Source organism: Clarias gariepinus, chromosome 13 (genome assembly GCF_024256425.1).
Source record: "Clarias gariepinus isolate MV-2021 ecotype Netherlands chromosome 13, CGAR_prim_01v2, whole genome shotgun sequence".
NCBI classification, from domain to species: Eukaryota; Metazoa; Chordata; class Actinopteri; order Siluriformes; family Clariidae; genus Clarias; species Clarias gariepinus.
In genome coordinates this window covers 16,152,549-16,271,885 of record NC_071112.1, presented here as the reverse complement: position 1 = coordinate 16,271,885, position 119,337 = coordinate 16,152,549, and the positions used below count along the sequence as shown (strand labels likewise).

Below are 119,337 nucleotides of genomic sequence, written 5' to 3'. Positions count from 1 at the left end.
AAAAGCATATACATAGCATTAGCAAGTTTTAAAATATTTAAATATTGGAGGGAAAAGGGATAGTACGGACCTCCTCTGGTGACAATTGGCAAAAGAAAATACCTGGACCGTGACTTACTAAGGCATGGGAACAAGATACCATGTTGTGGCCACCACTTATTAACATGTGGCCATGGAATACTATGTTGTGGCCACATCTTAATGGCCCATGGGAACGAAATATTACATATAAGTTGTGGCTACTGGATACTGTTGTGGCTGCATAGCATTTAGCATTTTGCAATCTATGGACAAATGTGAACTGATTTTATTTTATTTTATTTTAATTTCAGAATGAATTAAAGTACATACTTACAGTAAGTCACTGTTGGTTAGACATGGACATTCTGAGTGAGAGACATTTAATTTGGTTATTAAAAGTGCATGGGCTTTACACTTGAGGAAGTGATATATTTCATTGTGGACAATTTTACTAAATGCCTATAGATAGAGGTACAACAAATGGTTGAAAAAGGGTATTTGTCCAAAAGAAAGATGATGTTTGCCTATGTTGTACTATTTCGTTCCCACATTATATCTATATCTATCTATCTATCTATCTATATATATATATATATATATATATATATATATATATAATTTTTTTTCTGAATGTCACCTGAGTGGCTCTCTAGGTTAAAGACCAGCCCGAAGTGTGTTTAGGGTGTCCAAGGGTGTGCAAAGAAATATCTCTATATAGTAGGCTACCGTCTTCGAAAAGAGAAACAAGCCTCCTGGGCACCCCCAAAAAATGTCTGATCATATTCCCCTCACTTTTTTGCAAAATACATATGCATATTCACATTAAGGATGGCGTAGACGCTAGGCCTAAGGTCACAGGTGTGCGACTGGCTAGTTCTGCTAGCATTACTTCTGCCAATTTAAATGTTCACCTTAACATTTAAACCATTTCATTCAGCAATCTTCCAGCAGCTTGTGAATTGATTGTATTTACAGAGTTTTTATTTATTTGTTTAATACTGGGTTGCCTCTGGGAATCTAATTATTTGTGACCCAGGAGTTGAGAATTGCTCTGTTATTAGACCAGTTTGTAATTGAATAGCTGCGTTTTACGTTATAACCGGCGTCCACCTGCGGCGGCGCTGTGGTGCGCAGAAACACACGGCGGTGTGTGTGTGATATAGGGGCAGAAGAAGACGCTTTGCAGCTGTTCGTTATTACTAACAGAGTAAGTGTGTGCATGTGTTTGAGCCGGACGCTCGCAGCTCGAGGTGAGTAAAACAATTCTGTCTGATTTTATAACATTTATAGATTTTTTTAGAAACTATTCACTGTTAACGACGTTTTGGCAGTAAATCAGAGCTAACGAGCTAGCCGAGTGTCCCACTAGCGGCTAGCGATGTTGAACAGCTGCGCTGGAGGTTCAGAGGCGGCTACACGCTAATAAACACACTGCGGAATGTTACACGGCTTCAGTTCCTGTGTCTAAGCCCTGAGACTTTAGTTCTCCTTACACAGAGGTTAGCTTCTCTCCTTCACTCACTCTTTCATTGTTCATACACTGCCAGTCAAACTTTGGACACACCTTCTAATTCCTTTCCTGATTTTTATTACTTTCCACGCTGTAAAACAATGCTGAAGCTGTCCAAATTATGCAGTAATCTCATTGGAACAGTTGATATAGAGATATGTCTGCTACTTCTGCTCTGTAAAGCCTGAGGTGAGTTATGGTCTTTGAGAGCCAGTTTGCTTGATGCACGTGACAGGAATGTTCTTACAAGGACTATTCCAGAACAACTGACCTTAAAATAACAACTGACTCTTGGTGGTGTTGTTATTTAATTACTAATGCCATATGTGTTATTTCATAGTTTGGGGAGGGGGGCAGTATTGTTCTAGAATGTAAATGAATCCAAACTTTGGACTAGTCCTATATGTCTCATCTTTCCCTCTTGTTGTTGTTGTTAGTCTATCCACTGCTTTCTTCAAGGGGTCGCCACAGTGAACCATCTGATCTGAACACAACTTTGCACATGTTTTACACCGGATGCCCTTCCCGACACACCTCTCCTATTTCATCCCGGCTTACAACTGGCACTGCGGTTTGAGCCTTGGGTGGGAATTGCACCCTGCTTATTGTTATATTTTCATAACAGACATGATGGCTCAAACTGTTAAGGCTCTGGGTTACTGATCAGAAGGTCAAGGGTTCAAGCCCCAGCACCACTAAAGATGCCACTGTTAAGCTCTTGAGCAAGGTCTGCTCCAGGGGCACTGTATCTTGTATCTGTAAGGTACATATAAATTTGATTAAGATTTAACTATTTCCCTCTCTCATGCACATTCATATACAGATTTGTTGTAGCCAAAAGGCTGGTCTGAGTTTTTCAGAAACTTCTGATTTTTACAAAAAGTGTTTGGAGTTTAAAACAAAACATTGTATAAGCAGCCGTTTTTATAGTTTCTGGGGTTGATGGTAAGAACAGAGCTGCTGTATTTGCTTAATCTGATTATTAGTTGATTAACTTAAAGTTTAAGATTCTTGGTTACTGATCAAAAGGTCAGGGGTTCCACTTTTGGGCTCTTAAACAAAGCCCTTAAGCCTCACTGCTCATGATGCAGGTACAGTGTATCATGGATGATCCAGCACTCTGAAGAACTCTATAGAAGCTTGGATATAGAGAAAAGGAATTTCACTGTCCTGTAAAGTATTCATGACCAAGCCGCCTTCTTCTGCATTGATCTGCGTCTACTAAGTATAGTCTGTCCCAGAAAATAAATGAAGAAAAAAATGAAACACCTAAATGATACGAAAGGTTATCTGGGACATTCTAAACTCTCTGCTGATATTTTTTCTTATGCTCTAACTCATATAAGCCCTCTCACAAAGCCCTCTTGTTCTTCCTCAACTTCGAGCAGGGAGCTGATGTACATTACGAGATGTCCAGACAGAGTACTTTGACCGCAGCAGTGGCAACCTTGTTAGGAGCCACGCTTGGAGGACTGTTCCTGTGGCGTAGTATATACGCACAGAAGAGAAAAGCTATCAAAGTCCAAAAGGACTGTCGTTCGTTGCCTGTGGAACAACACAGAGCACTCGAACTGGGCAGCACTGCTGATCAGCATCCACAACAAGAGCCCTCAGCACCATCGCTAGCAGCAACTCCCAAATGTCTATTACTTCCATCTATTGAGAAGACACTGGAGGTGCCCGCGGTGGTGGTGAGCTCTTCAGAAGAGTTCGAAGAACACTGGCCCTTGTTCCAGAAGGACCTGTCTGTCTTCCCTGTCCTGGGTTTGGACTGTGAATGGGTAAAGCGCATGCGTGTAAGAGGGACATCTTAAACAATTCAAATCACTCGTTTTTGGAGACTGTCCTCCTTCACAAGGTGTTGTCTCGCCTTTAGGTCTCCATCAAAGGCAAAGCCTGTGCGGTGTCTTTGCTCCAAATGGCTACGTACTCGGGACGCTGTATGCTGGTCAGACTGCTGCCGTTCCGTGATGCCCAGCTGCCTCTTCCCAACGGCCTGCTGCAGGTGCTGAGAGATTCCCGTGTGCTGAAGGTAGGCGTTGGCTGTTATGAAGACAGCAAGCGTCTGGCTAGTGACCACGGTCTTGCCCTTGTGTGCACTGTGGACTTGCGCTACTTGGCACTCAGACAAAGGTAATTAAGTCTGATTCACACAAAATGCATGTTAACAAAGTTTTAAATGTTAACATGGCCTTTTGTGGATTAAGTTTCAGTAACTATTAGTGACTTACTATTGATCCGATATCTGCGCTCCAAAGTTACTGGACAAGTTTGCTTACATTAGATAGACATATATGACTTGCATTTAATCTAAGATCTTTTTTGTAATCAGTTGTATTTTCTGAATATTGAAGGCATGCAGTGCTGAATAATGGGCTGAGTTTAAAGTCCCTGGCTGCTGATCTACTTAATGTCACCCTGGATAAATCACTAGAGCTGCGCTGTAGTAACTGGGAAGCAGAAAACTTGAGTGAGGAGCAGGTGAAGTACCAATTTTAAACTCTGATTTCCTGTATATAATCATATAACCATTAGTTTCATGCCATGTACATAACTTTAAGTATTTTAATCATGATGCCTCCTCACAGACATTACTTTTCCTTGTATATGCTGTAGATGTTGTATGCAGCACGAGATGCCCAGGTCTCAATCTCTCTCTTTCTCTATCTGCTGGGACTCTATTCTGAGCCATGTCTGCTAAGTGAGGATGAGACTGCCTTCTCGAAGCTGGCCGGCCACTGCCAGGGCCTGGTGGATGTGCCCTTTAGGTGGCGGAGCGAAGGGGATGAAGGGGAACGCAGGCGCCGGTGCCGCCGGTCTACCGTCGACAGTCCTGAGTCTGGTGATCAGCAAGTACCAGACCCGCGCAGGATTAAGCGGAAACCTCTTGGAGTTGGATATTCAGCCAGGTAGAGCATTGGAGCTATAATAGATATTTATACACTCACAGAGCACTTTATTAGGAACCTCTACTTATTCATCCTGTGGCAGCAGTGCATAACGTCATGCAAACCCCAGGCCAGCTACAGTTTCAAAACGAGGCAATAAAGGAAAAAAAAAACATCCAGTGAGGGGTAGTTTTGTGGAAAGAAATAGCTTGTTGATTATTAACGGAAAAATAAAATCCACAGTGGTCTGAACTGACAGAAAGGCTAAAGGAACTCTGGCAGTTGCAGGGAGCTACAAACAGAAGACCACATCAGTTTCCACATCTCTCGGTCAAGAACAGAAAGCCGAGGTTGCAGTGGAAACAGCCTGGACAGTTGAAGCTTTCAAAAACATAGTCTGGTCTGATAACCTTGATTTCCAACAGTAGGGGTCAGAAGTCAACAGCATAAATTCATGGCCACAACCTACCTTGTGTCAAAAAAAAACAAAGAAAAAAAGTCAGTTCTATTTGTACACCTCTGCGATGCTGTGGGACAGGAGATGCAGACTTTTCAGATGCACCTTAATGCTCTGAATCAGTTGCCTGACAGCAGCATCTCAGGACTGTTTACAACGTCTCATGTAATCCATGCCATGAAGAATTGAGGCAAAGTAACTAACCTGTACTAGTTCAGTGTTTCTTAATAAAGTGCTTGGTGAGTATAGGATTTCATAAGTATAACATTTCTTGTTCTGTTAGATTTATGTATGAATCTATTTTGATTCAGGTTGAAAAATGGTGTACTTATTCGCTCTCTTTCAGGAAATCCCCCTTGTATGACAACTGCTTCCTCCATGCACCTGATGGCCAGCCGCTCTGCACGTGTGACAAGAAAAAGGCAAAGTGGTACCTAGACAAAGGTATAGGAGGTACGTGACAAACATCTTGACTTTAAATTGACTTAACAGCTGAACTGGCAACTTTTCATCCTTTTGTCAAGAGGATTAAATGCATTTTTCTTCATGGTTAGTGTCGCTTGTTATCCACTTTAGTGATTTAATGTTTAGTTCCTAATACAGTATATAAATATTTCTGTTGTTGGGTACTCGTATGTGTGTGTGTGTGTGTGTGTGTGTGTGTATGTTGAGTGAGTGAGCTTGGTTCAGGGCTGCATAGCAAATCTGTTATTAGATGGATGACGGATAGATTAGATAGATAATCTATTACATAGATAGATCTCACAGTGACCCAGTTGTTTGAATCTGCGCATCGCCGCTTAGTATGTTACTAATGAGTAATTAAAATTTGGAAAGTTTTCACTGCTAGCCTTCTAACCTGGTTATTTGTTAAATGTTAATGCGATATTGATCACCAAAACATTGCGTTCACAAATGAGCTCTCAAACAAATTGCACTATTCTCTAAAGGTCCTGATAAATTTGAATAGATTTTTTTAATATAACATAGTCATGTGTGTATATAATAAAGCTTGTAAGTCTGTTGTATGCAGTGTTGTTCAGTGATTTTTCTGCCCCGTTTTAGAGCTGGTCAGTGAGGACCCCTTCATCGTACGACTGCTGTTTGAGCCCTCAGGTCGCCCTGACTCCCAGAAGGACTATTACCTCACAGCCAAAGAAAATCTTTGTGTGGTGTGTGGAAAAGCAGAGTCCTACATCCGGTTTGTACTGAGGCATTGTGTGCTTTCATGCATGCTTACTTCCGGCAGAATATGAATCCGCCTTCGTACCTTTAGTGTTTACGTACAAGGGAAACCAATAGGATTTCTGTTATTTCCTCCGTTAGAAAGAACATCGTTCCACATGAGTACAGACGCCACTTCCCTGCTGAGATGAAGGATCACAACTCCCATGACATCCTGCTGCTGTGCACGTCCTGTCACGCGGCATCTAACGTGTATGACGGCTTTCTAAAGCAGCAGCTGGCAGACGAGTTCTCCGCCCCGCAGGGCTGCGAGGAGGGAGTAAGGATGCTGGAAGACTCGGATCGGCGGCGGGTACGATCGGCCGCTCGTGCCCTTCTTAGTGCCAATGACAGCATGCCCGCCTCTAGACGAGAAGAGCTCCTGACAGTGGTTCATGCATACTTCTGCAAGGAAGGAGAGGAGCAGGCGGTCACAGAGGAAATGCTGCAAACAGCTGCCAACCTGGAGACTAGGTGAGGGAGCCGTCCCACTTTAGAAACGTATTCGTGGATTTTTGCAACAACAAAAAATAAAAAAAAAACAGCCTGGTCTAAGTTGAGTTTTAATTTGATAGTACGTATTATTGATATAGATCAGGCCTCACTAAATGACCGTCCAGATCGGACCAGGTGACTGAATTTTCTGAAACTGTAGTGCTAATAAAAAGCAGTAATGTGAATCACCACTATGAGCCAAAACCCAAGTCGCTTGAGCAGTCTGAGATGAGGGCGTGCTAAATACCCCACCTGAGAGCAGCGTGCAAATGAAGAATCACTAATAATTGAATGAAGATTGTTGTTTGTATTCCATACAAATACAAGCAACAAATTCTTCACATGTTTAACATAGTTACTGAGTATTGTGGAATTGCTATGGAAATTATGAATAGCTTATTTTTTAAGACTAAGACTGACTGCATATATAGAGATCTGAATCCAAACACCAGACCTCAGCTCGAAGAAAATTTTATTGACCTTTTTTTAAATTTTACTTCAGGACCCGTGATTTTTTTTTTATATATATATGGTTATGGGGTATGTGTCTGCACTTATTTAGTTTTTGGTCAAACAGACAACTAAAATAACAGAATTTTTCTTAATGCTCAGATTTTCTTGGACCCGAGAGTTTAAATTTGTCTTCATGTTCCAGTGCCTTAAGAACTATTTGCAGTTGTTTGTATTTGATTGGTGGCAGTAACACACACACAAGCTTGGTGCCTTTGTGTTGCTCAAATCTCCTGTAAGATTTTATGTATAGTTAACTTCACTAGTATTTAGGCACACCCTGTCCAGAGTGTACCCCGCCTCGTGCCCCAAGTCCCCTGGGATAGGCTCCAGGCCCCCCGACCCTGATTACAGGATAAAGCAGATAGAGATGAGTGAGTGAGTTCTTAGGCACATTTAAGAACAACTATAGACTCCCATGCAAGGGCAAGGAATAGGTCTTTGTCAAGCTTGGCGAGAAATAGAACCAACCCAGTTAGTGGTTTCACAAGTTTATTTATTTATTTATTTAAATTTTTTTTGCTTGCACGCTGGGGACATTTATTAGAATACAAATGACCTGAAGGATTTAACTCATTCATGTGCCTCTGTTTAAATGTACATGGGTAGCTATAAGTATATACAGTTAGGTCAATAAGTATTTGATCACCCTGTGATTTTGCAAGTTCTCTTACTTAGAAATCATAGAGGGGTCTACAAGTTTCAGCATACGTGTATTTTCACTATGAGAGAGATTTTTTTTTTAGCACAAAAGCCTTTAACAGTTACAGAGGTGAAACGGTTCCTGTAGTTCTTCACCAGGTTTGCACACACTGCAGGAGGGATTTTGGCCCACTCCTCGATACAGATCTTCTCTAGATCTGTCGGGTGTCATCCAGATGTTCCCTGGCAAACTTCAGACGGGCCTGGACATGGGATGACTTAAGCAGGGAAACCTTCTGTGCGATGCAAGATTTTAAACCATGACGTCTTAGTGTACTACTGATAGTAGCCTTGAAAACGATGGTCCCAGCTCTCTTCACGGCATTGACCAGCTCCTCCCGTGTAGTTCTGGGCTGATTCTTCACCATTCTTAGCATCATTGTTACCCCACGAGGAAAGATCTTCCATGGGGCCCCAGTCCGAGGGACATTGACGGTCATCATTAGCCTCTTCCATTTTCTGACAATTGTTTTTCACCAAGCTGCTTGGCAATTGCCCTGTAGCACTTTCCAGCTTTGTGAAGGTCTACAATTTTGTCTCTTGTCTTTTGATAGCTCTTTGGTTTTGCCCATGTTGCTACTTAGACTTTGGCTGATTGTGGGGTGCACAGGTGTCTTTATGACAGCTAACAACCTCAAACCGGTGCTATTAATTAAGAATCATGAGCAGAGTGTAGCTGAACTATTTAAAAGCAAAATAACAGGTATTTGAGGGTCAGAAATCTGGCTGATAAGCAAGTGATAATACTTATTTGACACAGTAATTCACAAATAGTTAAAAAAAACAGTCATAAATGTGATTTCCGGATTTATTTATTTTTTTTAGATTCTGTCTCTTACAGTGGAAATGCACCTATGCTGAAAATTGTAGACCCCTTCATAATTTCTAAGTAAGAGAACTTGCAAAATCACAGGGTGATCAAATACTTTTTGACCTCACTGTATATATATTTATACCCATTTTTTTTTCTTAAGACTTCAGGGAAATTGGATAGCATTTATGTTTTGTGCATTTTTATCTTTTTAAATGACGTGTGTGTGTTTTAGGATCTTTAATGAGAGTTACGTGCCGCACGGGCTGAAGGTCGTACAGGCGTATGCTGAGCATGGACTGCGCGGTCTGATTGACCTGGAGCGGCGCTGGCGTCAGCACTTCCTGTCCAGCATGCAGCCCAACTTCCTACCTCCACTGTGGTCTGTCGACCATAACCACGAGAAGTACCTGCGCAAGTATGGAGAGAACTTGCTCATTTATCTGACCTGACCCCATAGAGGTAGGCAGAGGCAGTTTGGGCAAGACCTAGACGGCCTCATCCCAAACCACTGGTGTGTCAGTGTGTTACTACAAAATGAACTTGTCCTAATCTGATAATGACTCCTATGTGAAGTGAGCCTAGAATGAGTTCGAAGACTGTAGATGAACCAAGTGACCAACAACAGACTTTTGATTGTGGACTCATTCACTGTGATGAGAGAACACTGGTGACTAAAAGGAAGATGAGGGGGAAAAAAAGGAACAATAAACCATGTCGAATATATTACACACAACAGTGGAGAACAGTTCTCAGCTTTCCATAAAATGAAACTTGTATATTTTTAACAACCCAAACCTGCTCTTGATTTCTTAAAATGAAGAGAAAAAAAAAGATATATATATATAAAAAAGAGAGAGAGGTTAAAATTTGTTGCAGGTTTGTGGTCCTATTAAATATTTTGTATAATTGTGTGAAAATCTAGGGTTTTGCAATATGGGGCTGTTGACTATTTATTTTTTACATGTTTTCACACCACATGTTTCTATAATAGCAGTTATGCTGTCTAGAGTGTGTTGGTCTTTTATGATGGACTTAACATGATTCTAAACTTTACACCTTAAAACGATAAACACATTTCTGTTAGAACGTTTTAACATCTCTGATTCACAAACATTTATTTATTTGGCACATGCTTAGGGAGAATGTGGCCATACCGTCCTTCTGTACATTTTCCCAAATCTCTACCCATCAGCTAGGACACCTCACAAGTGCGCATTTGGTGCATCCTTACCCCCATGACTGTCTCGATTTGGTGTGTAGCTCATAACAGTGTCCTTGATTTGCAATTGCCCTTTAAAAACCAGAGACAATTCCACTAGCAATAACGAGTAATTTCTTTTCTCCCATAATTATCTTTGCAAATGAGATTTCCACATGTGAGCATGCTTAATTTCATTTAAGAAACTACAGCTTTATTATTTTATTTACATTTGTCCAGATGTAACCTTATAAAAGCTGTGATGTTTCCTTAAGTTGATATTAAAATGTATATTTAATGTTAAGTCTCTGAGGTGCCTGTGTAAATGTTCTATGGAGCAAGCCCTGCCCACATCACACCGTGTTAAAGTATACTCCTTACACAAGCATTCCATTCACAATTTTACTTTTTATTATTTACAAAATCACAGTTAAATAAATAGTTTGTAAAAATGTATACAAAAGATTTTCTCTTTATATGTTTCAAATGAATGACTAACATGACAGTGGGTCAAAAGAGTCATTAGTTGGGATTTAACACTTTTTGTACAATCTGGTACTGCAGAATTAAGGCCTCTTTGATTTTGGCATCAGAACAATCTGTCAGTAAAATGTGTCGTAGTCTGAAGCGGTGTCCAACACATGCTACGATATTCACAGTATTTAAGAAACTGAAAGAAGAGAATGACTGGAGAAGAATGACATCATCCATCGAAAAGTGGCACCTTGTCACATTTAGGGCTCATCACAGTTCATAGGGTTAAGTGCATTATACGGTCACCTTGGTTTTTGTGACTTGAGTACTGAACCGTTTACCAGTGCATAGCATGTCGGGGGTGGGGGGGGATGTGTGTGTTTAAATTACAGTTGAAAAGTGAGACCATGTCAAACATCGTTATCAATGTCTGTGGGGATGTGATAAAAAAAAATCCATCATTTATACATCTATCTGACTCCATCCCTCGTAGTTACTGTTAAATCCCTTAGCACCCATAATTCCACATCCATATATTTCATATATCCTGAATCTTTAAAAGGACCTACCGCCTCATTGTAAAACCATTTTTACTTTGTGTGACATACAGCACTAACAAAATTTTAAGATTGTCAAGAAAAATTCAAACACGACCAACATTAAAAATCTGGATGTGGCATTAACTTTAAAATGATTGATGGATAAGAGCTAATTTTTAAAACATGGAATATATATATATATATTTTTTTTTTAAATATCCTGATAAATTTAATTAGCATTGACTACCCAATGATCCACTGATATTGCTGATATTTTGAACAGAATATTTTTCTAATGCCAGAATACAGGCAATGAAACGGCTGGGAATCACGATACAGAAAGCAAAAGCGACTAGAAGTTGGACTGAGGCACAACCACGTATTCAAGACCAACTGCTCATTATTGCTTGTTTTTTTTTTGTTTTGTTTTTTAAACAATATCTCTTAGAGCTTTTTTTTGTCTCCTTGATAACCGATAAGATGCATCACAGTTTACTGCAGACAAAAGTAACACCTGCTAATTTTTAACTGAAGAACATCTTACTTTCGATAACTTATGCAAATATGAAGTGGAGACCATTTGTTTTAAAGAAAAGAATCTCTTAAATGCAGTAATAGGTTTTGCTGGTGATTTTCAGAATGAAGTGTGTGTGTGTTCTTTGGGGATAAACAAGCTGAAATGGATGTCAGGATCCATATACTATAAACTTGTAATGTACAAACTTTCTTAAACTGTATTATATCTATAGAACCAAGCAAACTCTTCCCCTTCACACATAAATTATCGCAATTATCACACAGACATACATTCAAAAAGGACGACAATACACACAGGCACTCGGCAAATGCGACTGACAACGTTGTCAATGTTGGCACAAATCAAGCACATTGGAAGCTTCCTTACTTAACACTAAACCCAACATTATAAAAATTACCGTGGAGCATCTTAGGGGGAAAAGAAAAGAAAAAAAAAATAGGTGCTCCACTTGATTTATTTGTACCAGGTCTCTCATTCTACTCCTTTATAAAATTGATCATCTTCACACCAGGTCCTTTCTTTTACTAATACAGAGCCCCAGGTAAAGTGGGAATGAACAAATTAAGAATTTAGTGTCTGTTATGGATGTCAGACAGACAGTGTTGGTTATACTCAGCTGGAGGATGGAAGCGGCACTTGTTTTTCCTCGTCTTGTTCGGTGTGTTACATTTCTCCCTCCAGCACACAGCTGATGTTCTGCTCCAACGCACAGGGCTGCAGTTTGGGTTTGAGACGAGCTGCAGGTCCCTGAAGCCGCTGGAGCTCCAGGATGCTGTCTATAGCACTCTGCAGGTGCTCGCTTAGACCACCCTCGTCCCCCAAACCGTCTGCAACATCCAGCTTGCTCTTTTTGAACTCTGGGGGGTGAACGTCTGGAAATGATCCCTCCGTTCTTTCAGATTTGTGCTCTGATATTGTGATGGAATTGCAGGCTGTCCTGTTCATGTCCACACCATCCGCTGCTTGTTTCCGCCCCGAGTTTGTCTCTGCAGGGCTGAGTGATTTCTCCTGCCGCTCCTGTTCGTTCCCATCTCTGTTGGTTAGCTGCCTGTCTAAGGTGCGTTTATGTCCGGTGGGGGCGTGTGGCCCGTCACAGGCGGAGTTATGAATGACTTTGCGCGACCCTGACTCGTGCTTGATGGTAAGGCGCAGAGCTCCCCTGCTCCTGGAGCAGTACGTTTTAAGACCTGGGGGTCTGTCTGAGTGTAAAGACCACGCAGGGGGTGACGGGGGACTTGCCGAGGCATCAGAATGGCGCGGAGGCGGCATGCCTCGGTGCCATGATGCTTTACGCAAGGACATCAGGAAGGACTCTGTTAAATGAGTCACATGCACATGTGGTTAAGTTTCATCAAACTCTAGTCAGTAACCTCCATGATAACAGAAACTTTAGTTGACATTCAGCATTAAATCTTTATTGTAAACCATCAAATGGGGTTGAGATGAGAAACATCTGATTAAATTTTCTCCATCATCTGTGTTAGATGTACAGTGTTTAAATTAGCCAATTGCTATGATTTAATTAAATACATTATTTTTTAGTAAGTGCTTACAAGGACATATGATGTAGCCGGAATTGCCATCTAGGCTGTTGGTGTGTGATATTAGTTTTTTTTTAATAAATTTATTTTATTTTTGGCTTCTGTGATTTCCGGTTTCTTAATAAGATAAAAATCTTTGTGTGTGTGTGGTTTTTTTTTTTTTTCATTTCGAAGAAGAAAAAAGTAAGGCTGTTTTTGCCTCTTAAAAATAGTTGTTTTGGGAAGTTTTATTAAATGTAGCCATAAGGTTTAATAAATGAAAAATGCAATTATTTGCAAATTCCTCAAGAAACAATAAACATGCAACAAAAAAACTGTGCTGATATGCAAACAATTACACATGGTAATACATCACACCACCCTGTAGTTGGTTAAATCCCTATAAAATGCAGAAAATGACTTGTGTAGACTACTGTATTAGTAACTAATACAGTAGTCTACACCAATCAGCCATAACATTATGACCACCTGCCTAATATTAAGTTGGTCTCTTTGCCACTCAAACAGTGAATCTCTGTGTGTTCTGGCACTTTTCTTTTTGAACCTGCATTAACCTTTTCCTCAATTTGAGCTACAGTAGCTCTTCTATGTGCACCAGTGAACCTTGTCCACCCATGACCCTGTTGCCACTTGACCTGTTTTTCTTCCTGCGATCACTTTTTGGTATGTCCTGACCACTGCGGCCTGGAAGGATCTAACAAGAGTTGCAGTTTTGGAGTTGCTTTGACCCAGTTGTCTAGCCGTCACAATTTTGCTCTTTTTAATGTCAGGGAGGGGGTCATAATGTTATGGCTGATCGATGTACACTATTAAAACAATTTTTTTAATGTATTAAGAATACATTATGAATGGTACAGTGGTACCTTGGATTGCGTGCATAATTCGTTCCAGAAGCGTGCTTGTATTTCGGAACATTTATATGTTACTTATATAAGTGAATTTTCCCGTAAGAAATATTGGAAACGCTAATTATTTGTTCCACAACCCTAAAAAATATTCATATAAAAATAATAAATACAAAATATAAATTGAACTAAAAACAAATGAACTTCCACTTTACCTTTGAACATAATCCGGACAGAGCAGTACTTCTGTTAGAGTGTGTGTTTGTGCATTTGTGTGCATGTTTATGCACGCATGCGCATGTGTGTGCAAGGCTGAAGTAAGGCAAGAGGAGGGAGGAGGCTACAAACTAACGGAAACACTGCTCTGTCAGTAAACCTCTTTAACAAGAAACCTCTCTAATAACAGTCGCGCAAAAAACACTGACTAACATCACTCCTGTCTGACAGAGAGAGACTCTGGTAACTGGTATCTTTAATGGCATTTGCTTTAGCTTCACGTGTGCACACACGTGGTCACAGTGATATAGTAAACAGTACACGCGTGTACGAATGTTGACTATATGAATGACCTACGCACAAAGACTGAGCATGGGAGACGAATACCCACAATCCCATAGTGCACGTGAGAGAGACGAATCATTGGCTCAGTTGTGATCAGACTAGGCTCAATGCATACTACTAAGTTAAAATTTATTTGAAAATGTTGCTCGTCTTGCAAAACGCTCGCAGACAATTACTTGCAATCCAAGGCTGCACTGTATATCTAAGTATTTGGTGTTTATTCTTTATGAGCCACCTGATTATGAGTTTTTAAATTTATGTCTAGAAACCAAACCGGTCACAAAATCTTAGCAAGAATGTGTTTTTTTGCATTACAACGGAGTAAAAGAGCCTACCTGGATCGCCTCTTGCTCTACGTCTCTCCTCCCCAAGTAAGAGGCGCTCAGACTGCAGGAACAAGCGTTCTAGCATCACCATCTCGGCAGAAGGACTTTCTTGCTACACAGATTAATGACAAGAGCTGTTATAAGGATTTACAACAAAATGCTACAGTATAATTACATAGTTCTGATGCCAATCATTTCCACAATTAAGTACAGCCCTCCACTTCCAGTTTACAGTCAGGGCTGCCATGAGTGGTAAATGCAGCTTTTACGAGTTTTTGCTTGTATTACTTGTTTTATATTCAGTCATTAAAAAGCATGCACAGTTGAATTTTGGTGTGATCATGTGACTTATCAATTGCACAACAATTCCGCTTCTTTTCCATAAATAAAAATTCTATAAGTGCTACGCTGTTTGTAAATAAATACCTGTAATTACCCCTTAATTTAATTTCATCTCCAATATACAAAAGAAACCTATAGTAATAGATTTGTCAATAATCAGCTATTTATGGACCTGACTGTATATACAGTGTATGGCCCAAAAAAATGGACACCAGATCATCACACTCATTCCAACATCTACTCTGCTCCTATAACACCTGCCGTCTTCTGGAAAGGCTTTGCACTGGCTTCAAAACATGTCTATGGTCATATAATGAAGGCAGGCAATGATGTCAAGTGAGGAGGTCAGCACTGAGCCCATATTCCGATTGATCCCGGAGGCTTCGGGTAGTGATGGAAGGTGATGAGGTCCTCGCAAACCATGTCTTTATGGAGCTTGTTTTGTGTACACTAGGATTTGGGAAATCTTAAAGCGACAGCACCCACAGACAGATGTGTCTTTTTGTGGCGACCATTTCAGGGAAGGTTGATAGTTCTAAGAACTCCTGGTTGAAGCTGTGAGTTATATCCTTAAATATTTAAACGTATGGAAAAAGTGTTAACAAAACAAAAGAGCACCATCTATAACAGTCTGAGACAGGTTCACTGCTCTAAGGAGTGTTATGGAAGGTTGTTTATATCTGCAGCTATTAGGCTCTTTAATGAGTCTCTGTACAGCGGGGGTATTGTTGACCTGCTTGTTGCTGATGAGGAGTGAATTGCCACTATATATGTTTATTCTCACAGCTGCTGGACAATTTTACTCACAGTATGTGCAATATTTGCATAAATGGCTCTTCAAGACGTACTACTACACTGTCCCGGGGTGTGTGCGTTATATATACACATGTAGGAACGTCTGTAGACCAACTAGGGACCATGGAGGCCATTGGTGATCATAGTGTTTATTCCTATACTTATTCCCATTTTGTACCACCGTGGTAGAACTTACGATCAACATTCACACACTACGAACAATTTGGAAATACCAATTTGGATAATCTGCAGGTTGTTTAAGGACTGTTTGAGGAAACCATAGTACCAGAAGGAAACCCACCAACCATTCAAGCATGGGGAGAACATGCAAACTCCATGGAATCAAACCTAGGACCTGGTGGTGCAAGGCGACATTGCTTACCACTAAGCCACATATATATCTCATACCTGGGGTCAATCAGCTATGATACACTACCTCTGGAACGGCCTTTGTGTTAACAGCCTTTTTCAAGGTTGCAAGGTTGAGGCTTGGACCAACACCTTTCTGATCAATAACTGAGTGTCTTAACCCTCAGAGCTACAACTCCCCCGAGTATCCCTAGGTTATGTTGTGTATTGTGTTTTTTTATTGTAACTTTTTTCCCCAAAAATACTTTTTTAGCTTTCCGTGACTGTTATTCTGTAGATCTGCAGAACTCCAATTTCTCTCTGGATTAATCAAGATTTCTCTTATATTATCTTATCCCATTTATTCATAAATTCCTGACATGAGAGGTAGGTACATTTCATGAGGAATTGTTAAATGTGGGATTCTCTGACTCACCTGAGACTCTGCCAGAAGGAGCTGCCTGTATTTGTTAAGCATGTCTGTTGTACATTTTAGCAGCAGCCCTGATACATTCTCAAACTGCTTATCCACTACACACAAACGAATAAGAAAGCATGGCATGTGATATTTATTTTAAAACCACTTCGCTTGCTATTAGATAAAAAAATATATATATTTAAAAGCAAGAAACTGGATTGTTAAGTAATAGACCAAGTAAAAGTAGTAAATTATTTACTATAAACTACTGGATACTAACCTGTAAGAAGATCAGCTTGGCTGGGTAAGGCTCTGGAACAGGTATGGTAGGGCAACAGGTGTCTCACAGCATCCTCTAGCGACGTGAACCGAGTTCGAGTATTTGGATTATGAACAGTGTCATAGTCTGAACAAAACTGCTGCTTCATCCTGTGAATTGCACACACATGCCTATAACATTCTGATGAAAAAAGCAAGAAATGTTCATTCATTTATATTGTCAATACTAATGATACTAAGAACTTCTGTTGACCTCTGCTGACGCATTGCTGGAGTGAGTCTTTCTCTTGCCTTGACACTGACACAGGGCACCTGAGGTAGCAAGATGTGTATGAATCACTTGAACTGCTTCATGAGTCACTATTTACACTATTTGTGAATGCAGTAAATTATGTACAATAATTCTACTGACATTTTACATTTGACATTTAATTAGCAAGAAATGTGAGCAACATGCGTTTTCACCTGAAGAGCAGTGTGGCTCTGTGTGTCCATGGATGACAAGCCTTCGAAACTCTCCTGCAGGTCCATCGAGGCTATGTCTTCATCATCCACTACACCAGGAACTCTGAGTTCTAATGTGAACCGAAAGAAAATTGATGTATTGTGCTAGCTGCAGTTGCACATAAGAGTTCCGCTGTACGTGTTAGATACACTTACTGCTTTGTTGCATGTGCTCCCGCGCTTCATTAAGGCCAGGCTCCAGGACTCCATTGAGGCTAGCAGATACAGGGATGGTTAAATTCTGTTGCTCAGAAACACACATCTTTTCCGGAGTTGAAGAAGGACTCATGCACAGCATGGATTCCTCCTGCCCCTGCATTTTGGCACTGAGAACCACAAATGCAGAGGAGGGTTGTCTGTCTGAAAGTGGGGGTGTCGGAAACATGGTCGAAGGAGTACTTCCCGAACACTGGGTTATGGGTGGTGAGATTAACATGTCACCATGCTCTGACCCAGAATGCACTGGAGTGGGGATTCCTCCACACTCGGATAGCACAGAGAGAACCTCAGATGGGGCACACACAGCAAGGACCATGGATGAGGACTCTGTCTCACTAGTGGCAGGAGAGATGTGACTGTCCAGGGACTCAGCAGAGGCTGAAGGATTAAGTGCTTCCTGCAAGGGTATGCATTGAAAATATTTATACCAATCCTTGCCAATACTTAAAATGTGACTAAACAGAACCATAACAAACTTTAAATAACTCAACTCCTTGATTTACCTGTAGGCTATGGTGCGCGAATGTTTGGTTTGGTGATCTGTGGGCTCTTTCAACAGCTTGCTGCTTCTCTGGGTGCGTAATTATGTGTTTGGACAATAATGTGACAGGCTCAGGGGAATTGTTGCTCTCTGGTGGTGCCTGCGAAAGTGTAATGACTGGGGAAGGCTGCGTGTGCATTTTGGCAACGTCAGCTTGCACTGAAACTGGAGGAGACAGGGTGTCTTGCTAGAACAGGTAAACAAAGAACAGGTAAATTCGTACCATCATACTCAGGCTTGGTATATCATATGCTACTTAATAAACCACAATATTTTTCTAAAAGGAAAAATATTTAAAAAATCAGCATCTTACTTGTAAGGTATTCTGTATTTGTTCATTAGTTGCATTTTTATCTCCTGCAGTTCTCTCAGGCAGTAGAAGCATTGGGGTCTGTGGAAGACTTAGCTGCTCCTCTGGGGGCCCTGCCAGAGATCTCTGTGTCTGTGACACAAAGGGCAAGCTTTGCACTACGGATGGTCCGTTCACTATTGATATGGCGGTCATATCAGGAGCAAGCACACCAGGAGTGTTGATCAAAGTGATCTGCTTTCCTAAGGCAGGAGTGTGGACAACACCACTATGTTGCCCCTGTGCATGAGCAGAGTAGGTCCCCGCTAGCTGCGCCGGCATCTGGAAGACGGTAGGAGGTGCTGACTGAAGCTGCAGGGGTCCGGACAGGAGAGCTCCCTGCCTGAGTGTGAGCTGTCCAGTCGGAGTGGTAAACACAGGGCTAAAATTTAGTTGCCTGGGGCGTACTGTTACAATCTGTGAGCCATCAACAAGTTGTCCTGCCAAAGGGGCTGCGCTTGGCATTTGATTGTTTGGCGTGCTGAGTAGCGGCCTAGAGACACTTGCAGACTGGTTTACAGAACCTTGACTAGGTAATATAAAGTGGCTCTGGCCCTGAAAAAGACTCTGTGGCTGAAAAACAATTGAGCCTCCCTGGTTGACTAGCTGCAAACTCACAGGTTTGTTCAGTGTGGTAGACTGTGATGGCAGAGGCTGCCTGGGGCCTACCGGAGAGGACAACAAGATATTTTGTGATCCAGCAGAAGGAATGAAACTAAGTCCTGGAGATGATTTCTGCTCTGATGGTTTTGGGCTTATCTGTACCAGTCTAGGCTGGATGTTGACTGGCAGCTTGGGTTGTATGGGCAGACGGGTCCTTTGCAATATAATCTCTGGCGGTGCTGCTGTCCTAACAGCAGGGCTCAGTGTAAGGCCTGGTAGGGTTTTGTGAATGATCATGTTTGAACCCTGTGCACGACTCAGGCAGAAGGCTGTGTCAGATGTGGGAGGTGCAGGAAAGACATTCCCAGGTAGTAGTCCCATTAACTGGGGTGGTACGGGCTTGAGTGAGGGGCAACCTGGGCCCACAGCCAACAGGGATGGTTGAGGAGGCTCCACTGCAACTTGTGTGTCCCTGGGTAATGTTGTGATCCCAGACATGTTCAGTGGCTTAGACATATATGGAGGCGAAGGTGGGGGTATACCAGATGGGTAGAGAGAGAGTGCGTCACTAGACTGGGCAAGACCTGCCTCTAAAGCCAGTGTGTGTTCAGTGATGTCAGCCTCCTGGAGACTCTGCTGTAGGATGTCACATGTCTCCTCCTCCTCTTCCTGTTGTTGTGGCACTTCTGCCTCAACTTGTGGAGGTTCGCATACCTCATCAGAATCTTCTCCTCCTGATGGTGAGGCCAGTAAGGCCTCATCCAGGAAGGAGAGATCCACACAGCCTGATATAGGCGTGTCATGAGAGCCAGCATCGTCTGCCAACAAAGAGACAGGGCTCTGGGTAGGGAAAAAGAGGAAGGAACATTTAGTGAGTTGAAAAATGTACATAAATAATATGTCATCGGAAAGTAGAAATTGAAGCCAACTCTTGAAACAGTCCACAGTTGTTATGAGAAGTAGTGTTGCATTTAGAAGAAATAAGGATACATGCATGTTATGGGGATCTAAAGGAGAATGAAAATCTTCCTCATCTGCTCAATGGGGACAGAGGCCCAGACTTACCGGCGTGTCTGTGAACAGGGACGGCTCCCCAGAGGAAGGATTAATGAGCAGGTCTCCACTTAGCAGCTGCTTGAACAGATAGGAGAGAAGATGACTAATTGTAGTGAGGACTTTCATGAGTCTCCAAAATGTCTCTCCCATATACAAACACAGACAGTTTACAACCATTTAATAATCTAGTTAATTATGTTCATCCTTTTAACATGATTAATGACTTTTATTCTACGTGTTATAAGAAGTAAATTGACATTACTCATTTAATGTGTATTTAAGTTACTGTTTGTTTTGTGTAAGGATATTGAAAAACATATAGTAACCTCTTTTGTCCCATGAAGAAAGTCATTCAGGGCTTGCGGGTCACTAGTAACATGGAAACAAATACAGGGATCATCCAAAAGATAGAGCAAATCACTTATCGTTCTTTATTATGAGTATAAAGCATTGTGATCAAATCTAACACAGTGGCCTGAGATTTACAATCTATAATCTTACAGAGAGTCTGGTAGAACTTACCACAACACATCAAGTAAACATGTGCCATCTTCATCCTCCATTTCAACTGAGGCATGTGAAAGAGACAAATGGGTAGAATGTTAAACTGTTAGAAACATCATAATGTGACAAGTTCCAAGACTTAGATAACATTTGGAGTAAGATCCAATTTTAACTCTGGTTAAAGGAAATCAATGAATCAATAACTCTGGTTAAAGGAAATCTGGTTAAAGGAAGTCCCAGCATATGCAATAATCCATACACATTTATAACATCTATAACCAACCAAATACAACTCTGTCTTTAAGGTTTACATACACATAAGACATCCAAACTATTTTTTTTTTTACAACTACACAACACATTTCATGTTACCGTACATATACTGTATGTTGAGTTGCTCTTCTAGAAAAACATCTCCACAACATGATGCTGCCACGCTTATGCTTCACAGTTAGGAAGGTGATCTTCAGATTAAAAGCCTCACCCTTTTCCTCCAAGCATAGTACTTATCATTAGGGCCAAACATTTTTTTGAATGTAGCTCACCATATGTCTTATATGTCTTACTTCATTTAAATTAACTGGGAGTTAATTAACTGGGAGTTCTTTTTTCCTAAATGATGCCAGCTCAGTATGGTCCTACAATTTTTAGATTTCTGTAAAATTCTATGTTGCCCTTTGATGCATTCAGGTGTTTAAAGATTGTTCCAAGCATAAACCAAGCTCATGAAAGGACGAGGAAAAAGGCACAGAATAAACTGTAGGCACTTTTACAGCCCCAGATGCATTGTAATTATGTAGGTATATATGTTCGTATGTATGCAATTATGTGTGTAATTTAAATCAGAAGCTTCTAAAATTCAATACAGCAGTTTTTAGAATCATCCAGACTGTTTAAAGAGGCGGTCAACTTGATTTATGTAAAATTGTGACCAACTGTAATTATAATATAGTGGAAATATATTTGGCTCTAATCGATATTTTAAAACAAAGTGGATGCCCTAATTACCTTAATAAAGAGAATGCATGGTACCATGAAATGTGTAGCATCATAAAAACAGAGACTAAAAATCTTTAGCCAAGGTGTATATAAACCCTTGGCCTTTAAATTTACTAGCCAGCTTGGACAATAGTTGGTGTTTCAAGCTAACACCATACATTTCGATGTAAATCTGAGCTTTTTTTTTTTCCCTTTTCATTTTAGCAGGCCTCGAAAGCACATCATCAGTATCCAGTCCATTATATACCAAAATCCATAAAAACTTAAAAATCATAATAATTTCTTTTTACAGCTCATCTAGGGTTAGGGTTAGGGTTAGGAGATTAGGCAGCAGCACACTCTTACCTCAGAAAATGGGGGCTCCATTAAGAGCGGGAGGATCGAGGGATGGTGGACATCTCAAAGGCCACACATCAGGGAGTGAAACAGGGCCTGGGAGGCCAGACACCCTGCGCTGAACTCCCATAACAGGTACATCACTCTCTTCTGCACTTAAAGACAGGTATCACTCGTGTTAATTAAGAGAAGGAGGGGGGGGAAAAACAGGCTCATAAGGATAACATCTACACATTACTACGCAAAAAGGCACATTGTGCACATTTTAAAGCCCACTTTACACATTATATCCACACCTTTTTTTTTTCTTCTTTTTTTTAATATCACCCACCATTAAGATGAGCTTGGCCTTATATGTCTGGCTGAGGAAACAAACCCAGTTCTAGCTCTAATGATGTAATCTAGGTACCATGTTATAATATGTGAGAGGACCTTGGGAATGCATTGCACATTCTCAGTAGGTTAATAATGACATCGTGGCTTCAGGGTGGGTATGTAAACACTCTGGGCATCAGCTCTGGCGGAACAGGGACACGCCAGCAGCAGCAGCAGTACAGGACGATCGCCTTCAATTAAAACGCGTTGCCGCTGCTACACATCGTCTCTTCATTATTTTGCAGGGGTGGTCCTTTTAAACAGCCAGACCTCCTCCAAACAGCACTACATCGCATTTTTTTTTTATTATTTACGCATCGCAATCCGCATTTAAGCCTCGTTACGGCGTGGCGCAGCGCACAATGAGACCGCGCACGAGACGCTTAACACCAGCACATCTCCAAGCTATTAAAAGTGACCTGCTCTCTCTCTCTCTCTCTCTTTTCTTTGGTGCAAAAATAAAATAACATCTTCCTAAAGTGATGCGTCTTAATGCATCGCGTATATAAGAGAGCGAGAGAGAGAGAGAGAGAGAGCAGAATGAGGGGATGTGATGTTGCCTGAGGAAGGGTATCAGGGAGGCTGACTGCTGCCTCGTAGCAACAAAAAAAGAGGCAGCTGGAATAACAACACGCGCTGGGTTTTTTAACGCCTGCACGCCGAGCGCATCTCGCCTCGCTGCCTGTCATTTCTGTGATATAACTTGAAAGGCGAAGGAGAGGAAAAAAAAACTCACCGCTTCTTTGTGGGTTTTTATTGTCCTGTCAGGCGGGCCTCTGCGCCATCGATTCTCACTCAGTAGCCTTTTGAGATGCTGAGGGAGGAGTGTGAGGGGGGAGATGGGGGAGACTGGGCTGGGTGAGAAACACGAGCGTGTGAGGCGATCTCAACACAAAGGTAGAAAAAAAAAACACACTCACACTGAGAGAGAGAGAGAGAGAGAGAGCGATTGGTGTATCCTCATCGGCTCAGAACAGCGGGGGAAAGAGAAAGAGATAAAGAGAGGGGGAAAAGGGGAAAAAAGGGGAAACTCTTTAAAAATACCGCCTGTGTCAGACAGAGTGACTGTGCAGTGACACGAGGCGAGAGAGGCACGAGAGCACTTACTGTACAACGGCTCCGTGCGCGCGCGTCTCAGGAGCGTCGTTATTACCTCACAGCCTGCTTCACCATTCCACCTCAGTATACCCCACACATAAACACATCATTAAACCTGCTTATAGTGTACTGAAACATAACATACACTGATTAGCCTTAGGGTTTATGACCACCTGCCTAATCCATACCATTCTGACAACACCATCATTAACCTTTTCTATTGAATCAGGCTACACAGGCCAGGCTTTGCTCCCCAAGTACATCAGTGAGCCTTGGCCAAACATTACCCGGGTGCCAGTTCACCGGTTTTCCTTTCTCGGGTCCTGACCACTGTTAACCAGGAACATCCCACAAGACCTGCAGTGTTGGAGGTGCTCTGACCCAGCCGTCTAGCCGCCACAATTTGGCCCTTGTCAAAGTCACTCAAATCATTTTGCTTGCCCATTCTTTTCTGCTTCTAACACATCAACTTCAGAAAAAAAGGTAACTAAATTGATTTTGTGGCTACTGTGAGAAGGGCCAAATTGCAATGGCTAGACAACTGGGTCAGAGCAACCCTAGAACAAGCTCTTGTGGGATCTTCCCAGGCTGCAGTGGTAAGGACATACCAAAAGTGACCCCAGGAAGGAAAACCAGTGAACTGCTGAGAGTGTCATGAGTGGACAAGGCTCACTGATGGGGAGTGAAGGCTGGCCCGTGCAGTCTGATCCAATAGAAGGAAATTGAGGAAAAGGTTAATGCTTTTGCAAATAGAAATGTGTCAGAACACTCTAACTTAACTTAGAGTGTTCTTAACTGTTTTGGTGGCAGCCTATTTAATATTAGGTTGGTGGTCATAATGATATGGCTGATCAGTGTAGACAGCAATACATTCGCAAATTATCTTTTAAATATTCAATAGCTTAGTAGAATTAACTCAGTAGAACATACAAATAGATGTTTATTCACCTTCCACTTCCATAGGAACACCTGCACATGTCCTAATTAATGCAGTTATCCACTCAGGGAATCAAGTACAACAGCACAATGTAAAAACAACTGCTCAAGCGCTTTATTTAACCTTCACATCAAACAAAAGGGTAAATAAAAAGTGTGATCTTTGTGACTTTAAAACTGTGTCATGGTTGTTGGTGCCAGATGGGCTGCTTTGAGCATTTCAGTAACTGTTGATCTCCAGGGATTTTTTACACACAACAGTCTCTAGAGTTTAAACAGAATTGCGCAAAGAAAAAAAAGCATCCTGTGTGGGGAGTCTGTAGGCTGAAACACCTTGTTGATAAAAGATATTGGAGGAGAATGATTAGACTACACAGTCTGGAGTAACTCTCGCTTTGCAACAGTGGTGGGCAGAAAAGCATCTTAGCATATATACCATATTACCCAAACTACACAGTTGAAGACAGGAAAAGACACAGTGATTTTCTTTTTCTAATACAATATTCAGATTTGCAGTTTGGGTGAGCCTGTGTGTGACAGGAGTGAAACCCATTGTGGTCTTTCATTGTTGTGGCCCATCCATCTTAAGGTTCAAGGTTTTCTGCATCATAAAATGCTTTTCAGCTTACCACAGTTGTAAAGAATGATTATATGAATTACCACTATATATCCTTTTTGCCATTTCAAACCAATCTGGCCATTTTCCTCTGACCTCACTTATTAGCGGGGTGTTTCCCCACACAGAATTGTTACCAGTAATATTTTTTTTGTTCCTAACAACATTCTGTGTAAACAGTGTCCAGTGTGTGAAGCTCGACATTTAATGAAATAGTCAAACGAGCCTACAAGGTACCAACAAACACACTACATTGTGACAGGGATGTTTTTCTTCATTTTGATGTTTGATTTGAAAATTAACTGGGATTCGTCTTGCTTAGTTAGTTTAGTCTGCTATATTGAGAGTACTACACATACTGCCGTTTCTTTAAAAAAATTATCATAAAATAGTTCACTGCTACAGAATACAGAAGGGTTAAAATGAATAATACACATTGAGTTAGCAATTCAAATGAGAACTGTTGAAAATGTAAAAAGAAAATATTTAGGATCGGTTTAATAGATGACACCTTTTCTTTTCTGATAACACTAAAGATACTTAAGTTTTGCATCTGATGTTTTTTTTTTTTTTGTTTTTTTTTAAACCTAACAAGCTTTAATATATATTTTTTCACCTGCTGGAAATATAAAAAAAACAGACTAGACATACCTACAAACATCAACAAAACCGAGGCTTTATTATTCAATTAAGCTCCTGTATTTACAAGTAAAATATAAAGTATAAAGTATAAATTTAATGAAAAATAAAAAAAATTTCCAGTTAAAATTTCTTTCTTAAAAAAATTAATAAATAAAAGTCCCATCTTTTCCATTTCTTATAGGATTACCTTGAATTCCCTTTCTAATATCTAACCCATTATTTTGTTGCTGGTGTCAGCCCAAAACTGAGCCCAGAAATTAGATCAGTGCCAAGTGTAGTCAATTTACATAAGGATTAACATGATTATACTGTAACAATTAGCTGGTTATAACAACACACAAAGTAGTCAAACACAGATTAAACGAAATTATTTAATTATGGAGGAGTAAAATCTGTAAAGAGATATTTCCTTGTCCACTTAATGCAAGCAGGAAAAATAATTTTAATTAAAACAGTACACATAAAAACAAAAGTAGTTCCAAATCACATTTTCATGTAGACATTCTAGTTCATTCTAGTCATATGCATCACAGAACTGTACAGTTCAGGCTTTACATTTACTGGCCTGTAGAGCTAAGTCCGAGCCCTTTACTTTACCTGGTTCAGCTAGAAACAATCTGTAGAGTCATCTAAATATTAAGCTTAGTGTGTTAGTTTGGGGTAGGAACTAAACTCCAGTAGTAATTTTTTTCCAATGGTCTTAATGAACTTAAAGTGGTTATGTAAGACTCAAATTGAGAATTAGTTATCTAATTATCTGGCCATGATCATTTATATGCTTAGAAACAGTTTCTCTTTAAAGTGTCCAACTTCCCTGCCAAATTCCTCAAAAGTAAAAGCTCTCTGAACAGCATATTTGGGGCATTTTATTTCCCAGCCTGCTGAGCTTGGCGGCGCAGCAATATATAAATTTTCTCTTTGATCCAGTCTTTGTTGTTGGGTTGATATGTCTGTGTGTCAGCTCGGTACCTGAGGGATGAAAGCCAGAAACAAAGTGATTGTGAGCAATCTATTTTGCAGTGACATTTCTGCACGATAAATTTATTTTGCATGCAGGGTATGCAGTAATGTTTCTCCCCAAAAGAGTGGTTTTCCTAAAAAATTATGGTGTTTGCATAGTTTGCAAATCAAAGCTGGCATGAAGAGCTGAATAACTCTTCATGCCTGGCTGAAAATTGGGAATAAAATAAATTCTGATTTCCAGTTCAGCAAATACATAGCGAGAATCGGATCCAGAGGATTTACGCAAATCAATCACAAAGCCAAGGGAATGGAAGGACAGACATGATGATATATTACTCTTCTAAAACAATGTTGTCCAGGCAGCAGACCAAAAAAAAAAAAAAAAAAAAAACCCACAAAACAGAAAACCTAAACTCCTGCCCCTTATGTCACGATTCCATCCACTTTTACCATAAAATACAGTAAATTACAAAAGGTTTTTTTTTTTTTTTTTTTTTTTTTTTAAAAGGCAATTCATATTATCCAATTTATACTCTGAACTCAATTTAAAATCTTTTAATTTATTATTTTTATTGGATATCCTGTGTAGGGTCATGAGGGCCTGGAACCAGGGCAGAAGGCAGGATACACTATGGATGGAGTGCCAACCCATCACACATACACTTACACACTCAATCATAAACCCTAGGAAATTTGGAAACATTAAGCAGCCTACAATGTATGTCTTTGGACTGTGTGAGAAAACGGGAGAGCCCTGTGGATTAAAACACCAACCTTAGAGGTGTAAGGCAAAAGTGCAAACCACTAAGGCACCATAAACAACAAATTCATAGGTTTGATTCAATTACCAGTGCCAGTGCCACACAGAAAAGTTAATTAGATATAAAGTTGTGTGTGTTCAAATATTTGCTAAATTGTAATTAGTAATTTTGCTGGGTTATTCATTTATTCTTTTATACAAAAATCCTATTATTATGTCACTACTATAATTTGTGTTGCTAATTTGCGATGCTTTCTGAGGTGTGAGCCACCCACAGCTTTGGTCTGATATTGTCTGCTTTGTCACAATGTCCAACAAACATTTACAGCTGCTTAAATAAGTAATACTGTTTTTATCTGTGTGGCACAGGGGCATCATTTTTAGCACTGTACCCTTGCACCTCTAGGGTCAAGGGTTCGAGTCCTGCCTTGGGTACACTTGTTTGGAATTTGCAGGTTCTCCCCATGGTTGGTTGATTTCCTTTTAGTGGTGAGTGATTGAAAGAAAAAGGGCTTTTATCTGTGTACTTTGCAGAACTGTACAGAAAGCCTACTTACACCAAGCAGCTGAGATCTGCCAGGTCGTCAATGAAGTCAAACAGCTGACTAATGTCATATGTGATTGATGGACTGTTAGGATTCATTCTCTTTAGGTGCTCTTCGTACATTTTACACACTCCTGCCCAAAGAAAACATCTCAGATAAATAAAGAAACAGTGTTTACAGTGGTTGTTTTTTTCCTTATGGGTTTGGTCTAGTGTACACAGCAGGTACATCGGAAATAATAAAAATAATTGTAAATTTATACCAGGGATGTAAAGATTATCTTACCTTCCATGCACTCATTAACAGATTCATAATCAGCATATGTCCTCCCTTCTGGTCTCTTGGTAGGCTGAACAAGTAGAATAGTATGGGACTGCAATATAAGCCATTTAGACTGATATTAGTAATATCCACACACTACCACAAAAAAAAAATAATGCATAATATTAATATCTAAAGAAAACATCATTAACGACTTGAATCTTTTCTTTATAATTAACATGTTAATATGGCAGACACCAAGGGACTGCGTTAGCTGCCCCGGCACTTTTGCATTTATTTATGTCCAGTCAATACGACTGCGTAAAGAAACCGTCCGCTGCCTTCTTCGTTTTGGATAACAGACATGCTGCTGCCACTGCCTAAGACTGGCTACTATGCCACAGATTTTGGATTTCCGTCACCGCTACTGGATCGCGATAGACACATTGGCTCTGTTGCTGCAAGGGCCTTCTGACTTTTAATGCGAACATGTTTCTAAGGAGTCTGGGAGAGCTGCTTCCATTTTGCACCGATTTTGTTAATCTGCCACTGCCATTGCTCTATGCCACCATGCTTCTAAATAAATTCCCTGCCCTAATTCCCCAATCTTTTCTATAAATCTTCCCGTTATAATTTAATAAAAACCCTTTTTCCATGTAAGATATCACCTTGTGTCTGTCTCAGTGTTCCTCTTACAGGCCAATGACATACAGATAAGGTTAACTGGTGTTCCCAAATTGCCCGGTGTGTGTGTTCTGCAATGCCCCAAGCCTCCTGGGTAGGCTGCAGTCCCCTGCGACCCTGCATAGCTGCACTGCATAGAAGATAAATGAACGAAATGAAGGATTAGCTCTTGCATTATCTCGGCCTAAAGAGAGCAATGCATTAGTGCTTTAGTCCTGTAGTCAGTCCACCTCCACTTTTAACCACTCTGAAACGGATAAAATTATAACATCAAGCCGTCATTTTACAGCCGAGCTGAGTCTCTGTCAAAACTCACATTGTATAGCTCCATGCATTACGTCAAGTGGAGTTTGAGTGCAGTGTTGACTGTCTTCACTGCTTCTGCTCTGCATTCCTCTGTAACATGACTCTGAACTTCACAGCTCTTGTACAGAAACTAGCAAAAAACCATAGGTGTTATTACTGATGTTTGACACTGCTTCTTCTTCTGCTTCCTTGTTGTTTAACATGGGTTACATTACTGCCAACTGGTGGTTATATTATCGCCAACTGTAGGTGTCATTTCCCCTTCATCTTCCCGGCCTCGTAAAACCGAATTTTCCAGACCAGCCTTACTTGTCTAATGTGTCTAATGCTTCCCTGATCTTGTCTTGACTTATTCTTTGTGTTGAACACTTTGTCTGCTTTATCTGGCACCTCCACAAACCCTTTCTTCTTGTCACATTTCCTCTCAGGACACACCGCGTCTTTAGTTACAGAAGTTCTGTAAGTTTCATCACCGCCCCTATAGATCTCGCTCTCCTCAGCTTTCCAATCATTTAAAGACAACTTTTCAGTCCAGTCTTTCCTCAAAAAAAATAAAGTTAAAATTAAATGCTTCCTTTACTGATCAGTGACTCCCCATTCTAAATTACTCTGAACATTGCTTTTTACTCTCCCTAGTTACTTGAAGCGATGCCTCTCCTCCTCTTCTCATTTACTGTAGTCTCTCCTGGATATATTTCCTGCATGAGAGCAGTACCTGCTCGCCAGTCTCACTGTCATGTCATTGCTCACGGAGACCCGTTGGGTGTTTACTTACTCTGATTAAAGTGCTATTAAGGTTGCTGTATGCAATTAATACTTCCACCATTCGATTCCTCCTCTCCTTATGTCATCTATTCTGTCCTGTATTTCTGAATGTCTCGCTTTTGGTTTATGATCCCATTTCTGTTACAACAGTTGTTTGCTTTTCTCCACTGACTCTGGGTTGCTTCTTTTGTCTGCTCTTTTCTTTCCCCTGAATACCTGAATGGGCTGGGCTGTGTGTTAATTAAACACCATTGTGACCGAGGCAGTGATGTTCTCCCAGTGACGTCATCGCGGGACACCTTCTCTATCTTTTCTCAGGAGCAACAGAAACACAAACTGACCTGAGCATTCATTTATCAGTCTGAATATATTTACCGTGTTTAAGGCTGAATTACACTTCTCTTTATAATTTACAGAAAAATTATATTCATTATTCATATAGAGATATAACCAGGCTTGTCCGACCTGGAAAAGCTAAATTAAAAGCTACTGAAAGTAAACTTTGATTTGCCCTCTGGTAATTTTTTAAAAAATCTTTAGTTCAATAAAAACTGCGACTCATGTAGAGATATTATTATTATTATTATTATTATTATACTATGATAGCTGGCTTGCTGTGTTAGCTCCATCATCTGCCATTCATTCATTTCTATTTGGATGTATTTCCACTGTTAATCCAACAGAGGAGACCTGTAGAATATTAAACGACTTTTTCTTTTAAAACAAGAGTTTAATAACTTACCATATTTCAAAGAGTTGCTCCAAAATCCACAAACGCTAACCGTCTGGCTTTAGAATACACTGCCAAACATTAGGACTGAACTTCCTGTTACCTACATGTCAAAATTAAAGTCTCTCTACCGCTACTGCTTCAATTACATAATTAAAATGTATAATTAAATTATAAAATTTAATTATAATTAAATTAATTATAATAAAAAAAATCAGCCTTAACATTATGACCACCTGCTTAAGTACTAAATACTACTACTTAAAATGTATATTGAATCAGAGTGAAGGACCAGCCTTGGTCGGTTCTCATCACTGCAGAACGGGAACATCCCACAAGACCTACAGTGTTGGAGTTGCTCTGACTCAGTCGTCTAGCCATCACAATTTGGCCCTTGTCAAAGTCACTTAAATCCTTACGTCTGCTTTGAACACATCAACTTCAGGGACAAAACGTTAACTTGCTGCCCAATATATATTATTTATACCCACTTCCAGGCGTCACTGTGAAGGGGATATTTTATATGTATGTAGCTACTGTGAGAAGGGCCAAATTGTAATTGTTGATAGACAACTAGGACAGAAGAACTCCAAAACTGCAGGTCTTGTGGGATGTCCTACGCTGCAGTGGTCAGGACATACATAAAGTGATCAGAGGAAAGAAAACCAGCTTTCAGCTCTAACTGCTGAAAAGGGTTAATGCTGGTTTCCTTATAAACGTATGAGAATACACAGGTCATTACTGTTTTGGTGGCAAGGGGGGTACCTACTTAATATTAAACAGGTGGTTATAATGTTATGGCTTATCTGTTGGCTTATGGCTTATCTGTGTGTTTTTTATATACTGTGTGTGTATATATATATATATATATATATATATATATATATATATAGTTGTCTTTGAGGATCATTTATACAGTAATTTTGGACTACAGTAGGTCTTACATTAATTATTTTTCATTTAGTTTCACAGAGTTGTGCAATATGTTTTTGACCAAACTGTTCTATGTTGCAAATGCTCTCTTAATTAATTCGTTATTTTTTTATTTTGTTTATTATCGTGGTCTCCACAAAAATCCAGTACAATACAAAGCTTCAGTTAGGCAATACCTCAATCCTTCACTTCTCTTTGAAATGTTAGTGACATTTATTTTGAAAGTTGCCATGCCTTTCTGGAACGTTTCTTTACATCCACCCTACTGTGAGTAGACGCTCTCTAGTGGACATTAGGAGGAGAACACCCATACTGGAAGTATGAACCCAAATGCGGTAGGTTGACTTGGTCAAACGTAGATCAAACCAGATGGAATGTGTAGTAAGGTGTAAAATGTACTATATAAAAGATGTTATTCCTAACATTTGCACTAAAATAATTATTATATTCTTTTTTTAAAAGATAAACTGGTTTGGATTAAACCCATGCATATAAAGATATTACACATATACATATATACTGTGTCATACATTAAACTACATCATATTCCTACATCATATTCCTTCAAGTGCATTCACAGTCAGAGACAATTCAAAGACCAGCTCTTTTCCTTATGTTTTAGAGTCATCTACTTTTAATGCCAAATACAGTACCACCGCAAAGTGCTGAGCTATAATATAAATACAGTTGTAACCAGATGTTAGCATACACTCATCATAAACATAAATGTCATGCTAATATCTGGCTTGGAACTCATTTTCTGAACTGTTTTTTTTTTTTTTATAGAAATGATTGTACAAAATCCACCTGAAATAGAAGAAATTTATTGCACACGTTTTTAGTCATTTAAAGTTTTCTGAAATCAGAACAAGATCTACATCTACAGCACACCCACAGTAATATTTGCTTCCATGTCCCTTATTAAAATTCCATCAACAAGCTTCTGACAGACTTCTAGATGGCTATTTGATTACTCTTTTTGGCAGCATTATTAATGTTCAGTTAAATGTGTTATTTTTCTGCCAAAGACCTGACTTTTAACCACAGTCCGCAAATATCTGATAAGGTTACGCCTCCAAAAGCCTGTTTCCTTTAACCGTCTTTTAACCATCTAGCTAAAGATTTAGGGTTATGCTGAAGAGTTATTATAATAAATGCTGTTAAACAAACCCTTTTTTATGTGAGCACAGAGACTCCAACTGTAGTAAACCATTAGGACTGATAGGAATTTGAAGACTTTTGAGTCTAATGGACTAATCTGCATATCTTTGACTGTGGAGAAAACCCACCAAGCACAGGAAAAACATACATGCACACAGAGACGTGAATTGAACCTGGCCGGGAATCGAACCCTGACCCTGGAGGTGCAAGGCGATAGTGCTAATCATCACAGCACCGTGCTGCTGGAGGTCCTGTTGACTGCAGTTAGATTTTACAGTAACATCACTATAAATATGGCCTTATGTATTCTTTTAACGATAACGATAATCTGTAAAAATTTCCATCAATGCACTTTAATTTACAATCTATTAGGTTTTCCAGCCGATTGCACTGACATGATCATGTACTTTAATTCCCTTTTATTTGTATAACCTATTTTAAGTTGCTGGTGCACCTTATGTAGGGTTACTTAATCTTCCACGTGTATACACAATCATGTATATAGAATATTAAAAAAGTATATTCTTAATTTTTTGCAACATTAATCCTCATTAATGCACCTTCATTAAAAGGTAAAATTCAATCATATGCAGCTGTCAAATTTATACCTGACTGCAATCACATATGTCTATTTTTTATTTGTTTGTTTAAAAACCCCTCAGAGGCAGCACGGTGGTATAGAAGATGGCACTGTGACGTAGCACCTCCAGGGTCGTGTGTCTGGAGTTAGCATTTTCTCCAAATCATAACCGTGTGTGTGTGTGTGCGCACACACACTCCTGACCTTAGCAGTACATCCTCAGTAAGGCGCGATCCGGCTGCGGCTGCCCGGTTGCCTGGTTGCGGCGCTGCGGCGCAGAGACTCAACATGGCGGAAGGTGAAAAACCAGGCAACGCGCTCCAGTTATGCACGGTAATAATTCATTCTGCTTACCATTCATATACCTTTCATTATTTATAACGTGTGTGTTTCCATTCACCACCGTGTTGTTTTGGTTTGCGTGATCAGGCTGATTTAGGCGATATAAACTTCTCTTTGCAGGCTTGTTGTGGTGTTTTGCTTTTGCTTTCATGCTAGCGTTGGATGTCCAGGCAGCTAATGTCAACCTGCTGTGGGAACTTCCAGCACAGTGCAGCTAGTCTTCTAGCCCGTGTATTTTGCTCGTCTTATTCCCAAATATCTTAGAAATAGAAATATTTCATGTCCTTTAAACTGCCGAATGTTTATTATCCTGTAACTGGCTCATACAGCATCTGTGACGTTAGCAGGCTAGCATAGCTAGCTAAGCGTAATCAGTTGCACGCGCTGAAACAAACATATGTGTAAGGCTGATTCCTGATCTAAAGGCTTCAGTCTGAGAGACGCTACTGTAAGTCCTGGAGCGGGTTTATTACTCGGAATAAGGGAAATATGTGTTGAGTATCTGTCAAGAGACGTTGTTTCTCCTGTGTATATTGACATGTCCGAGTATGTGAACCTGAAAATATGTTTAATAATTGTATGGGAATCATAACCATAAGAGCAGTGATTTACATTACAGCTGATTATTGTTATTATAGTGATAATTTTTATTTATTATTGAGTGCTTATGATTTAAAACCCCTGAGAACCTCTAATGTAAACAGACCTATAAATACACTATATTGCCTAGTATTCGCTCGTCAGCCTTCACTGCATATGGACTTGATTAGCATCCAATTCTTAATCCATAGGGGTTTAAAATGATGTTGGCTCACACTTTGCAAGAATAACAGCTTCAACTCTTCTGGAAAGACTTTCCCAGAGGAAAAGCCTTTTCTTTTAGTTTAACATTTATTTTAATATAAAATTTGGCACAAAAGCTAATTTGTCTCTGTCATCCATCATACTTATTATTTCAAAACAATAATTGACTCCTAAGTATGTATAAAATGTGTAAGTAGTCCAGAGTGTTTGGGATAATAAAGTAAGGCGATGCTTTGCTGCCACGAATGAGTCCAAAGATTCAACACCCAACTTGACAGTGAGCGCGAGCTTGACTAATTTGCACTAGCAGGGTTTTGCAAGTGTATGTAATGAGTGTGTATAATATTAATTTGCTCACAGACTTTGGAGAAAGAAGTCTTTTTGATTTTTGATAATGCAACACCATAAAAATGGTACCAAGTATTGTTTTATACCTGAGGCCGATCAGCTGATCACCGGCCATGGCCAATCGGACTGAAAACTAGCCAATTCTGGTCGCTGGTCGATATACGGGTTTATCTCTGTTTTAAATATAAAGTTAGTTCTTAAAAAATATATTTTGAAATCAGTGAATCACCTCACAAAAGATTTATGATTCATAACTAAATCAAGTTTTTCTCCTATCTATAATTTCCTGTATCAGGAAAAAAATTTTTTTTTCTATAACATTTTTTTTAGATTAAATCAGAGCCTTTTCCTGAATGACTAACTTTTTAAAAATTATTTAAAAAAAGTGTGTTTTTGGGTGTGTACTTTCACTATGTTAAATGTAAATGTTGCAATTGTAAATGTTGGCAGCAGCAGTGACTGGTCTGTAGTAAGGAAGACTGATATTATAATGATGGGCTTTCTGACATGGACGTGAAATGCTGACATGTAATTTGCATCATGTAAACTAAGATTAAAACATGCATCTGTCTGTAGTTTTTACAGTCTGGTTTAATTTTTAGAAATGTACGAAATATATGATGAGCAAGGTGTTTTTTTCTTTTTCAACAAGCACAAAAATTTACATTTACAGGCTTTTCAAGAAAACCTTCGGAATTCTGTGTAAGAGATCTGGGTATACATAAGAACCGTATTTTTCAAATTATGTGGTGTTTGGTATATAGATTACTGAAAATGCCATGTTATTGATCTGTTAGATATGAAAGAGATCATTTACAGGCTGTTGATATTGTGACTAGCATGGGAATAACTTGTTATTGCAAGTGTAATAGTGTCAAACATGTAGCAACTGAAGAGAGTTGCACAATCTTTCCCAAGAAATGAAGCAGCAGAATATGAGGCTGATTATGGCTAGTATCATAATAAAAATAAAAAATCTGTTATATATGTACTGGATGTATTCCCTTGAACGCATGGAATTTAATTGCACACTCATAGGTAAGTACAATGTACAATGTACAATTTACAATGCCTTCTGTTGGATTTTGGAATTTAAAAAGTTTTTCACGTGTTACTGTGAAGTGCGCTGAATGAAGGTGTGAGTGAGATTGTGTTTATTAAGTCGATTTAAATTGCACACTTATAAGCGCGTATAAAAAAAATTACAGCGCCATCTGTGGAATTTTGAGATGAACAAATATTTTTTTTCAAGGTCGATTTAAATTTTTTTTTGTTTATTTATTTATTTATTTATTTCAAAGTAGCTTCTCTTCCTGTTGTTCAATTGCAAAAAATCAAAGCCTATATGTTACCCCAAGCTTAGCCAAATACACATGTAAAAAACCTCATCAAAATTTGTTCAGTAGTTTTTACGTGATGCGTGCACAAACAAACAGACAGGTCAAGATGAGTCTTCTATTACTATTATATATTTACATATATATTTATATAAATACAATAACTGTGACCAATATTAAACAGCTGTAACATATAAGATGATTCATTTATACAAATATCTCTCTTCAGAGATGGTGGGAGGCTTCAGACCGGCGATCTGCAATACTCCGGTATGTAGCGGAGAATGTACCTCGTATTTATTGCCTGCAGGCTGAACCTCAACTGGTGGAAGAGGAGGAACGAGTACAGGAACACATCCTGAAGCCTCTGGAGTACTTCCTATTTGGGGAGGACCCTAGTCATGGCCGAGAGAAACTTCAACAAAGAAATGTTGGCTCCTCCTCCCAGCTGTGTGGACGGGTTTTTAAAGAAGGCGAGACGGTCTACTCCTGCAGGTTGGAGCTGGGTGGAATTACATTTGCATAGAATTTACCTTCTGCATTTATTGTTGGGAATAGTTTGGGAAGCAGTGCAAGCGGGGATATTTGTCTGGGTCAGGAACTTCAAAGTAACTCTGTGTTAATATTTCTTTGTGCATCAATGTTATTAAAACCCTCAGATTTAAAGTGGGTAGGTTATGTCCAATCTGGTACACTCCATTACTGCAAAATATGTTCTATAGAACAATATAATTTTTTCTGTGTTTTCAGGGACTGTGCTATAGACCCCACCTGTGTGCTGTGTATGAACTGCTTCCAGAGCAGTGTACACAAAAGCCACCGCTACAAGGTCAGTTACTAAGACCCTTAAGTGTATTTATTTACATGCTTACATGCCTTATACTAACTATCTGTTTTCCTCTTAGATGCATGCATCATCAGGAGGAGGCTTCTGTGACTGTGGAGATTTGGAGGCCTGGAAGACCGGCCCCTGTTGCTCCCAACACGACTTCAGTACAGCCATAGCCATGGAAACAGTAAGGCCTCGTTTTTTTTGTTAAGTTTTTTTAACTCATTTGAGGCCTTTCTTAGGACAATGATTCCCCTCTGTTGCTTAGTATGAGCTAACTTCCTCCCCTGAGATCAGTGGATGATTGCAGAACACTCTGTCGTTTGCTGGCCTGGGAAAACTGCAGGCTGCGTGACGCATATGGGAAGCCCTTTGGCATAATCCAGCTTTATATTGAGAATGAGAGTGGAACAGGTCATGCGTGCAGAGATTAATGTTTTATCACTGTTATTCAAGCTTTTCTTTCTGGTAGGCAATGGATTTGTTGTCTCTTATTAGTGTAGGAGAGAAAGGAAACCTTTTATTTTACAATGTGTAAAGAAAACATGCACCGTTTGCCAGCTCTGTCTTGGTGATAGACATATAGTTCCAAGTGTTTCCATAAGGACCTTGTCTTGGGAGTTTTTATTCTGTGTGCCTATCACTCACCTGACTCTCAGTGATAAGACTCTCAGTGATAAGATTATGGCCAGGAGGCTGTCGCATCTGTTTGGAAAAGGGCAGGTGTCTGCTGTGCTCTTTGTTCTGGCTTTTGTCACCATCCTAAGACCAGAACAGGCATAATAATAATAATAAAACCATACAGAAGTCTCTTGTCATTTATTTTTTCTTAAAAAGGACAGAATATCTTCTGTCTGCTTTTATGTGAAGATCTTGGTTGTCCGATTTAAAAAAGGCTGTTAAAACCATCTGGTATGAAAATTTCCATTTGCAAATGTGAACTTGTATTAACATTGACATGGACACAGTAACCTTGACAGAAAACGGACTTAAAATGATAATAAAAAAATACATGCACAGAAAATACAACAATAATTATTAGATAACAATTAACGACGATATATTATAAATGTTTAGCAGCACACTTCATACTCGTTTTCTCACTTTTTTAAAGGTAGTCTAATAACACTCTGCTTATTTTAGACATGGATAACCATAGCATTTTTAGCTGTTTATATAAATATGCAATTTAGTCTGTAATCCATTGTTAATGATGTCATCTACAGTATAAGAGTATTGCTGGAAAGATGTGTGGGAGGATTTGTTAGGACCACAGAAATCTCCGAACTTGCTCTACTGTACTTCCTGTAGAGTTGGGAAAAGTTACATTTTGTTCATTTACATGTTCAGTTCAGTTACATATTGCAATACGTTTTTGTGGCAATTCATGTAACACCACACTGACTCCAAAATCATTTGAGCTGGATTTGTATCTCACACAAAGTACTTGTAGACAGTTCAGTTTTCCAAGATTAACTGTCTAATTGGTCTAACTGATTAATTGGAAGAGTGTTCTGCAAAGGGTCCTGACCTCAGCCCTACTAAACACCTTTGGGATGAATTGGAATGCGGACTCTGACTCAGACCCTCTTACTTAACATCAGTTCTTTCCCTTATAATACTAATACTCCAATACTAATACGTTCGTGGTTAAATGAGCCAAAACACTTCAAAATCCAGTGAAAAAATCTCTCCTGAAGAATAGAGGCTAATATATAATAACAACAAAAAACATCCGGAGTAGGATGTTCAGCAAGTACATATAAGTGTAATGGTCTGGTGTCCACTATCATTTGTCCATGTGGTAAATCATTGATAGGTCATCTTATCAGAGTTTTTATAGTTGTTGCGCGCTCTGATTTGCACATTTCGACACTTGGCAGGTTTTATGATGAATGCCCTTCCTGGTGACCCTGCAGCTGTTGTTGCGAACTGACTAGGAAGTGAACCCAGACGAGAGGCCTGCCAATGCCCCCAAAGTTCCTATAATTCAGTTCAATTAAATTTTATTATATATCGATTTTAACAATGGTTCTTGTCTTAAAGCAGCTTCACAGAATCAAAAGAAAATTATGGAAATGTGTATGAGATGTGAGAAAATGTGTATAAATCATAATGCTCAGATTGTCCCTGATGAGCAGGCAGAGGGCAACGGTGGCTGGGAAAAACTCCCTGAGATGGCAATAGGAAGAAACCTTGAGAGGAACCAGACTCAACAGGGAACCCATCCTCACTCATTTGGGTGATACTGGATAACAGAAATAGTTTTGCAGACATACTGTGTGTTAGGCAGCTGGAAGTTCAATATAACAGAAGTTAACATGGAGTCAAGTTCGGCACCAGGATGAGTCAGACAGTCTCAGAAGCAGCATGTGTAGCTCCAAACCATCACGAAGCAGAATCTAGCTGAAGCTCGAGATCCTCACAAGGTTGGCCTCAGTCCACTGAAGCTGGCACAGTATCCAGATTCCTCAGGATGGGTGGGAAACAAAAAAAAACAAATTGAAAAGTATTAGTGTAGCTGAAGTTCATAATAGTAGCAGCACTCGATGATAATGTCCATTTAGATGTACTGGAGTGCAGGGTTATGGGATGTGTTACATGTATGCCAGCCTAAAGAGATATGTCTTTAGTATACTTTTAAACTAGGAGACTGTGTCTGAGCCCCGAACACTGTTAGGGAGGCTATTTCAAAGCTTAAGATCTAAATACGAAAAAGCTCTACCCCCCTTTTTGTGGACTTTGAGATTTTGGGAACTCCCAGAAATCCTATAGTACTCCTCTAGTATAATATGTTTTTTGTTTCAGGATGAGTGTGTGTTGGAGGCAGCGCTGCAAGAACGTGCTCAGGTGCTGTTTCAGGTTCTGCTGCAGTACGTCACTGACCTGATGGTGTGGGAGGAAGGGGATGTGCTCCCAGAAGAGTTGGAACCCAGGTCAGCCCGTTTGGATTCTTATACAACAACTCATGATTTTTTTTTCCTTTGTTCGAGATACACTGCCTGTTCACTGCGGTTACAGAAATTTAGTTTCTAAATGTGAAGTAAACTTTGTCCATAACCATTTGTCCATTGTTGTTAGGTCTAACGATAGCACATACTACTGTGTGCTTTACAATGATGAACATCACTCGTATGATCATGTGATCTACACACTACAGAGGGCCATCAAGTGTAACCCTGCAGAAGCTCAAGCACACACTGCTCTTATTGACAAGGAGGTACTATATACTGCACATGTGCACCTACATGTGAAATGTTAAGCATGCCAAAAAAAATATCTCACAGATGAACACTTGTGTGTTTTTTATCCCTGATTCAGGGGCGTAGAGCTGTCAAAAGAGGAGCGCTAAGAGCTTGTGAACAAGCCAAAGAGCTTATAAAGGTAACCAGTTTTAACATCTGGACTCAAAAAAAAAAAGAGTAAAGAATTTATGTTCTCAGGTTTTAGGACTAACAGAGAGTTCATGCTAACTAGTCTCTTTATATCGCATGTGCAGACCAGCTCACAGCATATTACCCAGCAGCCCTTGCGAGTGGAGCTTCTACATTCAGCTGTCATGGCTCATCAAACCTTTGCCCTTCGGCTGGGTACCTGGTTCCAGCAGATCATTGGCTACTCAGGTACACCATAATGTTCGTATTAGCAGAACTTTAATCAGATTTGTGAACAGCTGGAAGAACTTGTTTGAGCTAATTGCTACCAGTAGTATACTTTTCTGTACATTATCCGCCAGATGTTAAAATTATTTTGAATGTTTTTCTCTATACCATATTTTGGTGGCGTAATTATTTTTCAAGGTTGTCAGTAAAATTATTTCCCTTCGTGAATTATGTTTTTTTCTCCCTCTCTCTCTCTTCCCCCCTCTCTCTCTGTTTTCTCTCTTCTTATCACACACACACACACCCATACTCAGTGGGCTTTAGGCAGGTGTTTTGCCAGGTGGCTTTGGAGCCCAGTGCTGACGGCAGCAAACCTTGTTTAATCAGCAGACTCATGTTGCATGATGCCAGACTTTATAAAGGCAAGTTAATTAACTATGTATTTTTTTCTATAATTGATTTTATCATTGCTATGTTTCAGTACCAGTTATACATTTGAACACACCTTCTAAATCCTGATTTGAGTGTTTTCTACATTGTACAACAATGCTGTAGGCAGCCAAAATATACAATAATCTCCTCTGAATAGTTGATTTAAAAAATGTGTCTGTAAAGCCTTTAAAACAACAGCAATCTGATGTGCTGTAAACTGGTGATTTTTGAGGCTGGTCACTGTAAATGAGCGTCTCTGCAGCAGAGGTATGTTTTGGACTTGTTTCCCTGGGATGGTCTTCATGAGGACAGTTTCATCATTGTGATTGATGGGTTTTGCAAATGCACCTGACGATATTGTTCTTGCAGGAACTATTCCAGAACAGCTGAACTTTGTGTCCTAAAATAACGCTTAACTGTTATTATTATATATGTTATTTAATTATATAATTTCATATGTGTTATTTTATACTTTTGAAATGTTCAGTATTGTTCTAAAATGTAGAAAAAAAAACAATTAACTGGTACAGTATACTGTCTTTAAAATATTATAATTTTAGTTTATACACAAGGCTCTCCTGAGTTATTGACACGCATATAAAAAGGCACTTGGAAATTATTGATAATTTTTGGGTGTCCTGAGTGTCTCACACCAGGAGCAAGTTTGTCTTGTTACTGGGAGATCGCTGTCCTAATCTTGATGATTGCCAAGTCAACCATTGTCAGAAGTCAAGGGAATTAAATTTGCTTTCTAGGCAGGAGGGATGTCACACTCTTTGTTCCTTCTATCACAGTGACACAAAACAATCATGACCATCTGTGAGACCATGTAAATTAAAAACAGCAGACGGCTCTTTTTATCAGATTGTTACTCTGGCCTGTGAAGTAGATCAGTAGCTTTATTTTTGGTAGCTGAAGTATGATAGGGAGAGTTAGTTAGAGTGGGGGATCTGTCCAAATTATGGAGAAACTAGGGAGAAATATTTACTTGTAGACATTTAAATATTCCCTAGGGAAAAAAATATTAATAATTATTATATATTTTTTATTAGAACAAAAAGAAATAGTTTTTCCCTATTGTTTAAGTGTTTTTTGTTTTATTTGGTCTTGGATTTTTGTATGCTTGAAAGGTTTATTTAGTGTATCATTTATTTCATACTCACTTCTCTGCATGTCCCTTGCTTTTATCAGGAGCTCGCAAGGTTATCCACGAGCTGATTTTCTGTAGCCTGCTGATGGAGACAGAATACAAGAGGCAGTTCGCCATGAAATTCACAGAGGTTTGTTGTATCTCTTCATAAATATAATTAATATCAAAATACAACGTAATGCATTTTCATGAACCCTGGCATTTTATGTCCTTTTTTCAGCATTACAAGCAATTACAGGAGGATTTTATCTGGGATGACCATGAGCGGAACATCTCCATTACCGCCTTGTCTGTACAAATCTTTACTGTACCCACTCTGGTAATAAAAAAAAGACACCAAAACATAATAACGCTAACATAAGCATACTATATACTTATATTTATTTATTTTTTGTTGCATTTTGACATAATGTGTATACAGTATGGATTTTTTTTTACAAACATTTCTCATTATTATAATATAATAAATTAATATATTATTATAAAAACTTCACATAGGAGATGTGGAAACTATATGAAAATAGCCTTATATAATGAATATTTCTCATGTTTACTTTCCTTGTTTGTCTTTTAAGGCCAGACAGTTGATTGAAGAGGGCAATGTAATAAAGGTAATCATCGACACGGTCATGGAGATGCTAAGAGAACATCTGGACAGGAACCAGCGCTTCCATTTTCAAGGCTATAATTCTGACAAGTTCTTCAGGGTCCAAGTGATATTCCATGACCTCAAGTAAGTCTTTGGATTTGTGTTCCATTTGTGCTTTAGAGCTTATCTTAAAGGCATTGCGTGCCATTTAGTAATTTTATGTGTTTTTATTTTAGGTACATTCTAATAAGTAAACCCACAGTATGGACAGAACCATTAAGGGCAAAGTTCCTGGAAGGTTTTGCTGTTTTTCTTGGATTCCTTAAATGCATGCAGGTATAAATTGTGAGATAAGGTTTCAGATAAAAAGAGCTTACGTAGTTGGGTTATTATTATTTTTTTTGACGGAATGTTTTTGCTCATGCTAGGGAATGGAGGAAGTCAAAAGACAGGTTGGTCAGCACATCGAAGTGGAGCCAGAATGGGAGGCTGGTTTCACTATTCAGATCCAGCTACGCCACATTCTGTCTATGTTTCAGGACTGGTGCTGCTCTGATGTAAGCACTGATATGATTGTTAATATCCGTAATTAATTGTTTATTAATCCCCACCCACAAACAGTTTACATCTTTTTTAAAAGATGTAAGTTCTATCTTGTTTGGCATTAACCAGTAACAGAAACAGTTAACCGAGGTCACTGTATAATCATGCATCTTTTACAGGAAAGAGTTTTACTGCTAGCCTTTCAGGAGTGCCACCGTGCACTACAGAGCTGCACCAACCAGCCCTTCCACAGTGAGCCCACTGACCATTACATGTGCAAACACATCCTGCATGCTCGTGCTTATAAAGTCTCTCAAGAACCTGTCTCCATCCACCTGCCCATCACTAGGCTCCTGGCTGGTAAGCTTTTTATTTATTTATTTATTTATTTATTTATTTAAAAAAAAAAAGATTAATTGATATGTTATTATAGTGTATTTATATCATTTGTTTTTCAGTTTTGCAAAACATTGCAAGATTGTGTTTTATCAACACTTAAATAGGCTCAGTTACATTTTTGTTTGGTTGCAGGATTGTTTGTCCTTTTGTGCCGGACAGGAGCCGTAAAATACCTCCCTGACTTTGTGGATCCTGTGAGTAGATCCTGTTAAATGCAAATGATTAAATATGTCTGTGCCACTTCCATCAATATATGACCTGTCATTGGAAGGCTTTGACTCAAGAGCTGTGCATCATTTTCAGGAGCAGCTGGACCTGCCCTATTTTGCCGAGTTCCCTCTGCGATGTTTGGTACTAGCTGCTCAGGTGTCTGCAGAAATGTGGCGTCGAAATGGCCTCTCCCTCGTTAGCCAGGTCAGATAATTATAATCTATAAGGGATATTTGTTATTTTGGTTGAAGAAAGACGCAAAAACTTGTTCTAGTTAATGTACTAAAGAATGAGCCCTCAATTACAAATTACTGTGTGTGTCTTTCTGGCAACCTTTGTCCTGCTAAGAAATGGTTTTAAGGTGAGCAGACCTCATAACAACAGTGTTGGCATTGAAAAAGGTGCAAAATTGACAAAGAACATGCCTGTGCCACAGCTTCCACTAGAAAATCATCCATGGTCATACATGTGCAGCTGTAAAAGCAACAGCAAAAATTGTCCTGCTGAAAAAAACAACAGCAAGAGTTTAAAACGGGCAGAATTTTGAGGGCTTGTCTCTGTATAGAGTACACTGCTAAGGCTAGGTTTGCACAAGGGGAAACCAAGCAGCTTTAATGATAAATGATGTATGTACAGTATATATGTGACCCATCCACTAAAATATCCACAAACATCGTTCAAGTCAAACCAGGAGTTTTGATTGTGCAAATTACTGTAATGCACTTATCTCAGCGTTTCACTGGTGCTTGGATAACATCGAGGTAGAAGTATGCTTGAGCCATGATCAGACTGCCGGCTTCACATCTGACATGCTGGCCTTCAAGGAACTCCTTTAATGGTCCAAATGGGAAAATGGCTTGAGGTGAGGTCAGGACTGTAAGGGGAATATGGTAGTAACTCCCAGATGAGTTCCTGTTGTACAGCTCCCACAGACAGCTACGTCTCTTGCTAAGTTTGCGGCAAGATACCCATAGATTTCCAAGGATTAGGTTTTTACACTTGCTTACCATTCATATGAATGACTGCATTGAGCTCCGAGCCACCTTGTACGGCCTTCCTTAAAATGTTTGCACCTTTCAGATGTTTTACTGCCTGCTTAATGTCACGGTTTTACACCTTTATTCATGAGAAATCACAAGTCCTGTTTTGACTTGAACGCAGCTTATACAGTACAGTCAATTACCTGATTGATGTCAGCATGGTTGAGCAGATGGCATTTCCCAACATGGAATCTAATGTCATAGCAGATGGCATTTTCCAACATGTAATCTAATGCTGTAGCGTCACAGTCAGTCACAGTGTGAAACTCATCACTTACAGTAAACTCAGCAGTGCCTCATTAGTCAGATTAAATTAAACAAATCCCAGCATTTGTTTTTCAACTAAATGGACCAATGTTGTCTTGACATTTGCTTTTGGTGTAGGTATACTACTACCTGGATGTGAAATGCAGAGATGAGATGTTTGACAAGGACATCATGATGCTTCAGGTGTGTGCCAGGCTCCTCAAATGATTTCTCCCTATGGCTTAGTATGTGCAAGAAACTAATTAATATATATTATTACATTGATTATTTTTTTTACTCCTACAGATTGCTGCTTCCAAAATGGACCCTAACCATTTTATCATGCTACTTCTACTGAGATTTGAGCTCTTTGAGGTGTTTAATGGAAATTGCACAAGTAAAGATCAGGTTTGTTTGATGTTTATATTATAACTTCTTCCTATGTTAATAAAAAAAATACATTAACGTAATTACACACAAGTACCATAACAAAAACTGATTTTTACATTATTTATAGGTCCTATAAAACTGAGATTGAGTGGTATTAATATCTTGCTATTTTACTTTAATAAACTATTCAAGCTTGAATGTTTAGGCTGATTATTTTAACTTATGTTATTTCTTTTTCTCTGTAGGACCTACAGAAACAGTGGAATAGATTGACAGAAGAAATGCTTTACCTGTTGATTATCATCACAGGCAAGTCAATATAGCTTTTATCAAGTTTAAGAAACTTAAGAAAGTTAATTTTGGTTTCATTGCTCAACATGTATTGTTATTTCTGCTGATTAACGTTATGGATTTCTTTTACTAACCTATTTGTGTGGAGGGGCAATTATATGTTTTTTGGTTCACACAGGTGAGCGGTATGTCCCTGGAATCAGTAATGTGAGTAAGGAGGATGTGACGATGAGGGAAGTGATTCATCTTTTGTGTATAGAACCTATGGCTCACAGTAGCATGGTTAAAGGCCTGCCCGAAAATGTAAGTGTTCCTGTTATGGTAACCTTTAAATGTGGTTAAGTGATAGTTAACTATCTCTCTAAAGAATATTTTTTAAAAATCCAGTTTTATTACTAATATTATATGCTGTAAAGGATTATCTAAAATGACTGTATGTCATTGTTTTCTTATTGTAGGAAAATCAAGAAACTGGGCTTGAAACTGTTATCTCAAAAGTCGCCACGTTCAAGTGAGTCAGTCCCATGAAAACATAAAATTATTCTTTTATATTAAAAAAAAAAAAAAAGCAATTTGTTTATTTTTTTTGCTTTTTTGTTCAGGAAACCAGGAGTTTCTGGTCATGGTTTATATGAGTTGAAGAAGGAGTGTCTTAAAGAGTTTAACCCCTTCTTTTACCACTACACCAAATCACAGTACAGCAAGGTACAGTGTATGCTTACAGAGTCTTTTTCACTACTATAATGTTGCTTTTGTATAACTGTTTGCATCCTTATCTCAGGCTGAAGATGCACAGAAGAAGAGAAGAGCCCAGGAAGGGAATGACAAAGGTATGGATGCAGCGCACACTGTATGTTAAACCAAAACTTTCTTTTAGTTGCAAATTTAATAGATCTAGTTTAAGTCTTAATATATTAATCAGAAACTAAGCCATATACAAAACAGTTACAGTGGAACCTTAGATTACGAGCATAATTCGTCCTGGAAGCAGGCTCGTATTCCAAAATACTCAAATTATTCGTTCCACAGCCACCCCTCCAAAAAATACATAAAATAATTAACACAAAATAAAAGTAAAAATAAAACAAATTAACCTGCACTTTACCTTAAAAATAAATCCTGACAGATAAGTGTTTCCATTTGCGCAGGTGCTGTGTGTTTGTATGTGTGTGTGTGAGAATCTAAAGTAAGTTCCCCTCTCCCCCTTTTCGTTCTACGCAATTACCCTTCCTTCACTCTTTTCACACACACGCTCACACACAACGGAAACACTGTTTATTGGAAATACAGAGACAACTTAAAATATGTTTTACGCGCACACACGTGGTCACAGTGTTGTAGTAAACAGTACACGCGTGCACGGATGTTGATTATACCAGTTAGAGACGCGCAGTAAGACCCAGCAGGGGAGACAATTCCGCAGCACAAAAGAGAGAGAAGAACCGATGGTTCAGTTGTGATCACATGATGCTCGGCATCAAAACAAGAAGCGCATGTGTGATACATGATACTCGGTTCTCATAGAAACCAAGACTCGTTTTCCAAGTCAAAATTTGTAAAAAAAAAAATCTTTGCTTGTCTTGCTAAACACTTGCAAACCGCGTTACTTGCAATCCAAGGTTTCACTGTATATAAATAGCAGTTTTTTTATGTTATTCTCCAGAGGGATTTTGTTTTGATGCTGCTAATTTTTTTTCTTTTCAGCTCTTAGGCCACCACAACCTCCTCCCTTCACCCAGGCCTTCTCCAGTATAGTACAACTACTCTGCTGTGATGTGTTTGTCCATGTTCTGAGGAGAGTGCTGCAAAGGGTACCTGAGGAGCGTTCTGCTATGTGGACTGAAGCGATGATTCAAAGGGTATGCTGATGCTCATTGTGTTTATCTTAATCTTCTCTTAGGAAAAGCTTGTTGTTGGTTAACTACTGTAGTACAGTTGTTTCTGTGTTGCATGCTTTTTTTTTTTTGGAATTTTATAATCATGCATAATTAGTAAACACACTGTGTGTGTGTATTTGTTTGTGTACTTCCTCCAGGCATTGCATCTTATAGGCCAGGCTTTGCTAGAAGAAAAAAATCAGTTGGAAGCCTGTAGCGTTGAAGAAGTGACATTTGACTTCAGCCACAAAGCTCGAAGTACGTGTGTCTGTCACTGGTGTTGGGGAGAGGCTAGGGAGAAATGGTGGGTCGATAGCATTTTTAATGCACTACATACTTTCAACTCTCCTGCATTTCCTTCTAGAAGTTGGCTCGGACCGTGAGAAGTCATTGTTTCATTTTCTGTCGAAAATGAAGTCGCATCCTTCTCTTGAAGCTCACCAAGACATGATAAATTGGACCCTGCAGGTACAACCTGGTTGTTAACATTCCTAAGTGTAACCTGGAAATGTACTAAACATGTAACTATGCTGATTATTTGCTCATCGTCTCTTTTTCTCTTTAGATGTTTGAGATTGTGAAGTGCCTTCGCGAGAAATCCGTTCCCTCCGCTTCATGTGCATCAGATCAGACCAAGGCGGAGGAGGTAATGGGATTGTAATGCACTTATTGCAAGACATTACTTTTCATTATCTGACACATTGAGTGATTTGATATTGGACAATCACGTGAGTCATTTGTTCAATTTATGTATAGGGTGAACTCTGGTGAAATCTCAATCACATTGCTTTACAAAAACCCCACGGTCACCACTTGGTTTACAGAAATTTCAACAGCACAAGATGGCATTGCTCAGTCATGTTTAACGAATACTTCTAAAAGGAGCAGCTCTGGCTGATGTGTAACATCTGAGGAATACAGCTTAGTATAGCTGATGCATATTATTTGGCTCTTGAAAGCATGGTTTAATATGCCTTGATGTGTTTTTCCAGAATATTCATGACAAAGAAAAAGCAGAACGGAAAAGAAAGGCTGAGGCCGCAAAGCTTCACAGACAGAAAATCATGGCTCAGATGTCTGCCATGCAGAAGAACTTTATTGAAACTCACAAGATGCTGTATGACAATGTACCTGAAAGTGGAAGTCAGTGCGAGCCAGTGGTCTCAACAGAGAGGTAAGAAGTTTACTCAAGAAGACCAGGAAAAAGCTCTGATACTCGGCACAGTTTCATTTCTGCACTTGGTAGATTAGATAAAAAACATAAAAAGCAGTAGTTTGAAAAAACAAATACATGTTTAGTTTAATGTGTCTATTTTGTATTAGCATTGTAATGGAGCTGGAAAGTCGTGTAGCTGTGGGGCCTAAGCAGGGAGTGTGTCCTAATGACTGGGAAACTCTCACCTGTATCCTGTGTCAAGAGGAACAGGAGGTGCAGGCTCATGCAGCAGCCATGGTGCTTACAGCCTGTGTCCAGAGATCTACAGTTCTCACCCAGTGCAGGGGCAAAAACCTCTCCCCAAATGGTCAGTGATGCCTTTTACACGTGCATTTTTTACAATTTCAGTTTTAGGTTGTTTGTTGAAATGTGTGAATTCTTCTGTTGTTGCTATGTTTGGACAGAAAGCTCCTACCCCTTGTTCATGCCCCCTGACCTAGCTGTGGGCATACATACTGGGAGCTGTGGGCATGTCATGCATGCCACCTGTTGGCAAAAGTGAGTTTATGCTCAAAAATCACCTTACCTTCGCAAAGTGTTTGTTTGTTCAACTAATAAAGCCCTATGACCTTTTTTCTTTACTTTCTGCATCATTTCTTTACGTAGGTATTTTGAGGCAGTCCAAAACACCACTAGGAACCGGCTGCATGCTGAACTGATTATAGATCTGGAGAATGGAGAGTACATGTGCCCACTCTGCAAGTCCCTCTGTAACACAGTGGTCCCCCTTGTTCCCATGGAGCCCAGCAAACTTAACTAGTATGACACCTGATAACTCTGTGTGCCTCGAATAAGGAAATTTTTACACTTGTGCTTTCTTTTTTAAGTGTTGTTACAGCAAGTGTAGAAAACTGTCACAAAAAAGCTGAAGCATTTTTGGATATGAGCAAGAAGCCTAAACTGGGACATCATTTAATTAGATAATGTACATTAATAAGGATTAAAACGATGTTATATCTAATACTTTGCAAAATTTACAATGTACAGTGGTGTATGAACCGGGCAAACGATTACTTAGAATTAGTTCTTTGTCAGGTTGCTGATCTGGAATATTCAGATTAAGTGTGAAAATCTGGCTAATACGAAGTGTTATCACTGTCTCTGACTCTGCATTATAAATCATCTTCTTGTTGTCTAGTGAAAGTGCTGAGATGATTGGTCAGCTCCTCACTCTTCCTCGTTGGATACAAATAGTGCTTGCTCGGATCAAGGGACTTGGCGTCCTTAAAGAAGCTGGTGAGAAGCTTCTCATGTTTCAGAGTAATAACCATCACTGTACTCTATTTTATTTAAGTCTTAATTAAATGGTGATTGTGTTTATTTAGAAAACACCACTGAGGAAGGAAAAGAAGAAGCCAGGATGTTGGAGGACACACAGATTGACTTCAGGTCAATCCTCAGTTTTGGCGTTCAGTCACCGTGAGTCTCACTTAGCTCTCTTATGAGTAGACAGGTTATATATGCAACATATGCAATATGCAGAATGAAGCAACTTTCATAACGTAAGAGTTTTTCTGTCGCTGTTAGGCCTAAATACTCAAGCAGTATCATGGAAATGCTGGTAGTGTGTGCCACTACAGTGCACAGGGTAGGTCTGCAGACGGCACCCAACGAGCTGTGCCCTCACGTGCCTGTCATGGCCTGGAACACTTGTGCCTACACCATTCAGGCTACAGGTCAGAGAATTTTTACATTGTCCCCCTCTCTCACTCCATCCTTGTCCTCTGTAGGCAGTGCAGTTTGTCATTCTCTGTATTTTGTGTACTTTCGTGTAGAAAACATGCTACAGGAGGAGGGAAAAGCTCTGTTTGGATCGCTGCAGAACAGACAGGTTGGTGTCTGGCATGTCTGTTGTTATGTGTGTAGGTTCTGTTTGTTTTATATGACTGAAAGTGATATCTGTGTTACAGTTGGCGGGTCTCAAAGCACTGGTACAGTTCTCAGCTATTCAGCGAATGAAGAGCTCTAAAAGTGTAATACAGAAGCATTTTACGGACATGCTAGCAGGTAAAACCGAATGTTCATGGTGTGTATGTGTGACAGAGAAATAAAAGCAATGTTTTAATTTTGAATGGTTTTAAACTATACTAAACTTTGTTGCCATTTTCTCTTTCTCTCTCTCTCTCTTTCTCTCTCTCTCTCTCTCTCTGTCTGTCTGTCTGTCTCTCATTAGTATTGTTACCAGTGTCTAATGCAGAAAGCACACCCACAATATTAGAAGTTGATTTCTTTTATCTCTTGGTAAGTGATGAATAGAACGTTTATTTGAATGTTGTGGATATAATGTAATATACAGTGTAGTGGAAACTACTTTTTTAATTGCGTTTTGTTTATCATAGATGGCTTATTGATTGTTATTTGATTTAGTCCTTTAAAAAAAGTTGTAATTCCACAGGTGGGGTTAGTTCTGTCTGTACCCGTATTATACCAAGAGGAGAGTGTTGACCTGCACCCTTCAGCAATCAGTACAGCTTATAATCAACTGCATCTAGTGCACCTTGTCACCATGGCCCACATAGTGCAGGTCCTACTGTCATCACAGGGTAAATAAAAACATAAAAATACACATACTCATACAATTGACTCATTTTCACATGGTTTATTCTTGTGGAGAAAAGTGTTTTCACCTTTTTTGTGTATATTTAACCAGATTCGAATGGTGGAGCAGTAGGAGGTGGTGATGCAGAAGAGGTCAAGGCAGCAGCAGCTCTGTATTCTACTGTATTACAACATAGTGACGGGTGAGGCTGTCGAGTAATCACATGAGCTGGCATTGCCTCCGTCGAGAACATTTTCACACAGTTGATTACTCATGCTTGTTTTTTTCTCTACTTCTACCTCCTTTTATCCTCTTACTTCTCTTAGGTTAAATTCTGGTGTATCTGCTTCCATGACTGTAGACACGGTAAAAAGGGGCGTTTTACCCTTTCTCCGCTGTGCTGCACTTTTCTTTCATTGTCTCACAGGAGTGCCTGCTCCAGAAGAGCTGTCAAGTACTGCAGGTGAATCAAAGAGTCGTTAAATACCTATGAACACCTGATGAAAAAAAAAAAAATGGCGCTCCATAGATTTCTCTTCCTTTGATTTTTACAGTGTCCTGTGAGAGTCAGTTGTCCCTTCTGTGTAGTTACCTCGCTTTACCCTGCAACCTGTTTCAGCTCTTCCAGGACCACCAGGACACTGCAGCATCCCTAATACAGAGGTATGACACTCCTGTAATTTCTATTTATTTTTATTCCCCATGAACAAGTACACAGCAGCATGCTTTTTTTTTTTTTTCTTTTCATGCATCTATTTTTAGGTGGTGTGGGAATAAAGGTATATCAAAAGCCCTTAAGGGAGATATGCAAATCATCAGGTTAGCGCATGATCACCTTTTTTAATCCTATGCTTTTTTTTCTTGAACCCTGGAACTTTGTATAACCTTTGTTTAACAAAACTAATGCAGGTACCCACGGAAAAGAAACAGGTTAATAGATCTTCCAGAGGACTACAGCGTGCTGCTTAATCAGGCCAGTCATTTTAAGTAAGTGCATTGTTTTAATATTTTGTTCTTCCTGATAACTTGTTATACGTGCACCATATTAGCTAATTTCAAACATGCCATCTATATGTACTGTACAGTATATAGACTGGAGTCAAATTAATGAAAAAAGCTCTGGTAGCTCTGTTATGCTTTGACTTTTTGTTGGTGTGGATTAGGTCCACTTTGCATTAAGGCTAATACCGTACAATGGCATTACAATGACCTATCAGTACATACAGTATGTTCACATTAGACATCAAAATAAAGAAACGGTCTTTATTTAAAGTCTTAACATGGCTATCGGTACCAGATGACCAGAGTACATTAGAAACTGCTGATCTCCTAGGATTTCATATGCAACATTCTTTAGCGTTTACACAGAATTGTGTAAAAAAGCAACAATACAATAGCTCTGCGGCTGAAAATGCCTTGTTGATGAGGGCGGTCAGAGGAAGGTAGCCACACAGGTTTAAGTTAAAAGGAAGAACTGAGAAATTGTGGTAAGCAGAAAAGAAACACACAAAACCTTGGGGTGGATGGGCTACAACAGCAGGAGACCACGCTAGGTTGAACTCCTGTCAAGCCAAGACTGTGGCACCAAGAACAGAACCCTGATGGTACCATGGGTACAGGCTTATAGATGACAAGATGAAACCGCATCCATGCTAGCCTTAGATTCTTGTTCTTGGCTGACAGGGGTGGAACCTGATGCGGTCTGTTGTCTTTAATGTTTAATCTTGTGGGAATGATCAGCTTTTCAGTTTACCACAGTTACAAAGAATGATTATGAGAATAAGTCACTACTATATATTTTTCCTGGTGGTTGAAGCCAATCTGGTCATTTTCCTCTGAGCTCTATTAACAACAGCATATTTCAATCCACAAAACTGTCACTCAATCATTGTTTTATTTTTCTCACACCATTATGTGTAAACTCTAGAAAATCACAGGTAAATCAGTATTCTTTGAAATAGAAATTACCCAATCTGGTACAAAAGTCAGTGGTCAAGTTAAGTAACAGATATCAATTTTTTTCTATGTTCTGATGTGGACATTAACATCTTAGTTGCAATGTGATTTGAAGCTTCCTTTGTCCTTTTAAATATGCATATCAATTTCTTCCTGAATAAAATCCATCTCATTTAACTAAGCACACCATCACAACTGCCTGTTTGTTATTTGGGTGAAAAAAAAAATATTTTTGAATTATTTATTTCGAATGAATTCTGCAGCCATGTTCATGTGTCTTCATCATTCTCAGGTGTCCAAACTCATCGGATGATGAGCGGAAGCATCCGACACTGTGTCTGTTCTGTGGGGTCATGCTGTGCTCTCAGAGCCCATGCTGTCAGGTGCAGCTGGATGGTGAAGATGTGGGAGCTTGCACAGCCCACGCTGCCTCTTGTGGAGCCGGAGTAGGCATGTTCCTCAGGTCAGGGCATATTGACGATAGCTTGTGATGCATTTCTCTGGACAGTATGGCTTGTCCTTTCTATCGCTAATCGGAATGAAGTTCCTTATTTACATAACGATAACATACTAGAAATGTTTCTTCACAAACCATTTTTGTTGTGCACTAAGGAGAAGGAATTCTTATTCGGCGTCTATAAATGCATCAATATTCTGAAATTACACAATAAACAGCATTAGGAGATTAAATTATGTTTAATCTATTATGAAGTTATTATGAATTTATTGATCATTAGTTGAGGTATTATAGATCATGTTTGTGTTGTGGGTACGAAAGGTTTAACCATGCTGATATTTTAATGAACAGGGTGAGAGAGTGTGAGATTGTGCTAATGGCCAGCAGGACACGCGGAAGCACATATCCAGCTCCTTACCTTGATGAATATGGGGAGACAGATCCTCAGCTAAAGTAGGTTCAAATAAAAAAATTTATTTAAATCGCTGTGTATTAACCTTATTTCATGAGATATTAAAAAGGTAATTAAATGTTGACGTAATTTGCTTGTCTGTCATGCTAGTCGTGGGAATCCGCTGCATCTGTGCCCCGAACGCTACAGGAAGCTGCACCAGCTGTGGCAGCAACACTGCATCCTCGAGGAGATTGCTCGCAGTCTGGAGGTGCTCAACGTTATGTTTGCTTTTGAGTGGCAGATGCTCTGAGCTCAAGAAGAGAACATTCTCTTTTGCAATCTTTCAAATGTCCCTTTGCGTTTGCCAAGTAATATTTCCTCTTTCAGCGTTTAAAACAAAGGTATCTGGACAGAAAATGGCGGCAGCACAGGATAATCAGAAGGGCTGTTTTCTTTTTAATTTCATTTTCAGTTAATTTCTGCTTTGCATTCAGAAGCTTATTACTGTGAAGTGGGTGGGAAAAAAGGCACATGCTGATGTTTGTTTCTTGTACAGTTTGAGTAAAGTCATTTCAGTTGTTTATGAGTGACAAGAGTCGACAAAAAGTGAGACAGCTTTCTATTCTCTTACTCTGTATGCACTTTTTTTTGTGCAAAAAAATGCTTTGTGTTGGTTTGTGTAATTGCTCACCTACTAGTCATCCTCTTCAGCTTTAGACCTGTTACCTTCTTTCTGTACTCTGTAAAAATCAGTGTCACTAAGCATATACTGTAGTACATGTACACACATGGACATTTGGCCATCTATTTTGCCAATTTAATTGTTTACCTCTGGCACAGTGTAAGCTATGTTTTTTCCACTATAACACAAATATGTATATAAAACATGAATAAAATGAAATTCTATTTTACTATATAAAAAAACATCAGGCAAGTCAATCAAATGGAAATCAGATATACTCAAACTCTTCCAACTTGATACTCATGAGCCCAAAAAAGCAAATGCAGATTATGTATTCTTGCTTCATATAGTATTTATGAATTTAATTACGTATATACCATTGAATAAGTGATCTTCAGATTCATCATTGTGGTAACCCCTTTCACGACTTATCATATTTTCACATCAGTTATTTCAGATGGTTTAAAGCTCAAATTATAAGTGGTTTAATTTTGCAGTTGCTTGTTTGCATTGCCTGACAGTGCTGACAGTAATTTTCTGGCTAAATAAAAAACTCTTATAGTAAAACAATTTTCATGTGATTAATCATGGGACTGATTATGGGACAGAAATATTCATTTTTATTAAGTCTGCTGCTTCAGTGTTTTTAAATCGTTTTTTCAGATGTTACTATGAGATATTAAAGTATAATTACAAGCATTTCATAAATGTCAAAGGTTTTTATTCACAATTATATTACGGTTGTGCAAAAAGTCAATATTCGACCCTTCTTTTTAATGACCTTTTTGCAATTCTGCAGGCATACTGTCAGCCAACTTCCAGGGCACATCCTGATTGATGTCAGCCCATTCTTGCATAATCAATGCTTGGAGTTTGTCATAATTAGTTTTTGTTTCTCCACCTGCCTCTTAAGGATTGACCACAACTTCTCAATGCAATTAAGTTCTGGGGAATGTACTGCCCTGAACCCAAAATGGTAATATTTTGTTCCCCCAGACACTTATTTATCACTTTTTGTTTGTGGCAAAGTGTTCCATCATGCTGGAAAAGGCATTGTTAATCCCCAGACTGTTCTTAGACAGTTGGAAGAAGTTGCTCTTGGATGATGTTTTTGTACCATTCTTTATTTAAGGCTGTGTTCTTGGGTAAAATTGTGAGTGAGCTCCATCCCCTGGCTGAGAAGCAACTCCACACTAGAATGGTCTTAGGATGTTTCACTGTTGGCATGACACAGGACTGATGGTGGCGCTCACCTTCTTTAGACAAGTTTTTTTTTTCTGGATGCCCCAAACAATTGGAAAGGGGATTCATCAGAGAAAATGACTTAACCCCAGTTCTCTGCAGTCTAATTCATACTATTGCAAAATATCAGTCTGTCCCTGATGTTTTTCCTGAAAAGAAGTGCCTTTTTTGCTGCCCTTTTTGACTATAGTCCATCCTGCAAATGTCTTCGCCTCACTGTGCATGCAGATGCACTGGTGGGGCCACGATGCCACAGCTGAATCAATTTTAGGAGATGGCACAGGCGCTTGCTGGACTTTCTTGGGCACGCTGAAGCCTTTGTCACAACAATTGAACCACTCTACTTGAAGTTCCTAATGATCTAATAAGTGGTTGATTTAGGTGCAATCTTGGTAGCAGCAATATCCTTGCTTGTGAATCCATTTTTGTGCAAAACAATGATGACTGCACATGATTAACTAAGGAAGCACCACCCACCTTTTAAAGCTTCCAGTTTGTTAATCTAACTCAATCAGCATGTTATCCAAGCTTGTGGATTACACTTTCCAATGATATTTCTAATGTCTTCCATAGGAAACCAATTAGGTTAAGTGCCCCACAGCTTAAAACACATTTTTAAATGTATTAGTAAAACCTTACAAGTAATAGTGCTTTTTGTTCAGTGTTTTTCGATTAATCTTGGGTGTAAAAAAACAGGCTGTGGAAGGAAAGGCACAGGTTTGAAATGAAATACAATTAATTCTGTTATAACTAAAAAGTTCTTTTGAATTCATACAGTACCTTCCACTGTGAAAGCAGCATATATAATTAATAGAAGTGGGAATCACTGGAGACCACTAAATACAGTATTTTTGTTACATAATACATATTGTATATAATATAATACGATACTGAGGTGCCAATTCGTTTTGGGTTGCAATTTAGTAAGTATCACGATTTTATAATTGTCCTAATTCAATATTATAATTTTTTTTAAAACTTTGTTATAATTCTAAACAAACTTAGCAAATAATTCGCTCCCACCCCACAGCATGCTGTGCTGCCTGCTGATGGGTGAACAGTTTAAAGTGCACCACCTGTAGCAGTATAAAGGAACTGTAACATTTTACCTCCTCAAATGCGAACAAATTAGATTTGGAGTTAGGGTGATACATGGCTTGATACATGATACATCACTGTGAATAGTTCCCCCAACACCCCCATCTTTACAACTTAAGACTTCTGCAGATTTTTTTTATGATGACACAAAAATGGTGGATCATACACTTCGCCAGATGAGGAATCACAGACAACATGACCTGTCATTCCAACTGAGGCACCAGATGAAGAAAAAGAAGAAGAAGAAACAAAAACATGTATGCAAGACACGCAGTAGCAGATTTAATATGCACCACCGTCTGTGCTGAGAAAGGGGAAAAAAAGTAAAACCGGTCTCTCTGTTAGCTACTGATGCGACGCATTCCCTGGTTGGGTCGGTAACCACTGTATACACTGGGCGACAGCATTCGGAGTCGGCTTTGAAAAAGTTTGACACATTGGGAGGAAACTGTTCTCTTTCCCTTCCCCTTATACACAACGATTCCTATTCCAACTGGCCACAACTTGTGGTGTCTGGCGCAGATTAGGATGGACATTTGTTTGGAATTTTAAATTCTGGCTAAATACAAAATCCTGGCTAAATTTGTGAAGTGTATCCCCAGCTTTAAAAAAAAAAAATCCTTTGCTTCAGCATGTATTCTAAAAAGCATTTAAACAATAAGAGTGAAGTGTGGTCACAGTGAATTTAAGACTTTGTATAGCATTGAGTGATGAGTTGCTTTGTACTCATTTTGTTTCCCATTAGATGTTTTAAAGTGAGTCTCGGTCAATATGTTATGTATAGTTTTTCCTAAGACTTGTATAGGATTGAATAACCTACTGGAAGCTGTTCAAGCTGATAGAGAAAGTCTGAACAGATGTGGTTAACTGTCCTCAGGCGTTTGCTTTGGAGGTACGTTATCAGGACCATAGTGTGCTGTGGTTGGCCTGTTTACATTGGGGTCCCCATTTTCAACCTGATTGCCTTTGCCCAGGTTTTTTATGATGTTGAAACTGTAGCGTGCGGTCTCCGCAAAGCTGTTCTCCAAAAGCCATCCTTCAGATTCAGACTCGGGGTCTCCTCGAAGCAGTACGTTCTCCAAGGCTGTTTGCAAGTACCGGACACCAGTGAGCACCGAGATCTGTCATTACAAAGAGAAAATATGGAACATCATGCATATTTAGTTTTATAGTTTAGTTGGGTAATGAACCAAATAGGTGAGGAAAATCATACCTTCTAAAGGTATTATAGCTTTATATGCTGGTAGTGTCATAAAATGGAGTATTTACATAAGACTGAGACAGGCTACTGAGTGTTGATGGCTTAGTACAGATCAGGGGTGTCTAATCTTTTACAGAAACGGCCTACAGTATGTGTGTTTGTGCAGGTTTTAATTCAAACCATACAGAAGTTATACAAGATAGTCTATTGAAAGCCAAGAAAGACTAAACAGGTAGAATTTCTGTATGTGTGGCTTCTGTTTGGTTGGAATAAAAAGCTTTAAATACAGGCCTGTAAAGCAAGTTTTAGTTTTTAAAGAGAAATATTAAATGGTCAAAAGGTCCCCTTTAGCAAAAACATGATATTTTCGAAATGAGGAAATGCCAACCTCGAAGAGCCAGATAAGAAGCACAATAAGGCCGACTGAGTGCATTATGTAAGTGAAATATTCCACCAAAGCCTGTTGACATCCTTTACTCCACAGGTTTAACTCTTCTGTCTGGTAGTCATAGTTAAAATGGGCTGCGTTGTTGGTGATTTGATACTGAATACATGGTCGAGGTGAGTTGATGTTACAGCAGCTGAAAGGTACACCATCAACCAGATACTTTCCTTCCACATTACTTCGTAAACGGCTGCAAAAAAAAAAAAAAAATCCCATTAATGTCAAATAATTCAGACTCTGAGCATTTTTAGATTTAATTTCAGTCCTTACTTACTCCTTAACTTCCTGCTTGGACATGTCCAGATAGCGGTTGCTGATCCATTGAATCTGCAACCAGTCCCGGTGGCCTACATTTCCGCAACACTGGAACTGGATCTGCAGGAGGTCAACTGTGCTTTTAAGGAAGCACCGGCCCGGTGTGTCCGTATCTTTATAGTAGCGTATAGCATTTTGTAAGCCTAGTGCTAGAGATTCCTTCAGTTCCCCGTGCATGCTGTAGCACATGAGTGCGCCGACTAGCACACACAGGGTGAAGAAGAATGTGCAAATTATATACGGGAGCATCAAAAGCTTCCAGCGCAGGAACTTGTTGGTGTCTACACAGTCATAGCAGATCTTTCCTCCAACGAAGTTGATCACACAAGCGATGAGCCCTACTGCAATCAGCATATCTGGTACGGAATGGACGTCCTGCTTAGCCATTAGCTCCTTCCTCTTGTTGATCTCCACTTTCAGGAAAAGGCCCAGACTGAACAGAATGAGACCCGTCACAACCGAGATCCAATTCAGCAACCAAAGCACCTGGGCAAGCCGGTCTCTCTGGGTTTTGGTGAATCTTACGCGTAGTACAGCCATTATATCTCTGGCTTCAGTATTCAGATGAAACAGTTGAATTTAAAAGAATTTGTTCTTGTTGAGAAGTAGGTTACCAGAAAATGTTGGCAAGGACATTGAACCAAAATACAAGTTCCCATCAATGTGGCATTTTTTTTTCAAATCAAGGCATTTTCAACTTGGAATTGTTGACTACTCATTGGTGAGAAATAAATCAGTGAAGGCTAGATGCAAGCAGTCCATAATTATGTGCATTGGTAAAGTTTTATATGGCCTTTTGTCAATACATGAGCATCTCTAGGGCAGCCTAGTTTGTTCTTATTTCTCCACGTGACCTGAAAGATGCTCACATGCTTACAAACAGACAAATCGACAAAGAATGCAAGTTAGTTTACATCCCATTTTTTCCCCTGTTTAAACAGTTTTTCTTTGAAGCTTTTGTAAACAGTATTTCAAACAAATTTCTAAAAATCATTCATCACCTTGATAAAGTCTGGAAATAGAATAGATTTTTTTTTTTTTACATTAAATGTACTATTGCATTACAAACTGTAATCAATAACAATTTTGGTATAAAATCCACTAACCTTTAGGAGGACAGATCAAACGAATCTCACTTTCACTGACACGCAAGCACACACTCTCTCACACACTCTCCCTGCGTTTGGCCAGACATTCTAAATGAAAATGATCCTTAGAGAATTAGTGGTAGCAGTAAACACCTTAATACTCACCCACACATGTCTGCTTCACTTTCGCTTAATTTTTGGTAACACCTTGCAGTACATCCACGTTGATTCTCTACTCTTTATTAGATATTCTCGGTTTCATTGTAAGCACTGATGTTTACACTCATATGTCTGTCGTGAGATATTGTTACAGGACCAGGCTTTATAATCTTCTGTAATCACTAATCAGCCCAGTTGGATTTGGCAGAGTACCTTCTGTCACCAACACAAATCTCACACTGCACACTATGTCTAATGCAAGCCATAGGAATAGTCTTGATAAGAGTCAGAGTTTCCCAATACTAATATTGTCTTCCATATAATACCATTGTTTATATCATGGTGAGCAGCATGTGATGTAGTGTTTATGTGCCCTGTGATAGGTTGGCACTCTATTCATGGTGTACCTTGCCTTGTGCCCTGAGTCCCCTAGGATAGGCTTCTGACCCCCATGACCCTGTGTAGGATAAGCAGTATTGAGAATGAGTTAGAATTATTGCGTGGTGCATATAATTATTTCTAAGCCTAATTTAGATAATTTTCATAACATGTGTTTAATTCATTTTACAGTATTGATTTGAAAGTATACTCTTCTGTCCAATAGGTGTATGTGACATTTTCAAGTAGAGAAACAAAACTAGTTGTAAAATAAAATTAGCAGTTTAACAATCTTTGGGAACAAAAACAACTTGATAAATGTTTTCTCTATGGAGTTTATCGGTTTTTCTCACTGTTGTAGAATTTTGGGCCTCTTTTAAAAGGACATTACTTGTGTTTATTTTTGTTTAAATGGCATTCATTTATGCACAACTCTTAAGATCTTAGCATCTCAGAGGGGTTAAGGTCTGGACTTTCACTTGACCATTTCAATACATTGACTTTTTTCCTTCTGTACCAGTTCTAATGTGATGACATGCTTGGGATCGTGTTTCATGACCCAATTTGGGTCCAGCTTAAGCTGATGAACAGATGGTCTAACTTTTGTCTTAAGAATTAAAGATGAAGTTTATCTATGTCTCAGTGTCTACATCTTTCCCATTATCTGTGACTGAACAACCCAAAATCAAGCCAAAATCATCACCCCTTCATAAACATGCATACTAGTTGGTATGAGGTGTTTGTGGTGATATGGGTGTTGGTTTGGTAAGTCACATGATGTAGCTTTTGGCTTTTTTCTTTGTATCTACAAAAATGAGTCTGACCTTGGACTGACTTTGCACAGTTCCTGAAAGATTGGCACATTTCTTTAGGGCTTCCCTTTTGTAAATAAGTGACAATTCTTCTCACTGAATTGTTTAAAAACGACATTCCCAGACTGATGAACTACAAAGATTACTTCAATGAAAACTGGTTGATATTCTTTATTGTTGGCAAGATATAGACATGCACCTATAGAGTGCTCCAGAATAGTAACCTGCTAAAGTCTCTGCTTTTATAAAGGTTGTCAGACTTCTTAATGATATAAAGGGTAATCATTTTTGCCATTTCATGACTAACACCTGGCTGTTAATTACTCTCCTAATCACTCTTAATATATATTATATATACAGTATAATAAATGAAAATATATATATATATATATATCATGAATTTATGTATAATATTACATATTTTTAATGGATTGTCCATAAATTCTAATTGTGTAGTGTAAACTTAAAATGTTATATAACCTGCTACATATTTACTGGTCACATTTACACTACCAGTCAAAGGTTTGTACCCACTATCTAATTCCATGGTCTTTCCTGATTTTGTAAAACAATGCTGAAAACATCCAAAATATACAACAATCTCTTTTGAACAGATGATATTGAGATGTGTCTGCTACTTATGCTCTGTAAAGCCCTCATAAACAGCTCTAATCCGAGGTGCTGTTTGTTAATTGGTGATTTTTGACTCTGATACGTCTAAGTGAACTTAATGAGGTACTTTTGGGTCTTCCTTTCCTTCATGAGAGCCAGTTTCATCATGATGCTTGGTGGGTTTTGCATGTTGATATTATTGGATTACTCTGACGTAGACAGGATTGGGTCAGAGAAAGTGCATGCAGAGCCCCAGTCAGCAGATTTAGACATGTCTCTTATCCAAGTGCTGGACTTTCACTTACAGGTGAGTACTAGATTTTTCAATACTCTGAATGTTAAGCTCTCTGTGACATACAGTAGCACTACGGAGAGAGGTTTAATTAAACGGAAGTATAGAAATAAACCACATTTTAATTTTATTGTTACTATTATATTATACTATATATATATATATATATATATATATATATATATATTACAATATTATTACACTATTATAAATGTTAGCTAGTGGACTGTGATTTTATTATTAATTAATTATTAATTTTATTATTAATTAATTATTTATTATTAATCCAAGACAGTTTGATTTAATTGAAAATATTATTATTTGGGAAAAGATTGACGTTGAAACAAAGATTCAAAAAAATTTAAAAGAATTTCACAAGTATTAAAGAACATGCAGTGAGATCTTCTGCATTACCAGCATAATGCTCAATAAAGAAGTCCTCTGGAACAAAGCTTTAACTGGCAACAATGTGAGGAGCATCACTCATTGGCTTCACAGTCTCACCACTGAAGGCAAGAATAGACCTTATAGGATTATTCTTATTAGCTAATCATGTTTAGACATTATGAAGTGTATGGCAATGACTTAACAGTGTATCTGATGCCATGAATTTAAAGGTCAATGTGATGCAGACAAGAGCCTTGCAAAATTCAACAGCTGGCTTCAGGGTTCCATAGAACTGACCACGAAAGAGCTGCTAACTGTCTGTAAGTAGATCACCATAAAATGATGCATTATCTTTTTTTAAAAGATAGCTGCAGGTAAGAAATATATACAGTTTAGGCGATATGGAGTTATCACTTGTCTCTCTGCTCCTAGGCTTTGGTAAGTGTCATGGAATGTGGATGGTTCTAGATCAGACATCCTTCATTAAATTAGGTCTACTGACACAGAAACTTAAAAACCTGCTCTTATTGGCTCGCTTGGGTAAGTCACACACTGGTCATTTCCAGTAAGTTCATTCTAGCATGTGGCAGGCTTTAAAATCGCGTACCCATTATTATCAAAAGAACTGTTTTCAATGTATATCCTGTTTAAAAAATGCGAACATGGAAGCAGAACCTTTTTATCGTCTTAAGTTTTTCTGCTTCCTTTTTCTTGTCCTATTTCAGAACACACACGTTTGATGTGTCAAAATAATGCAAAAGCTATGGCACAAACTGGATGCTGGAATTTTAGTCTGCACACACTGAGACAACACATCCTGTTGGGAAGACTGGTACAGTGGTGGAGCTTTAGAGGACTTCTGCCACATTACCCAGGTATTGCTTTACATAACACTTGACCAAGAGGAACATTAATAATGATTGTGTCAGTGGTGTCAAAAGTATTCACATTCATTACTTGAGTAGAAGTATAGATACTAGGGTTTAAAAAGACTTCTTTAGAAGTTAAAGTATCAACTCAAGCTTTTTACTCAAGTAAAAGTGTAAAAGTACTGGTTTCAAAACTACTTAAAGTATAAAAGTAAAAGTAATGTCAAAAGAAAAGCTAAAGAAAAATGTGGTGTTTTTTTGTTGTATTTTTTAACGGCCTTAGTGATTTGGGATACTGTATATGGCAATTGACAAAAGAATGCATTTTAGTACAATGCAAATACATTAAAGAACCATACATGTGTACTACTGAGCATTAACATGTTTTATAGAGAAGAAGATATGATAACTAGATGCCTATAAGTATTTTAATGGTGCAAAAAGTCAAACTTCAGAGGCATGTCATCGGTAACCTTTATTGGAGTGTAAATGTACATCCAAGCTTAGCTGCAGGAATCTGTGAGGGCACCATACAAGAAAATTAGTGTACCCAGGGCAGGCTTAGTAACAATTACCCTTGTATGGTTGTCTACAATAAACATTAGTGCTGTCAGAATGAGTGATTAATAAAAAAAAAATTATATATATATATTCCTGGTGCTGTTACCTTCCTTGCTGGTGCTTGGTTGTGACATTTCGCTCGAATCTTGAGTCTCTATCACGGACATCTTCGTCTACTTACAGTATCACAACCTTTTCAACCGAAAATGCTATTTTATTCAAACGTCCTTGCTGGAGTGTGTGACGTGACGTCATGTGCAGGTGCGATGGATCGCGTACCAACCAATAGGGTGTCGGAATAGTATGATGAGTAACGATTTTATTTTTTAAATAAAAGGAGTAGAAAGTACAGATAATTGCGTGAAAGTGTAAGGAGTAGAAGTAAAAAGTCGGCTGAAAAATAATTAATCCAGTAAAGTAAAGATACCCAAAATTTCTACTTAAGTAAGGTACAGTAACGAAGTATTTTCACTTCGTTACTTGACACCTCTGGATTGTATCAATGGTAACCTCTATGGTCACGAATGCATATTTGATCGAGTAATTTAAGGAATGCATACAACATTTTCAATACATATGCATGTGACTTTTCACATATCTCAGATAGCGTTCCACAGCTGCTTTGCAGGGCTGGCATTTTATCTAATGATCTTCTGATGACTAGCCTGCAATTTTAAACCTTTTATTTTTAATAGGAAACCAAGATTTTTTTCACACACAACAATGCACAATGAATACAGCATCTAAAAGGGACACCAACACTTTTAGTTATTTTTATAATTAAATATTGTATTTTTTTAGATGCTAATGAGTTGAAGCAGATCTCTCAGATGTGGCAGGAGATGAACCAGCACCATAAGACATCTTGTCTGGAGCTGCGGTAATTCACATAAACACACAGTCAAGTGCACCAACACAGTATTTTTCCTCACCACCCTCCTATTTTCTTTGCACTCTGTGTTACACAACTGTTTTTGACATTTTCACCCCTTTAGCAGAAAATCTGGCACAGTTCTGCACAGATAAAAAAAATGTCTGTCTATGTTTTCTCTCCTTAGATGTGATAGTAAGGATAGACATAGAGGAAGCTCCGTTATACAGGTTATGGTGGCTTATATGCAGAAACAGTATGGGCCACTATGGGAAACGGAAGACTGCACCTACCAGACATATCCTCCACCTTCACTACAATCTCTCCTAAAGCTTGTACTGGTCCCCTATACAGACACCATATCTGCCCTAGGCATTGTATCCTTCTTATGTTTCTCTAGTGTGTATAAAATGATAATACAGTCAGATTGCTGCCTCACTGCTTGAGGGTTTCTGGTTTTATCTTGAGCTTGGGTTACTGCGGGTTTCATATATTCTCTACACCTGGGTTCTGTAGGTGTGCCTGTAGCGGTAAAATGTTTTTTGGTGTGAATTAGTGTATGAACGTGTACTGTAAACTGGAGTCCCATCCTTGGGGTGTTTACCCAGTTTTCCTGCGATAGGCTCTAATTTAACTGAAAACCTGATATAGACGCATAAATAACTAAAAGGGTTCGGATTGCCTTACTGTAGATTATCTTAATGTTATTTTGTTATTTAACTCTTTATCTGCAGATATTGTATTTTATTCTTGATGTGTCTAACATTAAGTGTAAACGAGGCCTCCCGAAGTCTTTCTGTCATACCTTCAGCATTCCAGCCAATGTCTTCCAACAGATCTATGGATTGTGGCTCCTTGACCACGGCTTTATATTTGTATGTCATACAGTATTTTACCATTTCACAGTATAAAATTCTAAAGATATAATATGTAGTCTTTCTGGGATAAAGAGACTTTTGTTACAGTTACATATCAGTAAAACAAATCCCCTTTTTCACATAGATTTCACCTGGAAAGCTTTTACGCTCAGAGACCAGTTCAGGATGGTTATCATGTCACAGTTATGCTGTATTAAGGATGTTGCTGAGACATGGGCAAAAGCGTTCAGCACAGAAGTACCTTTACTACTCCAAGCCTGCTATTGAGACTATTCAGGATGCTGGACTCTTACAGAACAAGTATATGAAAAATATTCTTATTGACTACCATATAAGCAGGATTTAACCCATTTAAAATATGACTCTTATTACATCTTATATTCCCTATATTCCGATATATTATGATTTCATTAAGAGTCATTTGGACATCATACTGAGATTTCATTAAGAGTCATTTGTACGTCATATTGTTTCAGCCATGTTGCTGAGGCTCAAATTCTGCTCAGATGGTGCCAACCAGGAAATCACTACGTACTTGAACATTTCATCAGTGACTGTGAAAACCTCAATCCCTGTGGAGAAATACTGGCCAGTGTATGTAATATGATACAGTAAGATAAGTACTTTTCCACACTGATTATGCAGAACTCAAAAAAGTAGCTTACTGTATACTACAGTATATGTAAACTAATTATTTTATTCAGATAATTAGTTGAAAACCATAAGGGTCTACAAATCAAATTCATACCAATATATTAAATGCATGACATTGTATCTATTTCTTTATATTGTAGGATATTCCATGTCTCCTACAATATAAAGAAATTATTCAATTATCTGGGAGACCAAATTCAAGTAAACCTAACAGAATGAAGCAGAGAAATCTTGCTGATGTGGTGGCAAGAAAAAAGTTTGTTGTAACAGGTGAAAATATTTTTTTAATTCACTGAATATTAGAGATTTTATTATAATGACATCAAACTTACTTTGTCCAAAAAATATTAAATTAAATATAGATATTGTGTCCAAGAATTGCTTAGTAATGTAAATATGGCCATTAAAAGTTTTAAATTTTTATTTATTATCCTGATATTTTCAGGACATGGTCCCAGTCCGTTATCTGCACTGCTCTACCAGTGTCTGTTTAATGGCTCTCTGACTTCTGGAGATTTTCTCAGACTATTTAGAGAAACTGTGATGGAGATTAACTCATCCACAAAAAGGTAGATGCAAGGTACTCTATATAAAAGTAGATTAGTAGTATAACGTAGAAAAAAAATATGATGATGTAATAATGTAGGAATTATTTATTGATATTTATGCTGTTTATGCCTATTTAGGATGATGGTGCAGCCAAAGTACGTGGAGAACACTAAAGAAAACAGGATTAATACTCAGTCACTTGAGACCTCTTGCCAGAAAGAGCCGGCAGAGCTGGAGTTGTTACACAGTGACAGAATGGCACACTATGCCCATGTATATCCAATATCCCACACTACTGTACTAAACAATATGTCAAAGTCTTACGCCATATAAAGTAACTGAGAAAACATACTCTATTGTATATACTGTAACCTATAACTAAATAGTATGTGATTCCATAAAAAGCTTTTAATATCTTTTTTGCAAACTACCAGCGATTTTAGCAGTCTAATCATCTTCATTTCCGTTTATTCCTCTTTGTTATTTGTGTTTAGGAGGTTCATGTGTCTCCAGCAGATGTATCCACATTTCCACAAAGCATAGAGTCAGTATGTTCCTTCAGTGGTTCCCCCTCTCCTTTAGCTGCTGGGAGGAGACAAGAAGAGACCAGTGATAAACAACCTGGCTCGCTAACTTACATGCCAGCTAAAGCTGATACCCAATATTGTTCAGATTTAACTCTGTCTGTAGGGGATGCCCCAGAGGCGATGCTTGTGAAAAGCTCAAGCAGAGAAAGTGTAGGAGAGCTGTTCATCTTTGAAAGTGAGTCAAGCTATAATTGTTCGTTTTTCCTTAACTTTGTAATATATATTTTTTATATTTAATGTTTCTAATGTAGATGAAGGTGTTGATAATATTTTGACTGGTGCAATATTAAAAAAATCTTGTAGATCCAGCTGAGAGTCACATGGTGGATGTCACACAAACAGAGGACAGGTATTTTAAACATTTGAAAGATCTCTCGTCATACTCCTTAAATCTTTACAAAACCTCGATATGTTGTAATTTGCATGAAATCCGTGTATACACTTCAACAAAAACAGTCAATGTGGAATTTCACAGCATACAAAGTTAACCCCTTAAACTTTTATGTTAATATTTGGTTATTAATCCTAAAGCATATCTCTTGAGTGGCGCAACAGAAGAATGTTCGTGCAGTCACTGCATAGCAATAGCAAAGGTGTGTAGTTACAGGTACCTAGACATTCATGCATTTATTCAATCAGTTTATCATTTTTCAGGGGCACAGTGCATAAAAAGACATGCAGCTAAAAGTAAGAAGCTTCAATTACATCAAACATAAAAAAGGGAAAAAAGGTCATCGCAGTGACTTTGACCATGGCATGGTTGTGGGTGCCAGATGGGCTAGTTTCTGTTGCATCTACACACATGTAAAACCAACCTTTCTATCCAAGTTCCTTGTGCCTGTGCCATAAATTCGTGTACTGGCTGACAGGAAGGGTCCCTGAGGTAGTCTTATGCTGTTGTAGAGCAGTTTGGTGTGTTGTGCTTCTGAGATAAAAGTGTATTTAAGTGTATGGGTGTTCCTAATAAAGTGGAGTGTATAATCTAGTTAATTTTGTTTTTATATTCTCTTTACCTTCTATTTTCTTGAAAAATTTACAAGATTATCATGCAGTGCACGTCCCAAATAAATTTAATCTTGAAGAGTTTTAAATAAATGACATAAATACTTTGTGTTTACTTTACACAAAAAAATAAAACTTTGATCTGTTACATGTTTTGCCTTGATATATAAAATCTACAGCAGTGAGGATCAAACAGCGTTGTACAGTGCTGCAATCCCTGTCTATTGTGACAATTTTTTCATTCCTGATTTCGGTGAGGATTTTTATTCTGTTTTCTAATCATATGACCAGTGAAAGTCTAAACTGTTTCCTGGCTGTAGTTAATAACCTGGCCTTGTTTTATAGAGAAAACGACAGATGATATAATCCAGGAACTGCATTTTGAGAGCATAAGTGCAGATGAAATTGAACAGTTCAGTGTTTTATCTTCTGAGAGTGACTCCAATTGTGATGAAGTGTCTGCATCGAGCAGCTTTCTGAACCTGAAACCTTTAAGAGTAAGTCATATTTTTGATAGAGCTTAAAAACTTCACAAATCATGAGTTATTCTTTAGTGTGGTTCCCTCTAACTATCAGTCAATAGCTTCGTGTAAGTCACCGTGTACTGTATTCCTTTGTATGAACTGTAACATTTATAACAACTGCATGACTTGCCCTCTATTGAGGTTTGATAGTAATATTTACCCTTTTTGTGTACAGAGAGCATTGCCTTACCCTCCAGTTAAGAAGAGCCTCAGGTCCTTCTCTTATGATCCTCAAAATGCAATGGACCAGCCAGAGATCCTTACCTCCTGCGCAATTACTGAGAGCATGCAGGATCTCCTGAAGCAGCTCCATGAACAAAACCTCATGCTGAAGGATGAAGAACCAATTCAACCATCATCATTAGCATCTGCCAGGAGTTCTATTCTGGTAATGGATTTTAACTCTGTGAGACATGGCTCTCGTCCTCATCAGGTTCATAATTCTCTTGGAGCCTCATTACTGCCACTCAGCCCTACTGAGAAGACCAAAGACAAAGCAGCGAGTGAGGGCAAAAATGCAGGAGTTAAGGAGGTTGTGTGTTTTAGGACCACTTCAGACAGAGTGGGGGACTGTAAACTGGGCAGCTGGTGGAAGCAGGCTCTGGAGACCAGAAGAGCTTCCACTGGACTGCTGCCTGCTATCGAGCAGATCTCTGCTATCTCAAAAGGTTATACCTGACACAAATATATACAAAAATACACAAATCCAATAAATATCTAAAAAACCCATTGCATGTTTTTTTTTTCTCTTTTAGTTCTGGCTTACTGAGCATTATTTTTCCTTTTTTTAGAGAAAAGACACTCTCTTGTTCTAGGATGGCCCCAGTCTCATGGACTTATCAGAGGATGCAAGCAAGAGGTGAAACAGGTAAGAATTTCTAACTGGCTTTTTTGACTATGCCTTCTATCTCTCAAAGTGGATGTACATGCGGAATATGAAAATATACATTGCCCACACAGTGGCAGTGTTGGATTAATCTTTTGAATATGACCTACATATTTAATCCATATATACAGAGTCAGCCAAAAAATGTATACACACTTCAGGAAAAGAAAAATACTATAATGTATATTATATTAATATAATATTAATAATAGAAGCATATTAATATCATATTATATAACATATAGCAATGAATTTAATATTCAAATATTAGGTATTTCTTCTCCTGAAATGTGTATACATTTTTGGCTGACTCTATATATGTATATCTGCACAAAAATGTCTAAAACTAAGGAATTGTCAAGTGAATTGCAAATTTCTGTCATGATCTTCAGGAAGAATCAAGCAGGCATGGATTAAGCAAGTGACACACATAAACACATATTTACTGTATGTACAAATATATGCGAGAGAGAGAGAGAAAGAGAGAATATATGTACAGTATATGGTCCTGAACTAGTACAAGCCACAGTACTTTGAACATTACACGTGTCATTGCCCAATTTTTTTTTCTATTTTAAAAATTTTTAATTTTGAAATTTAAAGTTTGTTTAAAGTTTATTTTTTATTTGACATTAGATTTTTTTTAAATGTGTACATTTTAAATTTCATATATTTATTTAGTTCTTTCTTATGTCTTTATTTACTACATTTTTACAGATTTATTTTTAACAGATTTATTTTTTCACCTTTTATTTTTTTACTTCTACCAGTTATCAGTTCCTAATTGTGTTTTAACCCTTATGTTATCTTTCTTACCTTATATGGTTTTCTTCCTTATGCATACTCATGCAAGCACACATGCACACACACACACACACACACTTCTGGAATGATCACGGCATGACACAGGCCAGATGATGCAGCAGTTCCCCCCCAAAATTAAATCTAGCTAACTAGTCTGGCTGGCCGCATTTTGAATTGGCATGAAATGTTCTACAGTATGTGCGGTAGGTGGTAGAAAGCTTTATTTTCACCAGCAGTGTGCTTAAATAACGAGGATGATGTGACTTGAGGGTCGGCCCTAGACTGTTTGCTGCCATTGTGGGGAGATCTGGTGTAAAATGTAGTATAAAAACATGTAGTTTAAAAACCGTTTGATATTTAGTAGGAATACAAGTTTAATATGTTTATTATAATAATATTTCAATTATATTAATAACAAATTTGTATGAGTATTACAATTTCTACTATTTATTTATAACACAGATACTGTAAGTCTACTGCATATCATTTGTATTTATATGTTTATTATTAGATAAATAAAAATCCACAAGACAAGCTGTAAGATGTGATTTTAAACTAATATCACACGGATATGATTTGGAGGGTAAAATAGTCATCATTATTAATCTCCACCTCACTGTAAAGGGTTGCTTGATGTTGTGATATCAGTGTGCTTTTGAAGCGAAAAGCTGCTAGTAGAGGTTTTCATCATGGACGTTATTTGCAGCTCCATGACCTAAGGCATGGATTAATGGGATCAGGATATTCTGGCTCTGTCTTGCAGCACAATATGAGCTTCATAAGTAAGATACTGTAGGCTTACCTGATTGTAGGTGCCTGCAGAGGATAAAAATGTCTGAAAAAGCCATGATTAAACATTCAAATTGTAAACTTGCAAACAAGTCAGAATTATACAACAAAGATAAATATTTTTTTGATTTAAACAATTTAATGTTTAAATATATATAATGCAATTTTAAAAACCTGATGATCAATTTTTATTTTTTAGGCTTCAAAGGAAGAGTCAAGCATCAGAAAAGCTAAAGGCAAACGGGGCAAACGGGTCAAACAATCCTAAGAGAAGGATCATAGATGAGTGAAGTTAAAAATAGATTTCCATATATAATTAGCTTAGCCTATTTCTGTCATGTTGGATATTTTTTATATTACTGTATGTGCAGTGGTGGGCAAAAGTATTAGTACAAAATATACTACAGAGTTCTCCGTGTGCACAAAACAGGTGATGTCATTAATTACTTCTTCCTATCTGGATGAAGAATGCTTATTAGAATCATCTATTTAATTATAAAATGGAACAAAGACGTGTCGGGAATTTTACTTTCTGAAGCAAAAGTGTCCACAAAAATGCCTAATATTAAGGATTTATCAAGTAAACTGCAAATTTCCGTACATGCCCTAATGGAAGAATCAAGCAGGCATGGATTGAGGAAGTGACTCAAGAGAACTGTAGACTTCTTTTTGACTCTATGCCAAGCTGGATCCAGCAGGATTTGAAGAATAAAGGACTTTATACTAAATACTGATAGTTATATAGCAATTTCCTGCGATGGATTGGCACCCTGTCTTGTGCCCTAAGCATCCTGGGATGGGCTCCAGGCCCCCCATGACCATGAATACAAGAAAAAGTGGTATAGAAGATGAGTGAGTGAGTGAGTGATATAGCAATTTTATTGCATATATTTCATTGCAATATTTCTTTATATATATATAATTGATAATAAAGTCAATTATTCTAATACGAATTTACTGAAGCAAATTTTACATGTACTTTATACTGTACCATTGGAAAATGTAAGCAATTCTTTAAATTTCAATGTAGGCATCGGTGGCATCAACCAGTTTCCAGCCAACGTCCTGGAAATTCCTCTTTAAACCACTCATGCACAGTAAGTGCAAACTGGGGTGGTGCAATATCCTGCATGGAAATAAAGTTGCCAGTGCTATGCTATTGCCTAGTTAATTTTCACCCACCCTGTAAATATATAATTATATAGTAAATATGCAGTATGTCAATCACATAAATATTTGTTATGAGTTCAGTTTGATGGTAATACATCATGGTGAGGGGTTCTTATTATTTTTTTGTTGGCAAGAAACAATACACAGTAGCACTGCACTGTGCTCTTAAAATGTAAAGCTTGTCTCTTGTCTCTTTCTTTTACCCTGGCAGTATGAATTCTCTGGTTTGCTTAGTTGAGATGGTGCTAATCTATTCCATTAAAAATGGATGAATTCCCTGATGCTTCAGCAGCCTCCAGTGCAGCTGCTCTGTCCTGTCTCATAAATACTTATGCGAATACACTTGAATTTAAATGACTGACCCTTTTTTAGGCTTGGCGGTGGGTAATATTAACAAACGGTGACACACATAAATTCTGTATGTCTGTGCAGATAGTGAGTGTACGCTTAAATACTGCAGGGTGAGTATGCTCTTAAATTCTGATCAGAACAAAATTTAGGATGATATGCACACAAGAATAAATTGGCCTTGCACAAATGACTCTGACTAAACTACAGTAGAAGAGTGCTAGAATGAGGTGTAATATTAATGTAATGACGTGACATAGAAAACACACCTGCTACTGCTTTATCTTTTCCTCTTTTTCATATTTTGTCCTCACTCTTTTAATTTCCTCTTCATTTTGAATAGAAACTCACACAGTTCACTTAAAAGATGGATCATTCATTTCCTAACATTCTCTTTTAAATGTTGATGTGTGGAGATTATCAGATGCACTAGTTTCCTTCATATGTACTAGAAGGATAACCTCAACTGCTCTCTTACCACCAGCCCCATAGCCAAGAAAACACAGCAATGTCCCCATCCTCACCAAGTTTTACAGAGCATCCGTAGCATCCGTAGAAGCTCTATCAAGTCTGGTTTGGGATTTGTAACATCTTGGCATAGACCCTGCAGTGGATAGTAAGGACATCTGACAAGATTACTGAGTCTGTCTTCTCTCTGTCATAGACATTTACAACACATGCAGCATCAACAGTGCAAGGCCACCAATGTTGTGGATGACCACAAACTCTTCAGCATCCTACCATGACATGGTCAAATTGTGATTTTTCTTCCACAACTCATCAAAATCAAGGGGCTGGACTGTCATCAACACTCACACACACATTGAACTGCAATGAACACCATTCTATTCTACTCTTTTTGATAATGCTCACTTTTTTTTTGTTAAGTTGGTTCCTAAACACAAAATATTGTGCCCTATTAGAACAAAAATACTGTGTAAGCTGTATTATGGATGCATATTTGGATGCATATCTGTGCTGTTTTATGAAGCACCATGTTCCTGGTGGAACATTGCTTTGCTTCAATATGTATTCTCCTTACTGTATTGTTGAAATGACAGTTAAAAACAAACAAACAGTCAGACAAACAAACAAACAACAAAACCAACCTTGACTTGATATAGCCAAGGGTTTCTATTAAAAAGTTTCTATATAATTTATAGCCAAAGGTTTCTATAATAATAATATAATAATAATAATAAAAATGAAAAAACATGACAATTCCCCCCACACACATTCTGAGTACCGTAAAGGCATATGGTTTACCAAGACTTGAGCTGAGAACTTAAGTGGCCTGCAGAGAACTCACTCTGGCCTCGATCCCACTGAAGGTGATCTGAAACGCCAACTGTGCTCTAGGTCTCTTTGCTGAATTCCAGTGCATGACCTAACAAATAATCATATGTTTGGATGAATCAAATAGAAAGCCCTTTTAGAGGAATGAGGGGTAACATTCTAACAGCCGAGGAGAGCTAAATCAGGAAAGGGATGTTCAAAAGCTCATATAGATGTGTTGGTCAGGTATCCACAAACTTTTAACTAATTGGTGTATTGGGTTAAAACCTGATTAAAAATAACAACAACCAGTATTATCTATTGAAAATACAGTATCCCGTGTGTTAAAGAGTCGCGTCTTTATATATATATATATATATATATATATATATATTTTTTTTTTTTACATGTACTGTCCTCTCCTCTGTTCTTACAAAGAGTGGGACTGCGCATGCGCGGCAGCGGTGGTCAGCTGCTTGAGCGCGAGCCGGGTGAAAATGGCAAAAAACAATTTTATATTCACGCAGTGCGTCTTGTATTTTTTGGCTGTCATCTTCGGGTTTATCGCGGTAGTGCCTCTTTCGGAAAATGCTGAGGACTTCGGAGGGAAATGCTTGCTGTTCACGCGCGGAATGTGGCAGAACGAGAACATCACGGTGTCCAAGCAGCGCTTCATGGTGGAGGAGTGGGGACCGCAGTCCTCCTGCAGCTTCATCACCTTCGTCGGCGTGGCCTCTCTCGTGCTGGCCGCTATTCAGGCCTGGAGACTGCTCTTCCTCATTTGCAAAGGCCATGACGAGTGAGTCCACTCACAATTCCTGCGTTTTTTTTAATCTACTACTCTTAAAATCTGACGGGGTGCAAAGATGCAGTGAGGCTGTTAGGGATGCACGATATAAACTGACAAAACACCGGATAGTGAAACCTTGCAAACGTAAAATGCCTTACAGAATGTTAAAGTACACTGGTGAACATTTAGTTTTAATAAAACCAATTATTTTTGTTTGCTGTGTGTGTGTGTGCGTCTGTGCATACGTGTGTGCGCGCGCGTGTCTGTACCGTGATTCATCAAAACACCCACAGGCACATCTGGAGCATGTGTATAAGTGGTTAAGATGCTCAAAGCACACAATAAAACATTTTTTTTATATTTATTCATGTTGTCAGAAAAGCATTATTGCAAAAAATCCATCATGCAATACTGCTAAATGAACAATGCATTCTACTTTTATAACTGATGCTTATCCATTTTTTGTGGTTGGGTAAAAGATAAAAAAATTACAATACATTAAGTTATTTACAGCATTCATGCCACAACAGATGACGCACCCTTATCAAGCATCAGGGAACATGTATGTGTATGTGTATAGGTTATATGCCATGGCAGCAGGACAGCATCAGACTAATACTGTACATCAGTGACCCTTCCAGAGAACTTAGTGTTCTTATTGTTATTCATAATAACTAAATAAGTCACTAAACACATCTGTTAAAAAATCTATAAATTTCTTTATATATATATATATATATATATATATATATATATATAGTATAGTATAGTATAGTATAGTATAGTCCTGCAGCTTTCTAAACCTTTGCTTGATTTTCCACAGCTCCATATTTAATGCCTTCTTGAATCTGCTGATCAGCTTGTTCGTGGTATGTGCTGTGTTCCTGTCCAGCACCATAGTGACAGTGGGCTTTAACCTGTGGTGCGATGCTATTACTGAGGAAGGCAGCATGCCCAGCAGGTAAAACAGTGAATAAGGTTTTTTTCCCTTTCTTTTAGGGGATAGTGAGAAACGTACATTCAGTGCTGCAATTCAACATAATCATCTTAATTAATCATGAAACTTCATTAATAAAGCTTTTTGTAGTTGACTTTTTTAAATATCCAACATTAAATCTCTAGAATAACGTAACCAAGCCTAAGCTTTTATATCTGGACTAAATGTAGTGCAGTACAGAAGCCAGTGAAGGCAGTGGAGGCAAAGTTTCTGTTTTTTTTCTTTTATAGCCCAGTGCTCAAAAATATTTTTAGGGAGTCCAGCAATGATAAGTATAAAGAAATGTTCTGTTTGAACTCTGGTAAGGTGTTTTAATTGTTTACATTTTTATATTAATGAAGACAAGAGTATGCCTCTTTTTATGTACAACATAAAGGTTGACAAGGCACTGAATCATGTGTGAGTTGCTATCTGGTATTATAATCAGAATTTAAACTGGCCCAGTTTAGCAACAATTTCTTAAAGATTAATCATGTTTTACAGAACACCACTGCAGAAATATGAATATTTCCCATCTTATATTGTGTATTTGAATCAATATTTGAATGCATTCTAAGGACTGTGTCTGTAATACCTATTGTAATACTTTTTCAATTCTTTTTACATTGTAGTTGTGAGGATTTACAGGACACTGATTTGGAGCTGGGGTTGGACAACTCTGCATACTATGACCAATTTGCTATTGCACAAGTAGGTTTGATCTGATCATTTTGTACATAATCAGTAGCTCTTTTATACACCATATTACATACAATATGGTGTATAAAACATTTATATTAGTATTTTACGTACCATATTAAGTGCTTCTTATTTGTTTGAATGCAAAATAAATGTCACTTTGTCCCCCTTTAGTTTGGTCTGTGGGCTGCTTGGTTGACATGGTTGGGTATTACGTTTATGGCCTTCCTGAAGGTCTACCATAACTACCGTCAGGAAGACCTGCTGGACAGCATGATTCATGAGAAGGAGTTCCTGTTGGGCCGTTCCTCACGCCGCTGCTCAGATGTATTTGATAAGAAAAGTCCCATGATCTGATCTGGAAGCATAGAGTACAGTCCGATTATCTGAATGTGATGATTTGCGATGAGACTCAAAACTGACATGCACTGAAATGAATAGTATTTCAAGGTTCTTTTGCCATAGATGTGTTAGACACATACTGTTATGACACCTTCAGCAGAGCCTTTTAACAGCCTGGCTATCATCTGTGGGTTGCCAGTGAAACTTAATTAATTATTGGCGTGTAAGTGTGCAAAAATGCTACTTGCAAGTTTATTCCCAAAATCTAAATTATTAGCTTAATTTTTAGCACTCTTTGTTTAGCGCTATAATGGCAAAAGAAATTTAAATAGTGGCAAATAGAACCTTGGCTCATTTTTGGTCCCAGTCCCTAGAGATTACCACAGCCTTTACAGCTATACAGGGGCTAAAAATGTAAACCCTGTTTTTGCTACAATAAGTAATACATTTTCCACAACTCTATCATTTGCTATTATATTTAATTGTACTTTTACTCTTTTAACCTCAATCTTACATTTTGGTTACAATTATCTGTAATATTATATTATGAATATAATATTATGAATAATTAATTATGTTATAATTCTTAAATTTTGTAGTCTAAGTCTTCATGTAAGGAACTCAGCTAAAAATTAGAAACAGTTTTTCAGTTGGTGTTTTCTATATCCAGTATATAATTTATTTTAGTTTACAGTAGATTATTACCTGGGTTCTGTTCTTACCATTTCACTTTTATCTACAGTATATGTACCGTATATGCGTTTACAGCAAGTGTGATATATGTGAAGACGTGTACAACCATATAGGCAGTTCAATATGAAAATATGTACTGCATTACTCTTGTATCTTTTAACAAAAGATCATTGTTGACTTCGTAATCATACAACATTTTGCAAATGAAACAAAATGTGTATTGAAGCAAAAAACAAACAAAAAAAGGGCATAGATTTGCACATTGCGTAAGCTTTCAGTATTCCTTTTTTCATGTATTTGCCTCATGAATTTTAGCTGCATGCTGCAATAAAAGTGTGTGTCTGCATTTTCAATATAATCAGTTTAAAAATAACCAAATAATTATTTTATAACCTCAGTGGCACATTTTTATTTTTAATGTGTATTAATTTAGAAAATGCATGAATAATGAGTTTGATGATCTTTGCAACCTGCTAGACCTTCATGTTCCATATAAAACATAAATTAAAAACATTCTGTATTTAACAGTGCCTTTTTTTTCTTTGGATGTTTGCAGTTTTGGGTGATGAATCCCCTTGTTATAGGTAATCATAACATCTATTTTCTACTATTTTTTCCAGATATTCAATTTAATATCTGGCCACTATAATCCTGGTGCTATAGGTGATTTTGCCATTTATCTAGCATAAGATTAAAAAAAAACAAAAAAAACATCACACATAATTTAAAATATGAGATAAAAATTAGGATTATACAGTGGCAGGGAAAAGTATGTGAACCTTTTGGAATTTCATGGTTTTCTGCATTAATTTGTTATAAAATGTGATCTGAAGTCATGGGTATTGACAAATATAATGTGCCTAAAATAATAACTAAAAAGAAAAAACAATTCTGATCTTTCATGTCTTTGTTGAACACATTCAGAATGGTAGTGGAAAAAGTAAATGAACCCTTGGAATTAATAACTGGTTGACCGCACTTCTGTAGCTTTTTGTAGCTGTGGTTCAGATCTGCACATCTTTTAAGAGCAATTTGAGGCCTTTCTTCCTGGCAGAACTGCTTTAGCTCTGTTATTTTTTTTGGACGTCTCATGTGTATGGGTCTCTTTAAGTCATTCCATAGCATTTCTATTGGGTTGAGGTCTGGGTTCTGACTTGGCCACTCCAAAAGGCGGATTTAGTTTTTCTGAAGCCATTCTGTTGTGGACTTGCTCTGGTGTTTGGGGTCATTGTGTTGTTGGATCACCCAACTTTTACAGAGTTTCAGCTGACGTACAGTACAGATATTCTCACATTATCTTGAAGAATGTTTTGATACACTTGAGAATTCATCTTTCCCTCAGTGACTGCATGCTGGCCAGGCCCTGATGCAGCAAAGCAGGCTCAAAGCATGATGATTTCATTATGAAATGCAGTGCCCTTTTCATGTCAAATGTAGTGCTGTGTGCTCTTTTTCGACTAGTTAAATCTTAATTTCATCACTCCACAAAACATTTTGCCAACAGTGTTGGGTGTAACGCGTTACAAAGTAACACATTAGAGAACTTGAATGACTTTTTTGATGTAATGTGTAATCTAATGCGTTATGTCCGCCATTTAAATACTCGGTTAATTTGTTTAAAAAAAAATGTAATCCATTTTTCAGACAATTTATGTAATCCGTGAGCCACCAAAGCTGCTTCAGTGTGCCTCAGTATCGATCCTACAAGTCTCTTTAACTAAACTAGGAGGATGCACATCACTCTTCCAGAAATAATCCATTAACTGGCGTTTCAGTGATGGTGTTGGAGAGTGCTACTGTACGTACCTACCATGCTGTCTAAAATCTCCCAGAAGTATTTAAAGTACAGTATATATTTATAGGTACCATTCCTCACAGATGGTTAATAAGTAAATCGAAGAACCAATAATAAAGCATTAATGAATCTTTTAGCTGGATATGCACCCAAAGATGAGGTGTGAATAATAAAAATGTGGCTATAAATACAGGGTTACTTTAAATGTGAAATGAGTGCCCAATATATATATATATATATATATATATATATATATATATATATAGTGTTTAAATGTTCTCATTTCCCATGAATATTCCCATAAATGTATATTTATAATATAAATGACAACCAATCCAGGGTGTATTCCTGTCCACACCCAGTATTCCTGGCATACTGTAGGATTTAGGTCATAAACTGGCTACTAAAATGTGTAAGTGAGTAAATAAAACATGCAGACAATAAAAAGTGGCAGCATACATTATCTTTCTGGTTTGCAATATTGTTTATTCAATGGCTTTTATTGATGACCTGTTACAGTGTGATTTAAACTGAAAGAAAGGAGAGAACCTTAAAAAGGCACTTCTATTACAAGTTGTCTCAGACAGGGTCACTGATAAAAAGTTGAGAGGAAACACACCCAACCAAATCAAACTCAGAACATAAAGAGAGCCTGTGCCTCTGTCTGATGAGACTTTATTGCTTTATAGCAAATAAAGAATCATATCATATATATTTAATTCCCTTTTTAAGTGAACATTGTCTTATATTGCCTTACAGGTTTGGAATTCAAGTACAAACCAGCTGGTAATTTTTTTCTTCTTAAACAACAGTTCACATATACAGTATTAAGCGGTGCTATACAATGGACAATCATGCGCTGTATATTGTTTATCCTTTTATGCATTATTATGTACAAAGATACAGTATACTCAGTGTAATTATTCTTTGAAAAGAATTTCAGACATGTTATTTGACCTTGACTGCCCTTTGTTTCCTCACAAAATCTCACAGTGGTTGTTTTTTCCCTATATCACAGTAAGTAATGCATTTGTAGAACTCAATCTGTAGCAGTAGAATTAGCTACATGAATAAGAGTAAAAACACAAAACACATCTGGTGTCCAGCACTAATCTGTATTAGGGTTTTTTTTTGTCCAAAATTGGTAAATGACTGATAATAATTATTAAATTATAGTGAGTGTGTTAAAAGCAAATGGGTATAGATTGTTTAAATAAGTCTTTAAAAAATATTTTAAAATAAAAAAGCACAGTTATTAAAAAGGAATTATGACTGATACATACATAAGACACACTAATAATAGCGGGTATGTATTTGGTATAATCCTTTATCATGAGTGATTTAATATTTAGAATATAACTTTAGTAAAATATTTATCCTTTATATCCTATTTTTTATCTAAGCCAAATAATATGAATGCAAGTCATGAAAATGTTCATTAATTATCAATGTCACAATATCCACTGTATTGTTGCAGTAATTTACAAATATAAAATATTTTACCTGCTACATTCCTTTCAAAATACAGAACATTTCATTATTATCAGTGGTAATGTTATTGGCATATATACCCATAACATGAAAAACATTTTATTGCTTAAACAGTTTGTAATGAATGCCTATTTATATCTGTTAGATTTTGGTGAAATACCACTGGCTTTAAAAAATAATGTTTTAAACATAAAGTAAAACATAATTTAAATCACTTATCCAAAATGAACAAAAATAACAAATTATATTACTCTAGGAAATAGTAGATAGAAAAAAATATAAAAATAGACAAATAAATAGAAGTATAATATATTCATATACACTAGTTGGTTTTTGCAAAAATAAACACAGGTGACACGAACATAGAAATAATTCAAGTCTACTAATCTTGAATTTTTGTAAACTAAAAAATTCCTTGCCCTTTGAATTATGAAGTAAATCTGACTTGGCAGAAAATATGGCTGGCTACATTGCGAAACGAATTGTTTTAACTTTGTTTTGTAAATGTTAAAGATGGAAACATTGTGCTTAACTTTACACCATATAAGTTACACTGAGTGTTGAGTGTCATTCATGATTCTATGTACATTCACCTACAATGTGCACTAAAAGATGGATTACTTAAGTGACATTAGTTACTAATATTTTCTATTTACATGTGTAATTACTCAAAGCATATAGGAGTAATAGTGAAATAACGAAGGTTCTTTTGCATTTTATATAGACTAACATTTATGGAGAAGCAAAAGCGATGCTGTGTGTTTGAGTGTGACTTTCAACTCTGTAACCGATTTAAAAAAGATTAAATCTAAATCTATTTTCATTATATTTAGCTTTTGTTGGACGATTCCTATGAGTATTCTTTGTTTAGTTTGTAACAAAAATAATCAGAACAGAAACATGTTCAAATCACAACTGCAACAAGGACAGATATATTTGAAATGTACTTGTCTCTGAGATTGTGAGTCATAAAGAGCAAGAGAATGCCATCTGTGGATGGCGTGCAAAAGTTAACTGTTTTTCATCAGTGGATTGTAAAGTCATGTTCTGCTCTTGGGTGGGGACCATCATAAAAGCTCTTACATGAAGTACCTAATATTTCCATGAAACTTCCATAAAACCATGATTCTCAGCTCTGTGTTGTTGTCCAGCTTTACTGTACTCATGGGAGTGTGGGTAAAGAATATTAATGCCACTGGTAGTTTGTTATGGTCACTGCATGGTCAGCCAGATCCAGCAACCCCACAGGATTTGTTTAAACCGCAGCAGATAGACAGCAAGTGCTGCCTGTAGTTCCTCACAGGCGCGATGGGGTCGTCGGCGGTGTGTGCAGTACAGCGCTAAACCCAATGCTGAGAGCAGCAGGAACAGACAGGTAAGCAGGGCCAGGTAAGGACGGCTCTGTGACGAATCATACCCTGCAGATGACAGAGTTTACAGAGGTAAGAAGCAGCAGGTAAAACTCTATCTAACTCTAGCTATTTAATCACTAAAAGGGTGTACTGAGTGCAAGTGTTTTGCGTACCCTATCTCTGGCATTTAATGTGTTTTAGGGTTTACAGATTTTTCCTTGTTATTATAAGTCAGAATTTATGGATATATTATTATTATTATTATTATTATTATTATTATTATTATTATTGCTAAGAATTGTTTCTGCAAGAAACAATAAAGCAAAATGACCAAAGCAAAAAAAGAAGCTAAATAAAGGAACAAAATGTGGAGGAACATCTCCAAGGTATCTGTGGGGAACTTGATAGTAGACATAGTATACATATACTGTACACACAGGTAAATGAGGCAAAACAAACAAGAGTTGGCTAAATTAGTGATTGGAAAAGATGGTGTTGGGAGCATACTCTAGAAAAAAAAGACTATACATTGTTTTATTCAAATTTTCCCTTTTCACCTACAACCAAAAGGGTAAGGACTTTTGCACTCAAGGTAGGCACTTTGAAATAATAAGCAAATTTAGACACTCATTTAGCACTTCTTCACAAACACCGGCGCACTTACATGTTCATGCTGCCAATCATATGGCAGCAGTACAATACATAAAATCATGCAATAAAATCATGCAGATACCAGCCACAGCTTTAGGTACTGTCTATATCAGCCATCACAACATGGAAAATATGATCTCAAAGATTTTGCTGCCAACTGGGCTAGTTTGAATGTTGGTTTGAGAAAAAAAAACATGGAAGCCTGGAGCACACAGATAGGAGGGTCAGAATTTACAACAGCATGAATGATCCTAGGTCAAAAGCCCATGCTAATGGAGGTGGTGTCATGATGTGCAGCACACTTTGGCCATTAATTTTAATAAATCATCTTATTATTGAGTATTGTTGCTGAATATGTGCATCCCTTTATGACTATCTTCAATTGTTGGTCTTTCAGCCCCTCCTGGCAAGGGGTCGCCATAGCGTAATATATAGTCCGACACAACAACTTGGCACAGGTTTTATGCTGGATGCTTTTCCCTGCCATTTTATCCAGGTTTGGGACCGGCACTGCATCCAGTGGCTGGGAATCGAACCCAGGCCTTCCACATGGCAGGGTACTTCCAGCATGATAATGAAAATTACAATTAGTTCAGTGTTTTTCAGTGGTCTTACCAGTCAGCAGATCTGAGTCAAAAAGAACACCTTTGGATTGTAAGATTTTGAGTATGATTACAATGTACATGTAGAATTGAGGCTGCTTTGAAAGCAAATATAGGCCCTACCCACTATTAGTATACTGTAGCATTCCTATTCAAATGACAGTGAGTATCAATTTCATTCAGTAAAGCAAACAAATCAAAGAGGCATGCTTCAATCTATGAATTAAATTATATGAATGTTAAAGATGCATGCTGTGCACAGAATTTATTGGTTACAGTGAATCATACTTAACTGTTTTGTGTTTCACATCAAAACTTATAAGGTTCAAACAAAACGACATTGCATCCCTTTACATGCCATCAAGTTCACACAAGATGAGTTCACACACTATGTGCATTACGTTAATAATATGACTGTTTCTTACACAATACACTTACCTCCCAGACAGTCATAATAAGGAATGTCTGTGAATCCGAAATAATGAAAAAGCACTTTAGACTTCCATTACATGTAATTATTAGATTCTCCAGGCTTGGAAAAACATGCCTAAAGACAATAACAGCTGGTAGAACAATATTCATTAGTCACAGTTTAGTCAGATTGCTGTTAAAACTGAATGCCCTTGTAAAATATTTTAAAAATTAAAGACATATCAGGCCTACAAATACAAACATGAAAGCATTGTGTATCCCAAAAGAAGAAACAGCTAGCACATTAACATGACTAAACTGTATACCGTCACCCTGTCATATAAAAAATTGAATAGACTACAAAGTATCTCATTGGCATGTATTATTCATTATGTTTGTAAATCAGTTGGACATGTACAGTAGGTGTGCTGTTGAACCTGGTTAAGTCATTAACTTCAGTCCCACAGGCAAAGATCTGTCACAGCTACTTCACTTATTTTTTACTTAATGATACAGCTCTCGCTTCAGGGTGACCCGCAAGTCTCCAGTTTAGTCTCTTACCATGAACAGTAATCTCTGGCTCACTGAAATGCACATGCCTCTCTGTTTTCCGCCGCTGAGACGAGAAGGGCGCGTTGGTCCTCTTTAGGATGGAGGTGGGGATCTTACAGTTGATAACCTGTAGCCATGGGTAAGAAGATATTTTTATTCTTGGTGAAACAGCATACAGTATTAGGCAATTTACTCTTTTAAATAACCACCAGTGCAACTAATAAATATCTGTACCTTTGGTTTTGGAGTGTCTGATGGAGGATGTAGGTCTTTGTGCCAGAGGTCCGGATCTTTATCACTGAGAGTGAAACTGTTGAGGGTATTGTTGTAGGACTCAGGGACGGAGGATGTTTTTGACAGAGCTGATACACACTGACCCAATGAGGCTGTGACATGAGCAGATAGTTTTAACGTGTTGTGCTTTCAGTTCATAATGAACATATGAATATAACCAAACATACAGTAAAAAATGTATAAGTAAAAGCTTTCCCTGCAATTCATTTCAACATTTTATTGCTGCATTCACATGAGGTGCAAAAGGCAAGCTGGTGTTTATCAAAAGTATTTCACAGCAGTTAGATCCTCATTATACAATGGTACTATAACACCATTAACAGTCGACATGATTGCGACTTTATGTCAGTTTTAAACAACCTAAAACTTATTTGTTATCTAAAGTGCCAAATGTACTGTAAGCACATTTATATAATAAAGAATTTGTAACTGTTTTATAGTTTTACTTAAATTAAAGAAAGGTTACCATGGCATGGCTAATTTTGTAATTCTTTTTGTAAGCAACATTGTATTGAGTATAAACACTCATGTATGTTTAATATACAGTACACTCATTTGTCAGCAGACTCTACAGTATTCTGCACCTATATTAAGATGCTGACCCATACAGATGACATGTTGCACTACAAGCATTTTCCTAAAACAGCATGACTCAGTAGCTGAGATAAACATAAGGATTATATTTTTATAAACATGTGGAACAGCATCTGGCATGCCTCCCAGCATAACAGAAATAGAGGAGGCGTCACAGCTCTTTCCCTAATCGCCAGAAAGCTAAAAAAACAGTATGACCTATAATAAAATAATAAAAAAAGAGAAAAAGACCTGTCCAGAATGCTGTAGGAATTGTCTGTTTAATGGCTAACTAAAACGTCCAATTAAGTAATAGAAAAAAAATCCTGCTCTCAGCTCTAAATATATTTAAAAGAAACAATTAAAAGCAATTTTTTGTATTTGGTAATATTTTGGTAATTATTTGTATATATTATTATTAAATGTTAAAATGATAATAAACTGGCATTATGGAATTGAATTCTCAACTGAACAGTTACTTTAGTGTAATTGTTCATTTATTTCTTCCTGCAGTGTAATGTACCTGAGTATTCATTCTTGCCAATCTCAGCATACACTGTGCCCAGTAGCTCCAGGCTCCTGGCTGTGATGGGGTGATCATTACCAAATGCTCGTTGATGTATTTTTGTGGCCTAAAACAAGCAGAGATAATATGAATGGTCTATAATAATACAATGAAATCATGATTTATTCATCAGCACTTTTTACTAGGACTATGACATACTGTACGTACCTTGCCGCTGTATTCTAAAGCATGATGTGGTCTGAAAAAAACAACAACTTTTTGTTCAAACAAATAAGGAAAATCATAAAGAGCCCCATATCATATTTAAAAATATGTTAATTATATATTCATATATATTAATATCACATATATATTAATTACATATGTTATTATATATTACATAGGGATGTGCATATACATAGTGAAAACTTATTGTATTAGAAGACCTAAAATAATACAAGGGCAGTTTTTTTTTTACTGAAACTACAGTGCATAAGATCTTCATTTAAAATGAAAGGCATGACTACACAGGCAGGAGAAATAAAACTATTATATGATTCCTGCGCTGCTGTGACTCTCCCTGACACTGTTATCGTAATGCACAGCCTGTGCTGTGTCAGCGATGTCAGAGCAGATTTAACAGGAGTTATGTGTGCATTAGGCAAGTAGTAATACAGTACATGGTAACAGACTAAATTCATCAGCTAGTCAGAAAAAGAGTGTGAAATAAAAATGGATTCAGATGTAATGATGTTATAGATTTTCTTTATTAAACTGGTAATGCATTCACAAGACACTGAAAACAGGGTTTTACATACAGTACATTTAGAGAATTTAGTGTTTTTTTTCTTCTTTAAATATAATGTTTTGTATTTTATGCACTGGTTTCTTTAGGTAAGACTGGTGAGGTCTATTTGTGTTTTTATTTGTGTTGGATTTTTTTTATGGTTAAAAGTATTTTTTGCTCTTTTGTCTACTTTATGTGAACGTAACCTTAGTAGAAAACGCCTCCAGCTTTAAAATGCCTCTTGCTTTGCTCTTAGCTGTGACATGTTGCTGATAGCTACAGTCTGCTGTAGTGAGGAAATTACAATGGTGGACTCCTGGGTGGAGCTGAGCACCAAGCACCAAGCTACTGTAGAGGAGGTTCTGTGCAAATTACTTCATTTTTATAATGCCATAAAAAAAGAAAAGAAAAGAAAAGAAAAAAAACCCAGTATTTTTAAGCACAGGTTTGCAAGAGATGTTCATTTCCCATGTTACTGTATATACTCTGACGTTTGGACATTTTTTGTACACATCCAGAGTATATACAGTAGTTATGGTGCAAAGTTAACTTTTTGATATTTTTGGAACAGCCACATGATTCTGAAATTCAAAAATGTAATATCTTTTCTTCACAAACATGTTCACAGGATTCTCTAGTTCTCCATGATCTTTTCATCTTTGTTGATAAAAGAGAGGTGATTATTTGCTAAAGACCTTCCTTCAGCGCAGGGCTCAGCTCCACCCAGGAGTCGCCATTTTCATTTTTCCTACAACAGACTTGTGTACTAGAGCATTATGCTGTAAAGCGGCAGCATGTCTGAGCCAAAACAGGCACATAAACGTGTAGTGCACGAGCCAGTACATTTGTTAAAATGTACCAGAGAATCTCTGTAAAACTTTTTAAAACAACTTTAACAGACTATTATATCAAGATTGCTTACAACGAACCTGATGTTTCTTTAGCTCTTAAATGTGTTTTAGCATTTATATAACAAAACATTGAAGGTGTTGCTGTGAAATTACCTCCTACATCCACACACAATAGATTAGTTGCTACTGAACAAAAACTTTGGCTCCCTTGTTTTGTTTGTCACTAATGTGTATAGGAAATGCCTGGTATCCCAAATAAGTGGATTAAAAAGGCATATTCCCAGTCCCTGCATTCTGACTGGCTAGGGAATGCACTTCTGCACAGAGACATCCTGGGACCATCATTTATAGCTTCAGCATGTTTTAAAACTGTGATTCATTATGAGTTTGTGTTCATACCCTGATGCATGATCTGCGATGTATTTTAGCTGAAACATTAACAGAAACATTTGGGACACCTCTATGTATGAAAATATGCTTGATGGTAACCGTGCATTCGCATGGTCATGTCCTGAGAGGATTTGTTCACAAACCCGCCTATATAGTACACATGTTACCAGAGGATTCCAGTAGGGGGCACACCAGAGAATTTAGTGAAAAAGTAAATAAACATGGCGAGACTTAAGAAGCCTAGTTTCCATGTCTACTGTACGTTTAAGAAAGTACTTATCATTTGTTAACTGTTTTCGACGTGTTAGCAAGTTTTGTCACAGTGGTTTGGGACAAAGCCCTGAATTCTCACTGAATGTACTTGGAAGTTAAAGTTATGAGATCAATCAGCAAAATAAAGCATGTAAGGCAAAGCATAAAATGGCAAACAGCTTATACTGTAGTTTGTTTAAAAAAGTTTGGGTTAAAAACAAAAACTATGTACACCAGCAATTATTTGATGCTGAATTACTTTGGATGCAATTTACACTAAACAACCAATAATATTTTATTATATCTATGTAAACAGTTCTCTTATGGTTATCTTATACCTGAATTATATTTAATGTAATTATTTTTATTGAGGTGTGACTATTGCAACCATAACAGGCAGCATTGAGACTTAACAATACTCAATGCTTCAAATGCACTTCGTCAAAGTCTGCACAAATAGTGCTGATACATGCTTTTTACATCTCATTTTACATCTCGTTTTTCTTCCACATTTAAGAAATACCCCACACAATTCAACAATTCTAGATTTTGCTAATCCACAATCACATTCTTTTTATGTGAGAGAGGTTTAAAGCATTTTATATTACAATGTACCAAACTTTGTTTTAATGTATCTAGTCTGTATCTGTATGTACACTGTATATAATTATAAGCATCAAAAGCAAGTCATGGGCTATACTGTAGTTACATAGACAGAAAAATGACTAAAAATAGCATTGTAGTAGTTTATTTATAAAGGTTAAATCTAATCCATGTTGGAAACTCAGCTCTCTGATCTGGCACTCTTGCTTACAAAGAGCTTTTTTTTTAAGTACAACAACAAGGATATGCACTATCAGGTATGTTATGTATGTTGTTCTATTTCAGTCCGTGTGGTGCAACAAATCCAGCCACACATGCACTGTAATTCCAGCTACGGGCTCTAATAGAGGCTTTCCAGATTGTATAGATGCTTATATCGTTGTACCTTTAAGTTTTTGCATGTTTTATAAGTCACTTTGGATAACAGTGTCTACTTAGTGACTTAGTACTGCTAGCCCACGCATACTGTACATTGGCCTTTCGTCTACATGCAATTTGATCTTGAAAACTCCTTCTAAGGTGCAGATAATCAGAAACTCAGTGATCAATGGTAAAGTGAAGATTTTTGGTCTAGAAGAATGAGCCCTGTTATTGCATTTTTTAAATTTCAGAGTGACATATCAAGTGATTACTTTTTTAGGCTCCTGATTGGTAAATGTGGCTTTATGGTTAGGGTTACGTACCCTCCTGGTGTTTAGAGATGCTCATGAAAAGGTATTTTTGTATTTCATGTGGACGAAGTTATTTTTTTAAAAACCCTTGTTTTAAAAAACGTGTCCTTGTGAATGCAGGGTGACTAACACTGTTCCAGCCATTTGATACTATTACTTTGGGTTTGTGTTTCCTTAATGGGACTTTCTGTCTTGGTATACACACCATGTTAAGAAGATGCATAGTCTACTTTAAAATGTAGCATTAAAGCCAACCAATGAGTATAGTGTATGCTCTTTCTGTACAAAGCTGATTGGAGTGTCTTGGAGTGTTCATATAGGGACACATGATCGGCGGTTACACAGCACAGCTTTCAGAAAAGACTCCTTTTAGCAAGGGCAGCACTGCATGCCATCATTGCACTAAAAGATTCAAGAGGCCTGTTTTTCCTGCGAAGGTGAGCTTTTTAAAGCGTACGTGTATATCTGAGGTTGGTTTAAACAGTCCTACAGATGTTAGCAATGAGCTAAACCTGACCCAGACTTCCTTATCTACTTTTAACTGGATGAACACTATCTATTTTGCTGGATGGACACTAACTTAACACTAGCTGACAAAATGTCTGGAATTAACATACAGCTGCAGCAACAAAAATGTTAGGAACTTATGTTTTTGTGGTTTTTTTTGATGAAAACATCACATGCTTCTGCTTACTTAAAACAAATGTACTTGCTTTTTTATTGGGCATGTGTGAGCTGAATCACTGCTCTTTTCTCCTAATTTCCTGTTACCTGACCCACTATACCCAAACTGAGACTAAAAGATTACATCTCAAATACCAACATCTATCCTGGTGTTACCAGAAACATAATCTTACATGGGCAATGAGAAATTAAGTGGTAAAATTACAAGAAAAAATTGTTAATCTAATTATTCAGCATCAAATAGCATCCTCTGCAAAATAATGTTAAAAAAGTTACAATCAGGTTAAAGTGTAATCAATCTGTGATCAATGGCCATAAGCCAGGGTTCCTGTGTACATGTATAAAGAGTGCAGTGGCCATAAAATGTCTCCTTGGTCATGTTAATACCTTTAAGGAAACAGGACACCGATGTGAGGCTGCCCTAGTAATACCTGAAGCCTGGGAAGTCACATAACACTAGTCACTTTCCTGGTGTTTTAACGGTTGGTGCATTTGTATTCTGTCATCATTCATTGTACACATCTTATACAAGTATATATAGTCAATCGTATGTATCCATGAGGGCTGGTGTAGGTACAGTACTCACAACAACTGTCACAAAGCTGTCAATTAAACAACGTATGATGTAATTTGCCTAGTTGCACCTACAGTACAGTACCTTTATGGTATAATATACAATAAAACACTCATGTAGTAATATACTGTAGAACTAATAGAGCAATATAAGTGCCCATGGCCTTGGGAAAACACTTCATTTTTATATACACTGCAAGTTTTACAAACAAAATGTTACATAAATACCAGGAGAACATTCACTGTTAATAAATGTTGATACAAATATTGCTTTTTAAATTGAATTTAAAGGCTTTTCAATAAAATTCTTTGATTTTTATCAAAAGATACAATCTTCAAATAATACAATCAGAAATTCTGTAAAAATCTTGTAACATATTTAACCTTTGCAAAAAAACAAAACATGAAAAGGCTATCTTTTATTTATTTATACCCTGATTAAAATGATTGAAAATGCTCCACCAGTGATAATTTTATTAAAAATTGTACCTTTTACTCATGATGCAAATTTGAGCCAGTCTCTCAAGATCCTGGGCCTGCAAGGCCTGCTCTGACAATTCCTCTTGGGAGAGCCATCCTGAGGAACCCTGTGTACTGTCCTCCTGAGAGCCTACTGCACAAACATACAGTACACTGAGTTAGAAAACCCAAGACAATATGTCACATGAGCCGTGATCCAAAGACACACTGCACAAGCACAAAAGAAACTGGGTTAGGTAGAAAGAGAGAGAGAATAGAAGCGCAGGACACCTGATTTCACCACACCCAGATATTCAAATGTTCTTAAGCACACACAGTCTCACACTAGACAAATAGCAAATACTACTTTAACGAATCGATAAAAAAAAAGGCATAACATGAAATTATAGTTGGTTGATGAAAAATAAACAATACATTATATAATGTAACATTTACAATTAAAGCATAATATATAGAGTATATGCACAAATTGTCTAATTTTCTGCTGTTTTTTCAAAATGCAAACAGATAACACAGTATATACTTTTACATATTTCTGAACAACAGTTAACACTATAAAATAGCCATGCAGGTTTAAAAATAATAACCATAAAATAACCAGAAATCAACAATTAAATCAGCGAAGTAGAGTGAGTTGTTAAACTAGAGAGCGAGAAACAGCAGGTTTCCATAAATATGAGGCTGACAGTCTTAGACTTGACAGTACTGACTGGAGTCTCATTGAGCAGCACAGCAGCAGTCCTGTCTACAGGGAGGAAGACACGGCAGAGCAATTCACAAGTGCTGAGTCAGACTTCAGCATTTCCCAGACTCTAGCGGCTCTTTAATGAAATAACAGATAGACTAGCCATTTATCTGTCTGAAGTGAAGCACTTCCATACTGAGCCCACATGTCAGCTGTGTGCTGCTTCAGCAGCATCAGACAACCTGAATAACACCATGCAGACATGCATCAGGCGAGGAGACAAATGGCCCTTCCTGTGCGGTAAATAAAGATGAACATGGGCTAAATGTCCTGGTGTACTCTAAAGGGAGTTGCTTGTTCTTAGTCAAGTGAGCATACAGTAGCAATGACAAGTGTAGCAATAACAAGAATTCATTCTTTATATTGTAGCTTTATAGCACTGCCATTCTGGCAAACGTATGCTCCTCAATACCATACCAGCCTCAGCAAACAACCTCTCCATACTGTAGTTCTTCTTCATGCTCCTAAGGTATTAATACTACATTTGACGTGAGCTTAGACCATAATAATACTTGACCCCTATAAACAAAGTGAACTATAATGGAGCTTGAACAGAAGTAACCAGGAGCTAGATAAATCATAAAGCAGACTTGCCTGGGCTTCCCTGTAGAGCGGTGAGTTCGATCAATGCCACCTCATAGAACATCTTCTCTGCTTGAATGAACTGCAGCGCTTTCTCATCTGTTTTATGAGTCAAGAAGCAGACTTGCTTATCATCAGGATTGCTGTGTTGTTATGACATAGGGCCAGGAACTTATACTCAATTTAAAGGTGGGAAAATAACAATCACAGCTACTACGTAACCTGTATTGCTTCAATGGAATATAAAGCAACAGAGGTGCAGTTTTATCTTTAGCTTTTCTGCACCTCACTGAGACTTGTGATTGGGTAGTGTTGTCTGAACCAGTCATGCCCTCTCCATAGAAAGACATAAAGCATGTGCAAAAACCTATTAATAGACATGGATTTTAAAGTGTATTTGTATGCACAAAGGAATGCATAAGGGGGAAAAAAGCAAATCTTTTTTTAATAGATATGAATAGGTTTCTATTCTTAGACATGCTTTTACTTTTATGATGTTATTAATATGAATTATAACTCTGATACCACAAAAACAATAACTTTTTCAAAAGTATATTAATATCTGATATTGTAATCTGTAAAACTTCATAGGTGTTATTCATAGAGATTTATACTGTTGTGCCAAGTAAAAATTATTCCAGGTAGCTTGACAGCGTATCAGACTGGAAAAAGTTGGCAGGAGGATAATTACAGCATCTGATGCCAGGGTAACACATTTAGACATCTGAGTCACAGGCAGACATTCAGAGCTAAACAACACCCAGCACTGATGCCATGGCGTGCTGGCAGGTACCAGCTGTCCTAAAATTAGGAATTTTATTACCCTGTGTTTAATGTAATATGTGACTCAACATTAGAGATCATTTGTGTTGTTCCTGCTGAAGTACTAATATGAAATTATCTTTTTTTTTTTTTGCATTATGACACTCTGTAACTTCCCTCGAGTTCCTGATATTACTTTAATTAATATTGTGCTTTAAATGAACCGGTCTGTTCTACTGTTAATATTTGTCTCAGGGTATGTGTGCACAGAGTTTGCATGTTCTCCCTGTGAGCTTTGTGGGTTTCCTCCGGGTAATTTGGTTTCCTCTCACATTGAAAATTCATGCAGATTAGGCTAATTGGCAGTTCCAAATTTCCCATAGTGTTTGAATTCGCATGTGAATGTCATCATGGACATAAAATGGGAATCACCATTGGCCTCCACAGTCCCTAGTTGGACTACAAAGATACCTAAATGGATGCATGGAATATCATATAATATTAATTAATTCGAATAAAACCATTACACAGACAGAAAAATAAATACATCTGTAATTGCATTGATTACTCGATTATATCTGCATCGATTCAGACATTAATTTGATTTTATGTCAAATCAAAGTTGAATTATGTACAGTTCTGAGATGAAGTCGCATGCATAGTGAACTGATAAAGATCTAGCCGCCTTTTTTGCACAGTATTTACTTGCTGTTATTTGCACAATAACCTTTTCTTCGCTGCTACTTCAACAAGAACTGTTTACCGTTTTCACCCGTCATCTCATGCACAATTTATTTGCACTACCGTAACTCATTATCAGAGAGTATTGCATTATGTCATGTTGCTCTTGTCTGCACATTTGCACAAGCATTTTACTCTTTTTTTGTCTTTTTGTATAGTTCTTAGATAATTTTGTTAATTTTGTTGTTAATTTATGGTTATGTTATGGTGCTACACCTTGGTCCTGGAGGAACGCTATTTCATTTCACTGTGTGCTGAACTGTGTATGTTTGAAATGACAATAAAAGCCAACTTGACTTGATTTGATTAAATTTCACTGGACAGAAATAAACCAATCCAATGATAGAGCAAAGGTTGGCTTCCTTTTTTGTTCGCAGATTAATAACTTTGAAAGTGAAATCTCTCTTACTGTATATGTAATTTTGCAAGTGTTTTGTATGCAGGCCTATACAGTATACAGACATCTGATAGTTTTCTCTAGATTATGAGGAAATAGAAACGCAATGAAATTGGCAAATCCTCTTAGAAGAGGATAAAAAACACTGTAGTCAAATCACAAGGGTGATAAAGTGATGGCCACTGGCTCACACTTTTTTTACACTCCAGACCACAAGAAGTGTTTTATTTCCTACAAGAGTGCTCAGAATGATTTATTGATTTAAACTAAACCTTGACAGCCATTTGTGTGACAAATACACAGCCAAGAATTTTTTTTAGTGTTGTTGTACACGATGGTGTGAGAAGGCTTAAATGCTCGGGGCCTTTACTTCATCATAATGGATAAGAAGATACCCAGAGGAACGCTTCATCTGCAACAGTTCTTGACCTTCCCAGAAAAGGATACAATTTTTCTCGTCGATGAAGAGTTCAGCAATCTAACAGAAAGAACAAAAGCACAAGCAACTTCATCTATCTTCAGTAACATCGTCTACGGATCCTAACAGCTCATCGATGGCTAATTAATTTTTAGCAACATTAAACTTACAATTAAATTCAACTCTAATTATGTTACTTTCTACACGGGAATTCAACATTGCAACACTGGTTTAAATGCTTTAAAGCTTTTGTTTATATGTAGCCAGAGTCCGTGTCATGCCACACATTCCTTTATGCTTGAGTTACTGTTTATGTACTGGCCATTTCCTGGGACACTTGGAAACTTCCACACAGGCTGTGCTGATTAAATGTTATCAGAGTATAGACCTACCATTTGAATAAGTGTCAGCGGACAGTTACTTTAATGTCTGGATTAGACAAGGGCACATTCATGTGAAGACAGACAGTAATGCAAACTGTCATGGAGTTAAATGGAAAGTGCTACAGGATCATGTGTACCAGGAGGATGGAAAATAGTTAAGTATAGTATTAAAGCTTAGATACTAAAGTACTATATTGGCAGATTTATACTTGAACATTATTTAAATTGAAAACTTGTACACTTACTTAATTACTCTACACATCCATCCCATGACTGTATGCTATTCAGCAATCAAACTGGCTCAGTTTCGCATCTACTTATTTCAGTTTGGCAACTAATCAGGCTCTCCCTTGTGCCATTTCATTATCCATGGTGACCTTTCTCATGATGGATATGCCACCAGACTGCAGCATGGAACTAGAGGGTGAGTTTCCCCCTCACCCCACCTCAGTAACATGTTTTAAGATGCTGGACTTAGCAAAAGTTGTCTCCTCCGTCTCCCTAGAAGCTCTTTACTCCATTAACTCCCCATTTAAATTTTCAAAAAGTATGCAGAGGTACGTTTTGCTAATGTTAACTGGATATATCTAACGAGTTTCCTATGCTTAGGCCAATTCAATAATACCAAGGCACTATCTTGTAATCTAACTTGATTTATGTCAGTGTGCCATTAAATCAACAAACGCCGCAGACCAGCCATGATTGTGTGGGTCGATTGCTTATGGAGTTCTGTTCACTAAGTGTGTTTAAATACTGCACACATACTCCCGCCTGTCCCTGTGCATGCAGACTGAGCGATCATGCCACTCATGCAGAGATGAATCTAGGTCAAACATGGTGTCTTGTGCGCATGAAGAAGCATTTTAAAAATACCAAATCATACCACCCTGGCAATGCAAGAGCTTACGATAAATTCTATACTACACATTTGTCTTTTAGTGTAGCGTGACCAGTGAGTGGTAAATGATGTCTGTGCAACCTGGTGCATCCGGGTGTGGATCTCTGTCCTGCAGGCTGAGGCTCACCTGATGCAGGCAGTTTGGCAGCGAGTGAAAGCTCTGCACATGGGTCAGGCCCAGTAGGCAGCTGAGGAAGCACTGCAAAGCCGCCCTGGAGTTACCTTCCTGTTGAAAGCGCCTGCCCTGCTCGAACAGGCCCTCGCGGCCTCCGTTCAGCATCCCTCGCTTGGCACTACCCACCTCCGTGCACGGCCACGCGCGTTCATGTAGCACACAGCAGTTACACCTCCCATCTGAGCCGCACAATCTCTCAGTCCCACGTATGAAGATAAAGCACTGCAGGCATTTACAGAAGACAGGGATGAAAAGAGACTGGTAAAAAAAAAAGCAAGACGGAGAATAAAAAGAGTGGGCGTAGAGGATCACAGCTGTTCTACTGCCTCTTCGAACAGCTATTCGGTAAGACTCAAGGTTAGGTAGCGTGGGCGGGCGACTGCGAGGGAGGGAGGCTGAGAAGAGGGAAAGGAGGGAGAGAGGGAGGGAGGTAGACAGAGGAAGGGAGGGAGAGAAAATGGAAAGAGGAAGGGAGGGAGAGAGGGGGAGCTCTGTTTTGTCTCCACCTACACTTGCACACTACAAGCGACTGGATTTTAAACTGAATGACTGTATACTAAACATCTAGGACTATTCTACAGTAAATGTTCTTGTTGTTTTATATATTTACTCAAAATATATTTCAGGAAGCCTTCTTGATCATATTTTCACAATACAGCTTAATGCTTTTAAATTCAAGATTCAAATAACTTTATTAATCCCAGAGGGAAATTGCTTATGGGTTATTGCTTTTAATGGGTATAGGTTCGATTCTCGGCCAGATTTGACTCCTGCCTCTATGTGCATGGAGTTTGCATGTTCTCCCCGTGCTTGGTGGGTTGCCTTCAGGTACACAGTTCAAAGAAATGCAGATTAAGCTACTTGCGGTTAGTGAGTGTGTGTATGTGTGTGCCCTGCAATGTATTAACACTCTGTCTAGGGTGTACCCTGCCTCATGCCCTAAGTCTCCAGGGATAGGCTTCAGGCTCCCCATGACCCTGTATACACTGTAAATCCGAATAAGTTGGCAAAACTCAAAAAAGATTTGAGGTGATCAGTTTTTTGGAGTATTGATTTTCATTTTTTGAGTATTGATGTTTTTAATTTCAAGTAAACAAAACTATAAGTTTTTGAGTTTGTTGTACTTATTCATATTAATCATTCTTTACGTGCATTAATAAGTAGCCTACTGTAACTCATACTATTTAATAGTACTTATCATTTTTTTAGTTGTGGCAAAACCAAAGAAATTGTTGTTGGTCTTTCACCTGCAATGGGTCACCACAGTGGACCATCCAGTCCACACACAAGCTTGGCACAGGTTTTACACCAGATGGCCTTTATGAAGCAGCCCTCCCTGGGCTTGGGACAGGCACTTTATCCAGTGGCTGAGAATCGAACCCGGGCCTTTCATGTGGCAGGCGAAACACCTCCCACTGAGCCACCAGCGCCCTATTACAAATCAAATCAGTAATTTTCTTTATTCTTCTTCAGTTAAATCTGAAAGTACAAATTCTATGAATATTAATACTAAAACTAAATTCAGGAATACAGGATCTATAATCAAACCCTGAAAACTGATGTTGTAAACCTGACAATTTCAAAAACTAAACAATTTATGCTTGTAAAGTAGTTGGTTCAAATTAAAGATAGATATTTGACAATTACAAGAAATCTTGCTATCTAACCTCCTAAACAGTAGGTAGCAAAAAGTTCTTTTGTGCGTGTCTAAACACATTCTATTTTAGAATTCTAGAACTCTAGGGAGTACCAAACAGTCGACAATCAGATGAAATAAACAAAAAACATCAACTTTAGGGTCCCCAGATTTGTAAAAATTCTACTTTTATACTTATACTGTACAGCATCATGCAAAGACAGACCAATCCACCATCTTGATCAAAACAGTTTCACGTGGAAAGTTTACATGTGCATTGATGATGTCAGACACAAAATGGCTAGGCTGAAAGATTTTAAGTTGATGGAGCTTTAAGGAGACAGTTATTGTGGCCTAAAATATCAAAGTCAGCTAACTTAAAAAGCGTAGCTTCTACAAACTCATAAATACCAAAATGTTCAAAATACCCTCTTCAAGGTCTATTAATTTGAACTAATTGTAATTATTTAAGTTAACAGTACTCAATATGTTTAATTACTTTGAGCATTAGGGGCGTACAGGATAAAGCAACAGACGATGAGTGAGTGAGCTTAATGCTTCCTTTCTCAGAATCAGAAAGGTCATGCCAAAGCTATACCCAGTTCAATATCTTTAGAGTAAATTCAGATACTTAATTTATTAAAATGTAAAAAAATATATATATATATTACAAGAACTGGTTTATTTGGAGTTTTCCCAGTGCATCCTTCTGCTTATGAAAGCTAGGTACTGTTTTTAAAATAATTTCATGCCATATGACATATAGGTCTTAAAAGTGATCAAAAAACAGAACCAAAACAAAAAGCTGAATTATCAGAAATATTCCTTTGTCTTTATCGTTTTGTGTTATAGATTTAATTTAATTTCATATCTAAGCTCAACTAGGCAGTGAGGGAGTAAATTGTATATTATTTTTAAACATTTTAAAACAGTTTTTAAGGGAACAAACAGGGTGTACCCTGTCCCATGCTCTAAGTCTCCTGGAACAGGCTCCAGTCCCCCCGAGACCCTGTATACAGGATAAAGTGGTACAGTATAGATAATGTGATAATGAGTGAGTGATATAAGTTTTTGAAAAACTAATATAAAGATGAAAATATTTCAAAATCAAAATGTTCTTGTCAAATTTTATTATTTTTTTATTTAGTTTTATCAATCATGATGCTCAAGATTTAATGTTGTACTGTTTATATTTACTCTTCTCTCTCGTAAAGTGTTTTCATTCCCTGCAGTTTATTTAGCTGAGCATCTGCAGACCTCCTTTTTAAAATTAGCTTTCACATCTGTTTTTTCCAGAGCCTGTGTCTGACCCAGACCTCCAGTCTCTGTGTGCAGAGTGAAGTAATTTCCGATGTGTTTTCATCTGCACCACTGACTCTAATAGAGCCTACAGTAAATGACTTTGTGCCCCTAATTAGAGGTAAAGAAAAGCAAGACAGGGATAAAGACAGCAAAGAACATGGAACTTGATGAGGAAGAACAATCACACAAGGGTTTCTATTTTATATTATTTGCATACTGGAAAATAACACACATTGTGTTTTTGAATGTTTAAGAAGTGTGAAGCATTTATTTATAGTTTGGTGTTTAGACAGTTCTTGGTTAGAATGTGAAATGCTCATACTTTTCTTTCTGTACCTCCCCTCTGTCCTCTACAGGTGATAATAAAGAATGGCCACTCCAGGATTTTAAGTTCTCTTATCTCCTAAGGAAGCAATGAAGGCAATCATGAAGATGAGCAGAAGGGCCACTGCATTTGGCTCCAGCTCAGAGCAAATATACTGTAAGCACAAAGCTTACTGTACATCACCCTTCAGTGTGAGCAGAAGATGGATAGTAGGGTTAGCTTGCCTGAATTCACACCGAGCCACACTGAGCGTCCAGCCATAGTATGAATGACATCTCTGTGATTGTTGGATTATCAGCATTGCATTAAATTAGCTCAAATCTCTTAATGACTGCAATAATAACTTAGTAATAACAATAATAACCTAGGCAGCATTTTGACAGATCTGAAATATATTTGGATGGAAGTTGGATGGAGAAGAGTTTCTACTGTATTAATTGGATGTGTGATGACTGTGCTGAAGCAAGCGCCATTTTCCAGAAAACTTCCTGTGACTCATCACCAGCTATGAAAAATTACAAGAATAATCCACTATTGAGCAGAGCATTTGTGGGTTGGCTCAGTGTCTCACACGGTTATAAACAAGTTTGTTTTTGACCAGAATCAAAAAATATTTAAAGTCATACTCTCCAACATCTAATCACATGCATTAAATTTTCAGTACTGTGGTACTGGTGTTACTGGTGTTCCTCACCAAGCCAACCCCTTCCCTTTCTTCTAACTCATCTTTTAATCTACCAGTTATGTAAAACCCTGAAATTGCAGAGCAACGGTTTAGTCAATAAAATGGGCTTTGGTTTACACTTTATCTAGATGTAGTCCTGCTGCCTCCCTCTCTGAGACGGCTAAGACGACCTTCTTTTAAAGCAGCTTTCCAAGAATAAAAATTCCCTATTAAATGTAAGCCTTTGTATGAGCAAGCCAGAGGCAACAATGGCAAGGAGAAAGTCCATGATCTGACATGAGAAGAAACCTTGAAAGGAACCAGACTCAAATGGGAACCCGTGTTCATTTGGGTAATATTAGATAGTTTGACTATAGATAAATCCCTTCTATAACTGTGTGCCCTGAGTTTCAAATAACAATTTTATAACAAACAATCTGTGAGAGTTGACATCTGTTGTCCACTGATGGAGACTTGGGTACAAAACTCTTTGTGGAAATTTTAGTCCTTTTTAGTCCTTCTACTGTAAATAGTTAGAACTTCTATGAATGATGAATTAGGCCACATGTGGAAAGTATCAAAATACACTTAAGAACCTGGAAGATGATGTTGCAATTGATATAACGTTATGATGACTTAGAACAAAGATGATCATGATAAAGGTGATATTTTAAGAAAATAGATTTCATGGTAAAACTATAATGAATTTATTGGTTACACAGTTGCACATTTGATATTCAGGCCTTGAGTTTTGACAACCTTCTGCTAACACTCATCTGCAGAGACCATTTGCTTGGCAGATGTAATATAAAATATATACTGATCTAGCTTAGATTTAAAGTGATCATTTTGTCTAAATGCATGTGTTGTTGCTTGTAATAGTGCTGTTAGGGGTAGGAATGTCTAGATCGTATTAATTGTTTGTTAGTTTTATTATCTACAGTGAAAATCTACTATATGATTTGGACAGACTACTATAATTGGGCCATATTTGAGATAAGTGTACACTATAATACTATCTGACAGCTCATCAGCAGGTGCTTGTCTACCAATATGGAGATCATCAGAAATTACGTCAAGTATCTGAAATGCTCTATTGGTGCCTTTTGGTCCAGTCAAAAAGCAATAACATAACACTTAGCAGATTGTACCAGATTTGTCCATCACACTTTTTAACTTACTTCACACCCTACTATTCCTGGCCCTGGGTCACTGTCTGTGAAAAATGTCTGTGGCTGTTGTTTATGCGCGCCTCCTCTCGGTTTTCTGGTTTCTAGGGGTGTAATGAAGAATAGACAAATTGACAAAATTGTTGACCAAAATTAGTTGCCAACTTTATAGTCAGTTGGTAACATCATTGTGTGTTTTTCTTTCAAACTCAGAATACTCTGACATGTAGGCATTACCGTGAAAAGTAGTAAAATGTCAACATCTTCATAACTAAAAACCTCCAAAGTGTAGAAGCATTTTACTCTTAACACAGACAATCTGTTGGAAGACAAAATGTTGGGAGCTGGAATACTTGCAAATATGATATTACCTGCATGTGAGCGCATCAGTTACTGTATGCTCTAGCAGAAAGCCATGTAATCTCTCTCTGTGATGTCTGTTTTTTGCAAGTTAATTATCTAGTAGGCTAGCTATCAGTGCTCAACACTGTATGAGGCAACCAAACAATGTGATACTGTGTAATAATGCTTGTTTAATTAGGCAAGCACAAAAAAGTAACGTTATGCTTTTACCCATTTTTGGGTTGAAAAAGCCATTATTGCTAAATGTGTGACAGCACTGATCGCAACTGCCTGACCACCTTACAGACACAAGCATCAGGAAACAATTATTTGATGTCAGTTTTCTTGCTATTTTACCTCAAACCGCCATACTGTAATTGCTATATGCCACCTTAAATGTCACAAAGGGAGTTGAGACAGGATGTAAGTGCAGAGTTTTCTTTAATAACGTTTGAACAGTATAAAACACAAACATGAAATCAAACAGCTACAGTACATGAAATCTAGGAGTATGACTAGGCTCGAAACTGAGGCTAATGCTAACAAGCTTATTTTTACTTTATGGCAGTGGTACTTAATTATATATTTTTCAAAGCACTCAGTTATAAATCATCCACTTTTTTTCCCTAGAATTGAAAGTCCACAGAGGACAAATAAGCAAAACCACCCCACGTATTCCACAAAGTACAGGACAAGTATTACTGCACTCATACAAATAGTTAAATCAACAAGGTTTTATTTGTTTGCCAAAAACACATATTAAGCAATGTGAAGCCTTTGTGGCTTGCTTGTTCTGTGTTAATGTTAAATAAAATGTTTTCACTGTTGACTTTTCCTTTCTTGGTACTGAACAATTTTAAACCTGACCTTTAACGTTTTGCACACACTGTCAATAGTCTTTCCTGATTTGTATTTCTTTCTATGTTGTGAAACAACGCTTAAGCCATCCAAAATATGCAATAATCTTTGCAATAAACAGTTGATATTGAGATGTGTCTGCTACTTATGCCCTGTAAAGCCTTCACTTCAGCCCTAATCTGAGGTGCTGGAAACTGGTGATTATTTGGGCTGGTAACTCTAAATGAACTTGTCCTCTGTAGCAGAGTTTTGGTCCTGATTTCCTGTTTTTTTTTTATATGAGAGCCAGTTTTATCATGGGGCTTAATGGGTTTTTCAAATACACTTGACAATACTGTTCATGCAAAAACTATTCCAGAACAGCCAACCTTTTGTGTTTTTGCTATTTAATTATGTAATTCTATATGTGTTATTTCATAGTTGTGAAATATCCAGTATCGTTCTAGAATGTAGAAACTAAATCACTAAACAAAAAACATTGAATTGGCACATTATGCAGGTATGTCTGTTGTCATAGAAACTGATTCCCAGGCTTTGTGATTGAAAGAAAAGAAAGGAGAGTTTCACACAAATTGCAAAGAGAAATTTAACACTATGAGACATTATATAACAAAATCATGGCTTATCAGATTGATGAACGCGGTCAGTCATTAGTACCTACTCTGAACTAGAAATGTTCATTTATTAGTGAAATTTAGTAGCCTTAATGTTGGCTTAGTAATTCCCATAATTCAATACACATGAAAGAGAAATATCATTTAATATAATTTTTCAATTTATCATTTAATATGCTTAATAAATCCATATAAGAATGTACATCCTGACAATATATAGAATTTTATCAGTGTTATAGATGTGACATTAAATGTTTATGGATTTGATGTGTCTAAATCAGTCCTCTACAAACTACAGCATATAAAGAATATGCTTAAATAGTAAATTTTAACATGAAATATTTAAAATATTAACAACTAACTATAAAATTATTTATTTAGCAATTATTGCTGACTTTATTCTGGACCTTTCTCCTTCTTTTAATAATAATAATAATAATAATAATAATAATAATAATAATAATAATAATAATAATAATACAACAATAATAATGATAATTATAACAACAATAACAATAATAATAAAGTAAGAACATATTAAGCAAATCTGTGTTACAGCTAGTTACCATATATGGATATGGATTGAATGACAGATTTTCTGAAAGGTATTAAACATGCATAATTTTTTAATTTTTAATTTTTTTTTGAGATTTTTTTGAGAAATCTTTTTTGATTAAATATAATGATATAATGTTGCTCCATTTTCTTTTTTAACTAGTGTGGTCAAGATCAACTGTGGGACATTGAATGCTTGGACATTTGTGAAATTTGACATTAAATTCAAGTTATATAATATAAATATAATTATATTAAGTATTATAGTATAAAGTTACATGAAACATGAGTGTATAATTCTGATATTTGTGTAAATGTTAAGTGAATTCTCCACTACCAGGGTTGCATCTGGTGTTTATTTAAGCCTGGTGAGTCTAAAGAGTCTCATGCCATGTTTGCAAAAGGTGTATTTGCTTATTCTATTTGTTACAGTACACTTTAACTTATATGGAATCATCACTGGTTCAAAAGATTCTTTTTCAGGCAGTTTTTGTCATTGAGAGTGCAATGGGTCAATATTTGATGTTCATAATCAGTAGCCTATATGACATGATTTCCTCTCAGTGAGATTTTCACATATGTTTCGATCTACATAAGGACATTATCTATGAGTTTGCTTTTATAAATTATTTTTCATTATTTAGATTTATTTGATGGAAGATGTCAGGTATCTCAAAAAAGGTTATACGTAGTAACCGGAATATGAACCCTTTTAAAGTATTAAAGATATCCAGCCAGCTGTGTGGAGGAATGGTTCAATTCTAATGGCTTCATGTGCTCACTAGCGGCTTCTAGTGGTGAGAAAATATAGGCCTTTGACAGGCCATAAAACTGACATACTGGAAATAACTGCACTCCATATGTAACAATAGCTTATGCTATGTTCCTAGGTTATCTACGTAATTATATTTGTAGGAAAATAATAAGATAGTGTAAAACGTATAGTACGCTTCACCTGGACACTGAGTCCTGGACACAAGTGTTTCTTGCTTGTGTGACTGGGCAGAAAATGAAATAAAAATATGGAAAGGAATGTAATAATTTAATATTTTATTCAGCATTATTTAGCCAGCATCATCTTGCCATACTATCATTAATAAGACAAACTGCAAAGGGAAATGTGAAATGATATAAACTATCTAAAAACGACCTACCAAAGCTTAAACTACTGTATGATCAAATCTCCATATTCAAATTATTAACAATAATGACAAAACAAAGCAAGCATCAGAATGTGTCTGTGTGCTGGACATGCTTTGTGAAGCCTAGCATCACATCCCTTTTATTAGATATTAGCATATGGTTTTCTTGTATTTTAAGTGGTATTGGCATATAGGGTGAGGAAGTTCAATGCCGTATTGTTATTGGGTACACTACTACACAGAAAAACATTTTGACAAGCAGGCAGTGCCTAAAGGAATTATTTTATTTTAACTGTATAATTTTCAATTATTTACAGTCCACAATCTGCTACTATTACCACTTCTGCTACTATTACCACTTCTATTACTATTACCACTTTCTAAAACACCATTTTCCTTCTACTGCTCTTCTTCTTCCTTTGTTCTGTACTTGTTCCACTATACCACTCGCAATCAAGGTAATCATTATGTAATGTAGGAATGATTGAACCTGATAATAAACTCTTATTTATTTTTTCACAGAGATAATGAGATGAACTGTCCATGCCATTCTCTATGCTCTAGCCTCATCTAGTGGACATTTAACACAGCACATTGGGGTTTAATAACAAATGCAGTACACTACTGACTTAAGATGGTATTTTAGAATGGTCACATTAGTAAACATTACAGTTATGGGCACCAGGTCTGTGGGAGAAATATGATGACGAAGAAGATGAGGAGAAGTTGCATTTATATAAATAAATAAATAAATAAATAAATAAATTAATTAATTAATTAATTAATACAAAAATTAAAACTCATTATTAGAAACCACAGCTATGCTTAAAAGTAAAACTAAAAGCATTTACCTATGAACCATACATCTCTGAGAATTCACAGGATTGAGACTAAACAGCTGTGTGGTTTAGGGAACATAAGGAAATATTTTCTACATGAATTAGTCACCACACTGCATGCTATAAACAAAATATTAGAGAGTGTGCTTTTTTTTTTTTGGCGAGACACCATATGAATGTTATGCAAATGTTATACTGTATATGAATAAATGCTCAGTAAAATTACCAGGTAAAAAAAAAAGAAGACAAAAACAGTTCACCATGCTGGAATACAGGTCAAGTTAATGAGCGCTCCTCACAAATAATCTCTTTCCACTGCCTGGAATTTTGCAAATAAAGTGCATATTCTGCAGCAGGAGGATTTACTCTTCTATTTTAGAAGGCTGCTAATTAGTCCACTGGATGCATTGCTGATCCCAAGCTAGAATAAAATAAGGAAGGCCGGTAGCATTGTGAAGGGCATACGGTGTAAAATTTGGGTGCCAAAGTTGTATGTTAGATCGTATGAGTTTGCTGTGATAAGCCGTTTACAGGAGCAGTCGAAAGACCGATGACGACAACAACAACAACAACAACAACAAAAACAACAACAGTTGGATACAAATCTATAAAAATTTCACAAACATAGAGCCTATGAAGTCTAATTTTCTATCTTCTAATTTCTCTACCTCCACATTTCCCATCCATAATCTACAATATTAATTAGTACATTTTCATTTCCCTTTGCTTTTAAAGCAAACGGTGATACGGGTGTTTGGCAACAGGAAGTTTGGTCGTCCAGACATGCTACCTGTTTTGAGGGTAAAAAGACATGGTCTAGTTTCCCACTCAACCAGGGTGGTCACATCAGACATAGCCTCTTTATCATTAAACACCTGTGCCTCTTTATAAATGTTCTTACATCTAAAGGAGTTGGAGATTGCATGAAATTAAAGTACAATACAGAATGCTTGGATGGATGAGTACAATAAACAATTTTACACAATGCTAAGCCTCTTCATAATCTTGATAAGTTTAAAATTTCCAACAGAAGTCTCTGAGACAAAGAAATTACACATCAAATGTCCTGGTATGCTTCACAGTACAGAATATTCCTCATATTCTTATCTATTTATACCACAAAGTAACGGGAAGTAAGGTCATGCAGAACTGTCCACTTTTTTGAAGAACCCTATTAGTAAGACACAGCTTCATCATTGACGAGTGATAACAAGCAACACCTGCAGCTCTGTCCCTTCTTTGGTCCTGTCTTTTTCTCTTTGCCTTTACATTACTTTGCAGTTGGGCTTCTTCTGGCCTGTTAGACTGACTGAGTGGAAAAATAATGATGGCCATATGAAAGACTGAGTGTGTAGAGCAGATAGTGTGTCTCCAATTGGGGCCTGCCAAGACTGACAGGTGTCTGAAATCTGTGAAGGCATGAAATGCTTAAATGAATGCAGAGTGGGTCACACTGAAGCTGAGCAGCTTGTTTAAGCTGTTATTTAAAGCCCTTTTTCTGACTGCACGTGCAGTCCTCTGATGGTTCCAATCATTGTGACAGGGCAAATCATTAAATTAATAATTAGAGTCTATCATAAAAATGAGAATGTCGTATAAATTGACTACATAAAAATGGAACAGACGATGATCTCACAGTCTGGCTTCTGGATAGGCATGAAAAATGTCATATAGTTAGTGGTTAAAACCTTGAAAAAAAGTTGGCATGAATGTACATGTATATAATATTTACCATGTATATCTATCTATCTATCTATCTATCTATCTATCTATCTATAAATCTATATATATTTTATGACACAAAATGTCATATCATATATCATATTTAATTAAATACATGTGCTTTTACTTAAAACCCAAGCGGCACAGATACGTACCGGCAACTCAGCATAGGGCAATGATGATAAAATAAATAAATAAATAAATTTTATATTATATATAAGATACAAGATCATATGTATCTGTGCTATTTCTTTGCGTAGCAGTGAGTGCAGATTAAATTAAATGGAGGTGAAAATTAAACACTTAAAATTTATTATAAATGATAAATTAAATGGATTCAGATCTGGGTCTTATAATTGTGTCTCACTCAACAGGTAAACCATTTATTTGTTTTCCAATCTGCTGGGAAAGTAGATAATTTAAACACTCAGACAATTGATCCTGATTGTGAAACTTCTAGCTAGAAAATTATGTCTGGCTAGTACTAATTGGGTGTGTGTGTGTTATTAATTACAGTATGTGTATTTTTTTTCCAAACTTGGTTAGTTCACTAATTTAGGAACGCTAGTGCTTATTGGGTACATTGCATGTGTTTTATAGTTGTTTAAAGTTGTGTGCAGCTTTTAATTTATACATGAAATAAGACATAGAAATACTTTTTTGAATTGTAAATATACAAACTTAATACAGTGCAGACATATAAAATGACATTTTTATTTCAAAACGTGCATGACTTGCATTGCACAAAACAAGAAGTACTGCTAAAAATTAATTTATGCAAATTTATGTTAAGTCTATAAAATTATCGTGACTGCTATCTTTCAAACGTCTGTCTGTGGTATGTAAAGTCCACTTTGACTGAAAAGGTTTTGGTGCCAGCATGTGTTACTGTTTGCGTGTATTTTTTTCTCAAGCCAGTCAGTCATGTTTCCTTCTCATGTATGTTCAAAAAGGTTTGTAAAAAGAACTGCATGTTAAAAACTTTTATTATTTATGTAAACTGATGTAAACTGTTCTTTATATTCTATATATTATATAATTAATATTTTATTAATTCATTATGCTAATTATACATACATAGTAATTATAGTACTTTTTATAGTACTAATTATTATAATTTTTTGCCATAATTTAAACAAACAACAATTAAAATACAAATATGCAAGTGTGATTATTTAATGTATTATATCTTTGTTAGAGCTATTTTGGTAGCATTGACAAAATAGTAGGTGATTTTATTAATTTCAATATTTATTAATTTATGGATTTGTGTCTTTTTTTTCTGGTGCACATTTTATGCCTCTTTGTTCTTTATGCACTTAAAAGTAGGTAATATTGGCTAAGTAAATCAAGCAAAAATAACTATGAGTTTTCAATCTCATAACATTTGGAATCTAAGGGGAAATAATACCAACATTTATTTAAATCCCCAGTCCTGGATACTTGGGATATGTGCCTCAAAACACATTCTATGCTACTAAACTGTTTGTTAGCTACAAACAATGTTCTTGATGTTAAGGCATCCTATTTAGTGTTTTGGATGCCTCCCTGATTTCTCATTGAGTGTGTATTACTTGGCACTCACAGCCATGAGAAAAAAATGTACATTTAGCAGCTTTAAATTGTGCATCACTTAACAGGGTAGATCCTCCTGGGTAAGCGCGTCAGCCCATTTCAGTAAAATACCCCAGCCCATCCTATTCCAATGCATTTGCTTTGATAAATGAGTTCTAGATAGAAGCCATCAAGAGGTAACCCTCTCAAACTGTTCTTGCCTTTTGCATATGAGAGCAGTTCGATTGCTAAGGGAATTAACTCACACTGCAATTGGACTCCAATAATGGTTCTTTAGCTTGGGGTAAATTTCTTGGCTCTGATTGCAAGATGTTCAAAAGCAATCTGCGAGAACAGCCCAACTGCTACAACACTGCTACAAACATGTATTTTCTTTGGGGAAAATTTGGACAAATGCATTTTAATGCAGTTAATACACACAAATTACAACTTGTGACTATACTGTATTGTGTATGTTTTACTAATGCTGAAAAATATGATGATTAATTAGATCACATTCTTTTTTTTTTTCACTTGCTGTATACATTAGCCAATATATTATTGTACATGTTTGACTTATGTGCAAAAAGCATCACTGCCATATGTTTGATAACCCTTTGATGCGGAATTAATTAACTTAAATTTCTGCATGCGAAATACATTCTTGAGGGATACATCAGTACTGATATGTGTAGCTCATATGGACGTATATACCATATATACTTACTGTATGTCTTATTAAGCGTGTACTATAGCACAGTGATGCACTCTTACAGTTTTAGGATCTATGGTCTTTTTTCTGACCTCAGATTTACATGTATGTCGGTGTGAGTTTCACAGGTTGTTCATTTGTTGGTTTCCTTCAGGTTCTCCTGTTTCCTTCCACAATCATGTATCCAAAAACATGCTGGTAGGTAGATTAGTGAGTGTAAATCATTTTTTATGTGTGTGTGTGTGTGTGTGTGTGTGTTCATGTTTGTGTGTGTGTGTGTGTGTGTGTGTGTGTGTGTGTGTGTGTGTGTGTTTTATGAAAACAAACCCTAACCAGAATAAAATGTCTACTGTACATCAATAAATCAATAGAGATTAAAGTAAAGCAACTAGAATTAAAATATATAAATAAAAATAAACAAAAAATCAACTTTGATTTAATAGTAGTAGATAGATAGGATGTATAGTAGTAGGATGCCAAGTGTGAGATTATTTTTCAGGGTATGGGGTAAACTTGCTCATACTGTAACTGAAGCAATGAAAAAAAGAAAATATGTATGTATTTATAAAAAATATACACTTCTTTTCAATTGTACTTAAAGATTTGGCTTATTTGGCTTATTCAGGTACAATATGTTGCCATCTCTTTGATTCTAGCCTCAATACGTTTCCACATATTTCTCTAATGTTCAGATTTTCAGGTTGCACAGTCCAGTGTTCACTGAAATGATGCACTAAATCCATAAATGTTAGACCTGGAGCCTAATTATATTTCTGAAAAATGCTGCCGGGCAGCATAAAATATCAAAGTTGAAGGACGGAGGATATTGAAATCCTGTTTATTTTAATCTAGTCTTATGATTAAAGTCATGTGCTTTGAATAAAATGCCCTGTGGTTACACTTACTGTATAAAGGCTTCTTCTTAGTAAGCACAAAAGGTTAACTGTCTCACTTGATTCTTGGACACTCTTATGACCAGCATCCAACTTCATGCTCCATCAAACATTGTGTGTGCGTTCCAGAAGGTGGTACAGTGCTGTAGTAAGTCAATAAGCAGGGGGTTAAAGGTGAAGGCTTGGCAGCACCATCTGCTCACAGAACGCTATAAATGCTGCAAATGTTTGTGTTCTCATCATCAACTCTCCTCCTACTCGATGCCTCTCACTATTGTTCCGGTATACCCGAGTGACGACCGAGTTGGACTATTAAATTTAATCAAGCAGAGAATTTCTGCAGTGTTTTCCCCGGACAGAGAGGCATTTGAGGATTTATCAGCCCCGAAACATACAGTAAATTTCACATTTAAATCGTTTGGCCGGAGGCTTGTTCAGCAGGACAGCTGAAGTATCAGGATATAACATTAGCCTGGGCAATGGAAAATAATATGTTTATTGATCAGGTAGTTTCTGCTATTTAATTTCATTTTCTATTACAATGATTTTATGATTTAGCACTTCCCAGACATGAGCATTATAGATCTGTTTTTATGGAAATGGAAAATTTTTGGAGAGAAGTGTTGATATGATGAGAGTTATTGATTCCCTGCATTACTCTTTTTTTTTTCCAAACGTTTCCTTGTTGAGGCCTAGATTATGTGATCTACCGTTAGTGAGTACCTGTGGCAGTACTTTTAATAAAGCTAAGGTGCTTTTTGTCTTTGTCAGGGAGATGAAAGAGCTTTAGTTAGCTACATGTGTAGCTAAGAAAAAAGGAAAAGAAAAATCACACCGATAAAAGAGCTTCCGTTAATGTCTACATTAAAGATCAGAATGAATGCACTGTGTACAGTGGCCTCACTTTGGGGCTGTATGTGTGGAGTTTGCATGTTCTTTGCCTGCTTGGTGGGTTTTCTTCAGGTGCTTTGGTTTTCTCCCATAATACAGAGACATACAAAATAAAAAAGGTTGGCAATTTTTAAAAAACTTTATCTGTTATAACTGATTTTGACGCACAACAGTACAGTCTATACTGAATGGTGCAAACTATGTAAACAAACAGAAGAAAGAAAATGCTGGGAATAAAATACTAACTTAAACAATCATTGTTTATAACTGTAGTGAGCAGAAAAGCATCACACCATGCATAAAATATAGACCTTGAAATGGACGTGCTACAACGGCAAAAGATCAGATTCTTCTATAGCATTCAACGAAATAGCACAAAACAGAAGATGCACCAAACTCCAACTTATGTTCCCAAATGAAGAGCTCATCAAACACACCAAATTAGTCACTAACTCAAGTGAGATCACATTTTAGCAGATACACAATCATGTTTTATGTTATTTGGTTGAGGTTGGCACTTGCAAAATGGTAAGTACATTAATCAAGGACTGCTTTATGAATGAACTGTTTGTGTTACAGTATGTAGTTACACTTACAGTATGATGACTTTCAGAGTTATTGTATGGTAAATATATTTATGCCTCTGAATTGAATATAAGGTATAATTTTTCCTTGGTTATTTATTTATTATCTACTCCCATCATTTCATGTGCAGTACCAGGTAAGGTGATTACGTTGCAACGTGATATGTTTTGAATCATGCAAAAGAAATTATAGTATACAATGATAATTATCTATTCGAATTTTTCCCAAAAAACAGGACTGACTGAAGCGGTTACTGGCAGAGCAAGTGGCTTATTGAGTGTGAATATAGTTCACTGAATGAAATGGGGAATTTAGAAATGTGGACGCTGAATTAATTAACTTAAATTTCTGCATGCGAAATACATTCCTAGTAGAGATGTATCAAATCTGATGTGTGTATCGCATATGGACTTGAAACCATATACTGTATGCATGTAAGCAACAAACCAAAGACCATACCAGTCTTTTTTTTTTTGCCACAAACCCATAATTTTTTTAAATTATTTTTGTTATCACTTTGTGATATACAGAAAACCAGTTCAATAAGATACACTTTCCTGATTTATATCTTGCCTAATAGACTAGTCTTTGATTAGTATTCCCATTTCTGCCCTCCTTTGTGTTTGTTGGGAACATTAATCAAAGACTAGACCAGAAAACAGATGGACACAAATGGGTGACAGAACTGTGTCCATCCTCCACTGGGGGTGGAGACAAGACCAAGAAGTAAAATGAAAAACTATCACATGTTGTGAAAACAATGCTCTGTGGGGATTCATGACAGGAACTCTATTCCGAATATGGCCCAGTGACCGTAGCACTGTCTCCTCCATTTATCCCATCAATCACTGGAAAAGGGCCACCAGAGGACCACCACGGTCCAGCTCCTGTTTGGATAAGACCATCCCTCAATTAAACAATGATACTGATGGTGTGTTTTGTGCTGACATGGTACCTAAAACCCGACCTCCAAAACTCTCCAGCCAGCAGCAGTTCTGAGATAAGAAACAACCGCTGCTGGAGATCTAAAAAAAAAAAAACAATTAACACAAAACTTGAGTAAAGATCTCTAAATGTGGACCAACATAGCAAGTGCTTCTAATAAATGTACCCTTAAAAAACCTCCCACGACTCTGTGCCTCATCCCAGCACTTCTCCAACATCAGTCAGCCAAATAATATCTCACCAGTGATAGACATACTGTAGTTTTATCTCTTTCCATTGATGGATGGGGAGGAATCTGAAACATCGTGAATAGCAAATAGTGGTGTAGTTCCATAATTGAGTGTATAGTATTAATGTATTTTAGCAGTAGTGTTATGGCACCGGAAAAATGGAACCTGCCATCTATTCTTGTCATGTCAGTATCTGTTGCTTTTCCTCTTGCCTTTTCTGCTTCTTGTGGTGTGAGTTAAAATAGGATTTATGCTTTTCAGTGTTTCTTTTACATTTTATCATATTGAGATTTACATGTAGAGATCAAGATGGGTGGAACTGAATCGTAAACAAATAATCTGTAAGCACACCTTCTTGCTCTTGTATAAAATGTTTAGTTTTTGCTTAATGAAAAAAAGGCATCCATTTTTTGACATTAGGAGGTACAACTTCCTGTTGAATCCAATAATAATAGTGCAACAGGGAAAACTGCTCAACAGATTTGCAGCTGTGGATATTACTGTTCATGTTTGACTGTTGAACAGTAAGTACCACCCTGACAAAGTATCCTCCAAATACTGAAGCCAAAATACCTTTATAAACCAAGAAGCTTTTTTATACCCCCAGGTAATACACAATCAGATAATAAACAATACACCATCAAATGTCCCTTACTCACTCTACCCTTCACAGTGCATGCTGTTAAACTAAATTAAAAGCAACATGCATTGCTGTTTTTTATTGTATATCTATTTAAATATCATCGGTCTTGCCAGTACATTACTGAAAACAGTAGATTTATGTTCACAAGAGGGACTACACCTAGAACACCCTATTTTGTCTAGTTTCTGTAGGCTACAGACAGCAGTAAAATATAGATGAGAGCAGTAGTGGGCTCCCCTGGGAAATCTTGTGATTTGTGTGGTGCAGAACAAAGAAATCCTGAATGCAACTCTTCCTGTGAAATGTATCTTCATGTTGGACATGATGCTCCTTTTGGTGTCTCTGTCATGGCAATAACTCAGGATGAATAAACAAGTGTTTTTTCATCCTGAGGTAATTAATTGAATCACCACCAGGCAATGATCTCATGTGTCAAATGTGCTACATTAGGTGCTATGGGTGGGTTTGGGTCACAGCTTTCCACACAGTCTTTATTTGTAGGAAACTTGTGTTGCCATGCCTCATTATAATGCAAAGAGTATTTTGCGATGTTCACAGATGGAAAAAAACATCTGGATGGAAAATGTTGCAAAGTGCACTTCATTTCCCTTGTCATTTCTTGGCATCATGGTCACACCATGACCATTTTAAAGCAATTTTGATTTAAAATGTATAGCTAAAACATGGATATGAATTTAAAGACATCAGTATTATAAAAATTATTGACAAAAAGCATAAAGAACCACCCCATGTGGCAGTTTTACACAGCTGCTCTTATTTTTATTTTTATTTAATTTATTAATTAAATTATTGGTGTGTGTGATTGAGTTAAAATATGTGTTTGATCATCCAATAGCTTTAGTTAATTACCATCTGTAAACCTGTTCAGAATGCCTAGCATCCTTATGGAACAAGTGAAGATAACTCAGTGTCAACACATATCTATTGAAGAACATTATTTATTGAATTCTGTGCAGCAATTTTACCTTCTTATAAAGGCTGCTGACTTCTTGAAGTCCAGTTTCTTCCTACTGTATTCTATTATAAAAACAATTGCCACCAATGCCAATTCATTTTCTACAGCCTGTTATAAAGGATAATTTTACTGAGAGCTCATAAAAGGCCAATTCCATCAGCAGAAATGCTGACAGATTCCCCTTTAGGAAAAAAAAATGTGCTCAGCATATTGTAAAAATCCATGATAATTATCACGCAATATTAGTTTTGTCACTGGAGGCTCATGCTATTTGGTTTTCCAATTTCAGAAAATATGGCTATTCAAAAATCTCATGCACATTTAAGTACAGATTTGGGCCAGTTTTTCACTCTATATTTTGACATTTTAAGACACTTAAATTTGACTTTAAGACATTCAAAAGCACTTTTACTTGTTCAATATGAAAAGGATTAGAATAATACTTGTCTGCGCTGTACTATATACTGAATAGTGTACTATACTATGAAGTGAATTTAAATAAACTTGGGACTCGTAAGTAAGACGTGAAACCAATTTAAATTTACAGAAGAGTTTGAGCACAATACAGAAGCCATTTTCACATGTTTGGCCATCAACGGAGTTTCTGGGCAGCTAGTGTTTCAGAGGGGAGAAAGCAGTTTGAACATGGCTCCGGCATACTGAGAAAACTTTCTAACTTGATGATATCTACAGTAATCACTAGGAAAATGCTGGAATAAGTGCATTAGTGTAACAAGGATTATATAGAAAAGAAGGGAGTTTTTACTGTCATAACTGTGCCCTGTTGTCCTGCACAAGAACCAGTTTGGTTTAAGCTCTATTATATTTACCTATCATGATATAGTGAGAGAGAGAGAGAGAAAGAGAGAGAGAGACTGAGACTGAGACAGAGACAGAAATAACATGTAGGCCGCCCATCAGGAAAATACCTTTTCCTATAATTGCATTCCTGCTTCTCAGGTCACCTGGTGCTATAAGGCACAGGACTGAATGGGCATTACACCCAGAATCACAAATGCTATTTCTGCAGCTAGACAGAATCAACTTTCCGCCATAGCTGTGTATGAACACTGGAAACCATGCTGTGAGTCTCTCATCTACCACCACCATGAAATAGTGAAATGTGGAAATGTAGCTCTTGCTCAGCTAGGGAGCTTGTAATAGTGCAGCGAGAGATATTCACCTTGCCTCAGGCCCTATGTGAAATGAACTTATCATATGTGGAAGTAAAATGTGCACCTCCATTAAAGTGAAAAAACCGGCAGACTCAAGATTCTATCACGACAACATACCACAACTGTCTTTTTTTGAGAGAGACAGAAATTGGTATTTATCAAACTGAAACGAATGTAACCATAATATGTAGAGATACTGTATGGGCAAGATGCAAATTAGAGCTACAGTGATGTACTATATCTTCTTCACTTGCTTAGCAAAAACAACATTAGTTGTAATATTTATGAATGAGAACCATTTCCTATTTCTATGGGAAATATATTTTAAAAGCACTACCTTAAAGGTCATCCACTGCATCCCTGACTAGTATAAAGCAGTTATTGACAAAGAATGAAAAAAACACAAATCTTCAACTAAAATGCAGCATCACGTTCATGCCTGAAACCCCATTGCAATCGAATGCTTTTTAAAAAGGGTTGAAAAAAGGTCCTTATACAGTGTCAAAGGTCATGGTCAAGGTCACTGTTCTATTTGATACCTTTGACATACGTTGAGTCCTAAATAAATAATGTTTGAGCTACAACTTGTTTGGCATTTCAATATTGACATCATTCACTCATAAATTTATCTATTCATTTATTCATTTGTTCATTTCCAGAAACTTTCGATTGGATACTGAGCATTTCATAAAAACACTGAGTAAGTTGGGATGGGATGCCATTCATCGCATTGAGGTATTGCATGTCCAATCTATTTGCAACATACTGTATGATGAGCAAGATATATTTACATGTAAGAAGCCTCATTGCTTCCTGGGTGATTCACCTCACTTGTTAAGCTGTGACAGTGGCTTAATATGTATACTCAGCAGGCAGCAGAGAAATGCTATTGTATATCATAATGATACATAGCAGGAGGCCTGAAGCTTATCCCAGGGGTGCATGAGGTGGGGTACACTCTGGATGAGGAAACACACATACTCACACACCACGAGCAATATTGGAAACACCAGTTAGTCTAATCTGCATGTCTTTGGATTGTGGGAGAAAACCAGAGCTCCTGGAGGAAACCCAATAAACAGAGGAAGAACATACAAATTCCACAAGCACAGACCCAAGGATGGAGTTGAACCTTTAATCCTATACAGTAGGTGCGAAGCCACAGTGCTAACCACCATGCCACCGTGCTACCTGTTCTGCTTAAATGCAAGGCAGTCTCATTTTTTATGATAGAGCCACATTGTGTTGCAAAGTTCTATTATGAATCTAAAAATTAGCATTGTCCCAAAACTTCTTTTTTCCCTCTTAGGATTGTCAAGGCCTTTACTGTGGACTTTATTTGATTTTTTTTTAAAGTAGGAAGCTAAATTGCTCATATCACAGTACTGCCTCATTGCACAGTACTGCCAACAGTCCAAGTAAGATCCATCATAAAGACACTCAGGCCACATTTGGCACAATTGGTGGGAATAGATTTACTTTATTTGACACTTTAATTACAGTTTTGCACTAATGGAAGGTTATGAAAGGTAAAGTAATGATATTATCAAGTGGATCCTATTTAGGAAGAAATCCAATTAGGAGAAAATGCTTCATTCTTTAATTGAGTATATCTTTTTATGAGTAGCCTGGGGTATTGATTATATACCTCTTCTTCATATTCACTGTGTAGACATTTCCAATCATACTGACCAGTGAACAAAGAAAGGATTGAACATTGTTGGGGAGTAGGTCATGAATATCAATAATGCAGTTTTCATGCAGGTTCATGAAATATATACTGAATCCGTATCTAGTGAGATTTAGTTCATTTGCTCGGGAAGCTTTGAAAACCCCTGCCTGAGTGTCATACTTTAGAAGATGAAAATGCAAATCCATACATTCATCCAGAATGTTCAATGTGGAGTACAGAGATAGGACTGTGATAGATGGGCTCTTAAAAGGCAGTTTTGGGGAAATTTACGGGATGGTGAAAAAATAAAACAAAATAAAATTGTGGTATACCTCACATAATCACAATCACATTTTGACTAGTAGAATGAGTGCTCACCATTGTCTTTAAAGTAGGATATGATGCAATTTCCCCAAACATTCTCTCTCTCTCTCTCTCTCTCTCTCTCACACACACACACACACACACACATGCAAGAAGCACTGAGGGGTGTCATTCTTATACATGTTGAAGTGGTTTGAGAGGGATTACACCTCAGGCTTTATAATAGCTCACACATATCCACACAATTACCTCTACTCGGCTAAAGTGCCACGATATCTCAATGTCTTGGAGAAAGTGAATATTATGGCTCTGGCACAAGCGCGCTGTCTTTTGTTTCACCTCCTCTATCCCATCATTCTGATAGACTGCACTGCAGGACCCATGCACTAAAGTAACAGAGATGTCACTGTTATCCCTCGCCTTTTCATACACACTGTGACAGGCAGATAATAACCTATAACATTAAAAAAAAAGCTTCAATTCCCCCCAAAGCCATCCTTCAGTTTAACAGCCCAAAAATCTACCACAAAACAAATGAGGTTGAAAGAAAGGAGAAATGCTCCATTATGGGACAGAAGAGGCAGAAGACCATTTTGGGATGGTTGAAGAGGAGGAGGGGGGGGGGGTATATTTGTGATAGGCTGGACTTTATGGATGCTGCATCCCTGTTGTGCTGACTGGATGCTTATTG

General features: G+C 37.5%; 8 protein-coding genes and 1 long non-coding RNA gene across 20 annotated transcripts; 5 read left to right on the top strand and 4 right to left on the bottom strand.

Moving 5' to 3' along the window:
• The first annotated feature begins 1,175 nt into the window (after positions 1–1,175).
• Positions 1,176–10,123, top strand: exd2 (exonuclease 3'-5' domain containing 2). Of its 11 annotated transcripts, none has more exons than XM_053510014.1 (9): positions 1,176–1,271; positions 1,353–3,327; positions 3,408–3,664; positions 3,886–4,012; positions 4,148–4,440; positions 5,223–5,329; positions 5,942–6,077; positions 6,203–6,574; positions 8,854–10,123. In XM_053510014.1, the coding sequence occupies exons 2-9, from the start codon at positions 2,941–2,943 to the stop codon at positions 9,068–9,070; spliced, it is 1,896 nt and encodes a 631-aa protein (XP_053365989.1). In that variant the 5' UTR covers positions 1,176–1,271; positions 1,353–2,940; the 3' UTR covers positions 9,071–10,123. The 11 variants fall into 11 exon arrangements, with proteins under 11 accessions (XP_053365989.1, XP_053365997.1, XP_053365996.1 ...); XM_053510022.1 differs by having other exon boundaries at positions 1,192–1,271; positions 2,920–3,327; XM_053510021.1 differs by having other exon boundaries at positions 1,198–1,520; positions 2,920–3,327.
• Positions 10,124–11,288: 1,165 nt separating this feature from the next.
• Positions 11,289–23,139, bottom strand: si:ch211-168d23.3 (BRD4-interacting chromatin-remodeling complex-associated protein). The gene is made up of 14 exons (XM_053510206.1): positions 23,048–23,139; positions 21,946–22,086; positions 20,620–20,665; positions 20,424–20,466; positions 20,107–20,172; positions 18,403–19,881; positions 18,052–18,276; positions 17,486–17,945; positions 17,291–17,400; positions 17,079–17,137; positions 16,827–16,975; positions 16,565–16,659; positions 14,653–14,755; positions 11,289–12,683 (listed from the first exon to the last, which is right to left on the bottom strand). The coding sequence occupies exons 3-14, from the start codon at positions 20,658–20,660 to the stop codon at positions 12,034–12,036; spliced, it is 3,480 nt and encodes a 1,159-aa protein (XP_053366181.1). The 5' UTR covers positions 20,661–20,665; positions 21,946–22,086; positions 23,048–23,139; the 3' UTR covers positions 11,289–12,033.
• A 2,817-nt stretch (positions 23,140–25,956) lies between these two features.
• LOC128535893 (enhancer of rudimentary homolog) lies at positions 25,957–30,716 on the bottom strand. The gene is made up of 4 exons (XM_053509976.1): positions 30,630–30,716; positions 28,157–28,244; positions 27,884–28,004; positions 25,957–26,572 (listed from the first exon to the last, which is right to left on the bottom strand). The coding sequence occupies exons 1-4, from the start codon at positions 30,630–30,632 to the stop codon at positions 26,470–26,472; spliced, it is 315 nt and encodes a 104-aa protein (XP_053365951.1). The 5' UTR covers positions 30,633–30,716; the 3' UTR covers positions 25,957–26,469.
• Positions 30,717–33,492: 2,776 nt separating this feature from the next.
• ubr1 (ubiquitin protein ligase E3 component n-recognin 1) lies at positions 33,493–55,581 on the top strand. Its single transcript, XM_053509579.1, has 47 exons — positions 33,493–33,624; positions 36,352–36,617; positions 36,873–36,951; positions 37,028–37,138; positions 39,760–39,887; positions 40,033–40,171; positions 40,273–40,335; positions 40,451–40,574; positions 40,868–40,975; positions 42,177–42,265; positions 42,356–42,454; positions 42,711–42,868; positions 42,961–43,060; positions 43,153–43,281; positions 43,447–43,627; positions 43,799–43,860; positions 43,970–44,080; positions 45,301–45,366; positions 45,469–45,570; positions 45,798–45,861; positions 46,022–46,146; positions 46,302–46,354; positions 46,446–46,548; positions 46,625–46,673; positions 47,548–47,702; positions 47,879–47,978; positions 48,085–48,188; positions 48,286–48,366; positions 48,713–48,894; positions 49,044–49,243; positions 49,341–49,434; positions 49,543–49,695; positions 50,075–50,172; positions 50,262–50,355; positions 50,464–50,612; positions 50,712–50,767; positions 50,847–50,943; positions 51,110–51,177; positions 51,332–51,479; positions 51,587–51,677; positions 51,802–51,938; positions 52,030–52,138; positions 52,238–52,294; positions 52,385–52,462; positions 53,724–53,894; positions 54,240–54,341; positions 54,451–55,581. Exons 1-47 carry the CDS (start codon positions 33,580–33,582, stop codon positions 54,590–54,592), a joined length of 5,220 nt encoding a protein of 1,739 aa, XP_053365554.1. The 5' UTR covers positions 33,493–33,579; the 3' UTR covers positions 54,593–55,581.
• Positions 55,582–57,564: 1,983 nt separating this feature from the next.
• Positions 57,565–60,645, bottom strand: LOC128535385 (photoreceptor outer segment membrane glycoprotein 2-like). Its single transcript, XM_053509266.1, has 4 exons — positions 60,519–60,645; positions 59,225–60,137; positions 58,894–59,140; positions 57,565–58,425 (listed from the first exon to the last, which is right to left on the bottom strand). The coding sequence occupies exons 2-4, from the start codon at positions 59,803–59,805 to the stop codon at positions 58,168–58,170; spliced, it is 1,086 nt and encodes a 361-aa protein (XP_053365241.1). The 5' UTR covers positions 59,806–60,137; positions 60,519–60,645; the 3' UTR covers positions 57,565–58,167.
• A 6,374-nt stretch (positions 60,646–67,019) lies between these two features.
• On the top strand, positions 67,020–68,844 carry LOC128535761 (uncharacterized). The gene is made up of 6 exons (XM_053509804.1): positions 67,020–67,096; positions 67,272–67,395; positions 67,513–67,648; positions 67,870–68,137; positions 68,266–68,311; positions 68,832–68,844. The coding sequence occupies exons 1-6, from the start codon at positions 67,042–67,044 to the stop codon at positions 68,842–68,844; spliced, it is 642 nt and encodes a 213-aa protein (XP_053365779.1). The 5' UTR covers positions 67,020–67,041.
• Positions 68,845–70,093: 1,249 nt separating this feature from the next.
• Positions 70,094–72,294, top strand: LOC128535510 (uncharacterized). Its single transcript, XR_008361853.1, has 3 exons — positions 70,094–70,156; positions 70,280–70,356; positions 72,167–72,294. It is a non-coding gene; the product is annotated as an uncharacterized LOC128535510 (long non-coding RNA).
• A 2,928-nt stretch (positions 72,295–75,222) lies between these two features.
• On the top strand, positions 75,223–78,785 carry LOC128536110 (transmembrane protein 179). Its single transcript, XM_053510272.1, has 4 exons — positions 75,223–75,559; positions 76,374–76,511; positions 77,159–77,237; positions 77,400–78,785. The coding sequence occupies exons 1-4, from the start codon at positions 75,258–75,260 to the stop codon at positions 77,580–77,582; spliced, it is 702 nt and encodes a 233-aa protein (XP_053366247.1). The 5' UTR covers positions 75,223–75,257; the 3' UTR covers positions 77,583–78,785.
• Positions 78,786–80,529: 1,744 nt separating this feature from the next.
• c13h14orf180 (chromosome 13 C14orf180 homolog) lies at positions 80,530–97,246 on the bottom strand. Of its 2 annotated transcripts, XM_053509405.1 has the most exons (10): positions 96,831–97,246; positions 95,452–95,482; positions 93,117–93,203; positions 91,787–91,910; positions 86,715–86,745; positions 86,505–86,613; positions 85,349–85,500; positions 85,124–85,241; positions 84,590–84,616; positions 80,530–82,964 (listed from the first exon to the last, which is right to left on the bottom strand). In XM_053509405.1, the coding sequence occupies exons 1-10, from the start codon at positions 96,981–96,983 to the stop codon at positions 82,759–82,761; spliced, it is 1,038 nt and encodes a 345-aa protein (XP_053365380.1). In that variant the 5' UTR covers positions 96,984–97,246; the 3' UTR covers positions 80,530–82,758. The 2 variants fall into 2 exon arrangements, with proteins under 2 accessions (XP_053365380.1, XP_053365381.1); XM_053509406.1 differs by lacking the exon at positions 84,590–84,616.
• Between the last annotated feature and the right edge of the window lie 22,091 nt (positions 97,247–119,337).

What these genes read in the sequence shown, in the direction of transcription:
- LOC128536110 (XM_053510272.1), top strand. Translation starts at nt 75,258, where the DNA reads ATGGCAAAAAACAATTTTATATTCACGCAGTGCGTCTTGTATTTTTTG. An exon ending in ATTTGCAAAGGCCATGACGA is followed by an intron (nt 75,560 to 76,373) that starts GTGAGTCCACTC and finishes GATTTTCCACAG; the next exon opens with CTCCATATTTAATGCCTTCT. An exon ending in GAAGGCAGCATGCCCAGCAG is followed by an intron (nt 76,512 to 77,158) that starts GTAAAACAGTGA and finishes TTTACATTGTAG; the next exon opens with TTGTGAGGATTTACAGGACA.
- LOC128535385 (XM_053509266.1), bottom strand. Translation starts at nt 59,805, where the DNA reads ATGGCTGTACTACGCGTAAGATTCACCAAAACCCAGAGAGACCGGCTT. An exon ending in TCCAAGCAGGAAGTTAAGGA is followed by an intron (nt 59,141 to 59,224) that starts GTAAGTAAGGAC and finishes TTTTTTTTGCAG; the next exon opens with CCGTTTACGAAGTAATGTGG. An exon ending in TTCTTATCTGGCTCTTCGAG is followed by an intron (nt 58,426 to 58,893) that starts GTTGGCATTTCC and finishes TTGTAATGACAG; the next exon opens with ATCTCGGTGCTCACTGGTGT.
- LOC128535761 (XM_053509804.1), top strand. Translation starts at nt 67,042, where the DNA reads ATGAAGCAGAGAAATCTTGCTGATGTGGTGGCAAGAAAAAAGTTTGTT. An exon ending in AAAAAAGTTTGTTGTAACAG is followed by an intron (nt 67,097 to 67,271) that starts GTGAAAATATTT and finishes TGATATTTTCAG; the next exon opens with GACATGGTCCCAGTCCGTTA. An exon ending in GAATGGCACACTATGCCCAT is followed by an intron (nt 67,649 to 67,869) that starts GTATATCCAATA and finishes ATTTGTGTTTAG; the next exon opens with GAGGTTCATGTGTCTCCAGC.
- ubr1 (XM_053509579.1), top strand. Translation starts at nt 33,580, where the DNA reads ATGGCGGAAGGTGAAAAACCAGGCAACGCGCTCCAGTTATGCACG. An exon ending in ATTGCACAAGTAAAGATCAG is followed by an intron (nt 45,571 to 45,797) that starts GTTTGTTTGATG and finishes TTTTCTCTGTAG; the next exon opens with GACCTACAGAAACAGTGGAA. An exon ending in GGAGTAGGCATGTTCCTCAG is followed by an intron (nt 53,895 to 54,239) that starts GTCAGGGCATAT and finishes TTTAATGAACAG; the next exon opens with GGTGAGAGAGTGTGAGATTG.
- si:ch211-168d23.3 (XM_053510206.1), bottom strand. Translation starts at nt 20,660, where the DNA reads ATGGAGGATGAAGATGGCACATGTTTACTTGATGTGTTGTG. An exon ending in CCCTGTTCACAGACACGCCG is followed by an intron (nt 19,882 to 20,106) that starts GTAAGTCTGGGC and finishes TTCCCTACCCAG; the next exon opens with AGCCCTGTCTCTTTGTTGGC. An exon ending in TAGAGCAAGAGGCGATCCAG is followed by an intron (nt 12,684 to 14,652) that starts GTAGGCTCTTTT and finishes CTCATTTAACAG; the next exon opens with AGTCCTTCCTGATGTCCTTG.
- c13h14orf180 (XM_053509405.1), bottom strand. Translation starts at nt 96,983, where the DNA reads ATGCTGAACGGAGGCCGCGAGGGCCTGTTCGAGCAGGGCAGGCGCTTT. An exon ending in CAGACACTCCAAAACCAAAG is followed by an intron (nt 85,242 to 85,348) that starts GTACAGATATTT and finishes CCATGGCTACAG; the next exon opens with GTTATCAACTGTAAGATCCC. An exon ending in GCCAGAGATTACTGTTCATG is followed by an intron (nt 84,617 to 85,123) that starts GTAAGAGACTAA and finishes TCGGATTCACAG; the next exon opens with ACATTCCTTATTATGACTGT.
- exd2 (XM_053510014.1), top strand. Translation starts at nt 2,941, where the DNA reads ATGTCCAGACAGAGTACTTTGACCGCAGCAGTGGCAACCTTGTTAGGA. An exon ending in GGAGTTGGATATTCAGCCAG is followed by an intron (nt 4,441 to 5,222) that starts GTAGAGCATTGG and finishes GCTCTCTTTCAG; the next exon opens with GAAATCCCCCTTGTATGACA. An exon ending in GCTGCCAACCTGGAGACTAG is followed by an intron (nt 6,575 to 8,853) that starts GTGAGGGAGCCG and finishes TGTGTGTTTTAG; the next exon opens with GATCTTTAATGAGAGTTACG.
- LOC128535893 (XM_053509976.1), bottom strand. An exon ending in TGTTAATGAGTGCATGGAAG is followed by an intron (nt 28,005 to 28,156) that starts GTAAGATAATCT and finishes TTCTTTGGGCAG; the next exon opens with GAGTGTGTAAAATGTACGAA. An exon ending in GCAGATCTCAGCTGCTTGGT is followed by an intron (nt 26,573 to 27,883) that starts GTAAGTAGGCTT and finishes TTCATCCCTCAG; the next exon opens with GTACCGAGCTGACACACAGA.